The sequence below is a fragment of the Bos indicus genome, chromosome 29, assembly GCF_029378745.1.
Source record: "Bos indicus isolate NIAB-ARS_2022 breed Sahiwal x Tharparkar chromosome 29, NIAB-ARS_B.indTharparkar_mat_pri_1.0, whole genome shotgun sequence".
Lineage (NCBI taxonomy): Eukaryota > Metazoa > Chordata > Mammalia > Artiodactyla > Bovidae > Bos > Bos indicus.
In genome coordinates, this window is record NC_091788.1 from 44,271,164 (window position 1) to 44,403,986 (window position 132,823).

At 55.5% G+C, this 132,823-nt stretch overlaps 9 protein-coding genes, 3 long non-coding RNA genes and 1 other non-coding gene across 42 annotated transcripts in view; 7 read left to right on the forward strand and 6 right to left on the reverse strand.

The window, feature by feature from the left end:
• The first annotated feature begins 1,101 nt into the window (after positions 1–1,101).
• ZNRD2 (zinc ribbon domain containing 2) lies at positions 1,102–2,693 on the forward strand. 3 transcript variants are annotated; one of them, XM_019955090.2, is made up of 4 exons: positions 1,102–1,467; positions 1,564–1,715; positions 1,847–1,931; positions 2,315–2,693. In XM_019955090.2, exons 1-4 carry the CDS (start codon positions 1,449–1,451, stop codon positions 2,656–2,658), a joined length of 600 nt encoding a protein of 199 aa, XP_019810649.1. In that variant the 5' UTR covers positions 1,102–1,448; the 3' UTR covers positions 2,659–2,693. The 3 variants fall into 3 exon arrangements, with proteins under 3 accessions (XP_019810649.1, XP_070638991.1, XP_019810648.2); XM_070782890.1 differs by having other exon boundaries at positions 1,103–1,422; XM_019955089.2 differs by lacking the exon at positions 1,102–1,467 and having other exon boundaries at positions 1,474–1,715.
• On the reverse strand, positions 2,342–6,845 carry LOC139180701 (uncharacterized). Its single transcript, XR_011564946.1, has 3 exons — positions 6,696–6,845; positions 5,907–5,991; positions 2,342–3,970 (listed from the first exon to the last, which is right to left on the reverse strand). It is a non-coding gene; the product is annotated as an uncharacterized lncRNA (long non-coding RNA).
• FAM89B (family with sequence similarity 89 member B) lies at positions 3,563–5,050 on the forward strand. Its single transcript, XM_019955091.2, has 2 exons — positions 3,563–3,862; positions 4,236–5,050. The coding sequence occupies exons 1-2, from the start codon at positions 3,563–3,565 to the stop codon at positions 4,512–4,514; spliced, it is 579 nt and encodes a 192-aa protein (XP_019810650.1). The 3' UTR covers positions 4,515–5,050.
• Positions 6,846–7,027: 182 nt separating the features above from the next.
• On the forward strand, positions 7,028–22,550 carry EHBP1L1 (EH domain binding protein 1 like 1). 16 transcript variants are annotated; one of them, XM_019954587.2, is made up of 21 exons: positions 7,041–7,349; positions 9,695–9,752; positions 9,958–10,053; positions 10,406–10,459; positions 10,538–10,716; positions 10,795–10,937; positions 11,330–11,365; positions 11,458–11,526; positions 11,632–11,794; positions 11,966–12,710; positions 13,782–13,964; positions 14,429–14,586; positions 14,681–14,729; positions 15,138–15,779; positions 19,634–19,703; positions 19,825–19,880; positions 19,997–20,120; positions 20,421–20,520; positions 21,614–21,687; positions 21,770–21,884; positions 22,026–22,550. In XM_019954587.2, the coding sequence occupies exons 1-21, from the start codon at positions 7,246–7,248 to the stop codon at positions 22,123–22,125; spliced, it is 3,318 nt and encodes a 1,105-aa protein (XP_019810146.2). In that variant the 5' UTR covers positions 7,041–7,245; the 3' UTR covers positions 22,126–22,550. The 16 variants fall into 16 exon arrangements, 15 of the variants coding, with proteins under 15 accessions (XP_019810144.2, XP_019810145.2, XP_019810146.2 ...); XM_019954588.2 differs by having other exon boundaries at positions 13,788–13,964; XM_019954590.2 differs by having other exon boundaries at positions 11,966–12,230.
• Positions 22,551–22,795: 245 nt separating this feature from the next.
• KCNK7 (potassium two pore domain channel subfamily K member 7) lies at positions 22,796–26,933 on the reverse strand. The gene is made up of 3 exons (XM_019954598.2): positions 25,248–26,933; positions 23,370–23,768; positions 22,796–23,146 (listed from the first exon to the last, which is right to left on the reverse strand). The coding sequence occupies exons 1-3, from the start codon at positions 25,564–25,566 to the stop codon at positions 22,941–22,943; spliced, it is 924 nt and encodes a 307-aa protein (XP_019810157.2). The 5' UTR covers positions 25,567–26,933; the 3' UTR covers positions 22,796–22,940.
• A 128-nt stretch (positions 26,934–27,061) lies between these two features.
• Positions 27,062–44,676, reverse strand: MAP3K11 (mitogen-activated protein kinase kinase kinase 11). The gene is made up of 10 exons (XM_019954597.2): positions 42,422–44,676; positions 37,226–37,406; positions 36,889–37,037; positions 36,592–36,767; positions 36,226–36,469; positions 35,630–35,743; positions 34,327–34,462; positions 34,144–34,235; positions 28,714–29,133; positions 27,062–27,925 (listed from the first exon to the last, which is right to left on the reverse strand). Exons 1-10 carry the CDS (start codon positions 43,158–43,160, stop codon positions 27,588–27,590), a joined length of 2,589 nt encoding a protein of 862 aa, XP_019810156.2. The 5' UTR covers positions 43,161–44,676; the 3' UTR covers positions 27,062–27,587.
• A 152-nt stretch (positions 44,677–44,828) lies between these two features.
• PCNX3 (pecanex 3) lies at positions 44,829–64,124 on the forward strand. Of its 6 annotated transcripts, none has more exons than XM_070782878.1 (35): positions 44,829–45,501; positions 45,846–46,033; positions 46,270–46,369; positions 46,493–46,532; positions 46,633–46,728; positions 46,951–48,081; positions 48,554–48,677; positions 48,767–48,945; positions 49,156–49,246; positions 49,668–49,803; positions 51,084–51,244; positions 52,006–52,159; positions 52,427–52,459; positions 52,672–52,843; positions 52,957–53,067; positions 53,436–53,527; positions 53,664–53,773; positions 53,932–54,037; positions 54,135–54,227; positions 54,378–54,528; positions 55,367–55,511; positions 55,834–56,011; positions 56,676–56,784; positions 56,939–57,068; positions 57,443–57,501; positions 57,601–57,816; positions 58,460–58,713; positions 60,810–61,040; positions 61,208–61,311; positions 61,609–61,756; positions 61,851–62,081; positions 62,161–62,435; positions 62,882–63,015; positions 63,100–63,398; positions 63,477–64,124. In XM_070782878.1, exons 1-35 carry the CDS (start codon positions 45,349–45,351, stop codon positions 63,669–63,671), a joined length of 6,129 nt encoding a protein of 2,042 aa, XP_070638979.1. In that variant the 5' UTR covers positions 44,829–45,348; the 3' UTR covers positions 63,672–64,124. The 6 variants fall into 6 exon arrangements, with proteins under 6 accessions (XP_070638979.1, XP_070638982.1, XP_070638983.1 ...); XM_070782881.1 differs by having other exon boundaries at positions 51,102–51,244; XM_070782882.1 differs by having other exon boundaries at positions 51,123–51,244.
• TRNAE-UUC (transfer RNA glutamic acid (anticodon UUC)) lies at positions 60,644–60,716 on the reverse strand. Its single transcript has one exon. It is a non-coding gene; the product is annotated as a tRNA-Glu (tRNA).
• A 695-nt stretch (positions 64,125–64,819) lies between the features above and the next one.
• On the forward strand, positions 64,820–76,559 carry SIPA1 (signal-induced proliferation-associated 1). 2 transcript variants are annotated; one of them, XM_070782888.1, is made up of 16 exons: positions 64,820–64,916; positions 67,306–68,077; positions 68,660–68,787; positions 68,874–69,050; positions 71,184–71,358; positions 72,049–72,152; positions 72,380–72,537; positions 72,624–73,233; positions 73,518–73,792; positions 74,811–75,029; positions 75,132–75,243; positions 75,338–75,446; positions 75,543–75,644; positions 75,753–75,807; positions 75,995–76,073; positions 76,178–76,559. In XM_070782888.1, the coding sequence occupies exons 2-16, from the start codon at positions 67,402–67,404 to the stop codon at positions 76,322–76,324; spliced, it is 3,126 nt and encodes a 1,041-aa protein (XP_070638989.1). In that variant the 5' UTR covers positions 64,820–64,916; positions 67,306–67,401; the 3' UTR covers positions 76,325–76,559. The 2 variants fall into 2 exon arrangements, with proteins under 2 accessions (XP_070638989.1, XP_070638990.1); XM_070782889.1 differs by lacking the exon at positions 75,543–75,644.
• A 2,805-nt stretch (positions 76,560–79,364) lies between these two features.
• On the reverse strand, positions 79,365–88,292 carry RELA (RELA proto-oncogene, NF-kB subunit). The gene is made up of 11 exons (XM_019954844.2): positions 87,919–88,292; positions 87,319–87,345; positions 87,066–87,217; positions 86,769–86,917; positions 85,793–85,884; positions 85,271–85,402; positions 84,293–84,397; positions 83,868–84,080; positions 81,678–81,758; positions 81,516–81,590; positions 79,365–80,772 (listed from the first exon to the last, which is right to left on the reverse strand). Exons 1-11 carry the CDS (start codon positions 87,923–87,925, stop codon positions 80,150–80,152), a joined length of 1,656 nt encoding a protein of 551 aa, XP_019810403.1. The 5' UTR covers positions 87,926–88,292; the 3' UTR covers positions 79,365–80,149.
• Positions 88,293–118,863: 30,571 nt separating this feature from the next.
• On the forward strand, positions 118,864–121,300 carry LOC139180702 (uncharacterized). 2 transcript variants are annotated; one of them, XR_011564949.1, is made up of 3 exons: positions 118,864–119,325; positions 120,475–120,642; positions 120,987–121,300. It is a non-coding gene; the product is annotated as an uncharacterized lncRNA (long non-coding RNA). The 2 variants fall into 2 exon arrangements; XR_011564950.1 differs by lacking the exon at positions 118,864–119,325 and adding an exon at positions 119,386–119,511.
• Positions 121,301–121,320: 20 nt separating this feature from the next.
• LOC109554537 (uncharacterized) lies at positions 121,321–127,389 on the reverse strand. Of its 3 annotated transcripts, none has more exons than XR_011564948.1 (3): positions 127,253–127,389; positions 124,689–124,774; positions 121,321–124,329 (listed from the first exon to the last, which is right to left on the reverse strand). It is a non-coding gene; the product is annotated as an uncharacterized lncRNA (long non-coding RNA). The 3 variants fall into 3 exon arrangements; XR_002180167.2 differs by having other exon boundaries at positions 124,689–124,771; positions 127,253–127,382; XR_011564947.1 differs by lacking the exon at positions 127,253–127,389 and adding an exon at positions 126,882–127,082 and having other exon boundaries at positions 124,689–124,771.
• The window catches only part of KAT5 (lysine acetyltransferase 5), a 7,730-nt gene continuing 2,056 nt past the window's right edge, over positions 127,150–132,823 (forward strand). Inside the window, exons 1-11 of one of the 4 annotated variants that reach the window (XM_019955115.2) lie at positions 127,150–127,362; positions 127,462–127,528; positions 127,856–127,924; positions 128,011–128,147; positions 128,434–128,589; positions 128,679–128,753; positions 128,855–128,929; positions 129,276–129,524; positions 129,609–129,698; positions 131,686–131,826; positions 131,910–132,003. In XM_019955115.2, the coding sequence (XP_019810674.1) occupies positions 127,351–127,362; positions 127,462–127,528; positions 127,856–127,924; positions 128,011–128,147; positions 128,434–128,589; positions 128,679–128,753; positions 128,855–128,929; positions 129,276–129,524; positions 129,609–129,698; positions 131,686–131,826; positions 131,910–132,003 (1,165 nt within the window). In that variant the 5' untranslated portion in view covers positions 127,150–127,350. Of the gene's footprint in view, positions 127,529–127,855; positions 127,925–128,010; positions 128,148–128,433; positions 128,590–128,678; positions 128,754–128,854; positions 128,930–129,275; positions 129,525–129,608; positions 129,699–131,685; positions 131,827–131,909; positions 132,004–132,823 lie in introns of all 4 variants that reach the window. The other 3 variants (XM_019955117.2, XM_019955114.2, XM_019955116.2) reach the window with 3 other exon arrangements.

The following is a 132,823-nucleotide window of genomic DNA, read 5'->3' on the forward strand; positions in this document are numbered from 1 at the left end:
TTCTTGCCTGGAGAATCCCAGGGACGGGGGAGCCTGGTGGGCTGCTGTCTATGGGGTCTCACTGAGTCAGACACAACTGAAACGACTTAGCAGCAGCGGCAAGCAGAGATCGAATCCACTCTCCCCTGTGTTGCCTAAAGATTCTTTACCACTTTACCACCTGGGAACCCCCATAAGGGTCACAGGCATGCATAACAAACCCCTCACCCCTACTCTCCAGCATGCGGCTGGGACCGAAACAGCACATGCCCAGCACAGCGATTGCCACCACCATCCCACCCGACCCCCGCCTCCATCAGCTGGCTTTTTGAGTGTGCCAACTTCAACAAAATAAAAAAACCTGCTTAGGTGCTGACTTTGCATCAGTCCCAGGCCTTTGGATGGGGATGGAGGGGGTAGTGGGGTGGGCACACTGGAACACCGAACATGCAGAAGGGGAGGGGTCTTGAAATAAGCTGAAAGGTATAGACTTTGCAGACAAAGGTCCGTAGGTGTAGTCAAAGCTATGGTTTTCCCATAGTCACGTAGGGATATGAGAGTTGGACCATAAAAAAGGCTAAGCGCGGAATTGATGCTTTTGAACTGTGGTCCTTTGGACAGCAAGGAGATCAAACCATTTAATCCTAAAGGAAATCAACCCTGAATATTCATTGGAAGAATTGATGCTGAAGCTCCAGTACTTTGGCCACCTGATGCAAAAAGTCGACTCATTCGAAAAGACCCTGACGCCGGGAAAATATTGAAGGCAAAAGGAGAAGCGGGCAACAGAGCATGAGATGGTTGGACGGCATCACTGACTCAATGGACATGAGTTTCAGAAAACTCTGGGAGATAGTGAAGGACAGGGGAGCCTAGCGTGCTGCAGTCCCTGGGGTCCTAAAGAGTCGGACACGACTTGGAGACTGAACAACTGACGGGGAGAACTTTCGTTGCCTGGACTGCTTTCCCAGTTGAATGGCGAACGAGTGAGGCCCGAGGAGGCTCCACGCACGCGGAAGGGGCCGTTTGTTATTATCAAGAGTGGTGTTGTGATGATGCCAACCGCCCCGCCTGTCCCGGATCCTGCCAGTGCGGAAAGGGAAACACCAGGCAGGCGGAGGCCAGCGGAGATTTCTCAAGCCAAGCGATCCCCTCCAACTGCGGCGGGAAGAGAGACCCTGTACTGTCACTTTCGGGTCCAGAGACCTGAGTGGCATTATCACGGAGACGCCCCTCCTGACGCCCAGCCAGTCGAAAAGTTTTTGTCCACAGAATCCCACCGAGGGGCGTGCCAGTGGGACAGGGTCCAGACTGCAGGAGACACGCCCCACTCTGGGCATCGCGACGTCGAAGAGCAGAGATAGCGTCATTTCCGCCCTCACTCTCGGCCCGACAGGGAAAGGCGGGGCAAGCAGAAGGCGCGCTGCTTGTGCGTCACTTCCGGTGAGTCTAGCGGCGACAACGGCAACATGGCCCTAAACGGCGCTGGTGAGGACATGGATTGCGGGGGCCTGTGGCTTCGCGGTTCGGGCGGCACCTTGCTTCAGCAAGACCTTCCGGCCCCTTGTGCCTCTCTTCCCCCAGAAGTCGACGACTTCTCCTGGGAGCCCCCGACCGAAGCGGAGACGAAGGTGCTGCAAGCGCGGCGGGAGCGACAGGATCGCATCTCCCGGCTCATGGGCGACTACCTGCTGCGTGGTTACCGCATGCTGGGCGAGACCTGCGCTGACTGCGGGGTGAGGAGATAACTCGGGACGTGGGATCCAGTATGGGGCCGCGGACCAGGCCACACGGCCCTTTCCCCATCTCTCCCCTCTGAACCCCATCGCCCGTCTCACCCCTGCTCCCTGTGCTTTCTGGGCCCTAGACGATCCTCCTCCAAGACAAACAGCGGAAAATCTACTGCGTGGCTTGTCAGGAGCTCGACTCAGACGTGGATAAAGATAACCCGGGTGAGGGGTCGAGGGTGCTTAGTGATAGAGGCTCAGGAACAGTAGTTGGGAGGTGAGACTGGTATTTGTGGGTGGGGCAAGGGTGAGTTGCGTTCTCCTTTCTCCTAGAAAGGACCATTCATTCAGTAAGAGCACTAAGCACCTACTGTGTGCCAGACACCAGAGCCTGAGCTTATTAGGCATAGTTCTGATGAGAGAAGGCCTTATGCTGTTTGAGCAAGGGCGTAAATACCTCTGATACAAAAAAGAAAATGGATGTGTTCCCCTGTACTGGGGCAGAGAATACATCTCAAGTACAGAACAGTGAAGGGTAGGGAAGTGTCTCAGGGCTGAGGTGGGGCTAGGTATATCCTGATCATTCCACTGGCTTTCTCCTTTTTTAGCTCTGAATGCGCAGGCTGCCCTCTCCCAAGCTCGGGAGCATCAGCTGGCCTCTGCCTCGGAGCCCCCCTTGAGCTCTCGGCCTGCACCTCAGCCCCCAGTACCCCGTCCGGAACACTGTGAGGGAGCCGCGGCAGGGCTTAAGGCAGTCCAGGGGCCACCCCCTCCTGCTGTGCTTCCAAATGCAGATGTGGTGGCCTGCACACAGGAGGCTCTCCTGCAGAAGCTGACCTGGGCCTCAGCTGAGCTGGGCTCTAGCACCTCCCTGGAGACTAGCATCCAGCTGTGTAGCCTTATCCGGGCGTGTGCTGAAGCCCTGCGTAGTCTGCAGCAGCTGCAACACTAAAAAACCCCTCCTGAGAAAAACCCTGTAGAAAAACAGCTGTTCCTCTTGTGTGGTTTGTTCTTTTTTTGGTTCTGAGTGTGCATGCAAGTCCCAGCTCCACTCGTCTTTTCCCTACTTTTGGTCTTTCATGGTATCACAGTGTGGTCTCCTTGATGCCCTGAGAAATGAGTGGGGCTTGTTTCTGCTCAGTATCCCCACTCAAAGGATGAGGTGGCAGAGGACTATGTGCTATTTTTTTTTTTTTTTTTCTGGTGAGGAGGCCCCAACCTCAAAAGCAGAAACAGGAGGTGTGGATCTCTGAAGGAATCCTGGAACCTCCCCAGCCATCCAGCCTGTTCCCCACCCTTGAGAGAGATTTGGGGTTCCAGTCCCCTCGGTAGCTTCCCTTTCTTCCCCCAAGCATCCAGACAAGCATCCTGTCCCACCTCAGGCCCAGACCAGGTACTCAGATACTGACAGGATGTAGTCAGGTAGGGATCAAGGATGGTCTTAACCTGTCTCCTGACCACACCCCATCCCTTTTAGATCCTTTTCCTTGAGAGTTGTAATTGGCCAGAATAAACAAACAGTGTTGGGGAGGGGGAGGAACCGCACCCTCCGCTTTTAACCTCTTCCCTCCTCCTTTTTGCCTGCTTCCCTTCTATCGGTGGCCAATGCCCTGTTCTCTGGTCTCCTGGGGCAACGTGGTCGCACAGAGCCGTTGCCCTTTTAAGACAGGCCCCGCCCAGGCGGAGGGGGTGGGGCAGGGGCGGAGTCGGAGGAGTCCGGGTGGGAACAAAGCGCGGCCTGCGGGCGGCGGCTGGGCTCAGCTGGCGGGGCCACGGGGTACGGGGCCTGCGGGCGGCGGCCCGGGCGGAGCGTTGGAGAAAAAGAGGCGGCATCATCCTCTGGTACCCGCCCGGCCATGAATGGGCTGCCCTCTGCCGAGGCGCCGAACGGCGCGGGCTGCGCCCTGGCTGGTCTCCCGCCGTTACCGCGCGGCCTCAGCGGTCTTCTCAACGCGAGCGGGGGCTCGTGGAGGGAGCTAGAGCGCGTCTACAGTCAGCGCAGCCGCATCCACGATGAGCTGAGCCGAGCCGCCCGCGTCCCGGACGGGCCCCGCCAAGCCACCGGCGCCGCCAACGCGGGAACTGCCGCGGGTCCTCCTGGCTCGCGTCGCCCTGTCAACCTCGACTCGGCGCTAGCGGCGCTGCGCAAGGAAATGGTGAGTAGCTGGGCCTCGGTCAGCTAGGCGTTGGGGGGCGACGGGGCAGCCACCAAGCTAGAGTCCAGGCGCGGGCGGGGCGGGGTCCACAGGCAACGCGGTCTGGGTCTAGAGGAACGACAGAAGCCAGCTGGGTCAGAGGGGATACGGTAATAATTACAGCTATGTTTATTGGCAATAGTTCCCATATATTTTTAAATGCTTTACTAGTGTTATTTCTTTCCATTCTGCTGTCTTGTCCCTGTCTTGCAGATAGGGGTTACTGACTTGCCTAAGATTCAAAGCTGTCCACAGAAACCTGTGCTTGGGAAGATTGGCTTGGGCGGAGGGGTGGCTGGCACTGCAACCCCAGCCCACTTTCAGTCTTTTGCAGGTGGGCCTGCGGCAGCTGGACATGTCCCTGCTGTGCCAGCTGTGGGGCCTGTATGAGTCGATCCAGGACTATAAGCACCTGTGCCAAGACTTGAGCCTGTGCCAGGACCTGTCGTCCTCCCTGCACTCAGACAGCTCCTACCCACCCGACGCTGGCCTGTCTGATGACGAGGAGCCTCCAGATGCTAGCCTGCCCCCAGACCCGCCACCCCTCACTGTGCCCCAGACACACAATGTCCGGGACCAGTGGCTGCAGGATGCCTTCCACATCAGCCTCTGAGAGCTGGGAGGGTGGGGGCATGCACCCATGAAAAAGGCTCAGAAACTCACCCCTCAGCAAGTACTCAGACTATAGTGCCTGCTTTCCCCCATACCACCTCACCTCACAGGAGGGCAAGGTCTGGGCCCCACGGAGGCAAAGATGCCTACCTTCTCGTGTCTTGGGTTAGCTGGCACTGCGGCGGGTACCTGGGCTCTAGCCTCTGCCCATGGCACTGGTCCTCCACTTGTCCCACCTGTGGGACCTCCAGCGTGGCTGACCTTCAGTCTGGCAGTGGGGTCCAAAGCACTTCCCTTGGCATCTCTGGGACTGGGATTGAGTGGCCTGGCTCCTGTCTCTTCACCTTCGCTGCTGTTGGCAGCTGCTGGCTCAGGGGCATCCCACCTCTGGCCCCTGGGTTCCACTGCCCTAGACAGGGGCTCTCCAGGACCCATTCCTGCACCATCCAAGGTCAGGAGGGCCAAGGCTCCGTGCTAGATATTTAAGTTTAGGGGTCAGCCTCTTTGGCTCATAGATAAATAAATACTGTCTCAGCATTGGTGTGTTCTGACTGCTTGGCTCTGGGGCGGGAAGATAGCGGTGATTCTGACAGATGCTGCCCCGCGCTCCGCCAGCGGGTGGCGCCCGAGACCCCGAGTTTGAAGAGGCTCGGCTGCGGCCGGGTGCGAAACGTCGGTCCCCGGGCAGAGTTGCCAGCCCATCGTTCCAAGCTGGCTCGGCGTGGTCTCGCGGTTGTGTGATTGCGGCCGAGTCACTTCCCCCCTCTGGCTGGAGGCCTGGAGCCCAACCAGCCTACCCACTCGCTTCGGGCTTTCCTGGCCGGCCGGGAAGGAAGGAGAAGCAGCCGCCCATCTCGAGGAGAGAAACTTTCCACCCCAAGTTGGGGCGGAGTTGAAGCGGCACAGGAAATGGGTGGGCCCGGGCAGGCGGGCCAGGCCGAGGGGCCCTGGGCGTGAGAGGGGAAAGCGCCTCCTGGAAAGGCCGGGAACGAGTGACCAATGGGCGGGAGGAAAGAGTTGCAGAGGCAGAAAGGGATGGAGCCCCAGTGCCCGAGGCCCCCCTAGAGTCCAGGCAAGCCCTGGAGGGGTGATGGGGCTCTGGGTTTCCATGCCTGAGACATATTCCCAGCGGCCAAACACCCCCATTCTCTGCCTGGCTCCCCCTCTACAGCACCTGAGACCTTTAGAGTTGTACATAAAAGGCTTTCTTTTACAGTGGAGAGCCACAAGGCTGGGTCTTGCAGCTAAACCGGGGTGTCAGCTTCTTTACCTCGTCCCCCAGTTAAGTCTGCACATTTGCGAGTGGTGGGTGCTAAGGCTTTCGCGCACACAATACCCCACAACTTCCTGAAACAAAGAGGAGAGGACCTCGAAGTTGCGCAGTTAGGCTTACCGGCTGGCTGCCTGTCCCCACGTCCGCTGCACAGTCACTTGCGCCCTGGAGAGAACTCAGCTGACACTCCTGGCAGTCAGACGTCCTGTTCAGACCGAGCATTTATCAAGAACCAGGCTTCTGTCCATTCACAAACCTAGCAGAGCGTTTGCACTGACAGAGAGGGAACAGGCCAGTGTGCTGCTCTACGGCTCTCTCCTAACTCGGCCTGACACCTGCAGCGGTTCACGACCCAGCAGGCGGGCTGGCGATAAGGGCTCTAATCTAGGTGTGAACGCAGCGGTTAACGCCCCGAGGCAGGCTTTCCAGGGGAGGGAGAGTAAACACACACTTTTACTCTCCACGATAACGGATTTCATTTAGTAAGACCTGGCAAAAATCAGCCAGGTTCCACACTAAATGCTTTCCAAGGTTTCATTCTCAATGATGTTGTAAAAGGTGCAACTATAATTATCCCTATTTTGCAGAGGTAAAAACTGAGGCTCAGAGCGTTGGTACTTTGCCCAAGGTCACACACTTGTGGAGGTCAGCTGCTTGTGGGGTTTTGGGACTGCCTTCCCACTTGACAGCTGGAGAGCCAGGTCTGGAGGCTGGCAAGTGGGTGCTGCTCACCGTAGGGCCACTGGGGTTGGCCCCTAACCCTGCTCCTTCCTCCTCTGGTTAACACGTGGGTCGCAACAGGAGTCTCTCCCCAGCTGGCTCTGGCTCAGCGCACTGAGACCCTTCACGTCTCTTCTCCTTTCTGGTCTCTATTTCCCCAGCCTGTGAAATGGGGCCACCAGTACGTACCTCGCAGGGCTGCGGGCAGGAAGGGAGGCGGCTGGGCAGCGCTTTCGCGGGCGGCACCAATTGCTGGTGGCCCCCTGCCCCGGCCCGCGCGCCCCCTTACCCCGCCCGCGCCTCCTCACCGCCTCGGCTCGCAACAGGCGGACGCTGCGGTCTAGACATCCCCCTAGACCCCGCTCTCCCTCCCGCGCGAGGCCCCGGAAGCCGGGCCGCCCCGCCCCCGCGCTCCGGCCCCGGCCCCCGCCTCCCGCCGGAGCCCCGCCCGCCTTCCGACGGGGGTGCGGCTCCAGGAAACGGCGCGCTCGCCGCTCAGCGCTCCAGCGACCCGACGCGCCCCAGACGACCCCGCCGAGGCGGCCAGATCACCGGCGGGCCCCCGCAGCGGCGGCGGCGGAAAGAGCGGCCCCCGATCCTGCGCCTCGGACCCCTCCGCACGGACGGGGCGGGCGGCGCGGATAGGATCCTGGAGGCCATGGGGACCTGGGCCGGGCCAGCGGTCGCGGACTAGCGGGAGTCCCGGGTCTGAGGAGCGGGCGGCGGAGGCGGCGGGGCCATGACCTCGGTGTGGAAGCGCTTGCAGCGCGTGGGCAAGCGGGCCGCCAAATTCCAGTTTGTGGCCTGTTACCACGAGCTGGTGGTGGAGTGCACCAAGAAATGGTGAGTGGGAGGGAAGCCTGGGGGACTCCCCAGACTGGCTGGGACCCCATCCGGGGGCCTGAGAACCCTGACCTCCGTCCAGTGGCCAAAGAGACCGCCCACTCCAGCCAGGGCCCTGGGGACCCAGACACAGAGAAGGGTCCTGGCGACTCTGGGGGATCCCCAGAGTTGGGGGACTGTGGGCAGCCTTTGGGGAGTGGAGGTCAGGAGTTCCAGGCCTGAGGATCTGTGTGGGCCCACACTTTTCTTAGCTGCGCTCAGAGCTGGGGAAAGGGAGGCCTCATATTTCTGGCCAGAGGGGTGGTTCAAGGTGGAACATCAGAAAACGGGGCAAGTTTTCAGATCCGCGGGTGGAGGGCCTGGGACAACCAACTCCATGACCTCAGTACAGCTCAGAACAAGGATGGTGCCCTCTCCTCCCCTGCCTGTTTGTTGAACCAGAGGAACCACCCGCCCCTTCAGCTGGAGTGGGCCCTGGGCGGCTGGACTCATTTCCATAATATCCTTAAAAGGGGAAACTGAGCGCTGGGAGTGATGAGGAGGGAGGCAAGCAGCAGCTTAAAGGGGCCCGAGGGTTTAAGAGGTTGTGGGTCCCAGAGGAGAGAGCCTGGAGAAGGCAAGGTGGTGGGCTGGGGGGAGATGTGTCAGGGGATGCAGGACCCTGACCTGGACTACCAAAGAGCCTGGGGGCGTCTGGTTCACATGCCCCCACCCGCAGCTGCCCGGGCCCCTGCGTCACACCCTAAATATACGTGCTCCTTGGTGTCAGCTTCCCTTGGCTGGATTAGAGCACAGCTGTGGGGGCCTCACCCAGCCAGGCGGGGCTAAATTTAGGCTCCCAAGAGGAGGGACAGGAAGGGACCGGAGGGTCCAAAGGGAGGGGAGTGAGCAGGAGGCCTGGGGTCCCTTGGGCAGCTGTCAATCCCTGATCTTAACCGGGCCAGCCAGAGTGTGGTTCACACCATTCAGTGAGGCCCAGAAAGGCCCAGGAGCTGGCTGAGGTAACACAGCACCGGGCTGGGACTTGAACTCTGACCTGTGGCTTCTGTCTTCTGCCCCAGCATCCTGGGTGAAGCCAGGGGGATGCTGGGCATTATGGCAGAGAGCTGGCTGAGGGTGTGCGCAGTGTCAGTGTGTCTGAGTCACAACAGGCGGGCAGGGCCTCCTGGACTTTCTTGCCTGGAGCCCCAGCTGGGAAGCTGCCCCTGCCCGGGTCACAGCTCCCCGGGAGGGTGTGCCCCACCTGAGTCAGGCTGCCCGGCCAGGCCCCGCCCTCCCCAGGCTCCCACAGTCTGCTTCCCCTTTCTGGGAAGGCCCCATGGCTGCCCTTGGCCGAGGCCTGCAGTGTCGGGTGCAGGAGGGCCACTAGACTCAGGTGTGTGCCCTTGCCCGGCCCCTAAGCTCTCTGGTCTCAGCATCCCCTGAAGATGACTGGAGAACCAGTTATCCTGGCTCAGCCTCCAGAGGGTCTGTGAGCTGGGTGAACCTGAGCGTCCTGGCACGGGACTGGGTGCAGGCACGGAGGGCTCTTGTGTTGCCCCCTCTGCCTGATGACCCCCGAGCCCTCCCCACCCTCTTGGGCAGCACTCGGCCCCTCCCTCCCAGGCCCAGCCACGTGCCTGGTGACTCTCTCCTCTGGCTTTGTCTCTGTCCCCCCGCATCTCTTTGCCTCTGCCCCAGCTTATGCTGTTCAGATGTCACCTTCTAGAAGTCCCCCCTGATGTCCCTTGTGGGAATGGGGGTCCCTGCAAAGAGAAGGGCTGGGCGTGGAAGGTCCTGGGAGGGTATCCAATGACAAGCTGACCCTATGCCTCTCTGTTTCCCAGCCTCTGCCCCCCTACCCGACCCTACACCTACCCCCATCCTCGGACCCTGGCACTTGCCGTCCCCTCTGCCTGGAGCCTGCCTTCTCCAGGCCCTCACACGACCCATTTCCTGCTCCAGCAGGGTCTGGGCTCTCCCTGGCGTGGACTGGGGTTATAGTGTGCACTCTCCAGATATTTGTGAGTGAATGGACTCCTTTTACTCCAAGTTTGTCTCTTCCGCTGTCTCAGAGTCTGTGTCTTACAGGTCCTTGTTGGGTTGCTGTCTTTGTCCCTGTATGTGCCCGTCTCTCTGTATGACTTTCTTCATAATCCTTGTTAACCCACAGGCCTTTGCCCTCTGGCCCAGGCCTCACCCTGCCTTGGCAGCCCCACCCTGCTCCTTGTGGCCCCAGATAAGGGGGCTGTTCAGCCCCTGTCCTGGGGGAGGGGGATGCGGGCAGAAGGAAGACTGTGGAAGAGATGGAGAGGCTGGGTGGGCCTGACTGAGTGGCCCCCTCTCCCCCGCCCCTCGCCTCCCAGGCAACCGGATAAGCTGGTGGTAGTGTGGACCCGGCGGAACCGACGCATCTGCTCCAAGGTGGGGAGGATGTCAGCTGGGGGTCCAGATTGGGGGTGGGGCCAGTTGGGGGATGGGGCGAGTGGGGGAGGGCTGTTGGGGGACTGGAGTTGGATTCAGATCAGAATCTATCGAAGAGAGTAAAAGATGGGGTCAAGGTTGGAGACGAGGACAAGGAGTGAAGGGGAGCGTTAGGATGGAGGGAGGACTCAAATGGCTCCTGTAGGCCCACAGCTGGCAGCCGGGCATCCAGAACCCATACCGGGGCACCGTGGTGTGGATGGTACCTGAGAATGTGGACATCTCTGTGACCCTGTACCGGGTGAGTCTCTAGCCCTCCTGCACAGAGGGGCAGTGAGCGGGCGATTGCAACCCCAGGGGCCACGGGAGATGGGTTATCCATCCAAATAGAAAAGAACAGAGGGTGAGACCAAGAATCATGGCAGGGGGCCTACCCAGCCTGAGTGGCCCAGGAAGTCTCCTTGGAGGAGGTGGCACTTACCCACCGCGTGAGGGAGAGCTGGGATCAGGAGCTGAAGTGCATACCTGCCAGGAGGGGCCAGCCTGTCTGAAGGCCCCAAACAAACACCTCCTCCTGAACTAGCGCAAGCTCTCCTCCCTGCCCTGCCCCCAACCCAGCAGCCCCTGTACTCACTGGTGCCCCTCCTCCGCAGGACCCCCATGTGGATCAGTATGAGGCCAAAGAGTGGACGTTCATCATTGAGAATGTGAGTGGCCGGGGTGGGCGGGAGCCTGGGGTCTCGGGGACTCTGGGGCAGCACTGATGCTCCTTCCCCTGCCCCCAGGAGTCCAAGGGGCAGCGGAAGGTGCTGGCCACGGCCGAGGTGGACCTGGCCCGCCACGCAGGGCCCGTGCCTACCCAGGTCCCGCTGCGGCTGCGGCTGAAGCCCAAGTCGGTGAAGGTGGTACAGGCCGAACTAAGCCTCACTCTGTCCGGGGTGCTGCTGCGGGAGGGCCGTGCCACGTGAGTGCCTGCCCGCCCTCCTGGGTCCTAGTCCACAACCTCTGACGCCAGCCCTTACCCCTGGTCTCCAATCCGCAGGGATGATGACATGCAGAGCCTTGCAAGCCTCATGAGCATGAAACCTAGTGACGTGGGCAACTTGGATGACTTTGCCGAGAGCGATGAGGAGGAGGCCAATGGTCCAGGAGCCCTGGAGGCACGGACACGTGTGCCCCAGCCAGGTGGGCTCCCAGCTGGAGGTTGAGATCACCAGAGGGTGGGGGATCACCCAGGCCAAAAATCCTCTTGCTGTTTTGGGGCAGGGCCAGTGGAGGGAGCTCACTGCTGCCAGGGATCCCAGCCTGCCCAGCAGCCCTGAGTGTCCTGCAAGATGGGTTCCCAGTGCCCCCCGCCGCCGTGCCCCTGCCCTCTTCTCACCCTGAGTGTGCACCTGCCCACAAACCTGCTGGGAGACAGCTGGGCCAAAAGCACAGAGAGGGGCTGCGGTCTGGGCTTTCCACCCCTCACCACACAACCTCGTCCCTCTCTTTTGGTTGTTAAGGCTTTTTTTTTTTTCTGTCTGTCCATTTCTCTCTCTTTTTCTCTGCATCTGTGGGCCTGTCTCTTCTCCTAGGCCGGGGCGGTGCCCTGAGGCTGGGGCATTTCCCAGGTAGGCCCAGCATTCTAGTTGGGGGAAGGAGGGGGGTCAGACCTGCAGGGCCCTTCCTGGCGCTGACTGTGCCCCCAACACCCCACCCCCAGAGACCCCTCGGGAGCTGAAGACACTCTGTGAGGAGGAGGAAGAGGGCCGATTGCAGCCCCGGCAGGCAGGTGAGGCCCAGGCTGGGGTTGGGGTGGGCCCGGGGCGGGGGGGGACTGTGACTTCCAGTCCCAGGTCCCAAGCCTCAGCATCCTCTCCCTTCCTCCTCCCTGCAGCTGCCAGCCCTTCTAGTGCTGAGGATACCAGCCCAGCCCCTGTGAGTGCCCCTGCGCCCCCAGCCAGGGCCTCCCGGGGCCAGGGCTCAGAACCAGCTACTGTAGCAGGGGGCCAGGTGGGGCTCAAGGCCTCAAGGCCCCCCGGAACCCTGCCAGAGACAAGGTGAGCTTTAGAATCAGCTCCAGCCCCTCTCACCCGTCTGCTCTTCAGAAGTTGTACACCCCGAGTCAACGTGCCTTTCCAGGGTCCCAGGAGTCTGGCAGGTGGGGAGGGAAGCTGGGATGGGGGGACAACTGAGCTCCTGCAGTGCATCCTTCTCTGCTCTCTCCGCAGGCCCTCAAGACAGCCAGGCCAGGACATGGCCCCCACTCCAGCCCCTCGGCTCCAGAAAGGCTCTGATGCCCCCTGGCCCCCAGTCCACCAAGGAGAGGATGAGGCCCCCAAAGCCTCCGGGGCTCCCCCAGCAGGAGTGGATTCTGCTGTGGAGACCCAGGCGCGGGCAAGCCCTCAGGAAGGGACAGAGGCCCAGGGAGCTGGGCTGGGCCCAGGAATTGAGAACAGAGACTCCAGCAACTCTTTGGAAGGGCAGAAACCCAAGGTTGAGGAGGGGGGCGCTGGAGACAGGGCAGAGGCTAGTGGGGTGGACACTGGGCATGGGCCAGGAGTCAGAGAGGTGAACAGTCAGAGGTCAGTGGTCAGAGCTGGGGAGGCTGAAGAGAGTTTAGAGATCGATCACGTGGATGTGGAGCAGAGGTCAAAGGTGAAACCTGTGGACACTAAGGGACCAGAGGCCACAGAGGTGACATCTGAGGCAAGATTCAAGGGTACTCCTGAGGCTCCTCCAAGGGGCTCTCAGGGGAGGACAGGGGTCAAGACCAGGGATGAAGCTCCCACAGTCCTGAGCCCAACACCAGAAGAGCCTGTGGGGCATTCTGGGCATCTTGGTGACCTCAAGGTGGCCAGGGCTGCTGCAGGCCAGGAGAGAGAGTGTGCAGAGGTGAGGGGCGGAGCCCCTGGTGTTGGGGGGACAGGCCTGGAGCAGGGGCCCTCTGCTGGAGCACCAAGCGCTGGGCCCCAGGTGAGCTGGTATGAGGGGGCCCCACCAGCAGCTGAACAAGGGGTGATGTCCAGGGATCTGAGGGTCTGGGAGGTAGAAACTGGGGATTCGAGCGTCCTGGGAACAGAACCTGGGGTGGCAGAGTCAGAGTTATTGGGAACCCAGGAGATCTCAGGGTCCCCAGAGATAGTGTCTGAGGCAGCAGAAGCGAAGACCTTGGGGACCCAGGAGACAGAGGCAGTGAGATCGGGGGTCCTGGAGTCAGAGGCTGCTGAGATGGCAGAGTCTGAGGATCTAGGGACCCAGAAAACAGGGGTAAGCATTTCAGGGGCCTCAGGGACAGAGGGTGGGATGGCAGAGTGTAAGGAACTGGGGACCCAGGAAACAGAGGCTGGGGGTTCAGGAGTTCTGAGGACAAAGACTGGGATGTTGGAAATTAAGATGTTAGGGACCCAGGAGATATCTGGGTGCTCAGGGATACTGAGAAGGGAAGCTGAGACAGCAGAGTCTGAAATACTTGGGGCCCAGGACACAGAAGTGGGATGTTCAGGGGTCTCAGAGATAAAATCCAAGATAACAGGGAGCCAGGAGACAGAGGTAGGGAGTTCAGGGGTCCCAGGGACAGAGACTGAGGTAGCAGAAGCTGAGATACTGGGGATCCAGGAGATCGAAGCTGGGGGCTCAGGGGCCCCAGAGATGGAGGCTGAGACCCTGAGGACCCAGGAGACAGAGGTGGGAGATTCAGGGTTCGCAGGGTCAGAGGCTGGAATGGCAGAGGCTGAGGGACTAGGGAATCAACAGACAGAAACTACAGTTTTAGAGGCTGAGAAGGGAAAGGCTCAGACTTCCGGGGTCCAGGAGGCAGAGACTGGACTTGGGGAGACCCTCAAATATGAGGCTTTAGGGGTCCCAGTCGTAAAGCATGAAGTTTTAGAATCCCAGGGAACAGAGGCAGAAACTACAGTTTCAAGGGGCCAGGAGGCGGATACTGGGATTTGGGGGGTTTCAGAGGCCAAGTCTGGGGTTTGGGGGGCCAGGGAAGCAGAGATGGCAGTTTCAGGGGCTTCAGAGAACCCATCTGGTATTTTTGAGGCCCAGGAAGCAGAGGCTGGGGTCTCAGGAGCCGAGAAGGGAAAAGAAGCTGAGGGAAACCTCCCAGAGGCCAGCCTGATGGAGGTGCAGGTGGCCAGTGGGGCAGGGGCTGGGGTGTCCAGGCCCTCCGGGGCCTCTTCCCCAGAGGAGCCTGAAGAGGACAGGAGGCTGCCGGGCAGCCAGGTAGGAATGGGGGCCGCCGAGGGCCCAGTCTGCTGCTTCCCACTAACCTGGGTTGAGCGAACGGCGGCTCTGCATGGACCCACCTGGCCGACTGGGGTGGGGTGGGACAGGGGCTCAGCTTCCAGGAGCCCCTCGCCTCCTCCCCTCTCAGGATGCCCTGGCTCCCCAACCCTGTCTTCCCTGGGCTGCATGGAGTAGGACCCCCACCCCCGCCAAAGCTGATTTTGTAGGCTGACCTGGAGGTGTGGCTGCTGATGACTTCTGTTCTTGCCTGGGGGCCACTGACCTTTTAGGTGACCTTGATAGATAACCCTGGAGCTGGAAACCCTTTGCCTGATGCTAAGGCCCTGGCCAGTGGTGTGCGGTGATTCCTGCAGACCCAGAGCTGGAGCTGTTTTGTGCCCAAGGGGCAGAGGGCACAGGTCCCACCTCCGCATTCCCTGAGCCCATCCCTGTGTCCCCAGGCACCACCTGCCCAGGTCAGCTTCAGCCAGTCCCTGCTGGAGTGGTGCCAGGAAGTCACTGCCGGCTACCGCGGCGTGCGCATCACCAACTTCACCACGTCCTGGCGCAACGGTTTGGCCTTCTGTGCCATCCTGCATCGATTCTACCCAGACAAGATGTGAGTGGCTGGAGGGGGTGGCAGTGAATGGGGAAGCCTGCGGAGGAGGGGAGGGTGGTGGGAATCCAGCCTCTGATCAGTGCTCTCCCTGCAGAGACTTTGCCTCCCTTGATCCCCTGAACATCAAACAGAACAACAAGCAGGTGAGAAGGGGCAGGGCTGGTGCTTGGAGGGAAGAAGGGTCCCCGGCTAGGCCCAAGCTGAGATCTGGGATCCTATCTGTGTGTAGGAGAGTAATCTGTGGGCTTCAGGCCCCCAGCACTGGCTTTTGGAGGTTCTGCCACTTACCCTTTTGGTCTTTAAACTGTTCGTTTTTCTGAGTTTAGTTATGTTTTTTTTTAAAGCATATTTCCACCAGATGGTTTTCCCTGAAACCACCCTTTTGGTGTGCTGTTGCTGGGTAACGCGGGGGCGGATCCTGTTGCTAGATTTCTCCCAATAGGAGGGTGAGGGCGCTGCGGGCAAACCCGGGCGTGCAGTCGCGGGGACCCCCGCGGCGGGCCGGGGCGGGGCGGCCGCGTCGCTGGGTAACCCTCCCGCATGCTCCTTAGGCCTTCGATGGCTTCGCGGCCCTGGGCGTGTCGCGGCTGCTGGAGCCGGCGGACATGGTGCTGCTGTCGGTGCCCGACAAGCTGATCGTCATGACCTACCTGTGCCAGATCCGCGCCTTCTGCACGGGGCAGGAGCTGCAGCTGGTGCAGCTGGAGGGCGGCGGCGGCGCGGGCACGTACCGCGTTGCCAGCGCCCAGCCGAGCCCGCCCGACGACCTGGACACCGGGGGCCTGGCGCAGCGGCTGCGCGAGCACCGGGCCGAGGCGCCCCAGCAGCCCCAGGAGGCCGCGACCCGCGTGGACGGGGCGGCCTCCGAGGCGGCCTCCAAGGACCGCGGGGCCGTAGCCGCCCAGGAGGCGCGCTCCACCGAGGCCCCGGCCGACGGCCCCGGAGCCCGGGCGTCCGTGCCCCCGGCAGAAGGGCTGGTGAACGGGGTGGGGACCCCGGGCGCCGCGGGCGGCGTGAGGCTGCGGCGGCCGTCGGTCAACGCGGAGGCCGGGCCGGTGCCCCCGCCCCGCGCGCACGGCTCCTTCTCGCACGTGCGCGACGCGGACCTGCTGAAGAAGAGGCGCTCGCGGCTCCGGAACAGCAGCTCCTTCTCCGGGGACGAGCCCGACTCGGGAGCGGCGGGAGCAGCGGCGGTGAGTGCCCTCCAGCGCCTCGGGGTCGAGAGAGCGAAGCGGCGCGGGGGTGAGGGGCGACCGGCCTCTGCTGGACGCCGAGGCACCGGTGCCACGGAGGAGTCCCCTGCGAGCTCCTCAACAGGGGCGCCCGTGCCCAAGGCCCGCCCGGCCCGGAGCCGCTGACTTTTGCTGCCAGCCTTGGGATGTCACTCAGTGGAGTCAGGCTGTAATAGGAAGTTCCCAGAAGGCTCCGGGAGTCAGCACTCAGCGCAGGCTCTTCATCAACTGTCAAGTGGGCTGGGGTATTTCTTTGGCTGGAGGTGCCCTGTAAGCTGGGAACAGGGTTTCTGTACTCAAGGGAGCTCTCCAGGGCCTCCCTGCTCCAAGACTCTCCGACTTGGATCTTTAACTCCAGACGCTGGAGACCAGTTTCCTCTCTATTCTGATGAGGGAAAGTTGGAGATGGGAGACCCTGGTGGGTGCCCATGTTCCCCCCCATCCCTTGCAGGTCTCAGGTCAGCTTCCCAGGGTGTCTTGCAGTGGTGGTTTGGTTGCTCAGTTGTGTTTGACTGTTTGTTACCCCATGGACTGTAACCTGCCAGACTCCTCTGTCCGAGATTTACCAGGCAAGATTGCTGGAGTGGGTTGCCATTCCCTTCTCCAGGGGATCTTCTCAACTCAGGGATGGAACCCGGGTCTCCTGCCTTGCAGGAGGATTCTTTACCAACTGAGCCACCAGGGAGTCTTGTGGTCAGTACGCTAAAAGGGAGACTGTTTCAGAGCGGTCAAGGGTTTGCTCAGGGACTCACAGCTGCCAACGTCCAGGCCCTGGACTCTCCAGCAGCACCATCCTGGACAGCAGGGGCAGCTCTGTCAGGCTGCTTCAAGCCTTCAGCTGCCCGGGGATGACCCCTGAGTTCTAAGGAAAAGAGGGAACAAACTGAGAAAGACTTTTTGGAAGAAGCAGCCACTTGAGCCAGGCTAATAAAATGGGCAGCTTTTCCCAGGTGAAGAATCTGAGGGGTGGTTCTCAAGAGGTGGGACCTCACAAGTAAACATGTGGTTGCAGGAAAGCTTGGGTCTAACTTAGGGAACTGCCAGTCACCTTCCGTAAGTCACCTCCTGTAAGGTCACCTCCCGTGGGCAGTGATGAGGCTGGCCTGGAGAACAGGAGCCCTGAGTGTGGGGTCGGAGGTGCAGCATTGACCCTATGAATGAGAAACAGGGAGAGCATCAGAAACACCCAGAGGAGCTGTGCTGGACAGCTATCCTGGGCTGTGTTGGCCTGTGGCCAAAGCCCCCTCAGTGTGCGTCAATGGCTCTTTATATCTTAAAAGGGAAGGCTCTGTTACATTGTACTTGAGAGATGAAAAACTCCTGTTGTATTTGGACACAATTATTCTTATTAAAATACACATCCATGAGCAGTGGAAAAAGAAAAAAGGAAAGCTCGATTTTTCTGGGCCCAAGTCCCAGTGTCTGGTCCTTCCAAGCCAGGCCCCCCCTCCAGCCCTTGTCCCACAGGAGATATTTGGGGCTGCAGGGGCCCGCTTCCTTCTTGGCCACTCCCATCCCCCACCCTGTGTATGCTGTAGAGGAGGAAAGGCCTGCCCCCGGATAGGATGAAGTCAGGCAGCTTGAAGCTGGGGCAAGGCTGAAGCCAGGAGGCCCGAGTGCCTCTGGTGTGGCTCTGCAAGGGCTTTCTGGAGGAGGGGGCCACACAGGAGACTGCAGAAAGGGGAATTTGGGTCAGACGTGAGGAAGTGCTGGAATTCCCATCAGAGCAGCTGTGAGTAAGCTCAGTTGCTGCTGAGGTTGGGGTTTCTCCACTTGCCCGCCTCTGCCTGCCCTGTTGGTTGAGCACTTGCTTCCTGCCTGGCCTGCCCTGCTCCACATCATCAACTCCTCATCGACTCCTACAGTTCCCCTTCTGGGGGGGCAACTGATACCCCGTTTTGCAAGTAGGAATGTCGAGGCTCGGATGTGAAGTGTAAAGGGAGTTGGTTCTGGGTGTGAACCCCCAGGTCCACTGAGTCGGAACTCTCCAATGGCGCCCTCTACTGGGCCCAGCAGTCTGCACTGGCTGCGTGACCTTGGACAAGCCACATCGCTGTTCTCTTTTCCTGAAGATGAGAAGCAAAGACATGAAAGTTTTTTTGCAAAGTGGTTTAAGGGACCACTGCAGGGTGTAGTCAAAAAAGGGGGGAACTGTGTTTTTTCCTCACATGCCGGTCTGGAGCCCTGCAACCCCCATGGGGCTTGTATGTCCTTTACGTACAAGGACACAAACAGGCCAGGTGGGTATGACTGGCCCAGAGGCAGACAGCAAATTGGTGGCCAAGCCTGGGAACAGACTGTTGGATTAGACAGTGGGGCCCAAGCCAGGCCCTGTTTGAGTGTCATCTCTGACCCTTAGTTTCCTCATCTGTAAAATGGGGAAGGTAAGGGCCCCTGCCTCACAGCGCTGATGGGAAGATGAAATGAGTCAGGGCACCCACAGCATCCAACACACAGATGCTTAATGCACAGCCTGCCATTACTGTTACGCGCTGTGCCCTGAGTGTGTCCTCCTGACCCCAGCCTCTGCCTAAGGAGACAGGAGTAGCCAGCAGCCATGGTGGGGTGGGAACGGCGTCGGAGCTGTAATGGGAGAGGCCCTGGGGGCCGTGCTGGGGTTTGAGGAGGCTTCAGGAGGCATGAAAGTCAGGGAGGGAGGAAGAAGGCGGGTGAAGGAGCCTCTAGAGGAGGTGGGGCTGAGCTGGGTCATGAAGGGAGAGTTGACATCCAGCCGCCCAAGAGAGAGGCTGCTCCAGACTGAGGAAACGATTTGGGGAAGTGAAAGTCCACCCCTGGGGCTGGCGCATGGTGTCCGGATGGGGTTCGGGGCAGTAGGAGTTACTGTTGGAACTGCCAACAGGCCTTGGCAGCGAGACTGGGGACTGAGAAGGCGAGTGAGGAGACTGACACTATCGGGGTGAAGGTTTAGGGAGACCCCCCTCAGCTGTGGCCTGAGGGTAAGGTCAGCAGGCAGGGCGTGTGGCAGGGAGGGGGCGGCTGGTAAGGAGGCTGCCACCTACCCAGGCCAGAGAGGATGTCCCCTGAGCAGGGCACTTCCAGGGCTACGTCTCAGAGAGGTGCCGGGTCGGGTGGACAGCGGGTTGGCTCAGCGCTTTCTCCTCACCTTGTGACTTGGAAAGGTGGCCAGAGCAGGAGCCCTCGAGGGGGCCAGGCTATCAGCTGAGCTGAAAGTTGGGGGCCCCCAGGGCTGACAGTGCCAGCAAGTTGCTGGGGCAGGGCACCTGAGGGGCCAGCTGCCCTTCCGGGCTAAAATCGGTCGGTCCTGCCGTCTGTTCTGTACTGACAGTCATGTGACACATCCTTCAGGTGTGGGGATTGAGAAGGTGGGAGAGGAACCTGTTTTGGCCGGGAGTTGGAGGCGCTGGCTCATAATGGCCATGTTCAGCCTGTGTGGGGCCCCAGCCATGATCGGAGATGCTGGCGCTAGGTGACGGAGTCTGAGGAGGCCTGAGACAGCTCCACGGAGGAGGGGGCAGGAGGGGGAAGGAGAGGCCCCAGCTGCACCCCTCACAGCCTTTCACCTCCAACTCACAAAAGCCCTGTGGGGCCCCAGGAACGGGGACTAGGAGGCTCGGCCAGCGGAAGTGGACTGGCCTGACCACAGGGCCCAGGGTGGTGAAGGCCACGGCCTTCGCTCTAGGAGGCGCTTCTCCAGAAGGGGTGGAGGTGGGGTTCTGTGCGTGCTGGACTGAGAAGCTACTGGGGCAGGGAGGTTCCCCCTCCCCATGTGAGTGGCCCTTGGGCCTGCTGTCAGGGGAGCCCCTCCAAGCTCTTACTGGCCTCTTCCTCCACAGGAAGGCACAAGCCCTGACCCCAGCCCTGCTCCTGGCCTTCCCGCAGCCTCAGCCCCACAGCAGCCCTCTGGTGAGTAGCTTTGAAGGGGTGGTGACTCAGCTCAACTCAGCCAGCTCACAGATCCTGAGCTGGGGCCCCTCTGGAGGCAGCTGTCAGTTGTGGGGTCCCTCAGCCTGGTCTCTCTCCGCAGGTGGGACTCCTCCAGCGGAAGAACCGCCCCCAAGCCCAGGGGAGGATTCTGGGCTGGTAAGGAGGGAGGAGTGATGGGTGGGAAGTGGGAGTGGGAGGAGCTGATGGGTGGGCTTCCTAGGCAGGGCTTGGGCCAAACCCACCCTGTCCCTTGCCCCCGCTTTGCACCCCAGCAACGGTTCCAGGACACAAGTCAGTACGTGTGCGCAGAGCTTCAGGCCTTGGAACAGGAACAGAGGCAGATAGATGGGCGGGCAGCCGAGGTGGAGAAGCAGCTAAGGAGCCTCATGGAGTCAGGTGGGACAGGCGTCCGGAGTCCACTCGCCAGCACATGCCACCGCATCTGGCCTGCTCTGCAGCTCTTTCTGACCCTGGGAGGAGTTGGGAGGACGGAGGCTGGGGTCACCATCCCCATTTACAGATGGGCACGCTGAGGCCTGCAGCCCGGAAGCAGCTTGCTGGAGGCACACAGCTCTGGTTTCTGGGATACTCAAGGGAAACCACGCCCAAACCCCCCACCCCACCCCCTGCCGCCACCTCCCTGCTCCTGACATAGGGGTCAGGGGCTGGCCTGGTGACTGTCCTGGCCTGATTTAGGTACCGACAGGCTGCAGGAGGAGGTACTGATCCAAGAGTGGTTCACTCTGGTCAACAAGAAGAACGCTCTCATCCGGAGGCAGGATCAGCTGCAGCTGCTGTGAGTGCTGGTCCTCCCCATTCAGGCCCTGCCTCTGCCCACCCAGGGCTGGCAGAGCAGTGTGTGCGTGCTAAGTTGCTTCTGTCCTGTTTGACTCTTTTTGACCCCATGGACTGTAGCCTGCCAGGCTCCTCTGTCCATGGGATTCTCAAGGCAAGAATACTGGAGTGGGTTGCCATGCCCTGCTCCAGGGGTTCTTCCTGATCCAGGGAGTGAACCCATGTTTTTTATGTCTTCTGCATTGACAGGAGGGATTTTTTACCACTAGTGTCAACCTGGGCAGAGCAAATGCAAACATAATTACCTTGATTAGAACTCTTCACTGCTTTTTTCTTTCCACAAAGTTGTGGTTTCTTTCCTTACTTTTTTTTTTTTTTGAGAAATTGCTCAGCCATCTTAATGTTTTTTCATAATTTCCTGTGTAAAGTGTATACTTCTTAAATTGATACTGTTTTTATGAATGAGAAAATCGAGGCCCAAAGAAAACTGTGGCAGGTCAGTGCTGAGCGCCCCAGTTTGACCCCGTTCCTTTACAGTAAGGAACACTGAGGCCTAGAGACAGCTGAGCTGAGTTCCTGAGTGGGGTCAGAAGCAATTCCCCGGGCATCATTGCCTTTATAGTCCTGCATGGTGAAGGTGGTTTTGCCTCCTTTTTGCATCTTGGGTCATTTTTCAGAATAAATTTTAATCTAATATTTGCCATTTATGAATAATATTCATCCAAACAATTCTGAGTTGTTTCTTATTTTTTAAAAAGGGGTGGGGTGGGGGGAGGAGACAATATGATGGGGAACAGTTGAAACAGAAGAGGTACTTCCCTGGCCGTCCAGTGGTTAAGACTCCCTGCTTCCTCTAAGGTGTGCAGGTTCCATATCCCTGGTGGGGGAACTAAAATCCTATATGCCGCTTAAAAAAAAAAAAAAAAACAAACAGAAACGAAGGAGATAATTCCAAGCGGGGACTGGGGTATAGCTCTGCCTGCCTATGGCTTTGTGGGAACTGATGGTGAGGTGGGGTGGGGGCCAGGGAGTGGTCAGAACCCTGGACACTCCCGGCCATTCCCCTTTCCCTGACCTGGCACCCCACCCCCCAGCATCGAAGAGCAGGACTTGGAGCGGAGATTTGAGCTACTGAGCCGGGAGCTACGGGCGATGCTGGCCATTGAAGGTGGGAGATGGGGCCGTGGGACCGGGGACCAGGATGGGACAGGGGCTGGCGCCTCCTGACCCTCAGCCTCCTCTGCTCGCAGACTGGCTGAAAACGGCTGCGCAGCAGCGCCGAGAGCAACTCTTGCTGGAGGAGCTGGTGTCGCTGGTGAACCAGAGAGACGAGCTGGTCCGGAACCTGGACCAGAAGGAGCGGACGTGAGTGGGGCCGGGATGCTCCGGGAGCTGGGGAGGCGCTGTGGGGGAGGTCAAGGAGGAGTGCTCGGTCTCGGCCCCGGGCGGCGGCCAGCGTGTGGGCCCTGACGCTGCTGGGGCTGACCGGAACCCGTTCCCTCCCAGCGCCCTGGAGGAGGATGAGCGCCTGGAGCGCGGCCTGGAGCAGCGGCGCCGCAAGCTGAGCCGGCAGCTGGGCCGGCGCGAACGCTGCGTGCTGAGCTGAGGCCACGCGGGCCCAGACGCCTTCGTCCCTCCCGGTCCGCCCAGACCGCAGCCTTTCTCGCCGCCGCGCCGGATCGCCGCTTTGGGCCTGCGCTCGGGAGGACCGGACCCGACGCGACCAGTAGGGGCCGCCGTGACCCTTTGCCAGGAAAGGAAGCGCAGCCTTTCGGGCCCCGACGGACAAGGGCGGCTGGCTGGGCGGCCGCGCCGTCCGGGCCGTATTTATTAGTCCGTGTGAGTGAGTGTGCGTGTGTGTTCGTGGTGGACTGAGGGTCCCAGGCGTGCCCACCCCGAGCCCGTACCCGATGGCCGGATCCGGCCGGCGAGCTCCAGCGGGTGGGAGGGACGCCTGGTGATCTGCCGCGCTCAACACCCCGCCCTCCTTCCTGTTCCTCGCGGGCAATAAAGTTGGAAAAGGCCACGCCAGGGCGCCTGGGCTTTCTCAGGGTGACCGGGGCTTTCAATAGACGGAAGGGGGTGGGGCCTCGGCCGATAAGGCGGTGTGCGATCCGCACTAGGACTGTGCAGGAATGGGGAGGTTTTCAGATGCCAGCCTAGGCGGGACCAGAGGCCTGACCTCTGCCTTTAAAGGATGATGGAGTTTGGGTTGTTGATGGCTGTAGGGAAGTCCCGTTTCGACAGAAGAGAGGAGAACAGCTGGCTCTGTTGCCTGTTTTTTTATTAACACATTATTTCCCGAGGTTCTCACATCCGTGCCTTCCCTTCCCTCCTCCGGATCCTTCCCCAGCCACTCCGTAGGGCTCCCTCCTCAGGCTTCTCCACCTGCAAGGAGCGCAGCTCCATGACCGACACCTGTCAGCAAGCTGGGGCCTGTGCTGGGGCCGCTGCAGAGGGTGGCATGTTGCTCAGAGCCAGTTCGTCCTGGCCTAGGATGGCACCTTCGTCCTCAGCGTTCACAGGGCCGCTGGACCCGAAGAACTTCACCATGGCACGGACCTGGGGCAGCTCCGAAAAGGTCTCCACAGTCAGCAGCATGGCCAGGAGCCCCAGGAGCAAGTAACCTGGGGAGGAGAGGTTACTAGGGCAGCTCTCATGCTCCCATCCACCTCCCACCCACACAATTCTCCTCCCACTGCCAACTAAGACTCTGCACCATGCCCTGGGGCAGGGGCCTTCCAACCTGTGAGGCTCAGCCTCCCCCAGGGGCTTATGGGAGTTGTAGTCCAGGGTCTTCTTCCCTTCTCTCCTCCCCTCTACCCCATCCTCCTTAGCAGCTGGACTCACCCAGAAGCGCAAACTGGCAGAGGTGGTAAAGCACTGGATGCAGGCCACTGCCGTGGCCCGGCAGCAGGTCCCCCAGGCCGATGGTGCTGAGGGAGCTGAAGCAGAAGTAGATGGCCTCCAGCAGGCTGCAGTTGCCCTGCACACCCCACAGCACCAGTGCTGGCAGCAGCACGAAGACGCCAACCACTAGCAGGCCCAGTGCAACTGCCTGCAGCAGTGCAGCCCTGGGCGGCGTCAGCTTCCAGCGGGTGGCTACCCAGGCCCCGGGGCGGCTGAGCAGAGGCACCAGGCAGTGGCGCAGGGCAGCCACAAGGGCTAAGGAGGCCGGCAGCCCCAGGGCCGCGTAGGCCACACAGAAGGCCTTTCCACCAGCTGATAGCGGGGCCATGTGGCCGTAACCTGGAGAGGAGAGAGCCACGGGTAATGAGGACCCTGGTGGGGCCGCTGGTGCCCACTTCCCCGAGCCTCACTCCTGCAGAAGGCTGCCCTCTGGTGGCCAACACAGCCAGAACTATTCAGGGCCTGTTCTCTGTGGGCTCTTCCCCTTGTTCACTGGGGGTGTTGGTAAAGTCCCTGAACCTCTCTGGGTCACTCTTTTACATTCTGGAACATGAAAGGATGAAAAGAGAAGAGTCCCCCTCAGGCCTCTTGTAGCTGGGGTACTTCTGAGAGCTGCCGTCCTACCCCGAGGCAGCCTGACCTGAGAGATTCCTCAGTCTGTCTTTGATCCACACTTCCCAGTTCACCAGGTGAAATGTTACCCAGTCTTTCATTCATTCCCCAAAGGCATATCAAGTTACCCTGGGTGCCAGGCCCTGTGCTGGAACCTGAGTCTGCTCAGGTTCAGATGGGAGGCGGGCAGGAAAATCAGTCAAGACACCAGACATGGAGGGTTGCAAAAGAGGCAGTGTGCTTTTCAAGGGTGGAAAGGCATGTGCAAAGGCAGGGCAGGTGAAAGATCAGGGCCTGCTGGGGGAACAGGATCAGCTGGTCCAGGGCTGTAAAACACAGATGCCTCCAGGAGTCAGAAGTGAGCCAAAAGGGAGTGGTGGGGACAGAGGTTGGGGGGAGAGCACACACACTGTCCCAAGGGCGGGCCCTGTTCTCCAACAGGGGCTTCTGGCTCAGCGCAAGTAGGTTTACAAGTTTCTCCAAAAGAAGGTGGAAAATGGGACTTCAAAAAATATTCAGGACTTCATTCGTGGTCTGATGACTAAGACTCTGTGATCCCAATGCAGGGGGCCGGGTTCAATCCCTGGTCAGGGACCCAGACCCCATGTGCCACAACTAAAGATACCAGGATGAAGATCCAAGATCCTCCTGGGTGTTGCAACTAAGACCCGGTGCAGCCTAGATAAATAAATGAATTTCACACACTTTACAGGGCAAACACCTCACTCCCACCCCCCACCCCCACTTCCTGGGCTCTGGGCCCTCACACTTGTTGTCTCCTCTCCCAGGAATTTCTTCGTGTCTGTCTCTGTGCCCTCTTGCCTGGGCTAACGTCTCATTAGCTGACATCCTCCCCCACACTCCTCCTGGGTTGGTGGTACCTGGGTTCACTCCATTTCCCTCCATCCAAGAATCCATCCCACCGCACAGGCTCCCCAGTCTCGCCTCAGGCCAGTGGGGTCTGGGCACCTCCCCTGGGTCTCACAGCTGCCTGGGGGTGGGGCTGAGAAGGCCACGCCCCCTGGCACCTGAAGTTGAGGCACCAGTTGGGGTGTGTTGGTGGGGGGAGCCCCAGCCCTGATGACAGGCCTAATGAGGCCTGGGTTCTGTCTAGCAGTTTGGGGCTGGGGGAGGGCTGCACCCTCAGGAACCCTGGGTAGGGACTGCCTTGAGAGCGCCTTCCTGCCGCCCCGCCGGCCGCCTTACCCGTGGTGGTGAGGAGGCTGGCGGTGAAGAGCAGGGCTGAGGGCAGATCCCAGTTCCTGGCCTCAGAGCCATTGCCCAGGCTGGAAACCCCATGGGCCTGGGCTACCAGGGCGGTGCCCAGCAGCTCTTCCAGCGCCCCAGCTGGCAGGCAGGCCCCGAACTCTGCCTGAAAGGTGGCCAGCTCGGCCCTGAGGTTGGCCTGGAGCCGAAGGGCTGGAGGCCCCTCCAGGGCCTGGAGCACTGTGGCCCCAAGGCCCAGGGCCAGCAGGTGGGCCACAGCCAGTAGCCCGTATCGGGCCCAGGGCCTTAGAGCCCCCATGGTATGCCACCAGAGTCTGTCAGAGGTGCCCGGGGAGCCAACTCTCCACCACAGGCACCTGGGAGGGGCTGGGCAGGGTGGGGCTGGGGGGAGGGGCTGCGTGGGTGGCTGGAGAGGGAAGGAAGCCTGGGATGGAGCTGGGGTGAGTGGAGCCAGGAGGGCAAGGCGAGGCGGCTCAGGCTTGGGAGGGAGCTGGGGTCACTCCTCTGTTTCTGGGGGCAACAAGTTTCCCACCCAGGTCCCCAAAGCTGGGTGGTTGAGTGATGGGCGGTGAGGATCAGGTGAAAGCAAGGCGATTGACCAGTTCCCCCTCCCACAGTGGTGGTTCATGTGAGCTCACCCAGTCACAGACCCCATTCACTAGTCAGCAGGTCCCCAGACCCTGAGGACCCTAGGGGAGAGGACAGAGGCAGGTCCCTGCCCTCCCAGTGTTCCCAGGAGAAACCTGTTAGCAAGAAGGCAGGGCGAGTTCACATTGTCATAAACTCCCTGAAGGAAACGCCCTGGATGATGGGAGAGTGTTCTGGGGGAGGGGAACTTGGCCTGAAAAGCTCCCTTTGGAGAGCGACAGTTCAGCTGGGGAAGAGAAGAGGCCAGGCCAGGTGGGAAGGAGGTTGGGTGGTGAGAAAAATGGGGACCTATGGACAGGGCTACGGCCGGTACCCCAGATGAGAAGGTGGTGGCCTGGGCAGAAGAATGGGAAGAAGGATGGTAGGACTTGGGATGGGGCAGGCAGGACAGATGTGGAGGATGCTGGGTGCTCTGGAGAGGTGAGGCTTCCGCCATTCCCAATCCTTCCTGAGAAACTTTTGTGCTCTCCCGAGTCCCCGCCCTGCTGAACACAGTAGACCTGGCTGTGGTGAGGTGCAAAGGGGAGGGGGAGAGGGAGCCTGGACCACGACTCCCACAAACCACTGGAGGTTGAGCCCAGGGGCCCCTGTCCTAGGGCGTGGCATGGGAGGGGTGGTCTGTAGAACCCCCGTGCCTTCTTAAGAGAAGTGTGAGTGAAGCCAGGTGTCAGGGTGGATGACCCTCTTCTGTGTCCAGGCCTCAGGATAAAAACAAACCCTGGACAAACGCCTAAGATACCACCCAGAGAACTGTGGGCTCCTGAGTTCAGCAAGCTGCCTGGAATGGGTGCAGCATGGCCAGGAAGGGGCCCCAGGGGAGGTGGTGTTGTTGTGGGCCCTGAGAATAAGTGGGAACCACCCCGAAACAGGAACAATCAGGGCAAACAGTTGCTTGAAATGGTGGGAAAGGCCCAGCCAGGGTGGGAACAGGCAAGTAAGGCCCAAGTGTGTGGATGTCAGGGAGGCTAACAAGGGCCTTGTAACACCTGATGATCAGTTGAACTTGATCCCGGGAGAGAGATGCGGTCCAGAGGATCCCAACCTTGGCCCAGGCCACCTGCCATTCTGCTGGGGGCCTGAGGTCACCAGGGTCATGGGATGGTCTGGATCCCCCAGTTATCTCGAAGAACGCTGACAGGCTGTGCTTGGGGAGACAGCTTGGGGAGTTTATTTGGCTTCATTGGATCCTGAGGCCATGGCCCCAGCCCTGGCCAGGGCAGCAGGAAGGCACCCGGAGAGCCCTGGCCCCAGATGACCCCCAGGGCAGGGGGGCCCAGGCACTAAGCCCAGGGGCAGGGGACACAGTAGTAGGATTTGGTCAAAAGTGCTGGTGACAGCTAAGGCTGGCCCCTCTCCCCTGCACCTCCCTGCTTCCCTGCACCGCCCCCGGGGGGCAATTCCCTGAGACAGGCCCTGGTCCTCCCAACCAGCTGGGTACAGTGTCGGGCCCCAGTGGGGCGGGTAAGTCGGGGGACCCACCCATTGCAGGTGTGTGTCGGGGGTGCAGGCCCCCCCATCCAGTGTGAAGGCTTCCTGTGCAGTGTAGTGTTCCTGACCCCCAGAGGGGGCGGCGTCCCTGGGCGAGACCAAGGCAGCTGGAGAGACTGGCCTGGCTCCTATTCCAGTGTATGCTGAGGCTCCTCCAGGGTGGTGGGCGAGCAGCCAGCCGGCTCAGGGCCCTGCCTCTGGTGCCCACGGGGCCTGGGCACCCACGTCTTTGGTCTGTGCCCTGCAGTCCTGAGGGGCCCCTCGGAAGGGGTTGGCAGGCGGAGAGTCCCAGAAGGGGTCTGAGTCTGGGAACAAGGTCCAGGGTGCCCGTCGGGGCGCAGGCTGTGGCGAGGGCAGGGGTGAAGGCCGTGGCCCAGCGGACACAAAGCTCCATGGGTCGATGCGGCTGCGGAGGGGTGAGGGCCGAGGTCGACTGATGAGGCCCAGAGGCGGCGAGCGCGGGGTCCCTGGGGTGCCAGGAGCAGAGCGTGATATCCCCGGCGGCGGTGAGACGGCGCTGGCTATTCAATGAAGGGGAGGGGGCCCAGGTCAGGCAGTCACCGGCTCCTGGGTGTCCCCAGGGGGCACTGCCCTGCTCTGGGCCTCAGTTTGCTCATGGCAGTGAGCTCTGGGATTCAAGACTTCCATAACCCTTCCTGCTCCATGGTGCTGCGATTTAGCAGTTAAGAGTGAGGAAGCCTCAGGAGCAGGTCTTGATCAACCCAGCTCAGCAGCTGGTTAGTTTGAGTCCCTTTATTTCTCTGTGCCTTACATGTCAACCAAAAAATGGGTCTAACCGGAGTGCCTAGTTCATAGCACTGTTATCAGAATTGAATGAAGCGACCTTTCTAAAGGACTAGAAATAGTACCTGACCCAGGTAAACAGCCAGTAGGAGTTTGCTAAGAAGTGAAGTTGTTCAGTCCTGTCCGACTCTTTGTGACCCCATGGGGCCCATGGACTGTAGCCTATCAGGCTCCTCCGGCCATGGGATTTTCTAGGCAAGAGTGCTGGAGTGGATTGTCAGAACCTTCTCCAAGGGATCTTCCCGACTCAGGAATCGAACCCGAGTCTCCCACATTGCGGGCAGACGCTTTACCGTCTGAGCCACCAGGGAGTTTGCTAGGGAGATCCTTAATACTTCTATTATTTCACAACCGGCCTGGCCCGCCCCGATGGCTGAACATAGAACTCAGCTCCCCACACCCCAGGGCGCAGCTGGAGGTCCAGCAGACAGCTGCAGCCCTGCTCACTGCCCTGCGGGTCCCCACCAGCCCCTCCTCCCCCGTCACCAGGCAGTAGGCCGCTTACCGCGCCTCTCCTCTTCGCGCCGGCGGCTCTTGGCTGAGGGCTGCCCCGCAGCAGGGACACCCAGCTCCAGCAGCAGGGGCGGCGCGGGGGCGGCCGGGCCAGAGGCGTCGGGGCTCAGCGGGGAGGCTGGGGTTTCGGGCGTCTCGGAGGAGAAGCGGATGAGCGGGGATGGGGGCGGCTCGGTGGGGGACGGGGTGGGCAGCGACGAGCGGGGCGGTGTTGGCGAGGGCTGTTCCACGCGCTCTCGGCCCGAGCCCCCCGGGGGTTGCAGGTCCCGGCCGAGGCCCAGCGAGGCGAGCAGGGCGGTGCCGCGCAACAGCGCGCGTTGGATCAGTTTGGGCGTCCCGGAGCCACTGCCGCGTTCGGTCGGGCCCGGCCGCCGGGGCTCCTCGGGCTCCGGGCTCGGCCGCGGGAGGTTACCTGGCGGCGGGTACACAGGTTAGGCCGACTTCCGGCGGCCCTGGAGCAAGGGCTGACTTCTGCTCCCCTGACTCCCCGAGTCCAAGTCCTCCCTCCGCATCCCCATTCTGGCTTTTCAGAAGTGTTGGGGGTGGAGGAGGGCAGTGCAACCTTTGAAAGCAGCAGGAGCTAAGCCAGGTGGCCTGGGGCCCACGAAAGGAGGGCTGGCTGGAGGGAAGGCCGAGGGTCCACCAAGAAGCAAGCTCAAGCCAGAGCAGGGCCGGCCTCAGTGCCCTCAATGGGCAGCAGAAGATATCCACAGGGGCCAGAGTCACAGCTGGGACCCGTGCGGTGCCCATCTCCTCCCTGGTTGGGCAGCCCTGGTCCTTCTACTTGCCTGCTCTGGCCTCCAGTGGTAACCTGTATAAGGCACACAGGCCAATTCCAATGTACACAACAGCTCTAAAGGGATACAACACTGTCCCTATTCCAGAAATGAGGAAATCAAGGCTCGGAGAGGTCAGTTGTTTGTGTCAGGCCTGAGCTGAGTGATTTAGGGGCATTGCGTTGTCTGAGCCTCATGCCCCAGGGGTTCCCAGGCTTAGCTAAGGCTACCCTGCCCTGGATTAAAGGACATATGTCCTAACCTGTGGGCCTAGGGTTAATCTGATTCCGTTCTAGACCAAATGGGTGGGTCTGGAGAACCAGTCATTGAGGTAGGGCAGCCTGTGATGGCCCCCCACAAACCCCAATTTTGTCAAGTCCTCCTCAGCTCTAGAACCTACCATGGCTCTCCACAGCTGCTAGAAAAAAGCCTAAGCTCCTTGGTTGGGCTTTCAGGGCCTCTCTGTCTTCCTTGGGCCTGCCTGGCGTGGAGCAGTGGGTGGGGGTCCAGAGGAAGGAATGCAAAGCTGGGAAAAACGTGAGCTTCTGCAGTGAACCAGGACTTTGCTTGGGGTCAATCCTCAGCCACAACCCTTACCTCATCTCTCTCTTTTTTGGCTCGGCCCCAAGGCCTGTGCGATCTTAGTTCCCCCACCAGGGATTTAACCCGCGCCCTCAACAGTGAGAACATGAAGTCCTAACCACCAGAAAGCCAGGGAATTCCACCCCCCACCTCCACCCCATCTCTCTCTTATCTCCTACCCAACCCCACCCCTGCAGTGGCCACTGCCTTCTAAAATGTAAACCTGCTAAAGACAAGTCTCTGCTTAAACCTGCCCGCCCCCCTCCCCCCCAACTTCCAGATCCTTCCTGAACTGGCCCCAGCCTGCTGTTTCAGGCCTGTGAGTCCCTGGCTCTCAACTCCTTCAGTGAATTCCAACCAGGATTCCTCTTCCTTAGGTCTGGTGAGCCCCATGGTTGCACACACACTGTTCCCTTCACTCAGCACACCTTTCCCACCTCGCGCTCAGTAGTCCCTTACTTAACATTTAAGACCCAGCTGAGAGATCACAGCTTCTATGAAGCCGTGACAGTGGTTTATAAAAAAGTACATATTTGGCTTTCATCTCATTCCTGGTACAGAACTCCCCAAACCCTTGGAATTTCCATATGAGAGTTCATATTGATGTCTTTTTATTTTGGCAGCCTTGTGCAGCATGAGGGATCTTGGTTCCCCGACCAGGGATCAAACTTATAACCCCTGCATTAGGAGCATGGAGTCTTAACCACTGGACCTCAAGGGAAGTCCCTGATGCGGTCATTGTTGGAGGATGGGGTCTGCCAGGGGAACGGACTGTGTGATTAGAGGGTTGGAACTTTCAACTTCTACTTGCATCAGGGTAAGAGAGGGGCTGGAGATTGACTCCTGTCACCAATGGCCAATGATTAATCAATCACATCCACGTAATGAAGCCTCCATAAAAACCCAGCCAAAGGGTTTGGAGAACTTCTGGGTTGGTGAACCAGCAGAGGTGTGTGCCTAGAGGGGGCATGGAAGCTGTGTGCCCCTCCCACATACCCTGCCCTCCACATGTCTTCCATCTGTATGTCCTTGACCTGTATCCTTTATAATAATCTAGTAGTCTAGGAAGTAGACGGTTTTCCTGAGTTCTGTGACCTCTTCAAGGACATTATCAAATCTGAGGCGGGGGTCGTAGGAACCTCAGATGTAGAGCTGGTTGGAGAGGAGCACCGGTGACAACCTGGACTTACAACTGGTGTCTGCAGAACAGAGGAGCCTTGGAGTCCTGAGCCCTTAGCCTGTGGGGTCTGACGCTAATTCCAGGTACACGGTGTCAGAACTGGATTGGATTGTAGGACTTCCAGCTGGTGGCCCAGAACTGGCCGGTGTGGGAAAAGCTCCACACATATGGTGTCAGAAGTGAAGCAATAGAATGTAGAGGAAAACAAGAACTTTTCCTCTTTTAGAAGCTTTGCCAGGGACTTCCCTGGTGGTCCAGTGGTTAAGAATTTGCCTTCCAATGTAGGGGATGGGAGTTTGATCCTGGCAGAGGAACTAAGGTCCCACATGCTGTGGGTCAACTAAGCCTGCACACAATGAGAAGCCCGTGTGCCACGATGATGACCCAGTGCAACCAAAAGAAAAGTTTAAAAAACAAAACAGAAGCTTTTTCAGAATCCCCTGTTAACCTATGTAGTTCTTGCTCATGCTATGCCTTGTATAGTCCTTCAGCCAGCCACATGCTACTCTCTACTGTACTTGTTTATTTCTGAGCCTGCCTCCTCTACCAGACTAGGCCCGCCCAGAGGTCAAGGCACTGCTGATCTCTAGCACGATGATGCCTGGCTCATTATATGTGTCAGTACATGTTTGATGGAAGAATCCATTCTTAGAATCCCTGTGACAACCACGTAAGGTGATCGCTGTTCCCCACTTTATAGGTGAGGAAACTGATCATTTACAGTGAGTTTAAAACAGAACAGGGGAAAAACATGTTTAAAACAAGCAAAAAAAAAAAGAACAAAGTGACGCTGGAGATCAGCACACCAACTAAGAATGGAAAGAAGTTACTGAGGTTGATATCCTGAGAAACTGAGATTCCCAGAAGTCAGAAACTTGCCCCAGGTTACTTGGCAGTAATTTTAATTTACCTCTAAACTCCCTGGCAGTAAGAGGTGGCAACCCTGTTGTTACGGAGAAAGCAGAAAAACCATTCTTGACTCAGAGATGAAGGTGAAATCACTTCTACAGGGCCTCATGGAAAGGACATGGCCATGTGGTAGTTGGTGGCTCCAGGGCAAAAGCTTCATGGAGCAGTTGCTGGCAGACCGTGCCCACCAATCTGTAACAACCAGTTCCCCAGGGGCCAGCACACCCAGGCAGGGACAAGGGGTGGGAGATGGGACTCCCCAGTGGTGTGGCTAACACCTGGGACAATCTCTCAGGGACATCTTTGATTCTTAGCTAGGTTTTTGACTCTGTAGGTGGTTGGGAGGTCAAGATCACTCACTTGTGGGTGGGCCAAGACAGCTGGCTGAAGGCTTGCACAGGTGCAAACAGATGCTCAGCCAGCAGCTGGGCTGGGACAAGGGATACCCTTTCAGGTAAGGGGGCAAGCTGGAGAAAGATGAGGTCCCTGCTCCTGGGAGCCCAGGGAAGATAAGGCCAAAGGGATCTGAAGGGATCTGTAGACCATGGTCAGGGGCTGCTTCTGCCTGCACATCCAGCTTGACAGGACCTCATGTTCTCCATTGAACTTTCTGGCCTGGGGCATTCTAGAGCAGGTGACTCCAAGCAGCCCCCTTGGCCTTCCAATTCTCAGTTCGGTCCCTGTAGCACAGCCTGCTTAGGGCAATGCAACTGCTGGAGCAAGAAATGGCATGGCAGATGGGGGTCCAGGGCCCTGCCTCTGGAGTCAGTGAAAGTTTTGCAACTCCATGGACTATACAATTCTCCAGGCCAGAATACTGGAGTGGGTAGCCTTTCCCGTCTCCAGGGGACTTCCCCAACCCAGGGATCGAACCCAGGTCTCCCGCATTGCAGGTGGATTCTTTACCAGCTGAGCCACCAGGGAAGCCCTGGGCTCAAATCCCTGTTCTGCTATGCGTCCTACTTCAAATCACTTTACCTGTCTGTGCCTCAGTTTTCTCCGCTATAAAATGGCACACGAGGGACCCAATAAACGTTTGCTGTTGTTATTACTGTGAATCCTAGCTTAGGTAATGGTGGAGGTGATGCATTGGGTGGGGTGAGAGGAGTGAGTCTAACTTGTTTGCTGAATGGGACTCTGGTCTGATGACAGCTGGGTCCTATATTCTGACTTTGAGAAGCAGGTGCAGCTGGGGGCTGTAAAAGGACCCTTGGGCAAGGGAGGCTGCAACTTTCTAGTCCCTGCCAATGCTGGGCAGTGCTGAGATGAGCCATGCCCCTCTGACCCAGGATCCCTGCTTTCTGCTGATCCCCTAGCTTCCCAAGCAGCTTGCAGGTGAGAAACCCCTTCTTTAAATGAAAGCTTCTGGGGAAGCTCACTATGAGCATGAGTGTCAATATTTTCCTGGGTTCAGATCCTTAGCTGGGGGACTTAGGTAGATTACATTATGTCTCAGAGCCTCAGATAGGTATAATAATCCCTCATGGGGTTGTTGCTTGGATGGAATACCTGATACACAGCAAGTGCTGTTGCCATTATGGAAAACAGAAGACCCCAGAACTGCCCCAGATGCAGTGAGGGGGCCCTGGATGCCCACCCATTCAGCTTTCTTATCCTCTTTTCCACCTCCAAGCTCCCCAGAAAGGACTCTGAGAAGCACAGTGCAGTAGCCACTTTTCTAACCCCACCCCACATGCACAATTTCCTTTCCCTCTCTGCACCCAACTTCCTTTGGGTCCCAAACAGGGGCCACTGTTTCTTGTCTTCCTTTGCTCCCTAGAGCTTGCTGAGGGCACAGCAGCTGATGGAGGCCAGCCCTGCACAATGGGACCACTCTGGGCCCCCTGAGGCGTAGGCGGGATCTCCCTCAGTTGTGGGCTTATACGTCAGACCTGGGTTCTAGCAATGGCCTGCCTTGCCATAGTACCCATAGGAGTGCAGCAACAGTTGGCTGGGGGCAGACAAGGCCACTCACCATTGAGCATTGGGGGTGTGGAAGGAGATCCTAGGGGGGATGAGTCATCTGAATCCAGGTACCACGTGGCTTCATCCATGCGGGACCTTCTCCTAGTGAGGGAATGAGAAGGAGTCGTGCTTCGTGAATCTCAGGACTGCTGGGAGGCAGGAGCTGCTGGGTAGGTGGCAGTCAGGCACTCACCTCCCGTTCTGGGCTTCTCCAGGCTTGGGGGAGCTGGGACCCCAGGCCCAGCATGCTCGGCGCTCTCCATTGCTTGAGTCCTCTAGACGTCTTGGGGACTGTCGGCCCCATGCCTGCCCTGGCTCTGCAGGCTCCACTGTGGTGGGTAGGGTGAGGGGGGGAACCGAAGGAGTCTGAGTCAAGATCAAGGACCCTGATCCTTGTCCTCCCATCGTAAGAACTGGGCTCCAGGGGCAACTTCTTGGAGGATGGGGAGCGGATAGTCAGGCTGGGCCCCATCCCATTCCCATGGTAAGCTTTGGGCTTACAGAGAAATTGCACAAACTGGGGTGGGGTAGGTGAGTGTGGGTCCTGAGACTGGCAGTGGGGCATCTCTTCTAGTCCTTCAGCTGGCATTTGCTGCTTAGGAGTTAGCACAGACACTGCAGCAAACTGGGTCTGAATTCTGACCCTGCCACTTATCAGCTATGCAGTATTAGGAGTTACTTCTTTCACTTTTCTCATCAGTAAAACCTAGGTAATAATAAAGACATCTACCTCACAGGGTCATTGTGAGGAATTAATATTAGCAACTGTTAGTCACTCAGTCGTGTCTGACTCTTTGTGACCCCATGGTAGCCTATCAGGCTCCTCTGTCCATGGGATTCTTCAAGTGAGAATACTGGAGTGGGTTGCCATTCCCTTCTTGCTGCTGCTGCTGCTAAGTCGCTTTAGTCGTGTTCAACTCTGTGCAACCCCATAGACGGCAGCCCACCAGGCTCCCCCGTCCCTGGGATTCTCCAGGCAAGAACACTGGAGTGGGTTGCCATTTCCTTCTCCAATGCATGAAAGTGAAAAGTGAAAGTGAAGTCGCTCAGTCGTGTCCAACTCCTAGCGACCCCATGGACTGCAGCCTAACAGGTTCCTCCGTCCATGGGATTTTCCAGGCAAGAGTACTGGAGTGGGTTGCCATTGCCTTCTCCAATTCCCTTCTTGGATCTTCCCAATTCAGGGATCAAACCTGGGTCTCCTGCATTATGGGCAGATTCTTTTTATGCTCTGAGCCACCGAGGACACCCTAATAATTAGCAAAGCACTTAGGAAAGTGGATGGTACATAGCATCATACAATTGTTAGAAAAAAAAAAGTTGTAAAATGACTGATGCTTGGGGAACTCAGATACCAGTTTAGATGGATGGGGAGGGAACCTGGGAGCAGGGAGGAAGAGGAGGAGGCAGTGCAAGGGATCCACTTCCAAGGATAAGGTTTGACGAAAGGGTAAGATCTGGGGAGAAGGACGTGGGCAAGAGGAGAAGCTGCTTACACTGGATGGCCCGGAACCGGGGAAAGGTGGGAGAGTCCCCAGCCCCGACCTCGAAGACGTTCCTCCTCCTGTCCAAGCCAGGCGAGGCCTGCACGGTGATGCGGTGTTTGAAGTCTAGAGTTGGGGGAGAGAAGCAGAGTGCAAGTTTGTGGTGAAGGAGAGACAGGATCCTAACCCGCAGGGCCCCTCGGCAGCGCGGAGGCCACGCAGGCAGTGCTGGAATCCGGCCTAACACGGAGGCTAGGTGACTGGGGCCGGCCTCACTGGCTTCCTGAGATCCTGGATCAAGGAAATCCCCAACCCCGGCAAGCGCGGCGAAGTCGGAGAGGGCCCACCCCGTGCCCTCGGCCTTCCCAAACATTCATGAGCCCCGCCCCTTCCCGGCCGCAGCCACTCCCAGGCCGACATGCAAATATTCCCGCCAGAACCCGCCCACAGACAAGAACACACTCCCGATCCCACCTCTTGCAGCCTCCGCTCACAGGCCCACCCACCGACGCCCTAGACCAATCCCAGCGCGGTCAGCCACCCGCCTGGCCCCGCCCCACCGCCCGCGAAGCCAATGGCGGGCGGCGCGCTGGGGCCCCGCCCCTTACCGAGTGGCATGCTGATACGCTCCCCGCCGTCGCGCGCGCGGAGTTTGCTGCGCTTGAAGGTTCCGCGTCGGCGGCGAACGTGCGGCCGCTCGCGGTCGACTTGCTGCAGTAACAGCGTCAACTCACGCTCAAACACCTCCAGCTCCCACTGAGCCAGCAGGTGCTCGCGCCGCCGCAGCTGCTCTGCCTGTGAGCGCTGCTCACGCGCCGCGCGGGTCAGCTCCTCCTCGCGGCTCAGTAGTTCCTGTGCCCAGGACAGCGAAGGCCGTGGCGTCAGGCGGGTACGGTCCCAGGCGCTCATCCCCACTCCGTGAGACGTCCCTTCCCGGTGTCTCCTTCCACCCCTGGGACCGCGACTCCTCCCACCTTTTCTTTGGCCCGCAGCTCGTCGAAGAGGCCTTGGATCTCGCGCTTCCAGCCTTCCTGCATGGAATGGAAGGAGTCCCGCGGCATTTCCCGTAGCACCTGTGCCTCCAGCGCCTCCAACTGCTGAAGGATGGAGGCGAAGTCGGGCCTGCGGTGGGGGTCCTGCGCCCAGCAGTCTAGGGAAACGGAGTGGGGACGGGGGTGGGGGGGGGGGGGACAGGGGAAGGGGTCTGTGAGTGGATATGTCCTGTTGGGCCAAGGAGCTCTACCCTTCACCCTCCTGCCCCATCCCCTTACCAGCCATAAGCTGTGCGAAGGGCTCCGGGCAGGTGGATGGAATGGGCAGTGTGAGCTTGTTCACGGCCACACCATAGGCTACAGCAAGGCAGTCGATGCCACGATAGGGTACCTCCCCGGTCAGCAGTTCCCACAGCAAGACCCCAAAGCTGTAGGTGAGACAAAGGGTCTGTGTTCCCGCCTCGACTCATTCATTGCCATTTCACCCCAAAGCAACCAAGAGTAAGTGGTCTGTGTCCCTCCCTTGGCCTCTGCTTATCCATCCAGCCCTAGATTTTGGCTGCCACCTCTCCCACCCCCACGACCTCATATCTGTCTAGACTCCACCCAGCCGCACCTCCAGACATCGCTGCCTTTGGAGAAGGTGGAGGCCTTGATAACCTCAGGAGCCATCCAGGCATAGGTGCCCGCAGCACTCATTTGCGTGGTTTTGTGCCACTCACGGGCCAGACCGAAGTCCGTGATCTTCAGGGTCTTGTGCTCCATGTCGTCACCTTCAATGGGCTGCAGCAGCAGAACTGGGGAAGAGAGGCTGGACTGTGGTTCCAGGCTCAGGGGGTGGGGATAGGGGAGGAGCTGGGAGCAAACTGTCATCGGACAGACATCCTGGCTAGGTAATGGGGGCAGTGAGGTGACTTGGTCTCAACCTTGCCAGAGCTCGTATCTGGGGTTGGGATAGAATGAGACAATAAACACAAGGCTGGGACATATTTACCAAGGGGCTCCTAGAGGTTAGGCATTTATACTCAGTGTTAGCACACACACACACACATACACAAATCTGTGAGGTAAACATCATGGGATTCCCTGGTGGCTCAGTGGTAAAGAATTCACCTGCCAGTGCAGGAGACACAGGTTCGATCCCTGGGACAGGAAGATCCCCTGGAGAAGGAAATGGCAACCCACTCCAGTATTCTTGCCTGGAAAATCCTATGGACAGAGGAGCCTGGTGGGCTCCAGTCCTTGGCGTTGCAGAGGGTCAGACACGATTTAGCGACTAACAGTTTACTTCACTTCAGTAATTAGGACTCTGTACTTCCACTGCAGGGGAAACAGGTTCAATCCCTGGTCAGGGAACTACGATCCCACATGCCCTTGGCTCAGCCAATAAGTAAATTGTAAGATTTGGGAAGATTTCCCAGAGGAAGTACCATTTAAGCTGAGACCAGAGTGAGGAGTTGGCCTCAGCTAGGTGATGGTAGGGGTTCAATCCCATGGACAGAGGAGCCTGGAGGCTCTAATCCTTGGGGTTGCAGAGGGTTAGACACAACTTAGTGACTAAACAGCAATAACAAAGACATCATTATCCTCATTTTGCAGAAGAGGAAACTGAGCAACAATTTGACTTAACCAAGGTCATAAGCAAACAAAGCAGGTATCACCCACAACCTGGTATGCGTGGTTCCAAAGCCAGTGTTCTAACTTTCCCCTAACCCTGCACAGAACAGAAATAAGCAATATGGCAGCCTCTCAGCATTTGTGACTTTGATTTCAAAAGAAACCTGTGTGTTGCCATTTTGTCGAGGCAAGAGTGTGATTTAGAACCTCCCTGGGGGTGGGGAGCAGGAGGGAACTGCCTGGTGAGAAAGGAAGCCCAGCGGGCACTATAGACCCCTGGTGCCCATGTCCCACTGTGGCTAGCACAGCCATTTCCAGAAGAGAGAAAGATTCCAAAAGATATCCACTGATGTGGCTAGATGTGATGAGAGACGAAGGGGTCTAAGGGTGGTTGTTGACTAGAAAGGAGTTTGGGAAAAATGTAGGAGTGGATGGACACGGCAAGGGTTCCTGGCTTTGTCCCTCATGGGACCACCATACCCTGTATACACAGGAAAGCCAACAACTTGCAAATGTCTCACCAGGACAAGCACGGCTCAAAGGAGAGAGGTTTTAAAGGAAAAATGTAAGGCAAAGTCAGAGAATCTTCGAGGGTCTGAAGAGGACTCTCTACTTTTCTGGTTATAGTCAACTGTTTTGTACAGAAGGGACATCCAAGCCAACGACATTTCTGAACACATATCCTTTCAGGGCACTGCTGCTGCTGCTAAGTCGCTTCAGTCGTGTCCGACTCTGTGTGACCCCATAGACGGCAGCCCACCAGGCTCCTCCGTCCCTGGGATTCTCTAGGCAAGAATACTGGAGTCGGTTGCCATTTCAGGGCACATCTCTCAGCAATCCTGCCCAGGGTGACAGCACCACGGAGGGGGCAGCGCAGAGTTCTGGGGTTGGGTCAGAGGAGACAGGCACCTTGTACAGGTGAGTCAGGGAAGACTTCTCAGAGGAGGTGGCACAACCAGGGTATTCACTCGTTTAGGCCTAAAGCCACAACTCCTGATCCTGCTGCTGGCCAAGCTCCCTGGGCCTCATGGGGGCATCTGGCACTGCTACTCAGCCCCTCCCTGCTGTCCTTGGCTCCCAGGGCCTCTGGCTGCTTGTGCTGTTTCCTTCAGGCCTCCCCACCCTTAGCCTTTTCAATGCCGGTGTTTCTCAGAGACTGGCCTCCCCTTGACCTCGGCCTACTGCCTCCAGGCTGTCCTGGCCTCTCCCAGGTGCCAGCTGCTCCCTCCTCACTGGCATCTCCCGTATGTGGAGCCCTCATTCAGAAGTGGGTCCAGCTGCCCAGCTGTCACCCTACCTGGTCTCCATGCCCTCAACAACCACCTACATCCTCCCACTGTGCCTGGCAAACCTTCCTGCCTTGTCTCCAAATTCAGAGAACGGTCCTGCAACCTACCCTCTCCTCTGAGCTAAACTGGGGCTGACTCCTGAACAGTTAAAGCTGAGGATAACAACAAAAGCCAGAGGGTTATCATGAGTATTAAACAAGATCACCCTTTTTAAAGCTTTCACACAAGGATCTGACAGTTGTTCCAGAGATGCTGCCATGAATCTCAAGTTGACTCTCCTCTCCATCCGCTACCACATCTTATTCGCAGCTTCACAACAGCCTCTGGCCTGGCTGCTGGAGTCTCAGAACAAGACCATTTAGTAAGCTCTGTGAATATCCGTTTCAAACAAGAATCGCAGCAGGCTGGGGCGGGTGGCTGGGGAGGGACCAGGCAAAGGGGTCCATGTGCTGGGGTTGGGGAGGGACTCCCACTTCCTCTGGTGCCAGGACCAACCCATCCTCTTGAAGACCAACCCCTGCTACTTCTTGGTCAGGTCTCTAGCCACCTGTGGTACCTCACGGACTGGTGAAGCACTTTCTGCACCAGTATCTCAAGCTGGGAGTCCAGCCTCCTTTTTTCAATTAGATCATCTGAAGCCCAGACAGGGGTGGCAACCCACTCAGTCTCAGGACTCCTTTGTACTGGTGACTTTTCTGCCAACCCCGTCCCCAGCTTGACCTCACACCTGTGAAGCCTTAGCCTCCCCTCCGTGAGCCCTGCTTTTCTCCAATGGCCTTGAATTTGTTCCAACCCAAGCTGCTCTTCTGGTGTCTGATATAGACCTTAGGGATGGGGTGATCAGGGGTCACTCAGAGAAGGAGCTAGAGATCCCCCTCCCAGCACCCCCTGTTAGGGCTCCCTGGCTCTGAAAAGGGACCTGGCCCCCAGCCCCCTCCCTAGACTGCCTCTGGGGAGCCCGGGAGTGGCCTCAGCAGCTCACACCTCTTCCGCTTCCCTCCCATGGTCCCTACTTCTCCTTTCTGGGAGGCCTGGCCCAGGTCTCCAATGGAGGGGGGAGTCCTTTGGGGGAGAATTGGGGGAGGTCAGGCCCAGGCCGGGCTGGCTGGTCAGTCCTGTGACTCGTGGGCCTGGAGAATTCCCCCTCCTCTCCCCTCCAGGCTTCCTCACAAGGCCCCCATTGTCCAGGAAAATCACGCCATTGTTTCCTGCCTGAGCCCCCCCAGCCCAGGGACTCCCCCCTGCCACAACGCCGCAGACAGCACCCCGGGCCTAGAACTGGGGTCTGTGAGGTGGGAGCCCAGGCTCAGGGAGGCTAAGGGCACCCTGCCTGCCCTTCACCACCACCCAGACTCAGGGTGAAAGCAGGGAACTGGGGGTAGTGGGGGTGCCATCCCTGGCTCCTTCCTCTCCCACAAACCCCCCCACCCCCAACTCTTTCCTCCCCTGCAGGCAGCTGGGCTGGGGAGAGAGCAGAGGCTGGAGCAGGGGCAGGAAGCCGGCTCAGGGGCAGCAGGAAACGCAGGAAGCGGTGGGGAGGGTGGGGAGCAGGGGCCTGGGCTATTGTTCCATTTTTTCTGGAAAGAAAACTGGAGGAAAAACAGTAGACGGGAGTCCCCTCCCCCCAGGCCTTCGGGGAATCCCCCTCAGGCTGGGGCAGGGAGTGAGGGTCCCTAGATGGCTGGGGCTCAGTAGCGCAGCTGAGTGCTGGGACCTGCACCGTATTGTGGATGAGAGGAGTGGGTGGGGTGGCTGGCAGACCTCCTGAGGCCCCTCCGGCCCAGGAAGGGACTTGGGTATCACTGGGCCCTGGTGTTCTGCTCCCCACAAGCCTCTGATCCATGGTCAGCCCAGGCCGGGAGGCTCAAAGTATCCATGCTCACCCCTCCGCGGGCCACCCGTGGCTCTCCAGTGGTCCTGCGGGCCCTTCCTCTTGCTCTTCGGTCTGCACCTTGGGCCCCAGCAGGCCCACCCACATCCCTACTACCGTGCCGGGTGCTGCCTCCTTGACTTTGCTCTCATCAGGCCCTGCCAGGACATCCAGCTGGGTGCCTCTCTGAACATGCCCTGCTCTGGGCCAGGTGTGAAGCTTGCCTGCTTCAGGAAGCCCTCTGAACCTGTCACTTGCTTGTCTCGGGCCCATGCTAGGCCACGCGTAGACCCGAAATGGCTGGAGATAGAGTGCCTCAAGTCTTCTTAGCCCTGCCACGCCCACTCCAAGTGCTGATTCCAGGCAAAGCCCTCCTGGCAATCCAGCCTTCAAACGTCCACACCCATGGCTGACGACCCACTGATGCCGGGCATTGGGTGCCCAACGATTAAGCCCTTTCATTCTCCCAATCACTCCCTTTTTACAGAGTGAAATCGATGCTCTGAGTTGAAATAACCAGCTAGAGAGAGTGCAGCCAGGGAAAGGAGTGGGGTTAGAATTCCATCCCTGACCCCAGCTTTGACCACCGAGGGTGGGGAGGAGGGGAGGGGCTTTTCCCTTTGAGATGTCTATTCTGGAGGAGCTGCCCACCACAAGCGGAGGAGACAGGAGGCACCCGCAGGACAAGTGGGCGCTCCCTGAAGATGAGGGGTGCCAGGATCCAGCATGCCCTTCCTTGACGTAGTGGCCATGGTAGGCAGGTTGCTTACAATTCTGAGAGATTCCAATTTTTTAACTTGGCACCTGTGAGTTGGGGTAAAGGCCTCCTCCTGGGGCTGGGGCGTAAAGGACTCTTGGGTGCCTGGGACTCTTGCTTTGGGGCTAGTGTGAGCCCAGGGGCACCCCTGGTCAACTGAGATGCTCCTAGAACAGTAGCTCCTGTCTCTAGTAGATCCCCAGGTAGGCTCAGCTGCGAGCTGGCAGTAGATGTGTGCTCAGGCCATGCCACCCTCCAACCACACTCCCCAGAACTCACTGTTGTTGGACTTGAGGTCTCGGTGGATGACAGGCACCAGGGCCTCGCAGTGCAGGTAGTGCATCCCACGGGCAATTTGCACGGCCCAGTTGACGAGCACATGGGGGGGCACACGCCGGCCAGCCAGGGCACGGCTGAGGGGCCCACCGGCAGCGTACTCCATCACCAGGCACAGGTTGGGCTCCTCCAGGCACACGGCCTTTAGGGCAATGATGTTGGGGTGCGCCAGCATGGCGAAAAGCCGGGCCTCCTGTCGCACGCTCTCAGTTGTCACGCTGATGTCTTCGTCGGGGTCCTGGCGAGCAGCCTTCACAGCCACCAGCTCGCCTCTCCAGCTGCCCCGGTAGACCTTGCCAAAGCCACCGATGCCAATCACCTCCTCCAGCCGCAGCTCCTGGAAGCTGGCCATCTCGCAGGGGGGCGGACCGCCGCCCCGAGATACATAGTTGGACGGAAAGATGCCCACCTGGCCGCCCACCTGGCCCGCCCACCAGCCCTCATCGCCTGAGATAGCTGCATCCCGGGATAGCACCTCCACACGGTCGCCCTTCCGCAGGGCCAGCTCGTCCTGCCCGCTGGGCTCGTAGTCAAACAGGGCTGTCCACACAGGGTTAGCATAAGCTGCCGCCTTCGGGGACCCCTCTGGCCAGCCTCCGCCGCCGCCCCCGCCGCCCCCACTGCCACTGCTGTTCCATGACCCCAGTGGGCTCTTGAGGAAGAGGTTCTTCAAGGGCTCCATGGCTGGGAGCTGCGTTGGTGGGTGTGGGGGACCTTCCCTGGGTGCCCCTGGTCCCCACCCCTGCTGACTGTCGAGGCCCTAGTCCCGGAACCTGGGCATCCGGGCCCTGGCCCTCAGCCCCAGACCCACGCCTCTCTGGGGATCCAGGAGTGTCGCCTCCCGGCCCCCTGCATCTCGGGCTTCCGGAGGAAGGCCACCCAGGGTAGTGTGGTCAGGCTTGGGGGGTGAGCCCTTGGGGCCTCTGGCGTCTCACCATGGCTAGCAAAGAGGGGCCCCGGCGTCCCTCAGTCTGGAGCAGTCCTGGGAGCCTGGCTCCAGCACCCCGCGAAGTGTAAGCTGGGCCAGCAAGGGGCAGCGCCTGGACTCTGTTTGGGTCTCCTTGCGAAGGGGGTGGCTGGAGTGTCTCTTGCTGGGGCTAGCTGTCTCTTCCTGGCTGGGCTCTCTCGACCCGATGGCTCCAACCCCGTTCCCTTCTTCCTCCTCCCTTTGTACTTTGGCCCCGGGGGCGGGAGGCAGAGGTGGAGGGTGGAGTTTCACTTTTTTCCGCTGTTCTCCCTCCCGCAGGAAACAGCATCAGATGACGCGGGCGGGTAGCACCGCTCCCCTCCCAGAGGCTGCGGGGCGACTGGGCCGGGGAGTTCCTGGGTAGGCGGGCAATGAGAGGCCGACGGAGGGGAAGGGTAGCCCCCACCTCCCATGACAGCAGGTTCAGGGTCGAGTTGGTTTCTGCTAACGACGGGCCATCTCTCCCCTCTACATCCGCATCAGGAAAACTCGGGCAAAGAACCTGGCTTGGGAAGGGGACAAACCCGAGTTTGGTCTTGGCCCCGATGCTGCAGGGCTGTGTGATCCATCCTCTCTGCGCCTCATTCGCTTTGCATCTGAAATTGGGGCCAGAAGCTCAGCTTTGCAGACCTAGTGGGATGGGCGGGCGTTGGGGGGGGGGGGTGTGTTAAGACGAGGAGGACGGAACTGGCTGCACCTCGAGCTCTTGGAACGAGTTGTCAGGTCCTCCTTTCCCTCACCTGGAAAACCACTTATTCATGCCTCTTCCCCGTGAAGGGGAGGAAACCTGAGACTGTGGTCCTGAAATGTGCGTAGTGACTGATTTCAGAATAGCTAAACCGCGCTCGCAACCGCAGGATTGACCCCTTGATTGCCTTGAGCCTGTCACTTTAAGAAAAACGACGCTATCCTACTTCGACTATTTCTGCCTTTTTGAAGGAGCGCTCTCTACAATCTCTGACCCGGAAGTAGAGGCCACTCATGACGTCTCGCACTGAATAGGTTGGACCTAGAGGGGGTGTGCCCCCGTAGCGCCGAACTGTAGCTTTAGCTCAGGCAGGTCCACGCCTCCATCCTTTTCCCCGCCTCTTGTAACTCACTGGGAGAATTTTGCGCCAATTAACTCCGCCGTTACTCGATGGCCACTCAACTATCCCTTGGGTTCCGCCCAGTCGTCTCCGCTAGGCTGGCAACTTTCAGGTGTGCGCATGCGCCCAAGGGGTTTTGCCTTTCGGCTCGTCCCTTCCCTTAGACCCGGACTCTGCGCAAGCCCGTAGGTCCCCGCTTCTTATCGCTCTACCACCTCCCTGCGCTTGCGCATTCAAGCCTCCAGGTTTTCCTTTTCCGGGTCCCAACTTGGCTTGTTGGGCGCATGCGCCACTGCAGGTTGGCGGCTCGCGGCTCCTTCTTCCGGCCTCCCCCTTGGGCCGGCTCCCGCAGAAGCGGGGCGAGCGCGGAGCCCAAAGCGAGTGACCTGTGACCCCGGAAGTGGACCTCAGGGTCCCGGGGCTTTCCCCGGGCCGGAACCGAGGGAGCCGTCGCTGCATCCCCGGAGCACCCACCCCACGCCCACCTCTGGATGCCGCCGACGGGTGCCTGGCCCGTGCCCCGCGCCTGCCTGCCGACCCGGCCTTCGGGAGCAGTTCTGGGGCGGGAGTGGGTGCCAGGACCCCGCCTCTGATGCGGCTCCACCCCCGCGCCTGGGTCTCACACCGCTGACTTCCGGGCCGGCCCCGCCCCCTGCTCGCACCCTCGCCCCTCCGATCTCTCTCCCCAGTTGGGGGAGACCATGGCGTGAGCGCGAGGCCGGGCCCCGGGGCCCTCGGGCGCCAGGCGGGGCATGGGCCAGGGGCCGCCCCCATGAGGGTCCCGGGAGGAGGGCGCGCGCAGCAGCGGCGGGGCCATGGGGTCGCAGGTATTGCAGATCCTACGCCAGGGGGTGTGGGCCTCGCTCACCGGCGGTTGGTTCTTCGACCCGCACCAGAGCACCTTTTCCAACTGCTTCCACCTCTATGTCTGGATCTTCCTGCTCACCTTCCCTTTCTTGCTGTACATGGTGAGACGCTGCCGCCACCTGTAACTCCCGCCGGGGAAAGGGAGGGCAGATGTCACCGAGGGGTGCAAACTGACAGGGACTCCGGGCTGTGGGAAGGGGACTCAAAGCAGAGTTCGGAGTGTGTGGAGGAGAGGCCAGAATTTTCTGGCCAGGGTGACCTTGAGCCCCTCACTTAATCTTTGTCCAGTTAGTTAAGTAAAGGCAGGGTCTTCGTACTGGTTGTATGCAGGGGTCAGGAAGTCTTCTTGTGAACTTGTGAATCCTAACCTTGATGGCGGTGGCAGGTCCACCCCTTGTGGGAGCAGGGCTCTATGAGGAAGGACCTGACTTGCTGCCACCTCCAGGTCCTGCCCCCCAGCTTGATGGTGGCTGGTGTGTACTGCCTTGTGGTGGCTGTCATCTTCGCTACCATCAAGACTGTGAACTATCGGCTGCATGCTATGTTCGACCAGGGCGAGATTGTGGAGAAGCGCAACTCTACCATGGGGGAACCAGAGGAAGAGCCTGCCCAGGGGGACAACAATCTGCCCAGGTGGGCGAGGCAGGGCCTGTGCTGGAAATGGAGGGTTCTTGGTGCTTGGGCCTTGGCATTGGAGGATGGAGAGGGGGCTTGGGGAACATTGCCTCCAAGAGTGGTTGAATATTCCTTGATTGGCTCTGGATTTGTCAGGAGAATCGACGTGGAGGGAGGAGTGATGGGGATGGTGGGAGAGGTGCTGCGTGAAGAGGGAAGGTTAGCTTAAAGCTGATGTTTCTGTGCACTGCTAGAGATCCTGGAGTGGAAATGACCGTATTTCGAAAAGTGAGTTCCACGCCCCCTGTGCGCTGTAGCTCTCAGCATTCCGTGTTTGGCTTCAACCAGGTCTCGGTGAGTGGTCCCGGCCCTCAGCCTCCCCTACTCCTCTCCTGGGAGCCTGTCCCCATGTGGGTATGTCCTACACCTACTTTTTTGCTCTCTTGGCCCCTTCAAACTTTTCTCTTACCTGCTCAGGAGTTGCTGCCCCGGATAGAGGACTCTGGGCCCCTCAGAGGTAGGTGGTTGCTGTTGAGAACTGAGGTGGCGGTGCAGAGCGGGGCCCAGCACATCGATGCCTTGAGGTACTGCTAATGCGTTTGGGGCTGTGCTTGTAGACATCAAGGAGCTGGTGCGGGAGCAGGGCAGCAACAACGTGATCGTGACCTCGGCCGATCGAGAGATGCTGAAGCTAAGCTCACAGGAGAAGCTGAGTGAGTGGGCATGATTGGCAAGGGCTTGGGGAGAAATCTAGCCGCCATGTCTTTGAGTCACCCTAACCTTTGCTTCCTGGGGCTCTCTTAGTTCTCTGAGATAGGACTTCAGTGTCCCGCCCCCCTGGGCTTTCAGAACTCGGGGCCGTAGGACCCTCTCAGCCATCAGCTCCTGATATAGAACACCTTTTTCTAGTCTCGTGTCTTCTTCTCTTCTGACAGTTGGAGACCTTCCCCAGACGCCTCCAGGGGCCGCCCCGGACCCTTCTCTCCCCAGCACGGACTCCTCAGAACGTTCTCCCCTGGCTGGAGATGGAGCCCCGTGGAGTGGTGGCAGTGTGGCTGACACTCCCATGAGCCCCCTCCTGAAGGGCAGCCTCAGCCAGGAGCTTAGCAAGAGCTTCCTGACCCTGACCCGGCCCGAGCGGGCCCTGGTGAGGACCAGCAGTCGACGGGAACAGCGCCGGGGAGCAGGAGGCTACCAGCCCCTGGACCGGCGGGGCTCAGGGGACCCCACACCCCAGAAAGCTGGCTCCTCAGATTCCTGCTTCAGTGGCACTGACAGGGAGACGTTGAGCAGCTTCAAGAGTGAGAAGACCAATTCTACCCACCTGGACAGCCCCCCTGGAGGGCAAGCCCCCGAGGGCAGCGACACAGACCCCCCCTCGGAGGCAGAGCTGCCCGCCTCCCCTGATGCCGGAGTCCCCTCAGATGACACGCTGCGCTCCTTCGACACGGTTGTAGGAGCAGGGACGCCGCCGGGCCCGGCCGAGCCTCTCCTGGTTGTGCGGCCCAAGGACTTGGCGCTGCTCCGGCCCAGCAAACGGCGGCCGCCTGTGCGGAGACACTCCCCTGCCACCGGCCGTGCCCCTCGGCGGCCGCTGCTGGAAGGCCGGGGCTTCTTCGAGGATGACGACACCAGCGAGGGCAGTGAACTGAGCCCAGCCTCCAGCCTCCGGTCCCAGCGCCGCTACAGCACCGACAGCTCCTCTTCCACTTCATGCTATTCCCCCGCGAGTTCTCGGGGGGCTGCTGGGGGAGCCCGAAAACGACGGGCCCCCCACGGGGCTGAGGAGGGGATGGCTGTGCCCCCCAAGCGGCCCTATGGGACCCAGCGGACGCCTAGTACTGCCAGCGCCAAAACGCACGCCCGCGTGCTGAGCATGGACGGGGCAGGGGGGGATGCCCTGCGGGGTCCCCCGGCAGGCTCCAAGGCTGAGCTGGAGGCCCAGGCGGGGGTGGAGCTGGCTGCCGCTGAGCCCACTGTGCTGGCTGCCGAGGCCCGCAGGGGACCTGCTGCCAACCAGCCTGGCTGGCGCGGGGAGCTGCGGGAGGAAGGTGCGCTGGGGGGAGGTGAGTGCCGGCTGGGGAGGGGCGGGGGTCGAGGCAAGGGGCAGCTGGAGGGGGGCCTGCTCAGCCTCCGACAGCAGGTGGACGTGAACACTGCTGTCTGGTGACGGTCATCTGCTGGCGCTTCAGATAAGCAGGGCTGAGCAGAGAGGAGGCCTTTAAGGCAGAGACCTCCGGCACCTGGCTCCAGTCCTAAAGCTAGCACTTGAGTCCTTTTTCTTCGAGGTCTCTCGAGCCACGCTCGTCCTCCTGGGCCACCAGCGGAGCAGAACAAGTCACGTACTTATTCCCAGATTTAGAAATCATGGCCCAAGTGGTTAGGTCACCTGGCAGGGTCACAGAGCCTGGATATGGTTGGACTAGACCTGATCTTTAGCTCCACACAGGAGCACCTGCATCTCCTTGCCACCCGCCCCCAGGCTCTGTCCACTTTCTTGTCACTTAAAATCGCGGTGGGGGACCTCTCTTTGGACAGCTGCCGAGGAGACTGGCAAGCGGGACCACTCAAGCAACGTGAGGCGGGCACAGGCCATCCGGAGGCGGCACAACGCCGGCAGCAACCCCACCCCCCCAGCCTCGGTCATGGGCTCGCCCCCCAGGTGAGCACCAGCTGGCTGCCTGGGGTTGGGGGGTGGGGGCCCACTGGCTCTGAGTGCTGCTGACAGCCCGTGGGCTGCCCCCTCCCCAGCAGCCTGCAGGAGGCTCAGCGGGGCCGTGCGGCCTCCCACTCCCGGGCTCTGACGCTGCCCTCGGCCCTGCACTTCGCCTCCTCGCTGCTGCTCACCCGGGCCGGTGCCAACGTGCACGAGGCCTGCACCTTCGATGACACCTCCGAGGGTGCTGTGCACTACTTCTACGACGAGAGCGGTGAGCCCCTCCCTGCGTCCAGTGGCCAAGCCTGTGGCCCAGCCTCTCCCCCCTCACTGAGAGTCATCGTCCCTGAAATTACATCCTTGGTGCCCTGGGGCTGGGCTGCCATCTGGAGAACCCAGCACAGGGTTTTTCTCAGGTGGGTTGGGCCTCGGTGCTCCTGTCCCTGACAGGCTGCCTTGTGTCCCACACCTGTCTGTGCTCCAGGTGTGCGGCGTTCCTACACCTTTGGCCTGGCTGGAGGTGGCTATGAGAACCCCGTGGGGCAGCAGGGGGAGCAGGCAGCCAATGGAGCCTGGTGAGTCTCCAAGCTCAGGCTCTCCCAGCCCTGTGGCTAGTGGGCTGTCATTTCTGGGGGGTTTTATCCCTTCCTTCTTTGGGCAGGAGCAAAGACCTCCAGGAGGTAGCTCAGACCTCCAGGAGGAGAGGAGGGTGCGCGGCAGCGAGGGGCATGGAGGGGAGAGGGGCAAGCCTGCAGGGATCCCTTGGTTCCCTGGCTCCACGGGACTTCCAAGCACGAGGCTCCAGGGTCTTCTTGGATGCCTAGGGTCTGGGAGGGAGGCCCTCTGTGACCTGTCTCCTCTTGACACCCCTGTACATCTTCTGGGTACTCGAGTAGCCCCCCTCGGGCCCCCAGTTGTGGCCTGGCCTTGGCCTCAACCCTGTTTCATTCCTGGGCTCGCCCACAGCCCCGACCCTCACCTCTGCTGTTCCCACAGGGACCGCCACTCACATTCCTCCAGCTTCCATTCAGCCGACGTCCCAGAGGCCACCGGCGGCCTGAACCTGCTGCAGCCGCGGCCCGTCGTCCTGCAGGGCATGCAGGTGCGCCGAGTGCCCCTGGAGATCCCGGAGGTGAGAAGCCAGCATTGGGGAAGGACCTGCAGGAAGGGGTGGGGGATGCAGAGCACCAAGCGCTTGTGCGGGCCCCAGGAGGGCCAGGTGGTTCCGAGTGAGGGCTCCAGGGGCCCTAAGGTGGCTGTCCTGACCTTTGATGGCCAGCACGGTGCACAGAACATGAAGGACTCAAGTTGCTTATTTATTTACTCAGTAAGCTTGTCTGGAGTAGCTTCGTTACCCTGGCAGGGTCCGCAGTTAGTGGGGAGGGTGCAGTGGCACCCGCGAAGGGGACAGCTGAGATCACTGGACAGTGGCGACGGGTCGCTTGAGGCATGCTGGTCGAGCTTGTCTGTTTCAGTAGGGTTAGTAAGAGCACCTTTTCTTGTTCCTGAAAGTGTCTTGGTGTGGACAACAACTTATGTAATCGGTCAGGAAGTGACAAAAACACTAGGATTGTGTAAGGCACAGATTCAGAGCTTAAAGAACAATCATGAGAGTAGTGCCCACGCAGCCAGGGCCACTGAGAGACCAAGGGCAGCACCCAGAAGCTGTGCGTGCCCCTTCCCTACGTGCTTGTTCTCCTTCCCCGTCCCGTGGGAGAGCAGTGCGGTCCTCACATGGGCGAGGGCTCCTCCAGAGGCAGAGGCTGTGCTGTGGTGGCTCTCCTTGTGTCCCTGGAGTCTGGCACAGGACAGGCTCATGAATGCGTCCCGTAAACACTTGTTGACTTAAAGACCCACAAGCCCAGAGAGGTTAAGTAGGCAGCCCAGGGCCTCACAGCAGTGGCATTGGCACCCAGGCCTGCCCTCAGGGCCAGGCCTCCTTGTGCTCCAGGGTAGAGTGGTCAAAGTGACCCTGATGGCCACATCTGGGCAAAGGGTGGCATTTTTACTGGCTCCCGAATGGTAAGGTGGATTTCGCTGACCCCAGAAAGGGGCCAGAGATGCCTCCTGAGTGGGGAAGACAGACACAGGAGCTGGTAACCCTGGCCCTTGGCAGCTCCCGCAGCCGTTGAGCCATATCTTGGGAAGCTGGAGAAAGGAGCAGGCCCTGGGGTGGAGGGTCAGGGCAGGCTGTGGGGCTGCTAGATGGTAGGGACTTTCTGTATAGACCAGCTCGTGTGTGCCGGGGGTGGCATGGACGGGAGTGGATCAGAGCTAATGGCCAATGTGTGCCGGGGGTGGCGTGGACCGCGGTGGTGGGGGATGGGGCTGATGGCCAGTGTGTGCCAGGGGGTGGCGTGGACCACTGTGGTGGGAGGGCGGGGCTGATGGCCGCGGCCGTGGGGACCGCAGTTTGACCTACTGGACCAGGACTCCCTGCACGAATCCCAGGAGCAGACGCTGATGGAGGAGGCGCCACCCCGGGCCCAGCACAGTTACAAGTACTGGCTTCTTCCTGGCCGCTGGACCTCTGTGCGCTACGAGCGGCTCGCCCTGCTGGCGCTGCTGGACCGGTGAGCACTCAGCCCCTCGGCTCCCAGGCCTCTGTCATTCCTGGCCCCAGGGCTTCCAGACTCTGGGAACGTGTGGAGGCCGTCATGGCCACAGAGAGCCTAACCGCTGGGTCACTGCGGGTGCGTGGAGGGCTGGAATTTGCAGTGGGATTGCTTCAGGTTCTTCTAGGGGCAAATGGTTGGCCTAGTTGGGGGTGCTCTGGTCATTTTTCTCTCAAAATTTTGCTGGAGGGAGACATGGCTTCTTCGTGTTGTGTTTCTATTTTTTTTATTTGCTTCTGTGTTGGATTCAATTAAATTGAATCCTGTATAGCCTAAAAAGCCAGCAAATCATCTGTCTGAGCTCTCCGTTTTTTCTGGGAGGAAACTGAGGCCCAGAAAGACAGAGAGGTCAGGTGACGTTTGTTGTCTGGGTGGCTTCCTGCGCTCTGGATTTCTCCCGGCACTGAGAGCGGTGCTTTGGGGAAGCGGGAGGCAGATCGGCCAGATCCCAGGGTGGTGGCCCCTGAGGTCTCCGGGTCTAGAGGGGACAGAGCCTGGGGTTGGGTGCAGGGTAGCGGTGGGCTGGCTTCCTGGAGCAGGTGCAGCCTGGCCCTGCCCAAGGTTATAGCTCCAGATACTCAAGATGATGGCTGGCATGGGCGCCACCCCGGATGTGGGTCTTTGTGGCTGGGTCCTGTCCCCCACACCCCCACCCCCTAATCCCTTGCCCCGCCAGTACGGGAGGAGGTAGGCGTGCTCTGACCCGGCGGTCTCTCCAGGACGCGCGGGCTGCTGGAGAACATCCTCGGCGTCGGCCTGAGCAGCCTCGTCGCCTTCCTGGGCTACCTGCTGCTGCTCAAGGGCTTCTTCACGGACATCTGGGTCTTCCAGTTCTGCCTGGTCATCGCCTCCTGCCAGTATTCCCTGCTGAAGGTCAGGCCTGGCTTCCGGGGTCTCCTCCCCCTCCTCCCACGACCCCTCTTGAGGGGGTCGAGCTAGAAGACAGATAAGATGCTTCAGGTCCCCTGTTCACCACCATCCCCCATCCAACAAATGAAGGAACTGAAGCTCAGGACAGTTGAAGGGGGAGTCCTGCCCTGGTCCCTCACAACGCCCCAGAAGTGGAATTGAACAGGTCCCAGGCCTCTGACGCCCCCTTGGGCGAGGCTCTCGTCACCATGTAGCTCCTGTCTCTTGCAGAGTGTGCAGCCGGACGCCGCCTCCCCCATGCACGTGAGTACAGGGGAGCATGCCTCCCGTGAGGCCCGGGCCTGGGCGGGGCTGTGACCCTCACCCTTCCCCGTTGCCCCCAGACCCCTGGTCCTTTTGCCCCGACCCTGCCAAGCTCTCTTGGACCCAGGGCCGGGCCCGGGGCACGTGAGCATGCGTTCGCGAGTAGGGCGTTCAGTGAGGGAGGTGCGGCGCCTCACAGGCCCCCTCCCCAGGGCCACAACTGGGTCATCGCGTACAGCCGGCCCGTCTACTTCTGCATCTGCTGTCTGCTCATCTGGCTGCTGGACGCTCTGGGCTCCGCGCAGCCCTTCCCGCCTGTCTCCCTCTATGGCCTCACGCTGTTCTCCGCCTCTTTCTTCTTTTGTGCCCGTGACGTGGCCACTGGTAAGGCCGGGTAGGGTTGAGGTTGCAAGGGGGTGGGGGGGAGCGAGGCCCTACGGGTGGGCCGGGGGTGCAGCCGGCAGACTGACCAGGCCTCCGCTCCCCCTCCCTGCCAGTGTTCACCTTGTGCTTCCCGTTCGTCTTCCTCCTGGGCCTCTTGCCCCAGGTGAACACCTGCCTCATGTACCTGCTGGAGCAGATAGACATGCACGGCTTTGGGGGCACAGGTATGACACCCAGGGCGGGGCTCCTGGGTAAGGAGGACGTGCAGGCCTGTGGGTCTGTGAGGCTATGAGGGTGTACGACTGTGGGTCTAGCACTTTGCTGAGGCTTTTCCTGGTCTACATGGAAGATTCTAAGAGCCCATCTCTTCCCTTCCCTTCCCCACCCCTCCCGTCTCCTCCCCAGGCAAGTGGTTTAAACCTGAGAATGCAAGAGGCCCTGCAGGCCTCTCTGGGCTGGGGGAGCAGAGAACAGTGGGCCGGGCCCCGAGTCCAGGGGAGGTTAGCCCCTGGAAGTTGAGGGGCAGCGGGGCCAGTGCCACGGGGGCTGGCGGGTGGGCTCTGGGCTTTACTTGCCTCCGCTCGCCTCGCAGCCGCCACCAGCCCCTTGACAGCCGTCTTCAGCCTCTCCCGCAGCCTGCTGGCCGCTGCCCTGCTCTACGGCTTCTGCCTCGGGGCCATCAAGGTAGGGATGACCTGGGAGGGGCCGGGAGGCGTCCAGAGCGGGGGGCTGCGGGATGGGGCTGTGAGTTGCGCCCGCAGTAGCCTCTGCCCCGGGTGAGGGTGCCCGCAGCCCTGACTGGCGCGGGCTCCCTCTCCAGAGCCCTTGGCCGGAGCAGCACGTCCCTGTCATCTTCTCCGTCTTCTGTGGCCTCCTGGTCGCGCTGTCCTACCACCTGAGCCGGCAGAGCAGCGACCCCACCGTGCTCTGGTGGGTGCCTGCGCGGACTGTCTGTGTGTGTCTGTGCCTGGCAAGGGTTGGGGGCGGGGTCTGCACATGTGCCTGTCACCGCCTGACCCCAGGGCCTGTGGGAGGAGGGGCAGCCTCCCAGACCCAGGCCCCTGACTTCTCACGGCCCAACCCCCCAGGTCTCTGGTCCGGAGCAAGCTCTTCCCTGAGCTGGAGGAGCGGAGCTTGGAGACCGCCCGTGCTGAGCCCCCAGACCCACTGCCAGAAAAGATGCGCCAGTCAGTGGTAAGCGCCCGGAGTCTCGGGGTCCTGTCTTGTGGGGAAGGGTGTGTTCAGCCGCCGGTGGCAGCAGCACCCACACTGGTGTTTCCCGACCCTGCAGCGCGAGGTTCTCCATTCCGACCTGGTGATGTGTGTGGTGATCGCCGTGCTCACCTTTGCCATCAGCGCCAGCACCGTCTTCATTGCCCTGAAGGTTCGTGGGGCACAGGCCAGTCCTTTCGCCCAGGTCTTTGCCAGAGCGCACATGCCCCGAGGGCCGGGCGGCCGTGGCCTCACATCCTTCTCGGGCCCTGGTCGCTGTGCGCCGGGCAGCCCGTGGCTGAGCCTCCCCTCCTCCTTGCAGTCCGTGCTAGGTTTTGTGTTGTACGCGCTGGCGGGGGCCGTAGGCTTCTTCACACATTACCTGCTGCCTCAGCTCCGCAAGCAGCTGCCCTGGTTCTGCCTGTCGCAGCCCGTGCTGAAGCCGCTGGAGTACAGCCAGTACGAAGTGCGAGGTGAGTGCCTCCGGCCAGTCTGGGGCCCTCCACCGACCTGCCTTTACGAGCTCGGACCTCTCAGCTTAGGGTGCCAGCAGGGGGCAGCCTCTGTCCACACCGCCCTGTCTGCGATGGCATGGGCCCTCCGGCCCCTTCACTGCCCTCTGTACCCTCTCCTGTGCCACCCTCAGCCCCTGCCTCACTCTCGCCCTGCCTGCTCTGCCCTTTCCCTGCCCGCCTTGTGGACCCTGACGAGATAGAAGTAGAACTCCAGGAGGTGTTGTTGAGAGATACAGACCGGTTCTTAGTGAACTAGGTCAGTGTAGTGCACACTGAACTGTGCAGCACAGAGTCCTTGCAGCTTGTACTTAAATCCCCGCATCTGTGGTGCGAAGGTCTGTGTGCTTGTTTTTCTTAGACAGTGAAGGACCTTGTTTACTGGGCCAGCATCTCCATGTGGCTACGTCACCTTGAGCCAGTGATGGGCCCGGTCCAAAGGTCCCCGTGACTGAGGGTCACTGTGAACTTGGGCCTCACCCAACCTGTCCTGACTCTGGTGGACACCAGGGGTGTTGTCATCACCCTTTATTTCAGACAGCCGAATGGGCAGAGCACCTGCCCTGAGCCCCCAACACGCCCTGCCTGGGCCTCATCGCCCTCATTTGATTTGCTGAAGATCAACACCCCCAGCTGCTCAGAAATTCTAGGGGCCCAGAATTGCACACCCCCACATCCTGGGCTCTGCCCTCCTGCCAGCTTCCCGTGGAGAGCACGCCTGCCCCCTTTGCAGCAGCAGGAGGAGATGTGGAGGGCCCAGAGCTCAGCAGCAGGCCCACCTCCTTGCCCGTGGTTGCAGGTGCTGCCCAGGTGATGTGGTTTGAGAAGCTGTATGCCGGCCTGCAGTGCGTGGAGAAGTACCTCATCTACCCGGCCGTGGTGCTCAACGCCCTCACGGTGGACGCTCACACGGTCGTCAGCCACCCAGACAAGTTCTGCCTCTAGTGAGGACCGCCAGCCCCCTGGTCATCCCACCACCTACCTGCCTGAGTAACCCAGGGGGAAACTGAGTCCCCTTGGCCAGCAAGCTTAAGTAGGCCCCCAGCTCCTGACACCCTTTCCAGTGAAGCACCTGCCTTCTCAGGAGCAGACATGTCCCTCCAGTACGCCTGAAGTTGAGGGGGTTAGTGACCTCTTCAGGGAGCAGAGATGAAGGTCGCTGGCCCAGAAGAGCTGGGCCCCGCCCAGCAGAGCCCAGGCTGGGGCCTGCAAGGGGTGGGCCCCACCCTCACCGCCTGGCCCCTAAAGCCTGACTCTTGCCCACAGCTGCCGGGCGCTGCTCATGACCGTGGCTGGGCTGAAGCTGCTGCGCTCGGCTTTCTGCTGCCCGCCCCAGCAGTACCTGACCTTGGCGTTCACCGTCTTGCTCTTTCACTTCGACTACCCGCGCCTCTCCCAGGGCTTCCTGCTCGACTACTTCCTCATGTCCCTGCTCTGCAGCAAGGTGAGCTGGGGGTCACACTGCAGCCCTGGGGGCAGGCCTCTCCTGCCTTGGTGCGGGAGACCCACCCCAGTCCCGTGGTATCCCCTCTGAGGGCCTTGGCAGTGGCTCCTCGTAGGGCAGTGAGCAGGCTGAGGTTTAGAGAGCATAAGTGATTTGCCTCAGGTTTCCTGGAGAGCTGGTGGTCAGCTGGGACTTGAACAAAGGCCTGTTCCCTGGCTCTGTACTGGAGGCCCGCAGTGGTGCCCACGGGGGACCCTGGCACAGGCCTGAGCTTTCATCTCACTCCCGTGAGCATTCTGGTCTGATTTCTGGCCTGGCCCAGGATGGTGGAGATCAAGACTGTGTCCCCCTCTGACGGCAGGGCCTGTGACTGTCTCTTAACTTTTGGTATCACAGCTGCATCACCAAGAGTGGCATAACCTGAGCAAATCATGTATCTGTTCTACCTCGTCTGAACCTCAGTTTTCCCATCTGGGAAGTGGGACAGTGATAGGAGGCTCCCAGGACGATCATATGAATTAAATAGTTAATGTCCCCTTGGGTGCTTTGTCTGGGGTTGCTAATGGTGTCGGAAGTCCCAGGGGTCTGAGTGGGCACTTGGTGGGCCCCCTTCTCTGTGAGCAGTCCGTGTATCTCTCACCTTCTCCCCTCTCCACCCCTGCAGCTGTGGGACCTGCTGTACAAGTTGCGTTTCGTGCTGACCTACATCGCGCCCTGGCAGATCACCTGGGGCTCAGCTTTCCACGCTTTTGCCCAGCCGTTTGCCGTGCCACGTACCCAGCCTGCCGCTTGCAGCCTGGGTGGGAGTGTGCAGGGAGGGCTGTCGCCCGGATGGGGGGGCTCCAGGCGGGCTGGCAGGGGTGGAAGGGTCATGAGGGAGGCTGGGGAGGGTCCTGCGTGCCCACCACCTCCTTGACTCGCGCCCAGACTCGGCCATGCTGTTCGTTCAGGCCCTGCTCTCGGCACTCTTTTCCACGCCTCTCAACCCACTGCTGGGCAGCGCCGTCTTCATCATGTCCTACGCCCGGCCCCTCAAGTTCTGGGAGCGTGACTACAAGTGAGTCTCCTGGGCCGGAGGCGGATGCCCTGTGGGACCCTGAGGGGGACTGGTGGGGAGCGGGTGGAACGGGGCAGGTTGCCGGGAGATCAGATGGAGATTGGAGGCTGGGCTGTGGGGAACAGCACCGTGGGCTTCACTGAGGTGGCTGATCCACAGGAACACAGCTTGAGCCAGACCGAGGCCTGGGGCTCACACCCTGGGCTTCCTGGCTGTGTGGTGCCCCTGGGGGAGTCCCCTCACGTCCGTGAACCTTAACCTCCCCCTGTCATGGAGCGGGGTGCAAGCCCAGAGGGGCGTGGTGGAGGGTGGCGGGAACTGTCACCTGAGCCTTGCCCTCTTGGCCACCTGTGTGTCGCCCTGTCTCTGAACAGCACTAAACGCGTGGATCATTCCAACACCCGCCTGGTCACTCAGCTGGACCGGAACCCTGGTGTGTACCCAGCCATCGGGGGCTTTGGTGCAGGGCCGCCCTGGGGAGGGAGCCTTGCTCACTTGTCATGTCCATCTGTCCGTCCATCCTGGGTCCCAGGCGCTGATGACAACAACCTCAACTCGATCTTCTACGAGCACTTGACCCGCTCACTGCAGCACACACTGTGTGGGGACCTGGTGCTGGGCCGCTGGGGCAACTACGGCCCCGGTGACTGCTTCGTCCTGGCCTCCGACTACCTCAACGCCCTGGTCCACCTCATCGAGGTTGGCAACGGCCTCGTCACCTTCCAGCTGCGTGGCCTCGAGTTCCGGGGTGAGCCGAGGGCGCCACCTTTGTCCGTGTGTGAGGCCCGGACCCTAACCCTGCTCTACCCCAGTTTGCTGGGGCCCTTGAGCAAGGCCCTCTCCGCCACGGGCCCCACGGCCTGGGATTCCTAGTCTGAGCATTGAGGCGGCAGGCTTTCTTTGGCCCGGCCCCGTCCCTGCCCTGACTGTGGCAGGTCTGTAGTGAACAGGCTGCTCTGGTGGAAGCTCCGGCCTGGGGCTCCTGCTGGCCTGCTCTGTGGACTCAGGCCTGGCCCAGGTTGGGGCCCACGCATAAGCCCTGGGGAGTGAGCCAGCTCCTGGCCCTCAGGAAGGATGCACCTGGCAGGTTCCAGCTTCAGAAGAGGCCCCGAGTGCAGAGAGGCTCGAAGCACAGCTCAGAGCAGCACGAGCCCGAGCTTCAGTCTTTGCGTCTATAAGTGAGGGATCTGGCCCTGTCCGTCCCGTCACCGCCACCCCAGTCCCACCCCACCATGGCCACTGGGAGTTAGGAGGAGAAAGGGGCTCGTTTGTTCATCCGTTCACTAAGTGACGGTGGCTCCCGTCACCTCCAGGGGCGGGGCCTGGGCACTCTGGGGAGGAGGCAGGTGGGGATGGGCTCGTGTCCCCTGACTGGCCCCCCGTCTCCGCAGGTACATACTGCCAGCAGCGGGAGGTGGAGGCCATCACTGAGGGCGTGGAGGAGGACGAGGGCTGCTGCTGCTGTGAGCCAGGCCACCTGCCGCGGGTCCTGTCCTTCAATGCGGCCTTCGGGCAGCGCTGGCTGGCCTGGGAGGTGACGGCCAGCAAGTACGTGCTGGAGGGCTACAGCATCAGCGATAACAACGCCGCGTCCATGCTGCAGGTGTTCGACCTGCGAAAGATCCTCGTCACCTACTACGTCAGGGTAGGAGGGTGGGGCCGGGTGGCCGGGGCCCCACACTCAGGGCTCGCTGGGCAGGAGCTTCCCGAAGGCCACCTTCTGAGTCTCCAGGAGCCTGCTCTGCCCAAGGGAAGCTGGGGCCTCAAAGAGTGGAAGCATCTTCCAAAGAGTCACTGCCAGATAGCGGGTCTCTGAGGCCCCGTGACTCTGCCCATTGGGGGCCTAGGGTGGGGGCCCTCTGTCACTGCCTCTTGGAGGCTCCCGTGGGGTGGTGAGTACTGGGGGCCAGTGCGCAGCACCTACACAGATCCTCTCTCTGGGCTTCGGTCCTGGGAGGGGCATTGCTGACGACCACCTTCCAGACCACCAGCCCTGCCCCACCAGCACACAGAGACAGTAACACTAACTGTGGCGGTCTTAACACAGTTTTAGGAGCAGCTGCCAAGCAGCGGTGCGTAGCAAGGGGTGGGCTCTGCCAGGCACCTCTCCTGAGCTGGGAGAAGCCCACCACACCTTGCAGGAGACATGCTGCTGCCTTAGATGTGGAAAGTGCTTTGCCTGAGGCCCCAGCATCAGGAGGAAGTGCCGGAGCTAGGCTAGGCCCGGGCTGGGCCTCCCTGTCTTAACCTGGGCCCTCCAAGCCAGGCCTGAGGGGTCAAGACCTGTTGTGGGGCAGGCGGTTGAGGAGGCACAGTGTGGGGTCCCAAGGGAGCCCTGGGCTGGGTTCTGGGACTCCTGCCATGTCGCTTTCTTTGCCTTTGTTTAGCTTTTTGAGAAATAGAGATTCTTGCAGTTCTGTGAGGTGGCAGGAATGAGGAGGGCACTACAGGAGTGGAGTGACTAGGGGTCACAGTCAGGTCCCCTCATGCTCTCTCAGCATCTGCCCTGCGGCGTGTCGTGGGCCCAGAAGGGGTGGGCGGCTTGTTGGAGTCCACGGAGCCTGCTCCCCTGAGGTTCTCTCTTGGACGGTCCTGTGTCCCCCAGCTGACCCTTGCTGCCAGTGGGTGGCCCCTCTGCGTCACTTGTCAGAGCAACTGCCTTCTCAGATGCCCCGTGCCCGCACTCGCTCCTAGGAGGGCTTATACCATGGCCACTTTGCCCAGGCTCTTGGCCCCACGTCCTACCATGCTGCTGGGCTCCTGTTGCCGAGAGGCCCCTGTTCATAGCCAGCTGGACCAGCCTCTGCAGCTCTGGGTTCCCCATCCCTCCCCCAGGCAGAAGGCCACCGTGCGTTGGCTCCATCCAGGGCAGCAACCTGACTGGCTGCCAACTGTCGGCCTCAGACCGCCCATCCATCGTGTCTGTACCAGCCGCATACTGTCCAAAGGCTCTTCTCCATTCACCCACGCCCCTGCTTAGAAACCAGCAGAATCTCTCATTTTTAAATACGTATTTTATTACTTTCTTGGCCGAGTCAGGTCTTAGTTGCGGCTCGAGGGACCCTCGTCGTGGCATGCAGCTTCTCTGGCTGTACACGGGCTCAGAAGTTGTGGCACGTGGGCTTACTTGCCCTGCGGCGTGTGGGATCTTAGTTCCCCAGCCAAAGATGGAACCCACGTCCCCTGTACTGCAAGGCGGAGTCTTAACCACTGAAGTCCCCAGCAGATTCTCTTAAGGGGTCGAGGAGCCCCTGGCTTGGGTACAGATGCTGTGCCTCTTTTTTTTGAGGGGAAGTCCTGTGATCACACTCATGCTATCTTGAAGGACCCGTGACCTGAGCACCTGCCACAGGCAGCACTCTCTAGTGGATGCTCCGTAAGGAGGGGTGCTTCCTGTCAGCTTTCCCCTTCCCCTTCCTCTTCCCTGACTGAGAGAAGGAGCAGACAGGCCTGTGTGGCTTCAGGGAGCTGAAATGGGAGAGGGGATGGGTGTCCTGGGAAGCTGACTTCAGCGCAATCTAAGGCAGAAGCTTCTTTTTTTTTTTGGTTAGGCCACATAGCTTGAGAGATCTTAGTTCCCCAACCAGAGATCGAACCCAGGACCTCTGCAGTGAAAGTGCAGAGTCCTAACCACTAGACCACCAGGGAACTCACCGGGAGAAGTCTCTGTACCCTGACACTATCTCTCCTAGTGGCCAGGGTGAGGGCGCGCCCCCAGTGACCCCTGCCCTCTCCTCACAGAGTATCATCTACTACGTGAGCCGCTCTCCAAAGCTGGAGGCCTGGCTGAGCCACGAAGGCATTGCGACGGCCCTGCGTCCTGTGCGGGCACCTGGCTATGCTGACTCCGACCCCACCTTCTCTCTGAGCGTGGATGAGGACTATGACCTTCGCCTGTCCGGCCTCTCGCTGCCCTCCTTCTGCGCCGTGCACCTGGAGTGGATCCAGTACTGTGCCTCCCGGCGCAGTCAGGTCCGGCCACCAGCACCCTGGGGCTGCCCTCTCCCCCTCGGCCTCCCCTCTCCCCGTGCGGGTTCTTCTCACCCTCAGCCTCCCTTGGCCTGGGCCCCAGTCCCTGCCCCAGGTTCCCTGTGCCAGGTCTGAGCTGGGCTCTGGGGACGGGGGTCCTTGTGCCGCAGCCTGTGGACCAGGACTGGAACTCGCCGCTCGTCACGCTGTGTTTTGGCCTGTGTGTGCTGGGCCGCCGGGCCCTGGGGACCGCCTCGCACAGCATGTCTGCCAGGTGAGTGCCCAGCCAGGCCTGTGGCCCTCCCCTCCTCTACCTCCTGACAAGCTCTGGGCCTCTGGCTGCAGCCCCCAGGGCCACATCAGTCCTTCCTTTAGTGCGGCTCCTCTCCCCATGGGACCTTGCCTGCCCCTCACCTTCACCCTGTGAGGGACATGGGCAGGGACTGACCTCCTTGTCAAGATGGGGAAACAGGCCCAGCGTGAAGAGCAGGCTGCCCTCTGACCCCTACACACAGAGCCAGCGCTGAGGAGCCCAGCGCGCCCGGTGCATTCACCCCCTCCTCCTCTCCAGCCTGGAGCCCTTCCTCTACGGCCTGCACGCCCTGTTTAAGGGGGACTTCAGGATCACGTCCCCGCGGGATGAGTGGGTCTTTGCCGACATGGACTTGCTTCACCGCGTGGTGGCGCCCGGGGTTCGCATGGCCCTCAAGCTTCACCAGGTAGGCAGAGGTGTGCCCAGGCAGGGCGGACAGGCAGTGAACTTGCCGCCCAGGGCAAGGGCAGCCCACCTCGGCCCTCCCGTTCTCCCCGCAGGACCACTTCACATCCCCAGACGAGTATGAGGAGCCAGCCGCCCTGTATGACGCCATTGCGGCCAACGAGGAGCGGCTGGTCATCTCGCACGAGGGCGACCCGGCCTGGCGCAGTGCCATCCTCAGCAACACACCCTCGCTGCTGGCGCTGCGCCACGTCCTGGACGACGCCTCGGACGAGTACAAGATCATCATGCTCAACCGGCGCCATCTCAGCTTCCGCGTCATCAAGGTGGGGCCTGCCGCTCACCCCTCCTGCCCGCTTCCCGCCGCGGCCTCCTGACCCCCTCCCACATGTGTGGCCCCCGCAGGTGAACCGCGAGTGTGTGCGCGGCCTCTGGGCCGGGCAGCAGCAGGAGCTGGTGTTCCTGCGCAACCGCAACCCCGAGCGCGGTAGCATCCAGAACGCCAAGCAGGCGCTCCGCAACATGATCAACTCCTCCTGCGACCAGCCACTGGGCTACCCCATCTACGTGTCTCCCCTCACCACCTCGCTGGCCGGCAGCCATCCTCAGCTGCGGGCTCTGTGGGGCGGCCCCGTCAGCCTGGGCGCCATCGCCCGCTGGCTTCTGCGCAGCTGGGAGAGGTGAGCTCTGACCCCCGCCTCCGGGGTCACGGGGGAGGAAGCAGAGGTTCACAGAGAGGAAGTGGTGCCCTCCGGGGTCTGACTGAGGAAGCGTTGGAGCCAGGGGTGAACCCCAAGCTGACCCAACTGCACACCCCGCCCTCTCAGCCAGAGCTGAAGGTGGCCTTTAGCCTGAAGCACCATCGATAATGCCACCTTTAAAAACTATAGGGGCTTCCCTAGTTGTCCAGTGGGTAAGACCATGTTTCCACCGCAAGGTACTAAGATCCCACATGCCTCACAATGTAACCTTAAAAAAAAAAACAGCCTGTAAAGTAGATGGCAGAATCTTTTAGAAATAGGACTAGGATCTGAGATGTTAGGTGCCTTGGGTTGGGGACTTGTGCTTGTGAGGGCATTGCACCCTCCTCCCCCCACCAACGTCGTCTCCATTTCCCCTCTCCCAGGCTTCACAAGGGCTGTGGTGCCGGCTGCAATAGCGGCGGGAACGTGGATGACTCGGACTGTGGCGGAGGCGGGGGCTTGACCTCCCTCAGCAATAACCCCCCCTTGGCACAACCCACACCTGAGAACACAGCAGGTGAGTGGGCAAGGCCCAGTTAAGCCCATGAGTGGGAAGGGCAGCCTAGTGACTGAAGTCTGCCCTGTTATCTGTCTCCCACAGGCGCTGGGGACCAGCCCCCCCCACCAGGCCCTGCCTGGGGCCCGAGGCCCTCCCTGAGTGGCTCTGGTGATGGGCGCCCCCCTCCTCTCCTGCAGTGGCCACCCCCTCGGCTCCCTGGACCATCCCCCGCTTCACCGGCTCTCCCTGAGGGTCCCAGGCCCTCAAGGCCCCCTGGCCCTGGTCTCCTAAGTTCTGAGGGTCCCAGTGGGAAGTGGAGCCTGGGGGGTCGGAAGGGACTAGGGGGATCCGACGGGGAGCCAGCCTCAGGGAGCCCTAAAGGAAGCACCCCCAAATCTCAGGTAAGGTTCTTCCAGCGGGGTCAGGTCTGGGCAGCTCAGGTCTGCTCTCCCACCGCCAACCTGTCTCCCTTCCCTCAGGCGCCTCTAGACCTCAGCCTCAGCCCGGACATCAGCACTGAAGCCTCACCCCCCAGAACAGTGCAGGACATTCCTTGCTTGGACAGCAGTGCTCCTGAGACTGGCACGCCCACCGGGGCCCTGGGCGACTGGCCTGCCCCTGCAGAGGAGCGAGAGAGCCCGGCAGCTCAGCCCCTGCTGGAGCATCAGTACTGAGTGGCCTGGCGCCCTCTGGGCCTCAGTCCTGTATTTGGGAACTTGGACCCCTGGCCTCTGGCCCTTTCTGCTGGACCACAGAACCGAGTGGCTTTGGCTTCCACATGTGAACCCTGACCTCTGGCTGCCTTAGCCAGAGCACTGGAACTGAATAGCCCAGACCTCTGACCTTGACCCCTGATCTCTCATCCCTAATCCACGGCCTGGGCTCCCCAAACTGAGGCAGGCAGCATCCCAGTCGGGCCCTAAGAGCCAAACCCATGGGCTGGTCCCGCTTCAAGCCCATGGCCAGGACTGACTTGGCCCCTCGGCCTGCACCGCCTGCTGGGGTGGCCCTTTGGCCTTGGACTTGGGGCTGAAATGTGGGAAAGGTGGGGTTCTTTTTCTTTTTTTCTTTTTTTTTTTTTTCGTGCTTCGGAGACACCAGAATTAATAACACTATTTTTGATTTTGGTTGGTAGTTTCTTCTATCTGGGGGTGTTTGGGTGGAGGGTGGAGCAGGTGGTCAAGTCAGGGTAGATGAGCAGAGAGGGATGAAGGATGTGGGGCTGGGCTCTGAGGTCAAGGTTAGACCAGGGTGGGACTCAAGTAGGACTGGATCCTCGTTGCCACAAGCCTGTTCCCTTTTTAAACTTTGACCTTAAGTGTGCAGTTCTGTTTCTCATGCCAAAACGTTCAAAGATTTCTAGCTCCAATGGCAGGTTCCTGCAATTATCAGTCTGACCCTTGTTAGAGCCTTTCTCTGAGCCTCAGTTTCTCCAGTTGTAAATAAGAGATGACACCTAAGGGCTTTTAAGAATACACGAGACTGCGTGTGTAGAGCAGCGCTTACAAGTACTCATGAATAGTGGCATTTTCTGAGCACTTGGTCTCTGTGCCCAGGCTGCAGCCCAACACTAGGCGTCCCGGTCTAGCCCCCAAGTTGGTTTGGAAGGCCGGTACACTTGTTCCGGTTTCTCGGCCAAGGGCTGGAAGCCCCACAGTTAAACAGCTTGCCGGGCCGGGCCTGGCCTGGCTCAGGGCAGGCGCTCCGCCTGCGCTCCGCGCTGACCGCGGCCAGGCCTCGAGTCCCCTCCCGCTGCGCTTCCCGCCGCGGAGGACTCCCGGGCCGGCCCCGCCCCTCCTCCCGGCCCCGCCCCCGGCGTGGCCCCGCCCCCCAGGCGGAGCCGGCGCCTGGAGCCGCCGCTGGAGAGCAGGCAGCGGGACCCCAGCGCCGGAGGACGCGGCCCGGCGGGAGCCCCAGAGGTACTGGCGGGAGCGGGGGAGCGGCGGCACTGTGTCGGGCGGGACAGGGGAGGAGGTGGCCTGCCGGTCAGCCAGGGTGGTGTGTGGGTGGTAGAGAGTCCTCGCGGAGTTCGCCGCCTGCACCCTCCCCACCTCCCGCTGGGCTCTAGTCCCGAGTCAGCACGTCCAGTCCCCTGCCTCTGACTGGTGCCGCCCCCACCTCCTTTGCGTGGACAGCCCGGCCCGGCCTGTGGCGGGTGAGTGAGTGGATGCGGCGGTTACCGGTTCCTCTCAGAGGAGCTGGCGACTGTCCGACTGCCTGCTGGCTGTGTGCTGGCTGTGTGCCGGGCTCCCCCTGTTCTGGGGCTCCCCTTCTCCCGGGGCGGCCTCCGACCCAGCTTTTGCACACCGCCCCCCAGTCCCGCGCCTGGCCTGGGAGGAAACATCTGTCGCGCCCCCTGGCAGTAGAAATGGGGTCATGACCTCCAGATGTGCTGGGAAGCGTCCAGAGCCTCCTCCTGGGGCAGCCAGGCCTTCCGGATCTGTGGGAGCGGGCCGGCCCCCTCCTCGCCAGTGACACAGGCCGCAAGGAATGTCCTGGCCTCAATGGACCCTGTGTGAAGCTGCTGGGTGGGGGGCAGAGCCCAAGAACACCCCTCAAGGCAGGGCCAGAGCCCAGCCAGCGCTGGGCCAGAGCAAGAAGCAGCCCCCAGCTGTTCACACAGATACACAGAGCTCGACCTGCACGGAGCAGGAGCCTGCACAGACCCCTGCCTCGTGTCCCCTCCCACCCCATCACACACACTTCACACACACACACCACAGCCCAGGCCCCAGAGCTTGGCCCATGGAGCCAGGGCCTGCATCTGCCACCATACGCTTAACACATGGCCAGCTTCGCTCATTTGCCTTTGCTTGCAATCTCCTGGCAGGGTTGGGAAGGGACAGGAAGGGTTAATTAACCCCATTTTGGAGATGAGAGAACAGAGGTTCAGGGTCAGTGTCAAGAACTTTGTCCTAGAAGAAGCTAAGGGAGGAGGTACTCTGAGCTCTTGGAGGCCTGCCCTTGCTTGGTTCTAGAGCTCTAGCTGAGGGGTACAGAGCGTGTGCCCCCCCCACCCCCAGCCCAGCCCCAGGCAGCCCTAGCTGACGCATGAAAACCCGCCAGCAGGTGCCTGCACCCCGAGTGGGTCACCCACAGCCCTGCCCCAGCCACCCACTCCATCCTGGGTTCATCTGAGGGTGGCCGCCTCACGTGCTCACACCACCCTTTCTTTACACCTGCCCCTGGTCTCGACACGTTTCCGCACTTAGCAGGTCCCTGGGGCCTTCGGTGTCTCACTCATACATCCTGTGAGAACTCAAGCCTTAGCCCAGCCCCCACCTGCCCCACACCTACTCACACAGAGCTCGGAGTGGGGAAGTACAGCATCGCTTAGGCCCTGCAGACTGACAGGCCCAGGTTCAGATCCTAGCTGATACAGAGTTGCTCTGGGCAAGAGCAGTCCCTTATGGGGACCTCGGTTTGATTGTCATGTGGGGCTCAGAATGCCCTGTCAGCCTCAATGTGGCCAGGTAGGCTGAAGTCCCCATAGGTCCCAGTTCCAGCAGAGGGGCCTGGTCACCAAGACTCCCTCCCTTCCCCCCAGGCAGGGCCACAGAAGCCTGCAGGAGGGTGAGCCCAGACCTGTCCTTCAGGTTAGGGTGACCGAGGTCCCATGACTGAGCTGGTGTGACCCCAGCACCTTCCTCAGGATGTGGGGCCGGGCAGGGGGCTGGGCCCAGAGCTGGGGCCACTTCCTGCACTGAAGGAAGTCCTCCTGCTGTCCCTGCTGACCTGCCACTGCCCCCTGGGAACCCCTTCGTCCTTGAGGTATCGAGGCATTGAGGGCCACGGCATTGAGACCCAGCCGCTGGGTGCTTAGTTCCTCTGGGATCCTGGAGGAAGTGGGAGGAGCAGGGAGGAAGGTCTCTGGGGACAGGACGTCCTCCCTTTGTCAAGTGGGCAGGACCCAGACACTAGTGGCCCCATGGGTTTCCCGTCCCAGCGGAGACAAATCATCTGTCTGGTTGGGCCACGTCTTGGTGGGGACCCTCACCCTGGGCCCAGATCACAGCCAAGGTGTGTGAGTGGGAGCTGGGGACGCCTGGCGGCCCCAGGGCGGCCCGGGGCTCCCAGACCCTCAGGGCCAAGGTAGCCACAGCCCAGCCCCTGGCCCTGCCCTGCGCTGAGCTGGAGGAGGGGGCTGAAACCTCAGCCCCAGGCAGACGAGGAAGTGGCCAGGAAAGCGGAAGCGGCTTTGATGGTCGCGGAGGGGGCCGGAAGCCAACCCGCGTGGGGAGGACCAGGCTGGGGGCTGGGTTCCTGTTTTCTCCCCAGGCCCCTCTCAGCAGCCCACTCTTCCCTCAGGGCAGGAACCGGCCTGCCGGCTGGGCACCAACCACCCGCGCCCGCCAATGCGGCCCGGCACCCGGAGAGCCAGGTCCCCAGGTCCGAGGCGCGCCCATGTGGGCCGGCGGCGGCGTGGGGAGCCCTCGGCGGGGCCCGGCCCCTGCGCCCACCGATGACCTCTTCGCCCGCAAGCTGCGCCAGCCGGCCCGGCCCCCGCTGACGCCGCACACCTTCGAGCCCAGGCCGACCCGGGGCCCGCTCGTGCGCAGCGGCAGCGATGCAGGCGAGGCCCGGCCCCCGACGCCGGCCAGCCCTCGTGCCCGCGCCCACAGCCACGAGGAGGCCAGCCGCCCCGCCGCGCCCCCGGCCCGGTTCTTCTCCGACCCGCTGGCACTACTGGGGCTGCCGGCGGAGGAGCCGGAGCCTGAGTTCCCGCCGGTGCCTGAGCCCCGCTGCTTCGCCCACTACGACGTGCAGAGCCTGCTCTTTGACTGGTCTCCGAGGCCCCGGGGACCGGGGGCGCAGGCGGAGGCCAGCTCTGGGACCCCCGCCGCGGCTCAGGACCAGACTGCTAGCTCGGACTTGCTGCTCGAGGCGCCTGGCTTTGTGAGCGAGCTCGGGGGCGAAGGCGAGCTGGGCCTGGGGGGACCAGTGTCTCCACCTGTGCCCCCGTCACTGCCCAACGCGGCCGTGTCCGTCTTGGAGGAGCCGCAGAACCGAACCTCCGCCTACAGCCTGGAGCACGCAGACCTCGGCGCCGGCTACTACCGCAAGTACTTCTATGGCAAAGGTAAGGGTCAGCTGCAGCGCGCTGTCCTTTCTGTCGAGTCCCTGGCTATGTAAAGCGTCAGGCTCTGGCTCTGGGTCAAGGCTGCCCAGCTGTAACCACCTCCTTGCAGCCAAGCCAGGCCTCCCCTCACACCCAGACATGTTCCTCTGCCTCTGTTGGGTTCATCGTACTCCTCTGGGCTGGGGAGGGATTTCCTAGGGCTGTTGCTGGGAGCTGAAATCTGAACCCCTGCACCTGGGCACTTTGTCATCATCAGTGTTCACACGGGAGAGCCCCGGATATTCTGGGGAAGAATATGGGCATGCTGGGCAAGGCCATGCAGGATCTATCTAGGCTTTGGAGCAGGGAGGCATGGCCCTCTGGATCCGGGGCGAGATATACTGGCAAGGCTTAGGGCCCAAGCATATAATAGGTGCGGACAGGAGTCAAGGTTTGGCTTGGTAAAAGGTGGGCGGGGCTGAGGAGGGGATGATCTGAGCTAGTGTGATGGGACCTGGGAGGGGGACTTGGTGATGGGTGTGGTTGAGCGAGTGTGGGACTGCTGAGGGGTGAGGCTGGTCATCTGCCTCCTGCTCCTGGCAGAACACCAGAACTTCTTTGGCCTGGATGAGGCCCTGGGCCCGGTGGCAGTGAGCCTGCGGCGGGAGGAGAAGGACAGCAGCGGAGGGGGCACTCTGCACAGCTACCGCATCATCGTGCGGACCACGCAGGTGGGCCGGGGTCATGGGAGCCAGGCTGCGGACTGCCTCCGGAGCCGCCTGCATGTATCCTGAGTGCCCCTACATCCTGTCCTTAGCTCCGGACCCTCCGAGGCACCATCTCAGAGGACGCGCTGCCACCAGGGCCCCCCCGAGGCCTGTCCCCGAGGAAGCTTCTAGAGCATGTGGCCCCACGGCTGAGCCCCACCTGCCTGCGCCTGGGCTCAGCTTCACCCAAGGTGCCTCGCACGCTGCTCACGCTGGACGAGCAAGTGGTGAGTGGGCAGGGCACTCCTGTCCTAGAGCTAGACCTGGTCTGAACCCAGTCTGCCCAGCTCCCAGCCACCCAGCCTTGACCTCACGCTGGACGAGCAAGTGGTGAGTGGGCAGGGCACACCCTCGTCCTAGAGCTCAACCTAGTCTGAATCAAGTCTGCCCAGCTCCCAGCCACCCGGCCTTGACCCTGATCTTGAGCTGGACAGGGACCCCAGAAGAGCTAGCTTTTCAAAAGGAGGGCATGAGAGGTCATCTGGAACCTTGCCTCTCAAGAACAGCAGCATCCACATCACCTGGGGGCTTGTTAGAAAGGCAGGTTCTGGGTCCTAACCCAGACCTACTGACTCAGGCCCTGCACGTGAAGAGATCCCGAGATAATTCCCATGTGCCTGTCAGCTGAGGAGCACTGTCTGATCGCCACTCCCTCTTCTTGCAAGTCCCTCTCATTCTTTGTCAGTTTGCCCTGCAAGGCCCTGCTGGGTCTCCTGCTAGTTTGGGTTGCTTGCTCCTTCCACTGTGGGCCCACCCAAGCCAGCTGGAAGTCCTTCCCTCCCCTGTGCCAAAAGTTACTACCCACTGGCCCTGACTTTCCTCCTTGGTCATTCAGTCAGTCACTCAACAAACATTTCCTCATCCCTTGGTACCAGGCTCCAGACTGGATGCTGGAGACTTGTCTAGACCAGGTTCTGTCCTCAAGTAGCTCACAGCCAGGTGGGGGAGAGACCCACAGAGAATCATGGATAATGATGAGTAAGATAATAGTGAAAGGGGGATGCTGAGGGCTCTGTGGGGCACCAGTGTGGGGCTGATGACCTTCCTTGGCCAGGAGGTTAGCATCATGGAGGAAATGCAAGAGCTCAAACCAGGAAGGGCAGGCATGTTCTGGGCAGAAGGAACAACGTGGGTGAAGCTTAGAGACTAAGAACTGTTGCATCAGGACCCTGTGGGCAGTTCAGCGTGGCTGGAGTGGGGCTAGTGGGGACAGGGTGGCAAAGGCTGGCCTTTGGTCCCGAGGGCGCTGTGAAGCTGTGGAAGATCTGAGAGGTCAAGCAGCCCTCTGGCTGCAGTGTGGCGGCCGGACTGGAGGCCAGGCTGAAGGCGGTCGCAGTTGTCCAAGCCAGGCCTGGTGGTGACGATGGCAGAGGTGAAGAGGCGGTAGTCCAGGGACAGAGTGGCTGGTGGGGGTATTGAGATTCCCTCCTTCTTGGCCCCTGAGAGTGGTATTTTTGTGGAGCCAGGGACCCTGGAGGATGGGTGGGAGGGAAGAGTCACAGGGAGGAGGTGAGGTGCCAGGTGCTAGAAGGACATCCATGCAGCTGCAGCTGGGAAAGGGGCTGCGCTGGAGGCCAAGATGGGGGTGTTGTCCGTGGAGACGGCTGCTTTGGCCACCGAGGGCAAAGAACAGGAGTGGAGAAGAGGCCCAGACACGAAGCGGGTGGTCCCTGGGGTCACAGGCCAAGTGAAGTTCCTGTTGTCCTAAGTGCCAACCAGGGTGAGAGCATGCCAGGGTGAGGCCATGCCTGTGGTTGTTAAGAGGGGCTCGGGGTTTAAAAGTTGGGGTGGAAGTGTGGGGCTCTAGGGGTCAGGAGGGATGAAAGTGGGGACTGTGAGTGTAGACAGGCTTACTGTGAAGAAGGGAGGCAGGAGCTGGAGGGCCCTGGGCTCGTTGGCACGGTGGCAGGGCGCCCTGAGCTGTGCACAGTTAAGCCCAGATGCAAAGGAGCCAGAGGAGCTGGGAGCAGAGGGTGAAAGGTGGTGCGGGGCTCCAGAGGCTGCGGTCGAGGTGCCTAGGACTCCAGGGAGGGGAAGACAGGCTGGCCTTGGGCTAAGGAGGATGACTGTGTGGACGCTGATTGGGATCGAGCACCTTCTGTGCAGGGTCCTTTCCGTGAACCACGTCCTCTGTGGTCCCATGAGAACCAGCCACCTCTCTGTTCCTTCCCACCTTGCCCTCCTCTGCCCTCCTGAGCGCCCGGAGCAGGAGAGACTGAACCCACTTGATAGGGTCATGGTTTAGAGAGAGCAGAGGCAGTCCGATCCCCAAGCCAGTGTCCCGTCCATGCCCCAGGCCCCCCGGGGTGTTGCTGGGAGACGGAGATCTGAGCCTTCCGCCTGTGCCCTCCCCTCTGCAGCTGAGCTTCCAGCGCAAGGTGGGCATCTTGTACTGCCGGGCGGGCCAGGGCTCAGAGGAGGAGATGTACAACAACCAGGAGGCAGGACCCGCCTTCATGCAGTTCCTCACCCTGCTGGGCGACGTGGTGCGGCTCAAAGGCTTTGAGAGCTACCGGGCCCAGCTGGACACCAAAAGTGAGGCCCAGGGGGTCAGGGTGGGGTGGGGTGGGCAGAGACCCGTGCTGAAGGGCAGGCTGCCTTGCCAAGAACTAGCTGCCTGCTCACTTTCCTGTCCCATCTTGTCCTAGGGCTGGGGCCGGGGGTGGAGAGTTCTCCGGGTAGGCTAAGGACGTGCATCGGGGGTTGCGAAGGCTGGGAGGAGGGGCTGGGACTGTCCCCCAAAACCCTGGTGCCCTACTGCTGGAGCTGGGCCATGGGGGTTTGTGGGCACCACCTCCTCCCACCAAACACAGCCCCAGCCCAGCCCCAGCCTGTTGTGTTGGAAAGGTCCCGGGGTTCCTGGGAGGTGACCTCCTGCCTTCCTCTCTCAGCTGCTCCGCACATGCTGGTGCCTAGGCCAACATCTGTCCTCTCCTGGGACATCCGCCCCTGCCTCTCTTAGCAGATCGTTTCTCATTTCTGTCTTCATTCTGTTTCAGCATCCCAACCCCAGGCTGAATCCTGTGGTGGCGGGGAGGGGAAAGGGGAGCAGTCAAGGCTGAGGCCCTTGGAGCCCGTGGCCTAGACCTTGGCTGGTGGTGGGAAGGAGTTGTCCACCTGCTGGCTGGGGAGGACAGAGGCTCCAGCCTGTGGGCAGGGACGGCAGGTCCAAGCCACCCAGATTCCCCTTGCTTTCCCGCGGTGTCCCCAACTCCCCGGCCACAGCGGATTCCACAGGCACGCACTCCCTCTACACCACGTACCAGGACCATGAGATCATGTTCCACGTATCCACGATGCTGCCGTACACCCCCAATAACCAGCAGCAGGTGTGACGGGGGCTCTGGGGAACCAGGGAGGGGTGCTGCGGGGACCTTGGCCTGAGCTCTGCTGACCCCCAGCTTCTCCCTCCCAGCTAGTGTGATTCCCCAAAGACAGACACCCCAGGCCTGCACTGGGGGGCCGGTGGGGGCCACGGGTGCCCAGGCGCTGCCTGGCTTGAATGAGCAGGGACATGGGGAAGCCCTGTTCACATTCCCCTCCTCCTAACCCCCAGCTCCTGCGGAAGCGCCACATCGGCAACGACATCGTGACCATCGTGTTCCAGGAACCGGGCAGCAAGCCCTTCTGCCCCACCACCATCCGCTCACACTTCCAGCACATATTCCTAGTGGTGCGGGCGGAGGCGCCCTGCACTCCGCACACCTCCTACAGGTGGGCATCCCAGGGTTCCAGTTCTGCCAGCGGTGCCTCTTCTTGGACCTTCCTTTTACCCCTGACTACGGCCTCCCTCCCCATAGGGTGGCCGTGAGCCGCACCCAGGACACGCCGGCCTTCGGGCCAGCTCTGCCGCCTGGCGGAGGTCCCTTCGCGGCCAACGCTGACTTCCGGGCCCTCCTGCTGGCCAAGGCGCTCAATGGCGAACAGGCGGCGGGCCACGCACGCCAGTTCCACGCCATGGCCACGCGCACACGCCAGCAGTACCTGCAGGACCTGGCCACCAACGAGGTGACCACCACATCGCTGGACTCTGCGTCGCGCTTTGGCCTGCCTTCCCTGGGCGGGAGACGGCGGGCAGCCCCCCGGGGCCCAGGCGCTGAGCTGCAGGCGGCAGGCGCGCTGGTGTGGGGCGTGCGCGCGGCGCCTGGGGCGCGGGGCGCGGCCGGAGCCGAGGCAGGCAGTTCCGATGGCGCCGAGGTGCCCTGCCTGCTGGGCATCTCGGCCGAGGCGCTGGTGTTGGTGGCGCCGCGCGATGGCCGGGTAGTCTTCAACTGCTCCTGTCGCGACGTGCTGGCCTGGACCTTCTCCGAGCAGCGGCTTGACCTGTACTACGGCCGCGGGGAGGCGATCACGCTGCGGTTCGACGGGCCCCCTGGCCAAGCCGTTGGCGAGGTCGTGGCGCGCCTGCAGGTGAGGCGCGGGATTAAGTTTGGGGCACGGCAGGGAGGAGCCTGCTTTGGGACCCCTCGTTTCCGCCGCCTCTCCTGCGAAAGGGAGAGTCAGAGTGGCGGGGGCACACCCAGTCCGGGAGCCTGGCAGAGCCGGAACTGGGGGTCCCCAAGCCCTCTTCCGCGGGGTGGTTGCTAATGCCCTTCCCTGGGGGTGGGGGTGGGAAAGGGTCCGTGTGACCTGGGACGTCCCGGGGCTGGCGCTGGGGCCGCGCGCAGCGCCGCTCACGCCCCGCCCCGCCCCAGCTGGTGAGTCGGGGCTGCGAGACCCGCGAGCTGGCGCTGCCCCGCGACGGCCAAGGCCGCCTGGGCTTCGAGGTGGACGCCGCCGGCTTCATCACGCACGTGGAGCGCTTCACGTTCGCCGAGACAACGGGGCTGCGGCCTGGGGCGCGCCTGCTGCGCGTGTGCGGCCAGACGGTGCCCAGCCTCGGCCCCGAGGCCGCTGCCCAGCTGCTGCGCTCGGCGCCCAAGGTCTGCGTCACCGTCCTGCCCCCCGACGACAGCGGCCGGCCCCGCAGGTCAGGGTGCCGGGACTCAGGGCGGTGGGAGGACCGGGCAGCTTGGCCACCGCGTTGCTTAGCTTATGCTTACTGTGTCCCACTGGCGACAGGAACCTTGCGTGGAGGCTTTTCCCTTAGAGAACCCCACGTCCCTTATTTAATTTCTCTGAACGGCACGTTCCTTATGGGTAGAAGGAAGCCAACTAAGCACTGTCTTCACTGCGGGAAAGATCGTACTGCAGCCCCGCCTAGCTTTCTCAAAGACACCCTCACACATACTATTGACTGACTACCTGCTACTTTAAAGTAGAGACATGCTGGCTTCTCCTGTAAAGAGAGAGACGGAAAATATTTCAGGTTTTCTGGGCTATCTGGTCCCTGCTGCAGGTGCTCAACTCTCTCACAGGTGCTCAGAAGCATCCACAGATGTCACGTAAATGATGAGTGTGGACTCTGACGTTTGAATTTGATATGACTTTAACATGCCATTGATACATTCTTTTTGTGTTTTTTTTTTCCCTAACCATTTAAGATCGTAAAAACCTATCCTTAGTATTCAGTACTCCAGAAACAGGCACATCTGCTAAAACAGAAGAAAAGCCAAGAGGCTGGATTTGTGCCCAGGCAGTACTTTGTGGATCTCTACGCTGAGTGGTTTTCCCACGTTATTTAAACCTTCACAGCAAGCCAGGAGATCAGTAGAATCATCTCCATTTCGCAGTTGGAGAAGTTGACATACAGAGTGATTTGCTCAGGATACACGCGGGCAGCCCTGTGATTTGAACTGAGGTCCCATCGACAGAGGAGCCTGGTGGGCTACAGCCCATGGGGTCACAAAGAGGCAGACATGACTGAAGTGACTGAGCACACACGCACACACATGCCCGCGGGAACAATGGCCAGCAGCCAGGCAGGCTTCTTTCACTGTTGTTAGGCAGCTGGGCGTGCTCTCCTCCTGGAAGCGAGCCTCCGGCACAGCTGGGAGTGGGGCTGGTGGTGCTGGACACTCCGCCTGACCCCCTCTTCCCCCCTGCAGGAGCTTCTCGGAGCTGTACACACTGTCTCTGCAGGAGCCTAGCCGGCGGGGGGCTGCAGAGCCGGTGCAGGATGAGGCCCCCGCCGAGGCCCTACTGCCCGACACGAAGCAGCTGCTGCAAGTGTGCCTGAATGACAGCGGTGGTCCTCCAGGGCCTGGGGACCTGGTGGAGGAGAGGACCGAGTTCCTGCACAGCCAGAACCCGCCGTCACCCAGCAGGTACCCCCTCGGCCTCCCCTCTCCTGCACCCCAGGAGGCCTCTGCAAGCAGGGGCCACAGGCGGGCACAGCTCCCAGTGCTGAGCCGTCCCTGCCCTCGCAGCTCCCTGTCTGATGAGGCCCCAGTCCTGCCCAACACCACCCCAGACCTCCTCCTCGCCACCACAGCCAAGCCGGCAGCACCCAGTGAGGGTAGGGAGACACCCCTGACTCAGGTGAGCAGAAGCAAGCCTCTGGAGCCCCACAAGCAGGGGTGGGCACAGTGGTCATGATGGGCATCCCCCATCTATACCCACTTCTGCCCCCCAGGATGGGCCAGGCAGCCCCGGTGGCTTTGAGGACAAGGACGAACCGGCCCCCGAGCTGAGGGCCTCCTTTTTGCCACGAACCTTGTCTCTGAGGAACTCTATCAGCAAAAGTGAGTCTGGAGCAAGGGTGGTGTGGGGGTCTAGGAGCAGAGTGGGAGGGGCCTGGCCTGCGCTTCTCTGGCTGAGCCCAGCCTCGCTGCCCACAGTCATGTCTGAGGCGGGCAGCGAGACCCTGGAAGACGAGTGGCAGTCCATCTCGGAGATCGCCTCCACTTGCAACACCATCCTGGAGTCGCTCTCCCGGGAGGGTGAGGCCACCAGGGTGCTCCGGGGGTAGGGGGTGGGAATCAGGGGTGCGGGAACCAGAGTGGGGCTCTCTCCCTTTACGTGCCCGGACGGTCCCTCTGTTCCCACAGGACAGCCCATCCTCGAGAGTGGAGATGCCAAGGGAACTCCGAAGTCTGATGCTGAGTAAGCCTTCCACCGACTTACCCCTCACTCTGTGCCCAGTGTTCATGCCCACGCAGTAGAGGGAAGCTCTGTACACCTGAGTCAGAAGATGGGGGTTGGGCCCCTCTCACACGGGTGGGTCTGGGTACCAGCCCGTGGTGCCGCCCCCCGCCCCGGTCCCCCTGAGTCCTGACTTCCATGTCCCCAGGCCAGAACCCAGCAGCCTGTCCGAGAAGGTCTCTCACCTGGAGTCCATGCTCAGGAAGCTGCAGGACGACCTGCAGAAGGTGACACGGCGGCCGCGGGTCGCGGGGACTCACGGGTGCCCTGGGAGCGGGGCTGGGGGCCCAGCCACCCTGACTCCCGCCTCCCCCCACTCTCGCCCCCGCAGGAGAAGGCAGACAGGGCGGCCCTGGAGGAGGAGGTGCGGAGCCTGCGGCACAACAACCGGCGGCTGCAGGCCGAGTCGGAGAGTGCGGCCACCCGCCTGCTCTTGGCCTCCAAGCAGCTGGGCTCCCTGGCCACCGACCTGGCCTGAGCTGTCAGGCGGGCCTCAGCCTGGCTGCCCATTTGCTGGAACTGCCCGGCTGCTCAGGGCCCCTGGGCTGCACAAACTCCTCAGGAACTCTCCCTGCGCGAGGCGCGTCTTAGCACTGCCCCACTCCCCGGCCCATTATTCGGTGACACAGTTGCCCTCACCCCACCCATTTGTAAATATTCTGTGGAGAAAAGGGGACTTCAGGGAATAAAGAAGCCACTGCTCTTTGTGTCTACACAGGTGTGCACGACGTGATGGGGGAAGGGGTTTTGCTCCCATAGGCTCCGGCCAAGCTCCCGGGACTGGTTAGGGAAGCCCTGGGGACATTGGTTCAGAGTTGGGCTGCCACAAACTGGGGGGTTCTCTGAGGCTAGGCCATTCCTTGTTTTCTGTCCCACAAACATTTATTTGGTCTGTTGGGAAGCAAGTCGCCACACTCTGTACCGATTCTGCTTAACTGTAGGAGCCAGGCCCTTTCCCTGCAACCAAACCCAAGGGGCTGAGATCAGAGGCAGAGAGTGGACCTGCTGGGCAGGGGAGGGAAGGTGCTGGCCATGCCCCCCTTTAAAGGCCCTGACCCCGGTACAGGAAGTCCTCTCCTCTCTGCAGACACTGAGCCCCCAAGCCTGGCACTCCTGTCACCTGGCCAGATCTTGCAGGGCCCAGTTCCAGAGGTAGGAGCTTCTCTGCCTTAGCTGCCTGGGAGATGTTTCCATGTCTCCAACTCACTTTCCTCCTCACCAGCGTCTGACCCCTTGTTCCTCACCAGGCTGGGCTCTTTCCCATGAGTAGCAGGTCCATCAGCGGGTCCAAATTTGGATTGTGTCTAAACTCTTTGTTTTCAGGACCTGAGGCCCAGACAGGGCACTGACTTGCCCAGCATCACATGCCTTGTCCAGCCCTGCTGAGACCCAAGCCACCGACTTAGGCTTTGGCAGGATGAGCCAGGCTATGAGAAACAGGGTTGGGATCAGGAGGAGGTAATGTGAGTTGCAGAGGTTTACTGTCCTGTTCACAAGATAGAGAAGTCAAGGGTATCCTGGGTAGGACCAGTTGGGGGCCTACTGGACTGGAATTGGCTTTTGCAGGGATCCAGGGTAGAGGAGGATGGAGCTGAATCAGAAAGGGCTGTGAATGGGGGCACTGGGGTTCCCAGCACTGGGTCCCAGCTCTCACCTGGTGGACTGTAGTGAGGATCCCTCACAGGCAGGGTGGAAGGCTCTGGTTACTCTCTGGCTGTGAGTCTGCAGAAAACGGGGGTCTGGTGATGTGGTGGGTAGATGTTCAAAAGGAGGGTGATGAGATGTGGGTGTCAGAGCCCTACAGGGAAGATATGGCCAGGGAGGTGGCTGTAGTTGCAGCCCCAGTGGGCAAGGTGGTTGCTTAAACTAAGGAATGGCCGTGGGGGTGGGGATAACCGGGCACAGCTGCCAGGACCAAGTGAGGAAGTGAACTCAAGTTGCTTAGGGGAGAAGGTGCAGAATCCACGGTGGTGGCCAGGTTTCCGACAGGAGCCCTGGAGGCTGGTAAGGCCATGACTGCGGGGAAAGGGCAGGCCAGGGATGGCTAGGGTCCCTTGGAGCACCGAGATTTTGAAAGACCTGAGGGATGTCAGGGTGAGATGTCCAGAGTGCGGGCGCACAGGAGAGAGAAGTCTGAGCTGGAGACAAGGATTTTGGACTGGTGAGCCATGGTCATGATGAGGTCACTCAGGGAGTGTGGGAAGGGCCAGGAGAGGGCTTTCGGGGGAGCGCGGGAGGTCACTTCAGGACACTGGGGAAGCCGAGAAGAGCGAGGCACAGCCTGAGGTGGAGGACCCAAACTCACTAATTCCCTCCGGGGCTCAGGTTGGCGACACTGCGGACAGTTTCGGCCATCAGTTTACTCCGGTGAGGAGTTTTACCACCCCGCCAGGTCCTTCCCGGCGCTCGCCCTGGCCCCGCCCGCAGCGCAGCAGCTGCAAACCTCACCTCCGCACGCACTCCGGCTGGGGTCCTGACCCGGCCACGGCTCTTGGGTCCCGCCCCTCGGGCGTTAGTACGGCTGGGCCAGGCCCCAGGGTGGCACACCTGCTTCAGACCCCGCCCCCCGACAGAAACGCCGCAGAGCAGCACGAGTCGCTAGATGCTTTCCGGTTCCCCAACATTCCGCCGCCAGCTGGCATCTTTTCTCGTAGACGCCATCGGAACCTGCACCCTGGGCCTCCTGTGTTCCCAGGGGACTCGCTAGATTTGCAGCAACGTCTCACTGATACCTGAGTGCTCCTGCCTTCACCCTCCCGCAACCCTGCAACGCCATTGGCCTCAGGATGGGCTTTTTCCGAAGCGCACTGCCTGGCCGCCCCGTTGTAGAAAGCTATCTGTGCGCTTGCGCACTCGGGAAGGCAGGCCCTCGCTTATCTAGGGCCGGTGGCTGACTGCTTTACTGCGCGTGCGTCGGGACAAAACGGAAGGATGTCCGGCTCTAGCCCTTGGGCCATGGCTTGGTTTTTGTTCAGGACTCCTGGGCCGTGCGCGGTGGTGGAGAGGAGGCGGCTTCGGATTTAAGATTTCCTTGGTCCTCCCAGGGCAGGGTATGAAAGGACAGACCTTCACCTGGCACCTCCCTCCCCAACCACTTAAGAGATGAAATCCAAACCTCTTAGCCGAGCCTCTTCATCTTTTACAGACTGACCCATCGAATCTTTCCAACATCGTCTCTTACCCCGCTTACCTATAAATGCTGGCTAGCCCCTCTGTATAGACCTGAAGCTAGCATGGCCTTTGTGAAGCCCTTCCTGAAAATGCTCCATCCCCACAACTCCTGGGTACAACCGGGCACTCGCTAGGCTAGGACTTCCTCTCGCCAGGCTAGGACTTCCTCTCGCCCCCACACAGCCGCCTGCTTTCATTCACTGGCTGGTAGCTAGGAGTGTCCACAGGTGTCCGTGGACTGCAAGCTCCCCAGTGGCAATGTATTCTCAAACGTGTCCCTCCAACTCTGTATCACCAACATCCAGCCTGAAATGACCAGGAAAGAGTGTGCTCAAAGAAGACAAATCTCTAGCCAGCATGGCAACAAATTTATTAGTTCAGAGTAGAAAAAGCAATAGTCTATAAATGGTTTGATTCTTCAGTAAAAACTGAGCCTCTTGACTGGAGAGCAGCCAGCCTGCTCTCCCCGACTCTGAACAGCTTGCCCTACCATTAAGGCACTTGAGAAAAGGAGAACAGAGCAGTCTCAGAGAACCTCCCTGGATCCTGGAGAAGGCCAATACTGCCCCACCAGTCCCCTCCAACCACAGCCCAGCAAGGGAAGAGCTGGCAGAGACCTCCGCGGGCGGGGAAGGCCAGGCCCTCAAAGGCTGGTAGTTAGGCACAAAGAATGCCGCACCAGAGAGGGGCGCATAACGGGGATTATTTTGCCTGAAGGTATAAATGAATCTATGATTTGAGGAAGACACTTGTAATAAGGCTTTGTGGCCTCCAAGGCCATAGCTCCAGCCTGCCCATCTCTCTAGGAGAGTACTAGATGCTGAAGGGTGAGGTTGGGGGACCCCAGAATTTTCTGTAGAGCCTGGAGCCGAACATCAGGATAAGGGATGGAAGAGCTCTTCCCAGCTCTCCCCTTTCCAGAGAAGTTAATGCTTCTGCCTAAGCACCTCCAAAAAGAGAGAGAGATACTGCGAATAAAAGAATAAAATGCACCCCCCCTCCCCAGGAAGACATCACCCAAGGCAGCTGGGGGCAACTGGAGCCCACCCTCCCAGAATCCATCAGTGTGTGCTTTGGGAGGGCTTCAATCCCTTGCTAACCCACTGCGCTGGGCAGGGCGGGTGTCACCCCTTTAGGAGCTGATCTGACTCAGAAGGGCTGAGAAGTCCACATCCGCGATGGAGGAGAAGTCTTCATCCCCCGAGAGGAGGCCATTGGTGAGCCCAGGGGGCCCCAGGGGAGTGGGAGCTGGGTCAGGGGGCCTTTGGGACCCTGTCACCAGGCGAGTTATAGCCTCAGGGTACTCCATCAGCATGGGCTCAGCTGTGTGGGGGCCCATGGGTACACCCTGGTTCAGCAACTGCTGAAACTCAGAGTTGTCGACAGATGCCAGGTCTGTGAACACGGCAGGGTCAGTGTTGTTGCCAAGCAGAGCCCCCAGGTCTTCATCGGTATCAAACTGCAGCTGCAGCAGGGCCTCTGTCAGTGTCCCTTCCCCGGTCTGGTTGGTCCTGGGGGCAGGCGGGGTCACAGCCTGAGCCAGGCCTGGGGCTAGGGCCTGGGCCAGGGTTGATGCCATGCCTGGGGCTGGGGCCGGGGCTGGGGCCAGGACTTGGGTCTGGGTCAGGACCGGGGTGGGGGCTGGTGCCAAGGCCGAGGTCTGGCTTGGGATCTGCCCAGAAGGAAAGACCATGGGGGAAAACTCCTCAAAGTTGATGGTGCTGAGAGATGGCGTAAAGGAATAGGGCTGGGGAGCTGGAGAAGAGAAACAGAGAGGCAGGGGTCAGAGAAAGCCTCGCCCCCCATCCTCTGTGCCCCAGCCGCTGCCTCGAGTGCTGAGGCTCAGCCCTTCCCTGTGGTGTCACCGCCGGCAACCTACTCCCTCTTCTTAGCCAATCTGGCCTCCCCTGTAGGGCCCAGTTCCAGGCTCACCTCCGTGGAGCCCTGCCTGTCTACCCCGGCCCACAAAGCTCTCACAGCCTTCAGAGGAAAGGATGCTTTCAGAACGGGCACAACCTTGTGCCCGAGCAGCCAGCAGGGAGCAGTGCCTCTTCCTCCTCCTCTGAGACATAGCAGCACATGCATTACAGGTTGCTGTTTTGCTACTTCAGAGGGGACTGGTTGCCCCACTTCAATGGAGAACTGAGAGCAGAGACTGCATTTTTGAAACTTCTGCATCTCAAGGCATTCAATGTGGGTTTAACCGACACCACAGGGGTTCTCATCCCCAGGAGGGTGCTGGTTCCTGGGACACACCTCCCAAGCCTCTGATTCCCCAGGTCTGTAAGGGGCCCGGGAATCAGCATCTTCACCGCTTCCCAGCTGGCTCTGATTTTAGGCCACCAAGGCTCAGGCCCTGAGAAACAGGAGCCCAACAGAGTGCAGGTTTCAGACACCTGCTGGTGAGACTGCTCGACTCCCTCCAAGAGGTGTCAAAGCCATGGTGGAACAGATTTGAGCCTACAGTTCCGGTGTGATGACCTAAAGGAAATCCTCACCTGGCTTGGGGATGGAGGCTGAGCCGCGGTTAGGCACAGCGATGCGCCGGGTTGGAGGCCGGGGGTCGGTGGGTCCTGTGGGGTGAAGGCTAGGTCAGTTCTTGGTGTCTAGGGTCCCCTCCCTACCCACTGCTCTCTGATTCTCCCGCCGCCCCCTCTTACCATTGAAAGGGCTCTTTTTCATGATGCTCTTGAAGGTCTCGTACGTCCTTTTGCGCTTCTCCTCAATCCGGTGACGATCGTCTGAGAAAGTAACGGAGGGAAGTGGGTCCTGCTTGTACCAGTAGGACCCCCAAAGTTCCCAAAGGACCCTCGGGAGGTAGGCGAGAGGACAAGCTTTTCCAAGACCCTTTCTCTAAATCTCAGCCAATGAGAAGAGCAGCACAACTCTGTGACACTCCACAATTAAAAGAACGCCATGACTTTTTTGAGGAGACCTCCGTTAGCTGAATCTGCCCTCCAAAGGCGACACAGGTGACCCCAAGTCAGGGGCCAGGAGCCGTCGCAGGGCCCCCCTCAGGCTTCTCTCACCTGCACCACTGACGGCCCTGCTCCTGTCCAGCCCTGACCAGGCCTGGTGCTGTGCGCTCTGCGCTCTGGGGCAGCCCGGGCACGACAGGCTGGCTTAAGACTTCAACAGACTCTTAACCTTCTGTCTGATGGTTTCCAAGTTTAGTCTGGAGCTTTCCAAACTCTCTAACTACTGTAGCACTTGGATAAGCCCAAAGCACTCAACATCAAGAGCCCAAAGCGAACCTCACCGTCTTACCTCAAACACCTGACCCTGGTTCTCTCCCCTTCGGTGTTCCCGCCCTACCTCTTTTGCCCTGTTCCCAAACCTTGGACACATCCTCAGCAGCTTCCTCTTTCTCACACCCCACCATTCACCCTCTAGACACACATTCACCAAGCACTTGCGTGCCAGGCTCCATTCGAGCCACGGGAAGTATGGCCCTGAGTAAGCAGACAAGGTTCCTCTTCGCCAAAGCTGTGACATCCAAGTGACAGAGGGGCACTGACACAAGTGACAGGAGCTCTGAGGTGGCGGCCCAGGGTGACGTAACAGCACCCAAGTAAGGTCAAGGAATCTAGTTTAGGGGTCCAGGGAAGCACTGGTGTGAGCCCACCACGTGAAGATCTGGGGGCCAAGCATTCCGAGCAGAGGCAGCAGCTAGAGCACAGGTCCCCAGGAGGACACACAGGGCCTGTAGGGCTCAGGGTCTCGGAGGAGGCCAGCGGTGGGTGAGACGGTCTCGTGCGTTCCGTCTGTGAGGTTCATACAGCACCCTCTCTCCCAGAACGACTGGAACATCTTCCAAAACCTCCCCACCTTGTGTCCCCCGTCTCAGATCCTCTGCCGGCTGCTTCCAGACCTGCTCACATCACTTCTCTGTTCAGAAACCTTTGGTGGCTCCCAAGGCCTTAGGATGTGACCCCAGATGAACACGAGTCCAGCCTTCAAGGTCCTTCTGCCGGGGCCTGCTCACTGCCCGACGATGTGAACTCCTGCCACAAAGCTGTCCCCAAACGTGCTGTGCCCGCTCCCTGCCCTTCCACTCCACCCGCCTAGAGAATGCGCTTCTGGGTCTTTCTCCAACCTAAATGCTACCTCCTCCATGCAGCCGGTTCCAGTTCCCACAGTATTCTGCACACACCTCGCTGCTTCGTCATTCTGTGACGTAGGCTCTGCTTTGCATGTGTCTCTTCCTCATGTGACCGAGCTCCCAAAGGGCAGGGAACGTGTCTTATCCATCTTTGGATTGAGAATACCTGGCGCAGAGCCTGGTGCCAAGTGGACACTCAGTCCTCATCTGGTGGAATGAACTGATGGCCGTTTCAGGCCTTGTTTTCCAGACTGTTAGACAGGTCCCAGGGCAGGACACACTTTCAGGCTGGATGACAGGCTTCAGATAAAGGATCATTTTGGCTGTTCCTATTTGAGCAGATGCCCGAAAGCCCTGACCACACCATGGCTGTGTGGTGGTGATAAGTACAGATACAGTGCGGCAACAGGTCCCTGGAGCCAGACAGCCTGGGTTCAAATGAGGTCTGGGTCTATAACTCACTAGCTATGTGACCTCAGGCAAGCTAGATGCTATCTCCCACCTCAAAAGGTTCATGAGAGAATAAAATCAGGTAATTCACTGATATGCCTGGAATAGGGCCACACGTCACAAGAGCTCAGTAAGTCTTGGGCATCACTATTAAATGAGGTGAGAAGACTCTGATTATTATGGAAATCTCTGCCCAACCCCAGCTTCTGACCTTCACCTACAGCTGTGGCATCCAGCCCAGCCTCACTCCCACTGGCTGGAACCCACAGCCCTACTGCTGCCCTGCCCAGCTGGGTACCTGTGTCTGGCAAGTACTGGAATTCCATGGGCTCACTGAGCTCCCGATCGGAAGGCCGCCGCAGCTGCATGGAGACGCGCACAGGGGCCTGCAGGCCGGGGTCCGCGTAGGGCGGCGTCCGGAACACGATGGCCACTTGCCGGTGCACGTCAGCTTGTGAAAAAGAGCCTCGGGCCTCCCAGCCTGGTCCCGTGAAATACACCTCGATGTCCTCTGCAGGAGACAGGGCGGCCGCATGGGTGCTCAGCTCCCCCAGCCCACCGCCCCCTTGCAGTTGCCGATACTTGCCTCTAGAGATGCATGGCCCTGCTGTCCCCAAGGAGTTGGGGACAGTGCATAAACCAGCTCCCTAATACTTAGTGTGTCTGCTTAGCCTTGCCCCTCGCCTCCTGCTCCTGGGTCCAGCCCTCGTTCTGGCTGTGTACCTTTCTGCACCTTGTCACACAGCAGGAAGATCTCATCCCCGCCGAGGCAGCTCCCAGAGTTCCGATTCACCCGGCAGATCTTGAGCTCGGCGGTGTTGGGGGCGCCTGAGGGTGTGGGAATAAGGAAGGAATCTCTAAATCACCAGCGGTCTCCCGGGCTGACCTGCAGGAAAAGAAGGCTCCTGCCCAGCCTAGGGTCAAGGTTGTCCAGAGTTTGCTGACTACACCTCTGCAGCCAAGGTTCAACCATTTCCATTGGCGCCTCACACCAACCAATTCAGCAACTCTTTATCTACCGGTACCTATTCCGTGCCCAGCTCTGCTCTAGGCCTGAAGAACATAACCACACACAAAAGGTAAACATCTCTGCCCTCACGAAGCATACAGTCCTATGAGAACCAAAGCGATCACAACTGCTGTTTCTCCACCTGACCCAAGCAGTATTCAAGACCCATTCATACCCGCCTTGGCAATGAATCCTTCCCTCCTGAGCCCTCCAACCCCCACACACTGGTTCATCCTGGTTTTCCGGCCTTGGGGCTCCAAAGCCTTTTTATTTTCACGTATCCTACTGGCTACTTTAAAACTGCAGTTGACCAATGTCAGCCCAATCCATCTGTAAACTTCCTGTGAGCTTTCCTCATTGAATTCTTAGTTTCTAACATTATCTCGTTCCTGGAAGTTCATTTCCTGGAGTCATCAGTACAGTTCTGGGCACACCAATCTCTCGTCATGGGCTGGAAATGCCTGTCTCCCATCTGACTCCCTGCCAGCCTGGACGCTGCACCTCAAGGGCAGCTCTGCGTCTCCTTTGCCTCGTCTTTTTGGGCAGCACAGCGCTGGGCACAGAGGGGATAACTGATGTGCTGGATGACTGGATGAAGTCAGAGCGACTCTTGGAGGTCACGCCTCCCCACCTCTCCCTTCCTCCTCACAGGCCCACCCCTCTCCCCCTCCTGCGGCTCCCTGACCACTCACGGTTGTCAAAGATGGGGTGAGAGAGGACAGGCGCCAGGCGGAGGGGCCTGCCTGCCGGGTCCCGCACTGTCACCTGGAAGCAGAGCCGGACGGCATTCAGGTCGTAGTCCCCGCGCTGCTCTTCTATGGGAACTGTCAGAAAAATCGATGGTCAGGAGAGCTGATGGTCAGGAGAGCCGGGGCCGGGGCCGGGGATGGAGCTGGGGTGGAGCGGGGTGTGCGGGTAGCTCTGGGCTGGGAGGGCTGTTGGAAGGTGTGTGAAATAGCAGGAGTCCTAGAGGAGGGCGGTGGGAAGGTTCTACACCCATCACTGACTCCACCTGTGACCCTGGATGTCCTGTCCCCTACGTCCCCACTCTCTGTCTGTTTCTCCAATGGTAAAATGTACTGAACGGGTGTATGTACTGAACGGGCACCGCGTCTTGGCCGGTGAGGGACACGTGAGGGGAAAGTGGCCTCAGAAGCGTACAGCAGCTGGAGGTGCTCCAGGCAGGCCCAGGCCTCCGCCGTCGCCGCCCTCACCTTGGAAGGGGTTGTTGTTGGTCTGGATGCGCTGGCTGATGGCCTGCTCCAGGTCCCGCTTCTTTACACACTGGATCCCCAGGTTCTGAAAGCTGAGGCCCCCCAGGCATAAGCTCCACTGTCTCCAGCAGAGCCTGGGCCCTCCTGCCTTGCCCACTCTGCCCCTTATCCCCCACCACTCACCAGGTGATCATTCCATTCTTAACCCCCTTGAATGCCACCCCACCCAACTGTGCCACGGTGAAAGCCACTCCTTACTTTGGCTGACAAGGCCCTGTGCCCTGCCACCTGGCCCCAGCCACAGTCCCTGCCAGCTCCCTACACTCTGCCCCAGGGCTTTCTTTTACCCCCTCCAAAGACATGACACTCGTTCGTATTTCAAAGCCTTTTGCACCTGTTCATTCTGCTGGGCATGTCCCTTCTGTGCTTCTCTACTTTCTCACATTTAGGTCTTACTTTCGAGAAGCCTTTCTGACCTCCCAGTGCAAAGGAATGGGACCAGCTCCTTCACCTCCCCCCGCTCAGGCTATTCTTCCAATCTGTTACTGCTTCATTTTCATCACTGAAATGATGACTTTCTAACAGTATCTTGTTCAGTTATTTGTACATTTATTTACGGTCTGCCTCTGTCAACCAGTACATAAGCTTCAGGGAAGACCGTTGGTTCAATGGCTTTCATTCTGACTAGAAGAGATGTGACACTCCAGCCACAGGAGTCAGGGGTTCAGAGGTGATTAGGGACCCACACCTTTGCCACAGAGCTCACATGGAGCTCCTCCTATCCACTAGAGAGAGGAGACACACAATTTCAAAACAAAAGAATCAGCTTTCAAAGCTGGAGAGGGAGCAAGCAATGAGGAATTCTGCCCTCTGTCCAGAAACGATTAACATTGTAACAGCAATATAACTGCCTGCTTTTCCGATTCTCATCTCATCACCACCTTCCACCACCCCCTGCCACCCCTAAGAAGCTCACCTGTGGATGCAGCGGTCCGGGCAGAGCTCAGCCTCATAGAAGCCATCCCGGCAGTCTTTCCCCACTAGCTCGTGAGGGTGAGGCCGGTGAGGGGGGTCCTTGGTGACCAGGGAGATGCGGACTGTCCCTGGCCCGGTGTAGCCATTGATCTGTCCAAAGTACAGAGAGCACCCTAGAGGGCTGGAATTCCAGACCCAACTCCCAGACACAGATTTCGGGATGGGGGGGTGGGGTGGGGGCTGAAAGCAAGTCCCAGCCTTATTGACTCTGGGTCCCCCGCCCTGGGGCTCTGCTGACCTTGATAGTGGGGTGGGTCTTGGTGGTGTCCGTGCTCCTCTCTCCAGGGATGCTGCCAGCTGAGCGGCCCTCACACTTGTAGCGGAAGCGCATGCCCCGCTGCTTGGGCTGCTCGATGATCTCCACATAGGGGCCAGAGGCCTGCGCCGGCTCTGCAGGGGACATGCGGGCCAGGCCCATCAGCCGGCTGACCCCATCGCTCCTGACCCTGGGGAGCTCCTCCCGACCCACTGAGAAAGGATGGTCCACTTACCTGCAGGGAAGATGAGGGGGAAGAGGTCTGAAAGGAGAGGGAGACAAGGGTCAGCAGGAGCCCACATCCTGTCCTCATCAGGGAAGGCCCGCTTCCCTGAGGTGAGAGGGAGCCAGGCTCCTTCTCTGGGACAGTCAGGGCCTGCTACCTGGAACCTTCAGGGAAACTAGGGGCGTGGGTAATGGAGCCAGAAGCACCCTTTTCCTGAGGGAAACCAGGGATGGCCGCCTCCCTCCACCAGGGGAAACTGAGTCACGGCCTTTTCTAAGTTACACTAAGGGAGGGCACCCCCACTATCCCTAGAGGAAACTGAGTCAGATACATTCTCCTCTAACAAGGAAACTAAGTTGGAACTGCCCGAGCCCCCCCACCCCGGGTCCCGGGGGGAAACTGAGTCAACGCTCCCCCCAACACCCCACACCCAGGGGGAAACTGAGTCAGACCCCCCGATGCCCGCCCCGCCCCGCGCCACCATCCGGCCGGCCGCTCCCTGCGCAGCGCCCATCGGCGTACGAAGGGTCAGAAGGCGGAGAGGGGCCTCCCGCCGCGGTCCCCGCGGCCCCAGCGCCGCCATCCCGCGGGGTCAGGGGGCGCCCTCACCGTCCATGGCCGGGGTCCCGGGGGCGGGGCCGGGGTCGCAGCTGGGCCCGCGGCGCGCGCTACTGTCGAGCCATTCGCCAGAGGCGGAAATGCGCCGCGCGCGCCCGCCGCCGCGTCACTGCCGGGAATCCGACCGCGCCTGCGCAATGCGTCTCCGTCGCCCTCGTCTGCGCCGCGGGTGCCGCCGCCACTGGGAGAGATTTAGGGGCGAACGCGCGCCGCGCGGAGGACAGATAGGCCGCGTGCAGGGTGGACAGCCTGCTTGCGCCGCCGCTGCCGGCGACCCGGAGCTAGTGCGCGCCACGCCGGGCACCGACAGGCAGCTCGCCTGGAGGCCGCTCCGGGGGCTGGCGGGGCAGCTCGGCTCGCTCCCGAGTCTGGGCCCCGCCTGGAGGGCGGGGCCTGCGATTACTCACTATGTTTTTAGGGGATTTCGGGGGCCTCCTCCCGCCGATCGGAGGAGTTTGGTGATGTCACCCCGAGCCGGTCTGGAGCCAAGCTAGGGCTGCCGGGCTTTGACCGCCCGCCCCGCGCAGGGAAAGGCTCCGGCCTGCTTCGCCCGCAAAGGCCAGGTGGCTCAACTCTTCACGGTTTCCTAGTCAATAAAAGTGCTTCTTGATGCTTATTGCCGCATAAGCACTTTTTAATTTCCAGTCCACCCCAGTCTGGATGCAACGAGGAAAAAGAGAAGCGGCCTGGACCTCCCCACCTGGCAGTACTCGGATCGTGGCCTTCGCGGAGCCTGCTGCACGTTAGCGTGATCAGAGGCTCCGCGCCGCGTCCGCTCGCGCAGTACCCGCAGGCTCGTCGGTTTAAGATCATCCACACTGCCGACCCTCGGGGGCAGTGGGTGGACAGGGGTAGTCACCCAGGGGTAAATCTCTGGAGCTCGTCTCTGCAGCCTGACACCTCTGTTCCGTTTGAACTCCCTTACCCGCCCCTCCTCCCAGGGCTTCCTGCTGGGGTCCAAGAGTTTCTCAAAGCATTTCCACTAATTAACCGTCTCTGTGACTCCTCGCCGAGGGTATCGTCCCCCAAGGTTTAACCCCGTACAAGCACGTACGAGCGGGTTGGGGGTCGGGCTGGAGCACACACCGCCCCCGGGAGGATTTTTCATCCCACAGTGAGGATGCTCCACGGCTGGCGGCAGTCTTCCCCAGATGCAGGAAGGCTTTTTATTTCCTCTAAGTTCGTTCTAAATTAGGGAATCGTGTGGGAATTGGAAAAGATTGGAAATTCTGACTTGCTTTCCCAGGCTCAAAAAAAACAGGAAGAGAAAAGTGAAAACAGTTAACCACCCCTCCCACTCATTTCGGTTTCATGTGGCTGCCCCGGATTAGAAAAGGCACCTTACTCTTTCTGAGGAGGCAGTCGTCAGGAAGAAAGAGTGGATTAATTATAATCTTCGATTAATGACACAATCATCATTGAGGCTAGCATGGTCCTCCTTTTCAAATTTAGATATGTATACCTTTCAGATTAATACGCGTTCCACTGCACCCACTGCAAAACTCAAGAGGCTGGATGGAAAAGCTTCAGAACTTATATCTACCCACCTGCTCCTCACCTGTTCATCTTCTCCTTATCCCAGTGTCTAGGGTGCCATCATCCACAATTCTGTATTTGTTGTTCCTTTGATTTTTCTAAATAAAAAAAATTTAAAGAAAAAAAATTATATATACATGATGTTTGTTTTTGCTTAGTTTTGAACTGTAAGAGAGATGGTATTATTTGTTGTCCTTTGTTATTTACATTTTTCACTCAACACATTACTAATATTCATCTGTTTCCTAGTTCATTCAATTTTTTACTACTGTGTACTATTCTACAAACATATCACAGTTTTTCATTTATTCCTCCTGAGGGTGGCCATTTGGGTTTCCAGTTTATTGCTATTATAAACAATGTTGTTCAGAACATTCCTGTGAATGTCTCCTGTTACATATATCCAGAATTTTTCTTGGGTATATATCTAAATGTGATTATTAGGGTATAGAATTTCTGTTTATCAGTTTTCAAAATAATGCCTTGGTTCTTTAACATCCTCCAAAGTTAATTAATAAGCATTTTAAAAATATCTTAACGAATGCATGGATTTAAACGTTTTTCATGTGTTTTAGGGATTCCACGTGTTGCAGTGGTAAAGAATCTGCCTGCCAATGTAGGAAATGCAAGTTCGATCCCTGGGTCGGGAAGATCTCCTGGAGGAGGAAATGGCAGCCCACTCCGGTATTCTTGCCTGGAAAATTTCACGGACAGAGAAACCTGGCAGGTTATGGTCCATAGGACAGGCAAAGAGTCAGACACAACTGAGCACGCGTGAGGTGCTTTATTCCATTACAATTATTACTGAAGTTCAAATTGTTCCATCATTGGCCACAATATATAAATAACTCTTAAAACTCAATAACCAAAAAAGCAAACAACCCAATTTATTATTTTTTTATAATTTTATTTATTTTTGGCTGTGCCGGGTCTTCGTTGCTACAGTGGCTTTTCTCCAGTTTCAGAGAGCGGGGCTACTCTCCAGTTGTGGTGCACGGGATTCGCATTGTGGTGGCTCCTCTTTTTGCAGAGCACAGGCTCAAGAATTGTGGCACACGCGCCTAGTTGCTCCAAGGCATGTGGGATCCTCCCGGATCAGGAATTGAACCAGTGTCTCCTGCAGTAGCAGGCAGATTCCTTTACCACTGAGCTACCAGGAAAGCCCCAAACAACCCAATTTAAAAAATGGACAATGAACTTGAATAGACATTTCTTCAAAGAAGATAAAAAGTGACTAATAAGCACAGGAGAAGATGCTCAACCTAATAGCTATCAGGAAAATGCAACTGAAAGTTACAATGAAATACCACTTCATACTCACTCAGTTCAGTTCAGTTCAGTCACTCAGTCGTGTCCGACTCTTTGCGACCCCATGAATCGCAGCATGCCAGGCCTCCCTGTCCATCACCAACTCCTGGAGTTCACTCAGACTCCTGTCCATCGAGTCGATGATGCCATCCAGCCATCTTATCATCCTCTGTTGTTCCCTTCTCCTCCTGACCCCAATCCCTCCCAGCATCAGGGTCTTTTACAGTGAGTCAACCCTTCGCATGAGGTGGCCAAAGTATTGGAGTTTCAGCTTCAGCATCAGTCCTTCCAATGAACACCCAGGACTGATCTCCTTTACAATGGACTGGTTTGATCTCCTTGCAGTCCAAGGGACTCTCAAGAGTCTTCTCCAACACCACAGTTCAAAAGCATCAATTCTTCGGCACTCAGCTTTCTTCACAGTCCAACTCTCATATCCATACATGACCACTGGAAAAACCATAGCCTTGACTAGATGGACCTTTGTTGGCAAAGTAATGTCTCTGCTTTTGAATATGCTGTCTAAGTTGGCCATAACTTTCCTTCCAAGGAGTAAGCATCTTTTAATTTCATGGCTCATTAGGATGGCTGTTAGCAGAAAAACAAAACTACAAGTGTGGCTGAGAATGTGGAGAAATTGGATTCTTTGTACATCATTGATAAGAGTGTAAAATGGTACAGGTGCTGTGGAAAATAGAAAACAGTATTTATCAAGAAATTAAACAGAATTACTATATGATCCAGCAATTCCACCTCTGGGTATAACACAAAACAACTAAAAGGAGGAACTCAATCAGGTATTTGTAAACCAGTGCTCATAGCAGCATTATTTACAATAGCCAAAAGACAGAAGCAACCCAATTGTGAATGGACAGATACACAAATAAACAAAACATGGTATATATCTGTGTGTGTGTGTGTGTGTGTGTGTGTGTATGGGATATATGTGTGTGTGTGTGTGTGTGTGTGTGTGTGTATCTCATTCAGCCTTAAAAGGGAGTGAAATTCTGACATATGCTGCAATATGGATGAACATTGAAGACATTAGGCTAAGTGACATAGTGTGTGTGTTAATCACTTAATCATATCTGACTCTTTGTAACCCCATGGACTGTAGCCCACCAGGCTCTTCTGTCCATAGGATTCTCCAGGCAAGAATACTGGAGTGGATTGCCATTTCCTTCTCCAGGGGATCTTCCTGACCCAGGAATGGAACCTGGGTCTCCTGCATTGCAGGCAGATTCTTTACCTACTGAGCTATAGGGAAGTCCCTAAGGCAGACACCAAAGGACAAATACTGCACAATTCCACGTATTTGAGGTACCCAGAATAGTCACATTCATAGGGGCAGGAAGTAGAATAATGGTTCTCAGTGGTTGGTCAGTGGGGCGGGGAGCAATGTGGTGTTAGTATTTAATGGATGTAGAGTTTATGTTGGCGATGAACATTTTGGAGATAGATGGTGGTCACGGTGGTACAATAACGTGAATGTACTTAGTGTCACTGAACGGTACACTTAAAAGTAGTTAAAATGGTAAATTTTATATTATGTATATTTTACTACAAAAAAAATTCTCAGTTCTCAATCAGTTGTTCATTTGGTCTGTCTCATCCTGTAGACAAAACACTCGCGGTAACGATACTAACTCTACCACCAATAATGTGATTAAATATAGAGTATATTTGTATAGTTTTTGTTCTCAGGTCATATTCCATTTTGGGATTTTCTGTTGTTGTACATATCTATTATCAAGTTAAGAAAGCTCCTTTCTAGTTCTAGTTTAAGGTGTTTGTGATAAATGGGTGTTGATTTTTTTTTTTTTTTTTGGCCACACTGTGGGGCTCATGACTCTTAGTTCCCCAATTAGGGATTCAACCCAGTCCCAGCAGTGAAACCACCGAGTCCATAACCACTAGAGCCCCAGGGAATTCCCTGGCTGTTGATTTTTATTAAATTTTTTTCTGCTATCTATGGAGATCATATGATTTTTCTCCTTTATCTATAAGTGCAGAGTATGACATAGATTTCCTAATACTAAACTATCCTGCATTCTTGGGATTCACCTAGCTGCATCACAGTGCGTTACACTGTTAAATTTGATTTTTTGACATTTTAGGAGGAGGTTTTGCAACTACATTTGTAAATTAAGTGGCTGTAGTTTTCCTTTTGGGGGGCCTTGTCTAATTTAGGTATCAAAATTGTATTAGTATTTATAGGGCTATTTTGACTTCTCCTGAGTTGATTTTGAAAAGTTGTGGTTTTTCTAGGAATTTATTCTACCTAAGTTTTAAAATCTCTTGGCATTAAGTTGATGATGACTTTCTTATCTTTTTAGTATCTGCTGTAAGTATAGTTATGTGTCCCTTTTCATTCATTACATTATTTGCACTTTCTATTTCTCTGTAGACTTCTTGCCAGAGGTTTTCTGAGAATCTTTTCATGTGCTTATTTGTTATCCGTGTATCTTATTTAGTGAAGTATCTATTCAAATATTTGCCTTTTTAAAAAATTTGGTGATCTTTTTGAACTATATGTGGCTTTCTATATTCTAAATACAAGTCCTTTGTTGAGTTTATGTTTTGCAAATATTCTCTCTCAGTCTGTATCTTGCTTTTTCATTTTCAAAACATTATTATTTGCAGAATAGTGAAAGTGAAACTTGCTCAGTCGTGTCCAACTCTGCGACCCCACGGACTATACAGCCCATGGAATTCTCCAGGCCAGAATACTGGAGTAGGTAGGCGTTCCCTTCTCCAAGGGATCTTCCCAACCCAGGGATCAAACCCAAGTCCCTGCATTGCAGTTGACTCTTTACCAGTTGAGCAGAATAAAGATATTTTAATTTTGCTTAAGTCCAATTTTTTCTTTTGTACTACATGTCTTTTGTATCATGTTTAAAAAATCTTAGCCCATCTACAGATGAATGGATGAAGAAGATGTGATATATAATGGAATATTACTCAGCCATCACAAGGAATGAGATCTTACTATTTGCAACAACATGGATGGACATAGAGGGTATGACGCTTAGTGAAGTAGGTCAGACAAAGGCAAATACCGTATGTTCTCACTTACGTGTAGAATCTAAGAAATGGGACAAATGAACAAATCAGATCAGATCAGATCAGATCAGTCGCTCAGTCGTATCCGACCCTTTGCGACCCCGTGAATCGCAGCACGCCAGGCCTCCCCGTCCATCACCAACTCCCGGAGTTCACTCAGACTCACGTCCATCGAGTCAGTGATGCCATCCAGCCATCGCATCCTCTGTCGTCCCCTTCTCCTCCTGCCCTCAATCCCTCCCAGCATCAGAGTCTTTTCCAATGAGTCAACTCTTCGCATGAGGTGGTCAAAGTACTGGAGTTTCAGCCTCAGCATCATTCCTTCCAAAGAAATCCCAGGGCTGATCTCCTTCAGAATGGACTGGTTGGATCTCCTTGCAGTCCAAGGGACTCTCAAGAGTCTTCTCCAACACCACAGTTCAAAAGCATCAATTCTTCGGCACTCAGCCTTCTTCACAGTCCAACTCTTACATCCATACATGACCACAGGAAAAACCATAGCCTTGACTAGACGGACCTTTGTTGGCAAAGTAATGTCTCTGCTTTTGAATATGCTATCAAAGTTGGCCATAACTTTCCTTCCAAGGAGTAAGCATCTTTTAATTTCATGGCTGCAGTCACCATCTGCAGTGATTTTGGAGCCCAGAAAAATAAAGTCAGCCACTGTTTCCACTGTTTCCCCATCTATTTCCCATGAAGTGATGGGACCGGATGCCATGATCTTCGTTTTCTGAATGTTGAACTTTAAGCCAACTTTTTCACTCTCCACTTTCACTTTCATCAAGAGGCTTTTGAGTTCCTCTTCACTTTCTGCCATAAGGGTGGTGTCATCTGCATATCTGAGGTTATTGATATTTCTCCTGGCAATCTTGATTCCAGCTTGTGTTTCTTCCAGTCCAGCATTTCTCATGATGTACTCTGCATATAAGTTAAATAAACAGGGTGACAATATACAGCCTTGACGAACTCCTTTTCCTATTTGGAACCAGTCTGTTGTCCCATGTCCAGTTCTAACTGTTGCTTCCTGACTTGCATACAAATTTCTCAAGAGGCAGATCAGGTGGTCTGGTATTCCCATCTCTTGAAGAATTTTCCGCAGTTTATTGTGATCCACACAGTCAAAGGCTTTGGCATAGTCAATAAAGCAGAAATAGATGTTTTTCTGGAACTCTCTTGCTTTTTCCATGATCCAGCGGATGTTGGCAATAGATACAGAGAACAAACTAGTGGTTACTAGAGGGGAGGGGGTGGGAGGAGGGGCAAAATAGGTGAAGGGGATTAAGAAATACAAGCTGCTACTTATAAATAAGGCACAAGGATGTAATACATAGCACAGACTATAGTTACTATTTTATAATGACTCTGTATAGTGTAAAATCTCTAAAAATATCAAATATGCTGTACGCCTGAGACTAATGTTATGTTGTTACGCTTCAATAATTTTAAAGAGTTTTAAATTTTTTATTTATTTACTTTGACCGTGCTGGGTCTTCATTGCTCCGCAGGCTTTTCTCTCGCTGCGGCAAGCGGGGGCTTCTCTCTAGTGCTGCGCCAGCTTCTCACTGTGGTGGTTTTTCTGGCTGTGGGGTGCGGGCTCTGGGACTCCAGGGCTTCAGCGGTTGCTGCGGCGCGTGGGGTCAGTAGCTGCGGGTCCCGGGCTAGGCACAGCCTTCGTGGTTGTGGCCCAGACGCGCAGTTGCTTCACAGCACATGGGATCCTCCCCTATCAGGGGTCAAACCTACGTCTCCTTCACTTTACCACTGAGCTACCAGGGAAGCCCTTCGATAATTAAAAAAAAAAAAAAATCTTTCCCAAACTCAAGGCCACTGTGATTTTCTTCAATTTTTTTCTAGAAGCCTTATAGCTTGAGCTCTTACATTTGGGTCTATAATCCATTTAGAGTTAACTTTTGCACATGGTATTGAGTAAGAGCTTGCTTCTTTCTTTTCTTTTCCTGTTTTCCACACAATTATTGAATTGTTTCAACACCACTTCTTGAAAAAAATTATTCTTTCTCCATTGAATTACTTTGGCACCAACTGACCATATATGTACGGGTGTACTTTTGGACTCTCTGTTCTGTTGTTTGTATCGATATATGTTTATTTTATGCTGATACCACAAAGTCTCAATTACTGTAGCATTATAATACATCTTTTTTGTTTCCTGTTGGCCGGGAGACTCGGCCTGTACCACCTGCAGTGAAAGCATGGAGTCTTAACCACTGGACTATGAAGGAAGGTCCTTGATTTTATTTTTGTTCTTTTTTTTTCTTTTGCATTATATCTGGAAATTAGATACTATAATCCTTCAACTTTCCTCTTCTTTTCTTTAAAATCCCTTCCATTTTCGTATAAGTGTTAGGATACAGCTTGTTAATTTCTACACTTCGCAGAGCATGGACATCTTAATATCAGCTTTCTCAGCCATGATCTCAGGTATATATCTAGCCTTACTTAGTTTTCTTTAATTTCTTCACGCATTGTTTTGTAGTTTTCAGTGTATAGGCCTTACACATATTTTGTCAAATTTATCCCTAAGTTTTCAATATTTTATGATATTTTAATTGTTTTTAAATTTTAAATTTATGATTGCTTATTGCTAGTATATAGAAATTTATTGTTGGAAATTGCATCCTGCAACCTTGCTGAACTCCCATTTTAGTTCTTGTAACTTTTTTGTGTATGTGAGTAGAGGGTAAATTTCTTAGGATTTTCTACATAGATGATCATATTTTTTATAATAAAAGCATCTTTGCTTTTTCCTTTCCAATTCATATAGCAGAATGCCTTTTAATCTCTTCTTTTTTCCTTTTTTTTTTTTTTTACTTTATTGTACTGGGTGGAACCTGCAGTACAAGTCTGAATAAAAGTGGTAGAAATGAACATCCCAGTCCTTTTCCCAAATCTTAGGAGGAGAGCATTCTCTTCCACCATTAAGCAACACGTTTGCTGCAGGTTTTTCTCTAGAGGCTTTTAATTAGGTTGAGGAAGTTCCTTTCTATTACTACTTTTCTGAGAGTTGTGCGGTAGTTTGAGCATTCTTTGGCATTGGCTTTCTTTGGGATTGGAATGAAAACCGACCTTTTCCAGTCCTGTGGCCACTGCTGAGTTTTCCATATTTGCTGGCATATTGAGTACAGCACTTTCACAGCGTCATCTTTCAGGATTTGAAATAGCTGAACTGGAATTCCATTACCTCCACTAGCTTTGTTCATAATGATGCTTCCTAAGGCCCACTTGACTTCACATTCCAGGATGTCTGGCTCTAGGTGAGTGATCACACCATCATGATTATCTGGGTCGTGAAGATATGTAGGGATTCTTTATATATTCTGGATACAGGTACTTTTTCAGGTATTCGTGTTGCAAATATTTTCTAGTTATTTTATTAATAAGTCACAGAAAGAACATATGGAAAATGTAGAGGAGAGGTAATATATCAAAAGACAGTGGTGCTTCCCTGGTGGTCCAGTGGTTAAGAGTCCACCAGCCAATGAGGGGGACACAGGTTCAATCCCTGGTCCAGGAAGATCCCACGTGCTGCTGGTCAATTAAGCTTGTGCTCCACAATGACTGAGCCCACGTGCCTCAACTCCTGAAGCCTGCATGCCCTAGGCCTCTGCTCTGCAACGAGAAGAGTCACCGCAGTGAGGAGCCCTCGCAGTGATACAAGAGACAGCCCTCACAGCAATGACGACCCAGCGCAGCAAAATAAATAAATAAGAAAATAAATAAATCTTTTTTAAAAAAGACTGAAAGAGAGAGACATAGTGGGGACTTCTGTGGTGGTCCAGTGGGTGACTCCGAGCTCCCAATGTAGGGGGCTTGGGTCCGATCCCTGGTCAGGGAACCTAGATTCCACGTATCACAAGAAAGATCAAAGATCCTGTGTGTTCTAAGACCTGGCACAGCCAAATAAATACATGTTTTCAAAAAGGCTTTATTAAGTTAAATGTGTATGTTTAATATGATCATCTCAATAGATGCAGAAAAAGCATTCGGCACAACTGCACTCATCTCACACGCTAGTAAAGTAATGCTCAAAATTCTCCAAGCCAGGCTTCAGCAATACGTGAACTGTGAACTTCCAGATGTTCAAGCTGGTTTTAGAAAAGGCAGAAGAACCAGAGATCAAATTGCCAACATCTGCTGGATCATGGAAAAAGCAAGAGAGTTCCAGAAAAACATCTATTTCTGCTTTATTGACTATGCCAAAGCCTTTGACTGTGTGGATCACAATAAACTGCGGAAAATTCTTCAAGAGATGGGAATACCAGACCACCTGACCTGCCTCTTGAGAAATTTGTATGCAGGTCAGGAAGCAACAGTTAGAACCAAACATGGAACAACAGACTGGTTCCAAATAGGAAAAGGAATATGTCAAGGCTGTATATTGTCACCCTGCTTATTTAACTTATATGCAGAGTACATCATGAGAAATGCTGGGCTGGAAGAAGCACAAGCTGGAATCAAGATTCCCGGGAGAAATACCAATAACCTCAGATATGCAGATGACACCACCCTTATGGCAGAAAGTGAAGAAGAACTAAAGAGTCTCTTGACGAAAGTGAAAGAGGAGGGTGAAAAAGTTGTCTTAAAGCTCAACATTCAGAAAACGAAGATCATGTCATCCGGTCCCATCACTTCATGGGAAATAGATGGGGAAACAGTGGCTGACTTTATTTTTCTGGGCTCCAAAATCACTGCAGATGGTGACTGCAGCCATGAAATTAAAAGATGCTTACTCCTTGGAAGGAAAGTTATGACCAACCTAGACAGCATATTCAAAAGCAGAGACATTACTTTGCCAACAAAGGTCTGTCTAGTTAAAACTATGGTTTTTCCAGTGGTCACGTATGGATATGAGAATTGGACTGTGAAGAAAGCTGAGTGTTGAAGAATTGATGCTTTTGAACTGTGGTGTTGGAGAAGACTCTTGAGAGTCCCTTGGACTGCAAGGAGATCCAACCAGTCCATTCTAAAGGAGATCAGCCCTGGGTGTTCTTTGGAAGGACTGATGCTGAAGCTGAAACTCCAATACTTTGGCCACCTGATGCGAAGAGCTGACTCATTGGAAAAGACCCCAATGCTGAGAAAGATTGAGGGCAGGAGGAGAAGGGGACAACAGAGGATGAGATGGTTGGATGGCATCATTGACTTGATGGACGTGGGTTTGGGTGGACTCTGGGAGTTGGTGATGGACAGGGAGGCCTGGCGTGCTGCGATTCATGGGGTCACAAAGAGTTGGACACGACTGAGCAACTGAATTGATAAAAAAAACAAGCAAAAGATTTGAAAAGAAACTTCACACAAAAGAGAGATACACGCAGGATATTGGGAGTTTGGGATCGACGTGTACACACTGCTGTATTTAAAATAGATAACCAACAAGTACTTAAACTGTACAGCACAGGGAACCCTGCTCAATACTTGGTAATAACCTAAATGGGAAAAGAATTTGAAAAATAGATACACATATATGTATAAGGGAGTCACTTTGCTCCACACCTGAAACTAACACAACATTGTTGATCAACTATACTCCAATATAAAATAAAAAAGAAGTTAAAGACGCACAAATAGATAAGCAATAAACACATAAAAGATGTTTATCATAGTCATCAAAGAGAATTTCCTGGCATCCCAGTGGTTAGGACTCTGTGTTTTTGCTGCCAAGGGCCCAGGATCCATTCCCGGTAGGGGAGCGAAGATCCAGCAAAGCCAAAAAAAAAAAAGAGTCATCAAAGATGCGTAAATTAAAACTATAATAAGGTACCACTTCACATGTACTAGAATCAAATCAAGCTAAAATATCAAATGAGCTCATGTGGAGCAACTGGGACTCTTGCTGGTGGGAAGGGGAAAGGGCAGAACCACTTTGGGAAACTGGCGTCTATAAAGTTGAGTCTGCGTTTGCCCCTGACTGGCTCTTTCTCTCCTATGTGCTTTCCCAAAATAAAAATTTTAAAATACATTCCCCCAAAGTGCAAGGATATTTATAGCTTTTTTCTAGTATGAAAAGCTGTAAACTACCTAAATATTTATCAACAAGTGAATGGGTAAAGGAACTGTGGTATAGTCACACAGTGGACTGCAGTTATTGCACCCTGTACCCCCCACCATGAAAAAAGGTGCCGTACCTGGTGGCTATTGTTCGCATTTAGACCTGAGCATATGCTGCACTCAGGAATTCTCCTCGGTTCCATTCACTGAGTGCCTGGAAGGCTGCCAGGTGTGGCAGGGCCCAGAGCAAGACAGAGCTCTAGGTATATGCAGGCTAAGGTACAAGGGTTTGCTTCTGCTTCTGCTGTTAGTTCCAGCAGAAGTGGGAGCCATAGGAGTACTGAGTTCATTTTAGGACTAATTCAGCCTCTCTTGTGGGTTTAGTTCCAAATGGGAGTCTCAAAATCAGTGTTTTAAACTTCTTGTGAAAACATTTTTTAATCGGAGTATAGTTGCTTTACAGTGTTGAGTTAGGGGTCTGAGAATTTTTAAATGTTGGCCTAATGCTAATTACATTTGCTGAATAAGAATTACAACTTTATTGTCATTGTTGATAAAAGTTGTTTCTACAAATGCACTTTGTATTAACAGAGTTTAATAAAAAAACAATGTAAAATTGGCTACAAAACAATCTAAATAGTTCTTTTGTTGGAGCAGATTGTTCTAACAGAGAAGAGGAAGAGTAAAACTAATCCTTGACCTCCCTGCTTAGCTAAAGGACTTAGAACTAAGCTCTCTGTCGGTTCTCTGACATGTTTGAGAAATCTCCGCACCAGTTATGGATTTAGTATCTGTCTCGATGTGTTTGTGCTCAGACTCTGCAACCGCATGGACTATAGCCCTCCAGGCTCCTCTCTCCATGGAATTTCCCAGACAAGAATACTGGAGTGGGTTGCCATTTCCTCCTCCAGAGGATCTTCCTGACCCAGGGATGGAACCCACGTCTCTTGCATCTCCTGCACTGGCAGGCAGATTCTTTACCAACTGGGAAGCACATCTGTCTCTATAAATCTCCTAAAAATGGCACTTTCCCTATATCTGAATATTGTCCTGCCAGAGATGACTTGGAAGAGTGTGAATCAAAATTCCATCAAACTTGGACTTCCCTGGTGGTTTAGGGGGTGGGAATCTGCCTGAAGCAGGCACGGGTTCAATCTCTGGTCCAGGAAGATTCCACATTCCGTGGGCAACTAAGCCCTTGCACTGCAACCACTGAGCCTGTGCTCTAGAGCCTGGGAGCCGTAACTACCCAGCCCTTATGCTGCAGCCACTGAAGCCGACACACTGAAGCCCGGGCTCCGCAAGAGAAGCCACCACAAGGAGAAGCCTGCGCGCCGCCACGAAGAGTAGCCCCTGATCAGCACAGCTAGAGAAAGCCTGCCAAGAGCAGCAGAGAACCAGCACAGTTGTACATACATACATACATGATAACAACTTTTTAAAAATTCTATCAAACTAGAAGAGTGCACTCGAGTGTTGAATGAGGGCACTGTTGTGTCCCTTTCTGGCCACCCACCCATTAATTTGCTTCTTGTGTGATCTGTCCTAGTTTACTGGGCTGGGAGCACCAGCTCCCCCCTCAGCCACCGCCCCTCCCTTCCCCAGCACAGTAACAATAGCTAATGTTTGCTGAGCTTTGGCGGTGAGCCAGTTGTTGAGCTAAATGCTGTAGGAGGCTGAAGCTTTGAATCTGGTGCTTACAGCCAGCCTTTGAGGCAAACGTTGTATCACTAGGATGGCTGTATTACAGATTTAGTAATAGGCTCAGAGACACTGGGTAACCTGCCCAAGGTCACACAGCTCAATAGAGGAGCCAGGATTTAAACCCAGTTCTGTCTGACTCAGGAGCTGACATCTTGTTGCAGGAACCTTTGGCTCGGGAGCCCAGTCCCAGATGCAGTGGCTGGAAAGACCCACAGGGGCCCTTCGGGTCTGCCTTGAAGCAAGTCACCTTCCTGCCCCGCCTAACTCTAGCTTCCATGTGGTCAGCTCAGGCGATAGCAAGCTCACAGCAGCTCTGGGTTTTCAAGGTCCTTTGTGACTAGGGTCAAAATCTGTCTCCCTCTGTCCTCCGTGAGATTGTCAGCCTTCTGCTTATGGAGCCTCAAAGAAGGCACTAGGCTCCCCACCCTGGGGAATCCCCTCAGATCTTGACCCAAGCAAGGTATTTACTATGTGCCCACAATGCACGTGGGACAGAGCAGTGAGCAAGACAAGCTCTAGCTCTGGTGGAATTGACATTTTAAAGGGAGAAATTAAAAAGTTCCATTTTGACAGTGATACGTCCACCCACCCAGCCCTTCTGGCCTTTCTGGATCATTGCGGATTTCCAGGTTCGAGACCCTTGGAAAGGTGGTCCCAGAGAAGGTAGCCACATAAAAGCCAGGGCTATGGGGCTGGCTCGGGTGGTGCGACGCGAGATGCTCTGACTTGGGGCTAGGAGCAGCCGTAGGTCCAGGGCAATCCTAGAGCTTCACGCTGTTCAGATCTTGGCAAAGAAGGAAAGAAAATCCTGCTCCTTCGCTGGCATTCACAAACAAGCAGCAGCAAGACAGGCCCATCCACCGGCCTCCCAACTCCCAAACTCAGAGTCCCCCTCCACCAGCCCCAGCTATCTCCTGCATCCACCCCTCCTTCCAGAGCAGAGCCCATGGGCACTCGGGACTAAGTTCATTCCCCTTTCTCCGGCTTAGTTTGCTTGCCTGTACTCAGCGCACTGCCCCCGGCCCAGCTTCTCAGTTCCTCCCCGCATTCTGGCCTCTCTACACCCCCAGTCTCTCTCCAGTCCAGCCAAGGCCCAGGAGCAAGTGTCAGCGCCATTCCACTGCTCCTCCTCAGAGGCATCCAGAAGAGGGTCACAGGTCAAATACACACACAAACACACACACTTCCTTTCATCTGGAGACACTCCCTGTCTAGTCACTGACTCAGGACACAGTGGAACAAAAGGAGCCACGATGCTGGTTTCCGAGTCATGAACAATAGATTTGGAAGAACGACTGCTCAGCTACTGAGCCCATCAACGTCCCACCCTCCCCAAGGGGGATAATGAAAGCGGGGGACAAGGGAGGCGCAGCAGAGGCTTCGGAAAGGAGCAGAGAAGTTGGGGTGTACCCAGGAAGAACCTATGTCCCAGTTCCCACTGGGCCACACCCTGGCTGAGGTGTGGAAATGAAAAGAGAACCCGGAGAGCCTGGGTTGCTCACAGCCTGGGCGCCTGCGCTATGCTTCTGGGCTGGCTGGAGCCGGGTCAAGTGTGTCTGCAAGGATAATGGCCAATGGGAGCCCAAGAGTCGATGTGAGAGGTTTCACAGAGTCCCCAGGCATCAACAGGGATCAGGGCACCGGAGAAGGCTTCCCCCAGCCACCAGGAGCTGGTAGACCTGGAGTGGTCCTGCTCTCAGTGTGGGGAGGCCCAAGATGCACCCGGAGGGACCAGGTGGGCTTCCACAGGCACAGCAGGGGCCAGATGCCTCTCCCCTAGGAATACTATCTCGCCTCTGTGGAGGGCTTAGAACATGACCCTTCATGTGAATGAATCTCATTTAAATCTCTCAAAACAACCCCGTATGACACTGATTCTCATTTTACAAATGAGTGGATTGAAGTCCAGAGAAGGGAAGACGCCGTGCAGAAGTGGCAGGGCAGGACTTTTCACTTGTTTTTTTCTGTGTGTGTTTTATTTTTAAATGGATTTTCTTGTACTGATTTATTTTTGGCTGCCCTGGGTCTTGCTGCAGCGCTCAGGCTTTCGCTAATTGCAGCCAGCAGGGGCTACTCTGCAGCTGCAGTGTGCGGGCTCCTCATTGTGGTCACTTCTCTTGTTCTGCAGCACAGACTCTAGCTGCGCGGGCTTCAGCAGCTGTGACTCGTGGGCTCAGTCGCCCCTCAGCATGTGGGATCTTCTCGGACCAGGGACGCAACGTATTCCGTGCATTGGCAGGCAGATTTCTCACCAGTGGACCACTAGGGAAATCCCTTTGGGGCAGTTTTAATTAATTAATTTTCCTTTTCATTATTGGGTCATATTTTCCTACACTTTTGCATATTTGTAACCTTTCGCTGGTATCAGGCCTGATGAATTTCAGTTTTTTGTGTGCTAGGATATCCTTGTATTCCTACAAATAGTTTTGAGTTGTATTCTAGGACACATTTAAATTACTTTGAAATGATTTGGTACTTTGGATCTTGCTTTGAGATTTTGAAGGTTTTTTTTTCCTGTCACACTAAGCAATTCTCTGATACCAACTGGGTGTCCAACTATTCATTTCAATTCTAACACTATCTATAGATGACCCTCTTCCCTCAGGTTCCGTAATTCAGCAGAACAACTCACAGAGCCCAGGGAAATGTTGTATTATAAAGGGTATACCTTGCTGCTGCTAAGTCGCGTCAGTCGTGTCCGACTCTGTGCGACCCCATAGACGGCAGCCCATCAGGCTCCCCCGTTCCTGGGATTCTCCAGGCAAGAACACTGGAGTGGGTTGCCATTTCCTTCTCCAATGCATGAAAGTGAAAAGTGAAAGTGAAGTCGCTCAGTCGTGTCCAACTCTTAGTGATCCCATGGACTGCAGCCTACCAGGCTCTTCCATCCATGCAATTTTCCATGCAAGAGTACTGGAGTGGGGTGCCATTGCCTTCTCCATCCATGGGATTCTCCAGGCAAGAATACTGGAGTGGGTTGCCATTTCCTTCTCCAGGGGATCTTCCCGACCCAAGGATCTTCCCCACCTAGGGATAGAACCCAGGTCTCCCGAATTGCAGGCAGACACTTTAACCTCTGAGCCACCGGGGAAGCCCAAAGGGTATACCTTAGTAACCACCAAATGGAAGAGAAGGTGAAGTAGAGGGGTGAGTACAGACTTCCATGCCCTTTCTGGGCATTCCACCTTCCCAGCACTGGGTGTTCACCACCCCGGAAGCACTCCATACCCTGTTTAGGAGTTTTTATGGAGGTTTCACCATGTAAGTGTGATTGATTAAGTCATTGGCCATTGGTGATTGAACTGAATCTCTATTCCCGCTCTTCGCCTTCAAGGTTGGGGCAGGGGGCTAAAAATTCCATCCACCAATCACAAGGGTAGTTTCTCAGGCTACCTGCTCTATTCTGAAGTTATTTAGGAGCCCACCGATAATAACCTCATTAGAAGGCAATGGCACCCCACTCCAATACTCTTGCCTGGAGAATCCCATGGATGGAGGAGCCTGGAAGGCTGCAGTCCATGGGGTCGCTAAGAGTCAGACACGACTGAGCGACTTCACTTTCACTTTTCACTTTCATGCATTGGAGAAGGAAATGGCAACCCACTCCAGCATTCTTGCCTGGAGAATCCCAGGGACGGGGGAGCCCGGTGGGCTGCCGTCTATGGTGTTGCACAGAGTCAGACACGACTGAAGTGACTTAGCAGCAGTAGCAGCACAAATTTGGCTATGGTTGAAAAGGACTTATGAATAACAAAAGACATCCGTATTACTCAGGACATTCCAAGGGTTTTAGGAACTCTGTGCCAGGAACTAGGACAAAGCCTAAATATATATATATAATGCTTTGCTGCTGCTGTTGCTGCTAAGTCGCTTCAGTTGTGTCCGACTCTGTGCGACCCCGTAGACGGCAGCCCACCAGGCTCCCCCATCCCTGGGATTCTCCAGGCAAGAACGCTGGAGTGGGTTGCCATTTCCTTCTCCAATGCATGAAAGTGAAAAGTGAAAGTGAAGTCGCTCAGTCGTGTCTGACTCTTAGCGACCCCATGGACTGCAGCCTACCAGGCTCCTCCATCCGTGGGATTTTCCAGGCAAGAGTACATATATATAAATACATATAAATAAATTTATATAAATATATATTTATATATAATAAATATTTAATACTTTATATATTTTGTACCAGGGATCTGTTAGGTGGAAACAGAACAGCCTTTAGCCAGGAGCTTATTATTCCTGACTATTGAGGCATGACCCTTCTAGGAGTCAGTGCTCCCTGTAACATTACAAAGTCTTCCTTTCCGACTGGTGGGAACAGGCACTGTCTTTGACCGTGAACGTCAATTAGGTTGGGGTTCCCAGGAGGCTCAGTGGTGAAGACTCCGCCTGCCAATGCCAGAGACTCAGGAGACGTGGGTTCCATCCCCGGGTCCACTCCAGTATTCTTACCTGGGAAGAATTCTTATTCTTATTCTTGTCCTGGGAAATCCCAGGACAGAGGAGCCTGGTGGGCTATAGTCACAGGGTCACAGAGAGTCAGACACGACTGATCGACTGGATACACACTCACGTCAATTAGGTCAACTTGGTCAAGAGTGTGTTCAGATCTTCTCCACATTCACTGGCGTTCTCTGAACTTCTATCAATTACCCACGGAGGAACGCCGAACTGTGGTTTTCTCAGTTTCTCCTTTCAGTTCTGTTGGTTTTGGCTTCACGCATCCAGGAACTCTTACTGAGTACCTACAGTTAGGGTTTTTATGTATTCTTGAAATAATCCCTTTATAATTATGCAATGTCTCTCTTTATACCTGGTAATATTCCTTATTTCAAACAAAGCTATGGCACTCAGCCACCAGCTCAAATGACCAACATCATGGCTCCAGGGGAGCCCTTCCTTCCCCTCCATCTCTTACCTTAGATGTAAGTCCACACCTCAAAAATTACTGAGATTAAGTACCCCCCTCCCAAGGCATGGTGGATCTCAAAACAGAAACAAAGCTGAATAGTGGAGAAAGTCAAGGTTCTCTGCTTTGACAGCAGCAATGTGACTGCTGCACAGAAGGATACTATTTAATGTCAGAGACTGACTCCACTCCAGTCCTCCTAGGAGGCAGCCAACCCCATAGCATCTCCTTCTTGTGGGGGTGGGGGGATGTGCAGGAGGGATCAACCCCTCTCGGAGTACCAATCCCTGGACCATCAGGGAATTCCCAGCATCTTCTTTCTCTACTTCCAAATTACTTTTTCCAGAGCCCTCCCACTCTCTTGCACACCCTCTACCAGCCAGATCCTTTATGTTCTGCCCAGAAAAGTCCCTACTCTCTCCTTGATCCCTCTGTCTCTGAGGACCTCGAAAGTCTCATGGTTGTCACAAGGAAGAAATTCTGCATGGGCAGCTCCTCTCTGGTCCCCATGGTCAGCTATTCCAAACATTTACCACCTTTTTAAAGCCTCCTGGGACTTCCCTAAAGTCCAGTGGTTGAGACTCTGTGCTTCCAGTGCAGGGGGCACGGGTTCAATCCCTGGTTAGGAAATGAAGATCCCACATGCTGTGTGGTACGACCAAAAAGGGGAAAAATTTAAAGCTTCTACATCCATCTGGATCTGGCTGGCTTCCTGCTCCCTCCAGAAATAGAGACCAAGGAAGAGGTTCTCAAACCTCAGGAGACCTCAGCAGTGCCAAAGCCCCACGACGTCGTAAGATAAATCTGCAGTCTTTGATTCAATAAAGTGTATTTTAGCATCTATTTATTGTATACTTACTCTGCTGGCCCTTTATGTTCAACAGTGATTTATTTCTCACAAACACCAACTGAAAAATGTGAATAACAACTGGTGTTGTTATTCACATTTTTTAGACCAGGAAATTGAGGTTCAGAGAAGTTAAATTACTCACCCAATCATATAGCTAATAAGTGGCAGAGTAAGGATTCTTTCTGGAACATTAGGTTTATTCAGTAGTATGTTAAAACACTTTTATGACAGACCTCATTTCTTTAAACTTTAATTAAATAAAGAAATAGCAATGTAAAACAAATTCTACTCATAAAGTAATATTGAAAGACTTGAAAGTAATATTGAAAGTGTATTATTCATTACACTAAATGTGAGAGACCGGATACTTGCAATAAAAGACAAACTGCCAGATCAGGTTAAAAAAACAAACAAACAGAAGCTTTTAAGTTTAATTAGGTCCCATTTGTTTATTTTTGCTTTTATTTCCAATATTCTGGGAGGTGGGTCATAGAGGATCCTGCTGTGATGTATGTCGGAGAGTGTTTTGCCTATGTTCTCCTCTAGGAGTTTTATAGTTTCTGGTCTTACGTTGAGATCTTTAATCCATTTTGAGTTTATTTTTGTGTATGGTGTTAGAAAGTGTTCTAGTTTCATTCTTTTACAAGTGGTTGACCAGTTTTCCCAGCACCACTTGTTAAAGAGATTGTCTTTAATCCATTGTATATTCTTGCCTCCTTTGTCAAAGATAAGGTGTCCATATGTACGTGGATTTATCTCTGGGCTTTCTATTTTGTTCCAAGCTGTGGTACATATACACAATGGAGTATTACTCAGCCATTAAAAAGAATACATTTGAATCAGTTCTAATGAGATGGATGAAACTGGAACCTATTATACAGAGTGAAGTAAGCCAGAAAGAAAAACACCAATACAGTATACTAACGCATATATATGGAATTTAAAAAGATGGTAACAATAACCCTGTGTACAAGACAGCAAAAGAGACACTGATGTATAGATCAGTCTCATGGACTCTGTGGGAGAGGGAGAGGGTGGGGAGATTTGGGAGAATGGCATTGAAACATGTATAATATCATGTATGAAACGAGAAAAAAAAAGAAAAGAAAATGAAAACACATTTCTGACAAAAAAAAAAAGATGGCATCGAAACAAACAAACAAACAAACCAGCCAAATAATACAGTAGTAAAATCATCAGACTTTCTAAGAGACCAGAACTTAATGATTCCAACCACTAAAAAGAATGGATGATGCTGTAAGGATGATGATGATGTAACCTGATGGGAACCTAACAATGGCTACAATGGAGATCATATGATAATATATAAAATACCAAATTAACATGCTGTACACCTTAAATTTCCACAATGTTATCTGTCAAATGCATTTCTCTTTCTTTGGTAGATTTTTATTTTTTTAACACTTATTTATTATAGGCTGTGCCAGGTCTTAGTTTCCACATGCAGGTTCGTTGGCTGTGGTAGGTGAACACTTAACTGCAACATCCGCGACCTAGTTCCTTGATCAGGGATTGAACTCTGGTTCCCTGCAATGGGAGAGCGAAGTCTCTCTTAGCCACTGAACCTAAAAAATTTTATTGAAGTATAGTTGATTTGCAACGTTGTGTTCAGCTCAGTTCAGTTCAGTCACTCAGCCGTGTCCTACTCTTTGTGACCCCATGAACTGCACGCAGCACGCCAGGCCTCCCTGTCCATCACCAACTCCCAGAGTTCACTCAAACTCACGTCCATCAAGTTGGTGATGCCATCCAGCCATCTCATCCTCTGTCGTCCCCTTCTCCTCTTGCCCCCAATCCCTCCCAGCATCAGAGTCTTTTCCAGTGAGTCAACTTTTGCCGCATGAGGTGGCCAAAGTACTGGAGTTTCAGCTTTAGCATCAGTCCTTCCAATGAACACCCAGGACTGATCTCCTTTAGGATGGACTGGTTGGATCTCCTCACAGTCCAAGGGACTCTCAAGAGTCTTCTCCAACACCACAGTTCAAAAGCATCAATTCTTCGGTGCTCAGCTTTCTCATAGTCCAACTCTCACATCCATACATGGCTACTGGAAAAACCATAGCCTTGACTAGACAGACCCTTGTTGGCAAAGTAATGTCACTGCTTTTCAATATGCTATCTAGGTTGGTCATAACCCTCCTTCCAAGGAGTAAGCGTCTTTTAATTTCATGGCTGCAGTCACCATCTGCAGTGATTTTGGAGCCCCCCAAAAATAAAGTCTGACACTGTTTCCACTGTTTCCCCATCTATTTGCGATGAAGTGATGGGACCAGATGCCATGATCTTAGTTTTCTGAATGTTGAGCTTTAAGCCAACTTTTTCACTCTCCTCTTTCACTTTCTTTAAGAGGCTTTTTAGTTCCTCTTCACTTTCTGCCACAAGGGCAGTGTCATCTGCATATCTGAGGTTATTGATATTTCTCCCGGCAATCTTGATTCCAGCTTGTGCTTCTTCCAGCCCAGCGTTTCTCATGATGTACTCTGCATAGAAGTTAAATAAGCAGGGTGACAATATACAGCCTTGACGTATTCCTTTTCCTATTTGGAACCAGTCTGTTGTTCCATGTTCAGTTCTAACTGTTGCTTCCTGACCTGCATACAGGTTTCTCAAGAGGCAGGTCAGGCAGTCTGGTATTCCCATCTCTTTCAGAATTTTCCACAGTTTATTGTGATCCACACAGTCAAAGGCTTTGGCATAGTCAATCAACCACTGGAGAAGGGAATGGCAAACCACTTCAGTATTCTTGCCTTAAGAACCCCATGAACAGTATGAAAAGGCAAAATGATAGGATACTGAAAGAGGAACTCCCCAGGTCAGCAGGTGCCCAATATGCTACTGGAGATCGCTGGAGAAATACCTCCAGAAAGAATGAAGGGATGGAGCCAAAGCAAAAACAATACCTAGCTGTGGATGTGACTGGTGATAGAAGCAAGGTCCGATCCTGTAAAGAGCAATATGGCATAGGAACCTGGAATTTTAGGTCCATGAATCAAGGCAAATTGGAAGTGGTCAAACAGGAGATGACAAGAGTGAACATCAGCATTCTAGGAATCAGCAAACTAAAATGGATTGGAATGGGCGAATTTAACTCAGATTACCATTATATCTACTACTGTGGGCAGGAATCCCTTAGAAGAAATGGAGTACCCATTATGGTCAACAAGAGTCCGAAATGCAGTACTTGGATGCAATCTCAAAAACGACAGAATGATCTCTGTTTCCAAAGCAAACCATTCAATATCACAGTAATCCAAGTCTATGCCCCAACCAGTAACGCTGAAGAAGCTGAAGTTGAACAGTTCTATGAAGACCTACAAGACACTTTTAGAACTAAAATTCACTCAAAAAAGATGTCCTTTTCATTATAGAGGACTGGAATGCAAAAGTAGGAAGTCAAGAAACACCTAGAGTAACAGGCAAATTTGGCCTTGGAGTATGGAATGAAGCAGGGCAAAGGCTAATAGAGTTTTGCCAAGAGAATGCACTGGTAATAGCAAACACCCTCTTCCAACAACACAAGAGAAGACACTACACATGGACATCACCAGATGATCAATACCGAAATCAGATTGATTATATTCTTTGCAGCCAAAGATGGAGAAGCTCTATACTGGAGCTGACTGTGGCTCAGATCATGAACTCCTTATTACCAAATTCAGACTTAAATTGAAGAAAGTAGGGAAAACCACTAGACCATTGAGGTATGACCTAAATGTTGTGTTAATTTCAAGTAAATATATTTCAATTAAAAAAAAAAAAAGACAGACCTGCCAAAAGCACTGTGATATTGGCATAACAACAGATACAGGGACTAATGGAATAGAGTTAAGATCCCAGAAATAAACCCTCACATTTATGGTCAATAAATTTTTTTTATACAAAGTTAAAAGCACGTTGTATTTCCTTCCTGACCACTTGCCCAGTCCCCATCTCATCGAGAGAGACAAGCTTCATCTAAATTATTTTATCTGATTGATGACTGTCATTTATAACTTTATTGCTACTTCTGTCTTGGGTATTTCTTTGAAAAAGATGTATGGATTCATTACATATTCTTATGTATTGTCTATAGATTATAAGATAAAGTCAAGCATATATCAGCTGATAGTTTTTGTTGACCTGTCTTTATACTTAGAAATGTCTCTTAATAGTAGGCTTCCCTGGTGGCTCAGGTGGTAAAGAATCTGCCTGCAATGTAGGAGACCTGTGTTGGATCTCCAGGTCAGAAAGATTCCCTGGAGAAGGAAATGGCAACCCACTCCAGTATTCTTGCCTGGAAAATTTCATGGACAGAGGAGCTGGCTGGCTATAGTCCATGGGACATGACTGAGCAATAGAATTGGACACAATTGAGTGACTATCACTCACTCACTCAATTTTAGACAGGAGTGCCAGGACTATTCAAAGGGGAAAGGACAGTCTTTCAACAAATAGTATTGGAAAACAGGATATTCACATGCAAAAGAATGAAGTTGGACCTTTTCCCTTATACTATGTGCAAAAATTAACTCAAAATGAATCAAAGATAAATCTAAATTTAGCAAGAAAAGCAGAGATCAATATGAACAATCACATTTTTCAATATCATATTGAAAGACATGTTTTAAAATGGAACAAATAGAAAGCTATCCTAGATTTTTGGATAGTTAGACATAATAGCATAAAATGATCGCTTGTCCCCAAAATTAGTATATACATTTAATGCAATTTAAATTAGTGTTCTACATTTTTTTGGCTACGTGGTATGTGGGATCTTTGTCCCTGAGCAGGGATTGAACCCAGACCCCCTGCAGTGGAAGCTCGGAGTCTTAACCACTGGAAAGCCAGGGAAATCTCTAAATTTCCTCTTTTAATAGCTTTAAATGATTCTAATGCTTATCTCAAATAATACAAGTCTGGGATTAGTGAAAATATACAAAAAAGAATCGTGAAGGGGCCTCACTTTTCAAGAAGGAGCCACTGTAAGAACACTGTAATCACAGCAATTTGGTATTGGGAAAGAATTAGACCTGCAGATTTATGCAGCTGAATTAAGAATATCAAGTTGGGTTCCTATCTATTTTAGGATTTAATATATGACACATGCCGAGTGTCGATTTAGCAGAAAGGGGCTGTACTAAGTAATGGCAGGTGCCAGCACAAAGTTCACTACCCACCCAGAAGAAAATACAACTGGCTTTATCTCTTATGCTAGTCTCCAAAATATAAATTCCAGAAGGATCTAACTCTTAAATGTAATAAATTTGTTGTTGTTGTTATGTTCAGTCACTAAGTCGCGTCCAACTCTTTGGGACCTCATGGACTGTAGCACACCAGGCTTCCCTGTCCTTCACAATCTCCCCAAGTTTGCTCAGATTCATGTCCACTGAGTCAGTGATGCTATTTAACCATCTCATCCTCTGCCCCCCTCTTCTCCTTTTCTTACAAGATTTTTATTATGTTTTTTGTTAACATAATAAAAATATTGTCAGAAAATTTTAAAAATGAGAAGACTCTCTTAACCAAGACTGGAAACCTAGAAGTTATGACAGGAATAATAGGCATATTTGACTCAATTAAAAATGTAAATATATGAATGCCAAAAGATGCTGGAGACAAAGCAAAGAAACAGAGAACAGATTTAGAAAAAAATATTTACAGTTACATCCCTGGCAGTCCAGTGGTTAAGACTCCACTGGTTAAGTGGAGTGGTTAAGCTTCCAATGCAAAGGGCCGTGGTTTCAATCCCTGGTCAGGGAACAAAGATTCCACCTGCAGGTGCAGTGCAGTGTGGTCAGTAAAATATTTTTTCAAAAAAGGAAGAAAAATATTTACAAAGCAGAAGGCAAGAGCAGCTTACAGTATATGCGTATATGTTAGTTGCTCAATTGTGTCTGGCTCTTTGCAAACCCATGGATGGTAGCCCACCAGGCTCCTCTGTCCATGGAATTTTCCAGGCAAGTATACTGGAGTGGGTAGCCATTCCCTTCTCCAGGGGATCTTCCTGACCCAGGATCAAACCCCGGTCTCCTGCACTGAGGAGGATTCGTTACCCTCTGAGCCCCTAGGGGCCCAGCAGCTTACTATTGCTCTACAAATCAAGGACAAAGAACTCGATGGAAAAATGAACTGAGCATATAAAGAGGCATTCACAGAAGGAAAATTCCAAATGGCAAAGGAAAAGATGATTAAACTGAAAAGTTAGGAAATGCAAATTAAAAGGATATAGTTCTGCTGCTTTGCTAACTAGTCTGGCAAAAATTTAGAACTTTAGCATCTGTTGGCTGAAGATGATACAGGGACACAGAAGTTTCCATGCATTTTTTGTGGAAATGAGATATGTTACTTAAAAAAAAGCACTCAGCTAATATTTAGCAAAACACAAAATTCTTATATCTTTCAACCCAGCAATTCCAACCCTTAGACACTATGAAAGATTTATTGCAGCAATATTCATATTGGCATTCAACCAAGACCAAAGCAATAACATACAGGTAGCTGAGTTCCACTTGTAGGATATTATATCCATTAAAAAAGAGTGAATTACAGCAATATCAGTTGACTTGAAGAGAGTTCCACGAAGTATTGCTGAGTGAGAAAAGTGCAAAGGTGCATTTGGTACAAACACTTCTAGAAATGAGAAAACAAAACAAAACCCACATCCTGTAATATACATTTGCACATACTTACAATTATATATAGATTTATTCTTGATTATGAGTATTGATAAAATATGAGAGGATACATAGCGGAGTGTTAATCTGGGTTATGGCGGGTGTTGGTGGGAAATACGGGTGAAGTGAGGGAGAAGTCAAGGAAAAAGGACAAAGGAAAATTTAGACCGTATAAAAAACATGGATTATGACCATGTGTTCATTGGGATCTCCAGAACCAATAGTAGGTATAGATATATATTCATATTTTCATATTTGCATGGGCTTCCCTGGTGGCTCAGATGGTAAAGAATCTGCCTGCAATGCAGGAGACCTAGGTTCAGGCCCTGGGTCAGGAAGATCCCCTACAGAAGAGAATGGCAACTCACTCCAGTATTCTTGCCTGGAAAATTCCATGGACAGAGAAGTCTGGCAGGCTATAGTCCATGGGGTCATGGAGAGTTGGACATAACTAAGCAACTAACATTTGCACATTTTTTCACTTCATATTTTATTATATATAATTCTCTTCCTCTATTTCTCTGATTAGGAATTGGTTCACATGATAAGGGAGGCTGGGACATCCGACCATCTGCTGTCTGCAACCTGGAGGCCCAGGAAAGCCAGTGGTCTAGTTCTAGCCAAATCTGAAGGTCTGAGAACCAATGGTGAAAGTTCTAGTCTGCGGTTGGAGACTGATGTTCCAGCTCACACAGTCAGACAGAGCCAGTTCTCCTCCTCTGCTATTTTGTTCTATTCTGGCCCAACGGATTGAGGGAGACCCCCCCACAGTGAGGGGAGCCCTCTTCTTTACTAGCTCTGTTGATTCAAATGCTAATCTCATCCAGAAACACCTTCATGGACACACCCAGAAATAAGGTTTCCTCAAATAACTAGGTGCCCTGTGATTCAGTCAAGATGACACATAAAATTAACCATCAAAGATCATATAGGCATTTATGTAAAATTTTAGATAAGTGACACATCTGAAAAAATTTTCAAACTAAAAAATCTGCCTTGCACTGGGGTGATCGCACCCTAGGGGCAAGGAGCTGGGTGTTTATTCTCCTTCTCCCATCAGTTACTGGCTGAGAAGTAGCTTCTGGAGGCGTTCATTTCCGGCATTCCCTATGCACGGGCTGGATACCCTCCTGTGGTCCCAGGAGGTCTCTGTCAGAGCTGCAGGCATATGCATGAGAGGCCTTCCCTGTGCACAGAGAACATGGAGGGGACGGAGAGGGGCAGAGCAGTGTCTCCTCCGGATATGTTGCAGTTTTGCAACGGCAGGCAAAAATGGGATATTGAGAACACTGAACCATGCTATTTGTGGATAAGACCTATTGATTTTTGGATGCTCACCATGTACTGAATATGGTACCCGACCTGCATGGGCATCATCTGTAGGTGTAACCATCATTACCCCTGTGACAGAGCAAGGAGTATCTCTCCAGTGCTTCCACACAGAAACTCTTCTAAAGAGGTGGAATGTAGATAGAGCCCCTGTGCTGGTGACAAGTAGAATGGAAGGCAGGTGCCTTCTTGAAGAAGATTGCTCAGCCTGACCAGAGGCCCATTTCCCCTAGCACTTTATTCACACCCTTCAAGCCCAAATCCCTGAAGCTGATGTAGAAGCGTGGGCCTTTCTCTCTGCTAGCTACTTTGTATGTGGCCAGTAAAGGATGGTGACACGGCAGGAGATAAACAGGACTTTATAATGTTTGTGTCTAATCAGAGAATAGAAATCTTTTTAAGAAAAAAAAGTTAATTTCACATGAAATAAAAATTTTGAGTGGCTTCCCTGACAATCCAGTGGTTAAGATTCCGTGATACCATCGTAGGGAGGTACAGGTTCGATTCCCCGCTGGAGAACTAAGATACCGCAAGTGATGGGACATGGTAAAAAAAAAAAAAAAAGTTTTTGAAAAGCCTTCACAAGCCCTCCATCTTCAGGAGAGTGTTTTAGGCAGAGCTCAAGTTAACCTACAGCTCGGAAGACCTGCCAAAGTGTGTTTATTCGAACAAATAGAGTAAGCACCAATTAACGCTATCTGACAACAACAGTGAAAGTCCACTCTGCCAAAGTAGAATAAGAAAATTTCAGATAAACTTTAAGATGGCACACTTCAGGATCTCCTGCTTGCCAGCCAGTGCTGCTGTAGCCACTCAGACCATGCCCCCAGTCTCTCTGTTGAGGTGGGGGATCTGGGTCCCAGGGTGTCTGCCCCACTGGCTCTGAATTTCCTGGAGCTAGGCTGCCAAGGGTTTGGATACTGGACTGGAAGGAAGGGCCTGTGTTTGAATGATGTCTCTGCTAATGCTTGGCTCCGTGGCTCGGTTGAGTCCTCAGATTTCTGAGCCTTCGTGGTTCCCCTGTTAAATGGGTACAGCACCTAACCTGAGGGGGACGTCAGGATCAGGTTCATTCCTCCAGGAAGTGTTCACTGACAGTCTCTTTTGTGCGGGCACCTGGCTGGCTCTGGGAAAATAGGGATGGATAATGCAGAAACAGCCCCTGGCCCCATGAAGGCTGATCTTGAGGAAGCCAGGAGGGAAGTAGATGTCATTGGTTGACAAGTAACTGGGGCTATGAGGTCTGGAGGTCTTCCTGAAGGAAGAGGCATCTGATCCGAGAAAGCATAATGGAGGGGGAGACAGAAAGAGCAGGGACCGGCCTAAGAGAGAGCTTGATGGGGGAAAGGATAGAGTCCAGGACATGGTTTGAAAGCCAACAGTCCTTACTTTGTCTCCAGCTCTAGAGGGTGAGTCTCTCTACCTCCTTCCCTCTCTCTCTTATTCTTTCTCTGTTATCCTCTCTCTCTTTCTTCCCCTTCCCCATGGATGATCCTGCTAAAACCATAAGTTAATCTTTACAGCATTTTTCTTAATACTTCATACGATTTCAAGTAAAAATGACTGGAAAAAAATAAAAATGACTGAACATACGTACTAAAAGTTTCTGAGGTTTCTGTAAAAAATGATATAATAATAATTCAAACATTTATTATTATGAACTAATATATCATAAGACTATGTCAACGACAAATAAAAATAATCTCTACCCGATTCAGACCTCCAATAGAAAAAAGAAAAGAATAAAAGGAAATAAACACATTAAATGTAAGTTAGAAGCCAATGATTGAGAAATAATACTGGATACATTTAACATTTAGAATTACCATTCTTAAAATGAAAAGATAAAACATACAAAGTTGATAACTGTTTCATAACAAATATTCCAGATGGAAAAATTTTTCTTTCATTTTGCATCGATCTTGGTCAAATTGTTGAATGGGCGTCCACAAGCGTCTTCAACTAGGGAGTACGCATTCCTTTGTGAAAGCTCACTTCCTTAATCAGGAAAATGTTTTGTCTACTAGTCCTGATTTTGGTTTTGCTGTTGAAATCAATACTGTTAATTCAGATCAGTTTCTGGTTTCCTCTTGGAGTATTACATAACATCCACATCTTTTTTTTTTTCTCTCTCTCTCTCTCATCTTGAAGTAGTCACAAAGAACTGTAGCCTACCATGAATATTTAAAATACTAGGCTACTGTGAACACTGTTGGGTAGTATTTGAATAATGTAACATTTGGGTCTTCCAGCAAGATTAGCAGAACTACACAAAATCCCTTGGTGAAATGACCAAATTAAGAACTTATTTTACTTCCAAAAGGTGTTATTTCTTGAACACTATTCACAAAATTTGTATAAAGAATGCAAGCCTATAAATTTATTCATTTATATTTTAGTTGCCAGAATGATTCATTCATATGGAAAACTGGTCAACCTTAAAAAGGAATGAAATTCTGATACATGCTACAACATGGACAAATTTTAAAAACATTATTCTAAGTGAAATTGTGTGTGCATGTGTGTGTGTGTGTGTGTGTGTGTGTGCGCACGCTCAGTTGTTTTCAACTCTTTGCGACTCCATGGACTATGGCCAGCCAGGCTCCTCCGTTCATGGAATTTTCCAGGCAAGAATACTGGAGTGGGTTGCCATTTCCTCCTCCAGAGGATCTTCCCAACCCAGGGATTTAACCCATGTCTCTTGTGTCCCCTGCACTGGCAAGAGGATTCTTCACCACTAGCGCCACTTCCTAGCAGTCCGACTACAAGGAGATGCAATCAGTCCATCCTAAAGGAAATCAGTCCTGAATATTCACTGCAAGGACTGATGCTGAAGCTGAAACTCCAACACTTTGGCCACCTGATGTGAAGAACTGACTCATTTGAAAAGACCCTGATGCTGGGAAAGATTGAAGGCGGGAGGAGAAGGGGAGGACAGAGGATGAGATGGTTGGATGGCATCACCCACTCAATGGACATGAGTTTGAGTAAACTTTGGGAGTTGGTGGACAGGGAGGCCTGGCGTGCTGCAGTCCATGGGGTCACAAAGAGTTGGACATGAGCGAGCGACTGAACTGAACTGAACTGAGCGCCACCTGGGAAGCCCAAGCCATATGCAAAAGGACAGATATTCTATGATCCGACTTGTACGAGGCGCGTAGAGCAGTGAGATTCTTAGAGAGAGAAAGCAGAAAAGCGGCAATCAGGGTCTGGGGAGGGGGCACTGGGGAGTTAGTGTTTAGTGGGTACAGAGTTTATGTTGGGGATAGTGAAGAGACTTGGAGACGGAAAGTTGAGATAGTTGCACAACAAAGTGAATGACAATGTCACTACTGCACACTCAAAAATGGTTAAATGGTCAATTTTAGGCGATGTGTATTTTACCGTAACTTAACAAAAAATGACTCACTGTTATTAGCTAGGACCATGAACCATGACTCACATATGGTAACAGCCATTAATACAAGAAGCAAGACTGACTTCATCATGACTTCTCGCTTTCATAGTCCTACTTCTGCTTTTTGTTTTTAACTGACATTGGTGAGTTCTTCTGAAGCAGAATCGTTAAGCCTTAACTGTTGAGGCAGAGTTATAATACCTTTTTTTTCCTGATTTTTTTTCAGAATCAAGTCCAGCCATGAAATTTGTGGGGCCTGATACAAAATGAAAATGCAGGGCCCCGTGTTCAAAAATTAAGAATTTTCAAGATGTCAATGACAGAGCATTAAACTAAGTGCAGGACCCTTCTAAGCTCTGGGCCCTGGCTGCACTGGTCTTACACCCATGATGTCAGCCCTTCTCAGGATTTAGCAAACACAAATTTCCTGAGAAATGCGAAGAAGGCATTCCCCCTGGAGACAGGAGGCGGGAAAGCAGAGCGTGTGGCCCAGTGACTGCAGCAAGCATTGGGCTGCCCCGAGGGGAATCCTCTTGGAAACAAAGCCAAGACACTGTGCAGGTGTGTGAAGGCGCCATCTTTGAGTCACAGAGTTGACCAGTCTTGGAGCTGCTCCACCTCCAGGGAGGTAAGAACTCCAGTTTATCTGAAGCTTATTCTTTTGTTTCCTGTTATGGTTGCCATTTCCTTCTCCAATGCATGAAAGTGAAAAGTGAAAGTGAAGTCGCTCAGTCGTGTCCGACTCTTAGCGACCCCATGGACTGCAGCCTACAGGCTCCTCTGTCCGTAGGATTTTCCAGGCAAGAGTACTGAAGTGGGTTGCCATCTCCTTCTCTGATTTATAATGCATGCACATCTCGTCTCTTTTTTACATAATTTATTTATTTTGGGTTGTGCAGGGTCTTTCTTGCTGCGCGTGCCACTTTCTCCACTGGGGTGAGTGCTACTGCTTTTCATTGCCGTGCGCGGGTCTCTCACTGCAGTGGCTTCTTTTGTTGGGGAGCGTGGGCTTCCCTGGTAGCTCAGTTGGTAAAGCTGGTAAAGAATCTGCCTGTAATGCAGGAGACCCTGGTTCGATTCCTGAGTTGGGAAGATCCCCTGGAGAAGGGAACAGCTACCCACTCCAGCATTCTGGCCTGGAGAATTCCATGGACTGTATAGTCCATGGGGTCGCAAAGAGTCGGACGTGACTGAGTGACTATAACACGGGCTTTAGGTGAACAAGCTTCAGTAAGTGCAGCATGCGGGCTCAGCAGTTGTGACACACAGGGTTTAGTGGGATCTTCCCAGAGCAGGGATCAAACCTGTGTCAAATCACTCTGCATTGGCAGGTGGATTCCCATGCACTGTGCCACCAGGGAAGTCCTGATGCATGTCTTAAAGAAAGGCCCTTTCTCATCCGTGCAGCCCCCTCTAGTTCCCCCCTAATCACTCTCCTTAAAAAACAACAACTCATATTAAAATTTTTTTTTTCCTTTCAAATGTTTTCTTTTCATGCAAACTCAAATGTGCTGCTTCCGTTTCCTTGGCCCCTACACAGCCTGACTTTCTCCCCCCAACCTCTGCAGAAGGTGCCCCCGAAGTCTGGGATGACCAGCCAACCGCCCAGCCCAGCTGGTATTTTCCTACCCTTGCTGCCATCCACGCTGAGGAGTCCCAGGCCCAGCCGGCAGCCTAGGAACCCCTGGCAAGCAGCCTTTATCCCTACGTTTTTGTTAATGTTTGTTTGCTTTAATGCTTAATTTTTTTTTCGTTTATTTATTTTTTGTCTGCGCAGCTTGTGATGTCTTAGCTCCCTGACCAAGGACTGAATCCAGGCCCGCAGAGCCCTAACTACTGGACCACGGGGAGGTCCCAATTTCTTATTTTTAAAGTTCCAACCTACTGAGAAATTAACACCTTGTCAATCTAGAACAACACTGGCAGTCATTCCTCATGCACTTCGGTAAGTCCCCTAGTTGGTAGAGGAAGGTTTATGCTATAGCATCTCCTCTCCCATGGCCACAAACCAGCTTCCATGATGGGCCCCTGCTGTCCTCGTTCCTTGCCCCATCCCCACCAGCATTCACCTTTCCTACTCCCAAAAGTACAGCTCATGGCAACCTTTTAAAGAAAATTATTTTAATGGGTGTCCCAGCAAATGCACTTTAAAAAAAGCCCTCTCTGAAAACCAGAGCTAATGAAAATGATTTGCGTTCATGGATTCTTTTTTTTTTTAAGCCGTCTCTGGGTCAGAAAGGTATTGTTCTGAACGCTTGAGTTTTGTCTCATGTACTTGTTTTCCTTTAGATTTCCTGAGATCTCAAGGAGAGTTCAAGCCCATTTTCCTCAATGAGAGAGCCTCTGAGCTCGGTGGGGCTCAGCTTCCCGGCCGCTTCCTGCCTTGGATTCTTTCCCGTGAACCAGTCATTGCTTCCATGACACTGACAGGGAACGTTCCACAAAGGCCATGAGCCGGATCACAGCCCACCTGCTATGACAACTCTGTGCTGGAAAACACGTGAGCCAGAGAGCTCTTACCCAGAAGAAACATCTTCAGCTCTCAAGATCACAAGACAGAAAACAACAAAATTCTGTAAAGCAATTATCCTTCAATAAATAAATAAATTAATTAAAAAACAATCTCTCACACATCATTAGTGCAGTTTAGAGGAAGTGTTTCTTTACTCCCACTTTGAATTCAGCCAGCATTTCGATGGGTCTGGATCTTATAAGCACAACCATAGCACATGCATTTGGAAAACAGATGTCTGTGTTCCTCTCTTCCAAAGAGGCTATGGAATGAGGGTTCTCATTCTTCAGGATCCGAGGCGCCCAGAGACCTGGGGCCCGGGAGGGCTGCCAGCCCCTGCCCTCTTGTGCCCGCCAGGCCTGCTTCCTCACCACACTGTTGGCCATACCTTAGTCTGCAGCCACCGTCAGTCCTTGCCCCTGTAGCAGCAAGAACCTTCTAGCTACATTCAGGCACTACACACATCCTGTTCCCAGAAGTGTCATTTCCTCAGCCATCTTTGAACCTTTAATCAGATACACTATGTTCTTTCTTTGTTTTTAACTTATTATGTTGGAGTACAGTTGACTAACAATGTTGTGTTAATTTCAGGTGGACAGCAAAGTGACTCAGTTACACATATACATGCATCTCCTCTTTTTCAAATTCTTTCCCCATTTGGATTGTTACATAACATTGAGCAGAGTTCCCTGTGCTATACGATAGGTCCTTGTTGGTTGCTGCTAAGCTGCTAAGTCACTTCAGTTGTGTCCAACTCTGTGCGACCCCATAGACGACAACCCAAGAGGCTCCTCCGTCCCTGGGATTCTCCAGGCAAGAACACTGGAGTGGGCTGCCATTTCCTTCTCCAATGCATGAAAGTGAAAAGTGAAAGTGAAGTCGCTCAGTCGTGTCCAACTCTTAGCGACCCCGTGGACTGCAGCCTACCAGGCTCCTCTGTCCATGGGATTTTCCAGGCAAGAGTACTGGAGTGGGGTGCCATCGCCTTCTCCCCTTGTTGGTTATCCATCTTAAAAAATGTGTATGTATCACTCCTGAACTCCCTAACTATCCTCTCCCCTGACTCTTCCCCCATGGTAACCATTAGTCCGTTCTCCAAGTCTGTGAGTCTATTTCTGTTTGGTAAATAAGCTCATCTGTATAATTTCTTTTTAGATTCTGCACACAAGTGTGTGTGCTGTGTACGAAGTTGCTTCAGTTGTGTCCGACTCTTTGTGACCCTATGAACTGCAGCCTGCCAGGCTCCTCTGTCCATGAGATTTTCCAGGCAAGAATACTGGAGTGGGTTGCCATGCCCTCTTCCAGGGGATCCTCCCCACCTACAGATCGAACCTATGTCTCTTATATCTCTTGCATTGTTTGGCAGGCGGCAGGTGGGTTCTTTACCACTAGCACCACCTGGAAAGCCCCACATACAAGATATATACCATAATTCTCTTTCTCTGACTTCATCAGTATGATAATCTCTAGGCCCATCCATGTTGCTGCAAATGGCATTATTTCATTATTTTTAATGGCTGAGTAATATTCCATTGTCCTAACCTCTAGAGTACTGTGGCTCAGACGATAAAGTGTCTGCCTGCAAAGCGGGAGACCTGGGTTCAATCCCTGGGTTGGGAAGATCCCTTGGAAAAGAAAATGACAACCCACTCCAGTACTCTTGCCTGGAAAATCCCATGGACAGAGGAGCCTAATAGGCTACAGTCCATGGGGTTGCAAGGAGTTGGACACAACTGAGCAACTTCACTAGTTCAGTTCAGTTCAGTTCAGTCGCTCAGTCATGTCTGACTCTTTGGGACCCCATGAATGGCAGCACGCCAGGCCTCCCTGTCCATCACCATCTCCTGGAGTTCACTCAAACTCATGTCCATCAAGTCAGTGATGCCATCCGGCCATCTCATCCTCTGTCGTCCCCTTCTCCTCCTGCCCCCAATCCCTCCCAGCATCAGAGTCTTTTCCAATGAGTCAACTCTTCGCATCAGATGGCCAAAGTATTGGAGTTTCAGCTTTACATCATTCCTTCCAAAGAAATCCCAGGGCTGATCTCCTTTAGAATGGACTGGTTGGATCTCCTTGCAGTCCAAGGGACTCTCAAGAGCAACTTCACTAAAATAAATACTCCATTGTACATATGTACCACATCTTCTTTATCTATCCAATACTTAATTTTCTTGCTCTAAACACCCCATTGACTCCCACTCCTCTTAAAGCAAAACCTGACTTCCTTACAAAAGTGCCATAAAAGGCCAGGATTGGCCAGCTTTCTGATTCCTGGATCATCACTCCCCCCATCCCCCAACCCCACCCCAGGTTCTCTCTCCTGGGATACACTGAACTGCACCCCACCCCCACCCCTGCTGGTGGGCCGTGGTTTGTGTACACCAGTAGAATTATCCTGGTCACAGACATTGGCTGCAGCAGAGGCACATGCCCCCAAATGGTTCAATCCTAGGGCTTTCCTTCCACAGCTTTTCTCCACAGACAAGGCCCTGGACACATGTAGGCTCTGGAGCAGTGGTCCCCAACCTTCGTGGCACCAGGGACTAGTATCATGGAAGATAATTTTTCCATGGACCGGGAGTGGGGTGGGTGGGTTGGGGATGGTTCAGGCAGAAATGTGAGGGACGGGAAGCTGCAGAGGAAGCTTCGCTGGCTTGCCTGCCGCTTACCTCCTGCTATGCGGCCCAGTTCCTAACTGGCCATGAACTGGCCAGTTCTAGAGCGAACCGGGGCAGCTGTGCTGTGACTATAAGAAGGGGCCACCTTGAATGTAGGAGGAGACTAACCTGTGGAGGCCAGACCGGGAACACAGAACCCACATTGCTGGTGACTTCATCAAGTCTCCAGATGAGACCATCCTGAAGCCCACATGTGTTTGATCCACATGGATGGAGACATTCCCTCTGGAAGCGGCTGGCGAGGGACACTGTGTGACTCTCTGTGGCAGGAATCTTGCGTGACAGCTTCTAGAGAGGCCCCAGTTGACCAGCTCCTCACACTATTTCCACATTGTCACAGTACTTACCGCTGTCTGAAGGGGCTCTTTATGCTTTGGGTTGTCAGCTGCTCATGTCTGACCCACTAGAGCAGGGGACTCATCTTTACTTGTTCAAGTTGTTCCTACAGGGGAGGCACACAGTGGGTGCTCAGTGAATAATGGTGCATGCCCGATGACCTGTTCACCAACTCTTTTATTTTGACCAGGCCACGTGGCTCGTGGGATCTTAGTTCCCTGACCAGTGGCCCCTGCAGTGGAAGTACAGAGTCTTAACCACCGGACCACTAGGGAAGTCCCATCACCAAGTGTTTCTTTTCTCTCTGCTGTTGCTGTCCTCACTGCCTGAAACAGTCCCAACCCCTTTTCCCAGCCAACGCTACCCCACTTTCAACTGCAGGTCACTTATCAGATACTCTGAGACCCCTGCCTGGGCCCCCACCTCAAGCTGTCTTTCCCGAGTCCCAGGGAGAGCCCAACTTACAAGACTGATCGCTCTTGGCAGCAAATGTCAGTTCACATCTCTGGCTCCCCATTCTTCATCCATTTGACAGTTTAGCTGAATACCTACTATGAGACAGGCGGTATGGAGGCTGGGAAAATAGCACTGGGCAAACCACATAAATACTGCAATTCATGGATCTTACATTCTAGTGAGGGAAAGACAGTAACAAGCAAATAAGGAGAAGACATGATCTGACAACTGAATACTCTGAAGCAGAGGAGGGGAGGGGAGGTGGTGGGGGATGAGCAGACAACTGGGGAAGTCAGGGGTGACTTAAAGGGAAAGGTGACATTTGAGCAAAGACTTGAATGAGGTAAGGGAGTAAGCCAAGTAACTAAATACTGAGGTATAAATTTGAGAAACCTCAGCATGTGAATGGTATTTAAAGCCATGAGCTTCTAGGGCATCATGAAGGGAGTAATTGTGGATATACAGGTGGAGTTCAGGACCGAACCTGGGGCCTGGGAAGGTTTAGAGGTATGGACAAGAGGAGCAACCCATAAAGGAGATAAGGAGCAATGGGAAAGCTGGAAAGAAATCAGGAAAGCCTGGTATCCTAGAAACCAAGACAGGAGAGTTTCAAGGTAGGAAGTAACCAACCATGCCAAATGCCACGGACAAAAGGTTTGAGAAGTGGCCATTGGATGAAGAATATGGGGGTCACTGGTGACTTTGATAAGGGGGCAGAGAATGAAACTGCTAACATGTTGGGATGAATATGTGAAAAGCTGTATGTATCAAGATGCTCTTTGTGGCACTGTTTGTAAGATGGGAAATCTGGAACTTGAATATTCAACAAGAAGAAATTGGTTGTGGCAGATAAGGTACATATAAGCAACAAAACACTATGTAGCCATTAAAATAGTGCTCTAGAATGTGAGAAGTGTTTGATTTATGCTACTAAATGAACAAGCTGGTCACAGAACAACATACACATTATGAACCTATTTTCGTATTTGATATGTGTTAGTTGCTCAGTCCTGCCTGAACTCTTCGAGATCCCACTGTCCATGGATTTCTCCAGGCAAGAATGCTGGAATGGGATGCCATTTCCTCCTGCAAGGGATCTTCCCCATCCAGGGATTGAGCCTGTGTCTTCTGCATTGCAGCCAGATTCTTTACCACTGAGCCACCAGAGACGCCCTGTTTGATAGCACAATAGAAGATAAAGCATGGGTTGGCAAACATTTTTTGTAAATGGCCAGACAGTAAATGTTTTAGGCTTTGTGGGCATTCAGCTTTAACGTGGAAGGAGTCATAGACAAAATGTCAATGAACGAGATGGTGGCTATGTTCCAATAAAACATTATTTATGGACCCTGAAATTTGAATTTCATGATTTCCATGTATCATGAAATATTCTATTTATGTCTCCCCAAGCTTTAAAGTCCAGTGTTCTTGCCTGGAGAATCCCAGGGACGGGGGAGCCTGGTGGGCTGCCGTCTATGGGGTCACACAGAGTCGGACACGACTGAAGTGACTTAGCAGCAAGCTTTAAAAAGAGTATAAAGACCATTCTTTGCCCACTGAGTGCAGGAAAACTAGAATAGGATTGGATTTGATCTGCAGGCCATAGTTTGCCTAGCTATTCATTCCCTGCACCGTGTGTGTTTCCTTGTTGTTGCTTGTTTCCCAAAACACTTACTCTTTAATAGACTAGATAATTTATTTTAAAAATACATTTACTGTTTGTGATCCACACCCCTCTTTTCCCTCTCAGCCTCCAAGAATTCAAGCTCCAGGAGCTGCAAGTTATTTTATTCACTGATGTATCCCAGGCTCCTAGATAAATGCATGGGACACGGTAGCAGATTATTAAAGTTGTTGAATGTATGAATGAATAATATATTAATCAATCCTAAAATAAATCAACTCTGATTATTCATGGGAAGGACTAACGCTGAAGATGACAACTCCAATACTTTGGCCACCTGATGAGAAGAAAAGACACTGATGCTGGTAAAGTCTGAGGGCAAGAAAAGGGGAGGGCAGAGGATGAAAAGGTTGGATAGCATCACTGACTCAATGGACATGAGTTTACGCAAACTCCAGGAGATAGGGAAAGACAGAGAAGCCTGGCAGTTCACGGGGGTCACAAAGAGTCGACACGACTTAGACGTCCGAACAATACCAACTCGTATAATTAGCAACCTAATATACAAAACAACAAACCTATAAACCTTCTTCCGTGAGCCCCCAACCCTAAGAAAGTCCACAACTTCAGAGGATCCTGGCGCCCACTTCTCGAAATCCGCCCCTAAACCCCCCAGCCGAGCACGCGCAGTTCACTCCCCGAGACGCAGCCTTGACGCCACTAGGAGACGCCCAAGCAGCCGCCCGCTAGGCACAAACACCAGTCCCACGTGACCGGTGTCGCACCCGGTGAGCGTCACGTGACGGACTCAGTTTTCCTCCAATCGTTGCACACGTTATGGGGATTCCACCCAGGACCTGACCTGAGTCTTAAAACAACCTATGCCCCCGCCAGCCAAACTGGCCAGCTCCGTCAGCAAGCTGGGCAGCGGTGTCTCTTAAGAACCTACTCGTAAAGCCGCTTCGGGGAAGACCGGGCCCACAACGTGCTCAATCCCGGAAGTGACGGCTCCCAGAGGGGCCGGAAGTGGCAGTGGAGGGAGGGAAGATGGCGGAGGTGGTGAGTCCGGTGCCCGGGGCGGGGCGGAGGGAGCCAGGGGAGGTGGGTAGAGCCCGAGGCCCCCCAGTAGCCGACCCTGGCGCCGCGCTGTCTCCCCAGGGGGAGATAATCGAGGGCTGCCGCCTGCCCGTGCTGCGGCGGAACCAGGACAACGAAGATGAGTGGCGTGAGTGACGTCGGGGGGCGGGGCTAAGGAACCTGAGGGCGAGGGGCGGGGGGAGAGTCAACCGAACCCCGGGGAGGGGGTGGGGCCTCTAGAATTCTGGAGCGGGCGGGGCGCAGATACTCAGGAGGGGCGTGGCTTTTAGCCTTTAGAACTGGACAGGGCAGGGCTTGAAGAGGGGATGGCACTTGGTGACTAACCGGGGCTTGTGAGAGCGGTTCCAAGTGCTGGGGCTTTAGGGTTCGGGCCTGGTGGTGGAGTGCGGGTCGTAGGAGGGTGGAGCTTCATGGCCTGGCCCGTCTAAGGCCCTTGCCTTTGCTGTTCCCACAGCACTCGCTGAGATTCTGAGCGTGAAGGACATCAGTGGCCGGAAGCTTTTCTACGTCCATTACATTGATTGTGAGTTCTGGACCGGGATGAGGTGGGGCTGGAGGGTTGGGGGGCAGCCTCTGGCTGCCCTTCCTGAGCCATACCCACTGCTGCAGTCAACAAACGCCTGGATGAATGGGTGACCCACGAGCGGCTGGACCTGAAGAAGATCCAGTTCCCCAAGAAAGAGGCCAAGACCCCCACCAAGAACGGGCTTCCTGGGTCCCGACCCGGCTCTCCAGAGAGAGAGGTGGTGAGTAGGTCCCCTGCTTCACCTCTTCTCTCCTGCCTACTTTTAAAATCTCTTGGCCTCAGTGGCTCCCAGATGGGCAAGAGGCTGTGCCCTCCCACCCTGGCTTCAACTTGTAAAGGATGGGGGCCAAACTGCAGATGTAGTTCCAGAGTCCACTGACTGTACCTGTGTCCTTGAGAGGGCAGAGGGTGGGGTTTGATCACTCCATGCCGAGGGGGCCCTACTCCCCTTCCCCATCCCACCACCAACCCAGCCCCAGAGGAAGACCCTGGACCTATCTCTACAGCCGGCCTCCGCCCAGGCCAGCGGGAAGACCTTGCCAATCCCGGTTCAGATCACACTCCGCTTCAACCTGCCCAAGGAGCGGGAGGCCATTCCCGGTGGCGAGCCTGACCAGCCGCTCTCCTCCAGCTCCTGCCTGCAGCCCAACCACCGCTCAACGGTACCCTCAGCAATTCCAGGGACCTTGCTTTCCTCTCAGGTCCCGCCTTCTCTACCTTCTGACCCACCTGTCCTGGTTTCTCTCTGCAGAAACGGAAGGTGGAGGTGGTTTCACCAGCAACTCCAGTGCCCAGCGAGACTGCCCCGGCCTCAGTTTTCCCCCAGGTGAGTCCCCCAAGCCATCTCTTCTGCCCTCCTACCCTCTGGTAGCCCCTTTTGGGCTCACCTCACAGCCACCCCTTCTGTCCCTCCCGTATCATTTGCAGAATGGATCAGCCCGGAGGGCAGTGGCAGCTCAGCCGGGGCGGAAGCGGAAATCGAATTGCTTGGGCACTGATGAGGTAGGTCTGGGGGAGGAGGGAAGCTGGGTGAAATGAAGGGGACATAAGGAGGGCACGGGGTTTAGTGACTGCTTTAAAAATGAACAAGGGGTACTGGGCAGAAAGGGTGCTGGAATTAGGAGTGAGGCGGCACCGATTGAGGTCCCGCGCTAGGCGCTCTTTTTCACCTTCCAGGTGAAAACCATCCAAGTCTTGGTTTCCTCAGTTGGCAAATGGGGATTACAGTGCCCCTCCTAAGGGGGCCACTGTTAGGTGGACACGGAAGCCTGCGGAAGGGCTGTGAGCTGTAGAGTGTGCTGCTTGAGTTGTCTTCTGTAACCTGGTATCTTTCACGGGCCCTGGGCAGGACTCCCAGGACAGCTCAGATGGAATCCCGTCCGCTCCTCGCATGACTGGGAGCCTGGTATCTGACCGGAGCCACGACGACATCGTCACCCGGATGAAGAACATCGAGTGCATTGAGCTGGGCCGGCACCGCCTCAAGCCCTGGTACTTCTCCCCGTACCCTCAGGAGCTCACCGCGCTGCCTGTCCTCTACCTCTGCGAGTTCTGCCTCAAGTATGGCCGAAGCCTCAAGTGTCTGCAGCGTCATTTGGTATGGGGAATCCCAGGGGTCACCCTCCTAGCAGCCCCCACCCCCCACCTCAGCCCCTGTGCCTGATTCTCCTGTCTTCCTCAGACCAAGTGTGACCTGCGACATCCTCCCGGCAACGAGATCTACCGCAAGGGCACCATCTCCTTCTTTGAGATCGACGGACGTAAGAACAAGGTCAGTGGCCGAGGGGCAGTGGGAAGGCTTTGGTGCCGGGAGTCTGGGGGAGTCGAGTGAGTAGCTGCTTCCAGCTCAGGAAGACACTGACCGTTACAGCTGACAGATCTCTTCACCGCATTTACTGCATTCCTGCCGTAGGGCGGGTGCTGGTAGATACAGAGTGACCAGGAATTTGACAAAATCTCTGTTCTCTGAGAGCTCACAGGGGAAGACAAACAGGCCAGTAGCAGTTTGGATCCCACTGTGATATGTTTCATGAGAAAAGTGGGCTGTCAGGATCCTGGGGTGATCAGCAAGGCTTCAGAGAGGAGGTAACCTCTGAACCTTGACACAGGGGTAGGGTGGGCACAGGAATCCCCAGCAGTGGGTTCTGAAGGGCAGGAGTGGGTGTCCTGGCAAAGCCCAGAGACCCTGCAGGTTCAGTTCCAGACCACTGTGATAAGGTGAACGTTGAAATAAAGCAGTCACGCAAGTTTTTCTGGTTTCCCAGACTATGTAAGTTATATTTATGTTGTGCCATAGTCTACTAAGGGTGCAATAACAGTATCTAAAGAAAATTACAGTGGTAATCTCAAGAATCACTGATTACTGTAACAAATACAATAATAATGAAAAGGTTTGGAATATTATTGCGAGAATTATGAAAAGGTGACAGAGATGCAACATGAGCAAATGCTGTTGGGAAAATGGCACTGATAACTCAAGGCAGGGTTTGCCACAAACCTTTGTTAAAAAAGCAATCTCTGAAAGCCAGTAAAGTGAGGTGTGCCTGTGCAGACAGCGAGCATCGAAGAGCTGTCCTTCCAGCTGGAGTGCAGACAGGATGAAGGCAGGCTCTGTTACAAGGACAGAGTTCAGGTGGTGGGACTGAGGTCAGCTGGGAAGGGGGAACGCTACAGGTCTGGGGCTTCACATCTGCCTTATTCTGGCTGTGGGGAGGAAGAAGGGAGTAGCCTGCAAGGACCTTCAAGAGTGAAAGGCCTCCATCCCTGGGTCCTGGAGGGTGGGGAGGGAAGGACAATCACTGACTGGCAGGAGAGAGCTCTGGCTTGAGTGCTGGGGGAGCTTAAGAGAAAGATGCTATTTTAACCACCGTTAACTGTGTTAGGTGCGGGCTTGGGTATCCCAAGTGGCCACGCCTGCTGCTGCTGCTGCTAAGTCACTTCAGTCGTGTCCGACTCTGTGCGACCCCATAGACGGCAGCCCACCAGGCTCCTGTCCGTGGGATTCTCCAGGCAAGAACACTGGAGTGGGTTGCCATTTCCTTCTCCAGTGCATGAAAGTGAAAGTGAAGTCGCTCAGTCGTGTCCAACTCTTAGCAACCCCTTGGACTGCAGCCCACCAGGCTCCTCCGTCCGTGGGATTCTCCAGGCAGGAGTACTGGAGTGGGGTGCCATTGCCTTCTCCGAGCCTAGCAGCTGCTTAAAAAGCCTCTGGTGATATGCAGGAGAGTTGTGAGCATGGAGTACAGTAGCAAGATGAATTTTACTGGGCCAGCCCTTGAGAGACCCCAGACTTCTTCACCCATGTTGTAGACAAGCCGATGTGTTTTCAGGACGTGTGACTGGGGAAGAGAGTACTGTGGCTTTTTGACAGCCAGACTCCTGAGACTGTCACACAGGCAGAGCTTTTCTCATAAGCCTTGGTCAGTCTTCCTGGTCACACATCAGTTTGCTGACTGGTAACTGGCAGAGGGCAGTGGAGGCCTCCAGGCTAGTGAGGTGGAGGTGCGGGGAGTAGGGGCACACCTGCCCAGCTCACCGGAGGTCGGTGCCTGAACACCGTCACAGCTGGGGCAGGGGCTCCTGCACGCTGAGAAGGGCTCATGCCTAGGGACAGCCTGGCCCATGGATGGGTTCAGGCCTCAGGGAGGAAGGCTTACCCCTTTCAGCCTGGGGGACAAAGAAGCTCCAGGCTGACACCAGCCTGACGGCCACACTCCAGGAGAGCTACCCGGGGTGGTGACAGACCTTGTCTTTTGCAGAGTTATTCCCAAAACCTGTGTCTTCTGGCTAAGTGTTTCCTCGATCACAAGACGTTGTACTATGACACAGACCCTTTCCTCTTCTACGTCATGACAGAGTACGACTGCAAGGGCTTCCATATAGTGGGCTACTTCTCCAAGGTGAGCGCTCCTGCAGGCGGTCCCTCAGTCCCACCCTGAGCTGGGTCCCTCCCCTCACGCTCACTCCGGCCTGGCTTTTCCAGGAAAAGGAGTCCACGGAAGACTACAACGTGGCCTGCATCCTGACCCTGCCCCCCTACCAGCGCCGGGGCTATGGCAAGCTGCTGATCGAGTTCAGTGAGTACTCACGCTGCTGGCCCGGGGTCGGGGCGGGAGCAGGCAGGCCCAGGCCCCGGGGCTGCACATACGGACACACGGGGCTGCCATGTTCCCAGCTCTGGCCTTTGCAGTCCAGTCACCGGGGAAACTGGCCAGAAATAAAGGTGGGCCCCTCCCAAGGTTCTCTCCGTTCTGGGGTGACTCCCCTGCTCGTCTGCACTAGGCTCTCAGTCCCTCATAGTTCCTTGGCCATGGTGCTGAGCACCACTCAGCCTGACTCATCAGCCCCTGCCCAGGGCCATGGGCAGAAGCTGAGTGAGCCACTCTTGCTCAGCTGTCTGGTCCTGTGCAGTTGTACACGTTGCTAGGCAAGGACCTGTGGCTCATTTCCCCACTTGTCACCTGAGCCTTGCGGACAGTGGATGTCACATCAACATGATTCACAGGGGATCTGGCCTCTGCCCCTTGTCACATGTGAACTCCACACTGGCCCCCAAGGTCCCCTTCACTGCCCAGCCTCCTCCCCTCATTCTGTTCACCTCACCGTTCACTGCACCCTTGGGATAACCAAGCTCTGACCTGGGAGATGAGGAGGGAGCCTTGGCTCCCTGATGAAGGCGTGGAGGCCTGACTTGATCACGGGTCACCTTGAGAAATTTTATTGGTAGAAAGATGCCAAGATTGCGTCATGTCTTCAGGAAGCCCTCTGCCTGGCAGGGCAGGAGGATGCTTAGGAAACTCAGCTTAAGCCTTGGAGCTCAGACCCAGTGGAGACGGGATGTGTGTGGGGCCACCAAGGAGACGTGCTCGTTGTGCCTGGCAGGAGCAGACAGGATAC

What these genes read in the sequence shown, in the direction of transcription:
- EHBP1L1 (XM_019954585.2), top strand. Translation starts at nt 7,246, where the DNA reads ATGACCTCGGTGTGGAAGCGCTTGCAGCGCGTGGGCAAGCGGGCCGCC. An exon ending in AGCCCCACAGCAGCCCTCTG is followed by an intron (nt 19,704 to 19,824) that starts GTGAGTAGCTTT and finishes CTCTCTCCGCAG; the next exon opens with GTGGGACTCCTCCAGCGGAA. An exon ending in CAGGATCAGCTGCAGCTGCT is followed by an intron (nt 20,521 to 21,613) that starts GTGAGTGCTGGT and finishes CCCACCCCCCAG; the next exon opens with CATCGAAGAGCAGGACTTGG.
- FAM89B (XM_019955091.2), top strand. Translation starts at nt 3,563, where the DNA reads ATGAATGGGCTGCCCTCTGCCGAGGCGCCGAACGGCGCGGGCTGCGCC. An exon ending in CGGCGCTGCGCAAGGAAATG is followed by an intron (nt 3,863 to 4,235) that starts GTGAGTAGCTGG and finishes AGTCTTTTGCAG; the next exon opens with GTGGGCCTGCGGCAGCTGGA.
- SIPA1 (XM_070782888.1), top strand. Translation starts at nt 67,402, where the DNA reads ATGTGGGCCGGCGGCGGCGTGGGGAGCCCTCGGCGGGGCCCGGCCCCT. An exon ending in CAAGTACTTCTATGGCAAAG is followed by an intron (nt 68,078 to 68,659) that starts GTAAGGGTCAGC and finishes TGCTCCTGGCAG; the next exon opens with AACACCAGAACTTCTTTGGC. An exon ending in TCATCGTGCGGACCACGCAG is followed by an intron (nt 68,788 to 68,873) that starts GTGGGCCGGGGT and finishes TCCTGTCCTTAG; the next exon opens with CTCCGGACCCTCCGAGGCAC.
- KCNK7 (XM_019954598.2), bottom strand. Translation starts at nt 25,566, where the DNA reads ATGGGGGCTCTAAGGCCCTGGGCCCGATACGGGCTACTGGCTGTGGCC. An exon ending in CAGCCTCCTCACCACCACGG is followed by an intron (nt 23,769 to 25,247) that starts GTAAGGCGGCCG and finishes TCTCCTCTCCAG; the next exon opens with GTTACGGCCACATGGCCCCG. An exon ending in CTGCCAGTTTGCGCTTCTGG is followed by an intron (nt 23,147 to 23,369) that starts GTGAGTCCAGCT and finishes TCTCCTCCCCAG; the next exon opens with GTTACTTGCTCCTGGGGCTC.
- MAP3K11 (XM_019954597.2), bottom strand. Translation starts at nt 43,160, where the DNA reads ATGGAGCCCTTGAAGAACCTCTTCCTCAAGAGCCCACTGGGGTCATGG. An exon ending in AAAGGCAGCGATGTCTGGAG is followed by an intron (nt 37,038 to 37,225) that starts GTGCGGCTGGGT and finishes TCTCACCTACAG; the next exon opens with CTTTGGGGTCTTGCTGTGGG. An exon ending in CCGGTTCCGGGCCATCCAGT is followed by an intron (nt 34,463 to 35,629) that starts GTAAGCAGCTTC and finishes TACCCACCACAG; the next exon opens with TGGAGCCTGCAGAGCCAGGG.
- PCNX3 (XM_070782878.1), top strand. Translation starts at nt 45,349, where the DNA reads ATGGGGTCGCAGGTATTGCAGATCCTACGCCAGGGGGTGTGGGCCTCG. An exon ending in TTGGCTTCAACCAGGTCTCG is followed by an intron (nt 46,370 to 46,492) that starts GTGAGTGGTCCC and finishes TTACCTGCTCAG; the next exon opens with GAGTTGCTGCCCCGGATAGA. An exon ending in GAAGCACCCCCAAATCTCAG is followed by an intron (nt 63,399 to 63,476) that starts GTAAGGTTCTTC and finishes CCCTTCCCTCAG; the next exon opens with GCGCCTCTAGACCTCAGCCT.
- RELA (XM_019954844.2), bottom strand. An exon ending in CCCCCTCATCTTCCCTGCAG is followed by an intron (nt 87,218 to 87,318) that starts GTAAGTGGACCA and finishes TGTCCCCTGCAG; the next exon opens with AGCCGGCGCAGGCCTCTGGC. An exon ending in AGCCTCCATCCCCAAGCCAG is followed by an intron (nt 80,773 to 81,515) that starts GTGAGGATTTCC and finishes TCTCTTCTCCAG; the next exon opens with CTCCCCAGCCCTATTCCTTT.
- ZNRD2 (XM_019955089.2), top strand. Translation starts at nt 1,476, where the DNA reads ATGGATTGCGGGGGCCTGTGGCTTCGCGGTTCGGGCGGCACCTTGCTT. An exon ending in AGACCTGCGCTGACTGCGGG is followed by an intron (nt 1,716 to 1,846) that starts GTGAGGAGATAA and finishes TCTGGGCCCTAG; the next exon opens with ACGATCCTCCTCCAAGACAA. An exon ending in CGTGGATAAAGATAACCCGG is followed by an intron (nt 1,932 to 2,314) that starts GTGAGGGGTCGA and finishes CTCCTTTTTTAG; the next exon opens with CTCTGAATGCGCAGGCTGCC.